A 144179-nucleotide genomic window follows, 5' to 3' on the forward strand; every position below is an offset into this window, starting at 1 on the left:
TCATAGCAAGGTACTCCCTTGTTCTATGTGATTTTGGTTTAGCCACTTGGAATTTTAGTTATGTCGACCACAGGTATGATCAAGTTCACTGCAGGTTGTCCTACCTTCCAAGGGAAGGACTTCCCCTACTGGAAGAACAAGATGCGCATGCACCATGAAGCAATTGACAACGATCTTTGTTATATTGTGGAAAGAGGTGTTCCCACTATGTCTGAAACTATTAATACTAGTGATGTGAAGAGATTCAAGCAACTTGACAGTCAAACAAAGAGTATCATCTATGGCCCTCTGAGCAAAGGTCAATATGACAGAGTGAGTGCTTTGGGCTCTGCAAAGCATATCTACGAAAGGTTGTCCAAGGTCAATGAAGGAGTGTCCACTCAACGTGACTCTCTAGCTGATGTTCTTCGCAATATCTTCAACCGCTTCAAGAGACTTGATAATGAATGTTGCGACGAAACCTTCGATCGCCTCACTGATATCTCCAATGAACTACATGCTCTTGGAGCGAGAGACATCACAAACCATGAGGTGGTGAAGAAACTGTTCAGATCTCTTGGTTCTTCATTCGATACACTCGTTCTGATGATTCAAGAACGAAGAGACTACAAGGCACTAGATCCTGTTGATATTCTTGAGAGACTCAATACTCACGAATTCTAAAAAGCAAAGAAATGAGACTGCAATGGATCAAGATATGGAAGACTTTGTGCGGTCAAGGTAAAGTTTGTTTCCTCATCTAAAGAAGAAGACTCTGATTGCAGCCTTGGTGATCCTAAAGAACTTCGTCAAGAACTTGCTATGCTCGCTAGGAAATTCCAGAAGTTCTCAAGACGAGGCCAATTCAGAAAGTCTTCAAGAAGAGATATGAGGAAATCAGAATCTTCATTTGAGGACTACGAGAAGAGAATCTTCCATAAATGCAAGAAGTCTAGTCACTATATTGCTGATTGTCCTCACTGGGTGAAGAAATCAAAGAAGAAGAAATACAAGGATGACAGTTCTGATGACTCAAAGAAAAATAAGAAGTATTCAAAGTCCTCATCCTCAGAGTCCTCATCACACAAGAAGAACAGTTTCAGAAAGCCTCGGGCTCTTATTGACAAGGAAATGGATTCTAAGAAAGAATCTGAAGAATGTGATGAAGAGGAAGGTTCTGAAGAGGAGTTAGAGTCTGGTGTGGCAAGCTTAGCTCTTGCTACTACATTCATGAGCAATCCATCTTCGAACTCGAAGAAAATGACAACGTCAACAACACTAATGACTGTGATGACAACTTTGTTTTCACCTATTGCTTCATAGCAAAAGGTTCCAAGGTACCCAACCAATCTTCCTCTTCTGACTCTAGTGAATGTGAACCTGATGACTATCAAAACCCAATTACTACAAGCTTGATAAGATTGTCACTAAGCAACAAACTGCTCTCGAAAAGCTTCAGAAACCGCTAGACAAAAGCGATGACCTGTTGAATGAGGAAATTGTTGGGAAACGTAGTAATAATTCAAAAATTTCCTACGAAACACCAAGATCAATCTAGGAGAAACCATCAACGAGAGAGGTAGAGCATCTTCATACCGTTGAAGATCGCAAAGTGGAAGCATTAATACGAACGCGGTTGATGGAGTCGTACTCGCGGCGATCCGATCAAACACCGAACATTCGGTATCACTGCGTTCAACACACCTACAACCCGGGGACGTCTCCTCCTCCTTGATCCAACAAGGAGGGAGGAGAAGTAGAGTCAGAACTCTGACAGCACGACGACGTGGTGGCGATGGAGTTTGTGGCTCTCCGGCATGGCTTCGCCAAGCACCGTGGAGGAGGAGAGGTGGAGAGGTAGGGTTGCACCGAGGGAGAGAGATACGTGTGTGTGCAGCTCTCCCAATTCCTCCACTATTTATAGGAGGGAGGGAGAGGGGGTGCATCCACCCCTAGGGAAACCCTAAGTGGTGCGACATCCCTAGGAGGAGGAGGGGCGGCGCCCTAGGGGGTGGCTTGCCACCCAAGACAGCCACCACGCCCTAGGGTTTGGCCCTTGCGCCTTGGGCCTCCTCCCTTTGGCTCGCACCAGCCCACCAGGGGCTGGTTCCCTTCTCCTTTCATCCCATGTAGCCCTCTGGGACAGGTGGACCTTCCCGGTGGACCCCCGGTACCCTTTCGGTGGTCCCGATACAATACCGATATGTTGGAAATATGCCCTAGAGGCAATAACAAAATGGTTATTATCATATTTCCTTGTTCATGATAATCGTCTATTGTTCATGCTATAATTGTATTAACAGGAAACAGTAATACATGTGTGAATAAATAGATCACAATGTGTCCCTAGCAAGCCTCTAGTTGGCTAGCTCGTTAGTCAATAGATGATCATGGTTTCCTGGTCATGGGCATTAGATGTCATTGATAACGGGATCACATCATTGGGAGAATGATGTGATGGACAAGACCCAATCCTAAGCATAGCACTAGATCGTATTGTTCGTATGCTAAAGCTTTTCTAATGTCAAGTGTCTTTTCCTTCGACCGTGAGATTGTGCAACCCCCGGATACTGTAGGAGTGCTTTGGGTGTATCAAACGTCACAACATAACTGGGTGACTATAAAGGTGCACTACGGGTACCTCTGAAAGTGTCTGTTGGGTTGGTACGGATCGAGATCAGGATTTGTCACTCCGTGTGACGGAGAGGTATCTCTGGGCCCAATCGGTAGAACATCATCATGAGCTCAATATGACTAAGGAGTCAGTCACACGATGACGTGCTACGGAACGAGTAAAGAGACTTACCGGTAACAAGATTGAACAAGGTATAGGTATACCGACGATCGAATCTCGGGCAAGTTCAATACCGACAAACAAAGGGAATTGTATACGGGATTGATTGAATCCTTGACATCGTGGTTCATCCGATGAGATCATCGTGGAGCAAGTGGGAGACACCATGGGTATCCAGACCCCGCTGATGGTTATTGACCGGAGAGGTGTCTCTGTCATGTCTGCCTGTCTCCCGAACCCGTAGGGTCTACACACTTAAGGTTCGATGACGCTAGGGTTATAGGGAATTGTTATACGAGGTTATCGAAAGTTGTTCGGAGTCCCGGATAAGATCCCGGACGTCACGAGGAGCTCCGGAATGGTCCGGAGGTAAAGATTGATATATAGGACGGATGGTTTCGGACACCGGAAGTGTTTCGGGCATCATCGGTAACGTACCCGGACCACCGGGACCACCGGAGGTGGCCCCGGGGGTCCACCGAAAGGGGGCAACGACCCCGGGAGGCTAGATGGGCCAAGTGGGGAAGGTAACCAGCCCCTAGGTGGGCTGGTGCGCCCCCCACCCAGCCCATGCGCAGGGGAGGCCCAAGGCCCACCTAGGGCGCGCCCCCCTTTTCCTGCCCTGGCCGCCACCCCTCTCCCATCTGGTGGCTGCCGCACCACCTATGGGGGAACCCTAGGGGTGGCGCACCCCCTTCCCCTCCTCCTATAAATACCGGGGGTTTTGGGGCTGTTGGAGATAGACTTTTCCCTCTCCCTCGGTGCAGCCCTGCCCTTCTTTCTCCTTCTCTCTACCGGTGCTTGGCGAAGCCCTACCAGGAGACCTCGTCTCTCCATCGACACCACGCCGTCGTGCTGCTGGAGTTCTTCCCCAACCTCTCCCTCCTCCTTGCTGGATCAAGGTGTGGGAGACTTCACCGGGCTGCACGTGTGTTGAACGCGGAGGTGCCGTAGTTCGACACTAGATCGGAATCACCCCGCAATCTGAATCGCCGCGAGTACGACTCCATCAACCGCGTCCTAGTAACGCTTCCGCTTAGTGATCTTCAAAGGTATGAATATGCACTCACCCCTCTCTCGTTTCTGGTCTCCCCATAGGAAGATCCAAATATGCGTAGGATTTTTTTTGAATTTATGCTACGTTACCCAACAGTGGCATCCGAGCCAGGTTTTCTATGCGTAGATTCTATGCACGAGTAGAACACAAAAGGTTGTGGGCGATGATTTTTAAATTTCTTGCCGCTACTAGTCTTATTCTTTTCCGGCAGTATTGTGGGATGAAGCGGCCCGGACCGACCTTACACGTACGCTTACGTGAGACTGGTTCCACCGACACACATGCGCACCGTGCATAAAGGTGGCTAGCGGGTGTCTGTCTCTCCTACTCTAGTCGGATTGGATTTGATGAAAAGGGTCCTTATGAAGGTTAAATAGCTTTGTCATATCATCGTTGTGTCTGTCACGTAGGTAAGAAAGCGTTCTTGCTAGAAACCCAAATCATCCACGTAAAACTTGCAACAACAATTAGAGGACGTCTAACTTGTTTTTGCAGGGTTTGACATGTGATGTGATATGGCCAAAGTTGTGATGTTGCATGTATGATGTATGAGATGATCATGTTATTGTAATAGGTTTCACGACTTGCATGTCGATGAGTATGACAACCGGCAGGAGCCATAGGAGTTGTCTTAATTTATTGTATGAGATGCAACGCCATGTGCTTACTACTTTTACTTCATTGCTAACGGTTAGCTATAGTGGTAGTGATAGTAGTAGTTGGTGTGACGACTTCATGGAGACACGATGATGGAGATCGTGATGATGGAGATCATGGTATCACGCCGGTGACGATGATGATCATGCGATGCTTGAAGATGGAGATCGAAAGAGCAAAGATGATAATGGCCATATCATGTCACTATATGATTGCATTGTGATGTTTATCATGTTTTTCATCCTATTGCTTAGAACGACGGTAGCATAATAAGATGATCCCTCTTAAAATTTCGAGAACGTATTCCCCTAAGTGTGCACCGTTGCGAAGGATCGTTGTCTCGAAGCACCACGTCATGATCGAGTGTGATAGATTCTAACGTTCGCGTACAACGGGTGTAAGCCAGATTTACACACGCGAAACACCTAGGTTGACTCGACGAGCTTAGCATGTACAGACATGACCTCGAATACAAGAGACCGAAAGGTCGAACATGAGTCGTATGGTTGAATACGATCAGCATGAAGTTGCTCACCATGGTGACTAGTCCGTCTCACGTGATGATCGGACACGGGTTAGTCAACATGGATCATGTATCACTTAGATGACTAGAGGGATGTCGATTTAAGTGGGAGTTCATACTTAATTTGATTAAATGAACTTAATTGTCATGAGCTTAGTCTAAAAGTTGTCTTTATAAATATTGTAGATGGCCAACGTCAACCTCAATTTCAAAGCATTCCTAGAGGAAAAACAAGCTGAAAGATGATGGTAGCAACTATGCGGACTGGGCTCGCAACTTGAAGCTCATCCTTGAAGCAGCTAAAAAGGCTTATGTCCTTGATGCACCGCTAGGTGACCCTCCCGCTCCCGCAGCAGCCCAGGACATTCTGAACGTCTGGCAAACGCGGAGTGATGACTACTCTCTGGTTAGGTGTGGCATGTTATACAGTTTAGAAACGAGGCTCCAAAGGCGTTTTGAGCAACACGGTGCATATGAGATGTTCAAAGAGCTGAAGCTAGTTTTTCAAGCTCATGCCTGTGTCGAGAGATATGAAGTCTCTGACAAGTTCTTTAGCTATAAGATGGAGGAGAACAGTTCTGTCAGTGAGCACATACTCAAAATGTCTGGGTTACACGGTCGTCTGACTTCACTTGGAGTCGAACTTCCGGATGATGCTATAACTGACAGAATCCTCCAGTCTCTCCCACCAAGCTACAAAGGCTTTGTGCTTAACTACAACATGCAAGGGATGGAGAAGACCATTCCCGAGTTGTACTCGATGCTCATGTCTGCAGAAGTAGAAATCAAGAAAGAGCATCAAGTGTTAATAGTCAACAAGACCACTAGTTTCAAGAAGGGCAAGGGTAAGAAGAACTTCAAGAAAGACGACAAAGCTGTTGCCGCGCCCGGTAAGCAAGATGCCGGGAAGAAGAAAAAGAATGGACCCAAGCCTGAGACTGAGTGCTTCTATTGCAAGGGAAAAGGTCACTGGAAGCGGAACTGCCCCAAATACTTAGCGGACAAGAAGGCCGACAACGTTAAAGGTATATGTGATATACATGTTATTGATGTGTACCTTACCAGCGCTCGTAGTAGCTCCTGGGTATTTGATACCGGCGCTGTTGCTCACATTTGCAACTCAAAGCAGGAACTGCAAAATAAGCGGAGAGTGGCAAAGGACGAGGTGACGATGCACGTCGGGAATGGCTCCAAGGTCGATGTGATCGCCGTCGGCACGTTACCTCTACATCTACCATCGGGATTAGTTTTAAACCTTAATAATTGTTATTTAGTACCAGCTTTAAGCATGAACATTGTATCAGGGTCTTGCTTAATGCGAGACGGCTACTCATCTAAGTCAGGGAATAATGGTTGTTCTATTTATATGAGTGATATGTTTTATGGTCATGCTCCGCTGGTGAATGGTTTATTCTTGACGAATCTCGATCGTGATGTTACGCATATTCATAGTGCGAGTACCAAAAGATGTAAAGTTGATAATGACAGTCCCACATACTTGTGGCACTGCCGCCTTGGTCATATCGGCGTTAAGCGCATGAAGAAGCTCCATACTGATGGACTATTAGAGTGTCTTGATTTTGAATCATTTGACACATGCGAACCGTGCCTCATGGGCAAGATGATTAAGACTCCATTCTCAGGAATAATGGAGAGAGCAACCGACTTATTGGAAATAATACATACTGATGTGTGTGGTCCAATGAACATTGAAGCTTGCGGTGGATATCGTTATGTTCTCACTCTCACCGATGGTTTGAGTAGGTATGGGTATATCTACTTGATGAAGCACAAATCTGAGACATTTGAAAAGTTCAAGGAATTTTATAGTGAGGTCGAGAATCAACGTGACAGAAAAATTAAGTGTCTACGATCTGATCGTGGAGGAGAATATTTGAGTCACGAGTTTGGCACACACCTAAGGAAGTGTGGAATCGTTTCACAACTGACACCGCCTGGCACACCGCAACGCAACGGAGTGTCTGAACGTCGTAATCGCACTTTATTAGATATGGTACGATCTATGATGTCTCTTACCGACTTACTGCTATCATTTTGGGGATACGCATTAGAAACTGCAACATTCACTTTAAATAGGGTGTTGGCTTTTGACCCCGTAGACCAAATCACGCGGAAGCTATACACGAACGTGGAAAGCTAGACAACCAACCAAGCAAGCAGCTTGATGGATGTAGCAAGACACGCACGTATACACAGCTTGTGATCAATTGATCGATCATCTCGACGGCTCGGAACTTAACTCAGCGACTTAAGCTAGATAGATGAAATACTTTGTATTGCTTTGATCTGATCTAATACAAAAACTACACAGGGGTATACGTATATATATTGCTAAACTAGGCCTACTGCAAACCGACTCGGTTTGCAATACTACTACTAATCCTACTCGGTTTGCAATACTAACCAAATTAGGACACACGCGTACGTTTAGACTACAACTAGGTTAATTACTACATTCACCTCCTTAACCTTGTTGATGTGTCTTCATTGCTTGCACTCCAACTTTCTTCCTCATCTCGATGAACTTCTGTCGACCGAGGGACTTGGTGAAAATATCGGCAAGCTGGTCCTTCGTATTCACGTGCAGAACTTCTATCATCCCTTCCTCAACGCACTCCCGGATGTGGTGGAACCGGGTATCTATGTGCTTGCTCCTTTCGTGATGAACCGGATTTTTGCACAATGAGATTGCAGCTTGGTTGTCGATCTTCAATGACACCTTATGCACCTCCCGCTTTGCAAGAATAGCTAGGAGTCTTCTCAGCCAAACTACTTGACAAGCCGCCGTGCTTGCCGCTATGTATTCTGCCTCGCATGAAGACAATGCCACCACCTTTTGCTTCTGAGAATTCCAGTTAATCGGATTCGGGCCAAGGTAGAAAACCATGCCCGTTGTGCTCTTTCGGTCATCAACATCACCTGCCATGTCGCTATCTGAATATCCACAAAGGATCAATCCTTCCTTTCCCTTTCTATACGTGCAGCCAAGATTAATTGTGCCTTTCACATAGCGTAGAATTTGATTGACCGCGCTCATGTGTTCGGTTGTCGAATTCTCCATGAAACGACTCACGATCCCGACTGAATACGCCAAGTCAGGTCGGGTATGCACCAAATATCTTAGGCTGCCCACAACGTTTCGATACATTGTGGTGTCCACCGGCGGATTTGAGCTACGCTTGCTCAACTTGTGATGTTGGTCCATTGGAACTTGTGTCTCGTAGCAATCTGACATGCCACACTTTTCCAATAACTTGACCGCGTAGGCCGATTGACATAGGGAAATCTCTCCGGAGCTTTGCTTCACTTCGATGCCCAAGTAATAGCTGAGTAATCCCAGATCACTCATGCTAAACTTGTTCTTCATTTGCGCCTTGAAACGTTCAATTTCTTGTATGCTATCTCCGGTGATAATCAGATCGTCGACATAAACTCCAACTAGCAGGTTTGAGGCTTTGGAGTTCTTTGTATAGACTGCATGCTCGAGAGGACATCTCTTGAACCCAAGCGAGACCAGACTTCGGTCTAACTTTGAGTTCCAAGCTCTTGGCGCTTGCTTCAACCCGTAAAGTGCCTTCTTGAGCTTGTAAACTTTCCCTTCTTCGCCTTTCTTCTCGTAGCCGAGGGGTTGTTCCACTTACACTTCTTCTGTGAGATCGCCGTTGAGGAAAGCAGATTTAATATCCATATGATGTGTTGGGGAACGTCGCATGGGAAACAAAAATTTTCCTACGCGCACGAAGACCTATCATGGTGATGTCCATCTACGAGAGGGGATGAGTGATCTACGTACCCTTGTAGATCGTACAGGAGAAGCGTTAGTGAACGCGGTAGATGTAGTGGAACGTCCTCACGTCCCTCGATCCGCCCCGCGAACAATCCCGCGATCAGTCCCACGATCTAGTACCGAACGGACGGCACCTCCGCGTTCAGCACACGTACAGCTCGACGATGATCTCGGCCTTCTTGATCCAGCAAGAGAGACGGAGAGGTAGAAGAGTTCTCCGGCAGCGTGACGGCGCTCCGGAGGTTGGTGATGACCTTGTCTCAGCAGGGCTCCGCCCGAGCTCCGCCCGAGCTCCGCCCGAGCTCCGCAGAAACGCGATCTAGAGGAAAAACCGTGGAGGTATGTGGTCGGGCTGCCGTGGAAAAGTCGTCTCAAATCAGCCCTAAAACCTCCGTATATATAGGTGGGAGGGAGGGGACCTTGCCTTGGGGCTCAAGGAGCCCCAAGGGGGTCGGCCGAGCCAAGGGGGGAGGACTCCCCCCCCCCAAACCGAGTTGGACTTGGTTTGGTGGGTGGGAGTCCTTCCCTTCCTTCCCACCTCCCTTTTTTTTCCTTTCTCTTTGATTTTTATCTCTATGGCGCATAGGGCCCTTTTGGGCTGTCCCACCAGCCCACTAAGGGCTGGTGCGCCACCCTTATGGCCTATGGGCTTCCCCGGGGTGGGTTGCCCCCCCGGTGAACTCCCGGAACCCATTCGTCATTCCCGGTACATTCCCGGTAACTCCGAAAAACCTTCCGGTAATCAAATGAGGTCATCCTATATATAAATCTTCGTTTCCGGACTATTCCGGAAACCCTCATGACGTCCGTGATCTCATCCGGGACTCCGAACAACATTCGGTAACCAACCATATAACTCAAATACGCATAAAACAACGTCGAACCTTAAGTGTGCAGACCCTGCGGGTTCGAGAACTATGTAGACATGACCCGAGAGACTTCTCGGTCAATATCCAATAGCGGGACCTGGATGCCCATATTGGATCCTACATATTCTATGAAGATCTCATCGTTTGAACCTCAGTGCCAAGGATTCATATAATCCCGTATGTCATTCCCTTTGTCCTTCGGTATGTTACTTGCCCAAGATTCGATCGTCAGTATTCGTATACCTATTTCAATCTCGTTTACCGGCAAGTCTCTTTACTCATTCCGTAATACAAGATCCCGCAACTTACACTAAGTTACATTGCTTGCAAGGCTTGTGTGTGATGTTGTATTACCGAGTGGGCCCCGAGATACCTCTCCGTCACACGGAGTGACAAATCCCAGTCTTGATCCATACTAACTCAACTAACACCTTCGGAGATACCTGTAGAGCATCTTTATAGTCACCCAGTTACGTTGCGACGTTTGATACACACAAAGCATTCCTCCGGTGTGAGTGAGTTATATGATCTCATGGTCATAGGAATAAATACTTGACACGCAGAAAACAGTAGCAACAAAATGACACGATCAACATGCTACGTCTATTAGTTTGGGTCTAGTCCATCACGTGATTCTCCTAATGACGTGATCCAGTTATCAAACAACAACACCTTGTTCATAATCAGAAGACACTGACTATCTTTGATCAACTGGCTAGCCAACTAGAGGCTTGCTAGGGACGGTGTTTTGTCTATGTATCCACACATGTAAATGAGTCTTCATTCAATACAATTATAGCATGGATAATAAACGATTATCTTGATACAGGAATTATAATAATAACTATATTTATTATTGCCTCTAGGGCATAATTCCAACATGATGAACCTTCCAATCCTCTTGTGCTGCCAAAGCTAGGAGCACTCTCACCGTCTCGATTCGAGCAACCGGTGCAAACACCTCATCATAGTCAACTCCTTGACGTTGAACGTAGCCCTTTGCAACGAGTCTTGCCTTGTACTTCACAATGGCACCCTGTGTGTCCTTCTTTAACTTGTAAACCCACTTCAAACCTATTGCCTTTTCGTTTGGAAGTCGGGTTACCAAAGTCCACGTGCCATTGCTCTCAATCGCCTTCATCTCCTCATCCATGGCGTGCGTCCAGCTAGGACTATTGCTCGCCTCTATGAAGTTCGCCGGCTCCTCAACTCCGAAAAGACATAGTACGGAGTATTCGAGCGTAACTGGCTTTCTGTAATTCTAGACTTTCTTGAGGGTCTTGTAGCGACGAGGCCCTGAGGAATCCGTTGTGGCTTGCGAAGGAGGTGACACAAATTGTGTCGATGTTGATGCACTTGAGGGAGATGGCTGAGTCCCGGGCATGTCATCGGCATCCGCGTCGTCGGCGTAGTCGTTGTGACCGTGACCATCATCTTGATTGTCGTCGTCACTATGCGCCTCGTTGTCGATGTTGTCGTCGAGATCTCTGCCCATGTCGTGTGCGTTGTTGTCACTATGCGCATTGTCGGCGGTGTCGGCACCATGATGATCACTACCATTGTGGTCACCTTGGTTGGGCGTCTTGCCAACCACCTGGACATCCTCCCGTGCATCATCATCAGTTGGAAATTCAACCGTGAATATGTTACCGTTTGGAGCATCGTCGGCTGCCGCACTCCAATTCCACGCTTTGTTTTCTTCAAACACGACGTCGCGTGAAATCCGTAGAAGCTTGGTTTGTGGATCATAGAAGCGGTATGCTTGGTGCCGGAACTCCTCTCGTATCCGATGAACACCATCTTGGTGCTACGATCGGCAAGCTTTGAGAGATGCGGCTCCACCGTCTTCACATGTGCCACACACCCGAACGTCCGTAGATGAGACACATTCGGCTTACGTCCGTAAATTGCTTCATACGGAGTCTTGCCGACCACCGCCTTCGTTGGAGCCCGCTTGAGAAGATAGACCGCCGTCGAGACAACTTCTCCTCAAAAAGTCCCCAGCAGGTTCTTGCTCTTGAGTAAACTCCTTGCCATGTCAACGACGGTTCGATTGCGCCTTTCAACGACCCCGTTTTGCTGCGGCATGTAAGGTGCCGTGAGGAACCTTTTTATGCTAATCTTCTCGCAGTAATCGTTAAATTCGTTCGACGTAAACTCTCCGCCGCGATCTGTCCGTAGAGCGCGAACCTTCAACTTGTGTTCCATCTCCGTTGCAGCCTTTAGCTTCTTGAACTCTTCAAACACCTCATCTTTAGACCGTAAGAGAACGACCCACATATATCTCGAGTAGTCATCTACCACAAGGAAGAAGTACTTCTTTCCTTCGTGAGTTGCCGGGGCGATAGGGCCACATAGATCTCCATGGAGTAGCTCGAGTGCATCACTTGCACGATAGGTAGACTGAGCAGGGAACGGCCTGCGGTGCTGTTTTCCAACCAAGCACCCGTCACATACTCGATCAACATGGTCGATAACTGGCATCCCAGATACCAACTCCATCTTTGACATCTTCTTCAAGGCGTAGAAGTTAACATGTCCAAATCTAGCATGCCATAACCACGAATCATCATCACTCTTGGCGAGCCAACACTCCGGTTGAGATTGATCAAGGTTGAGGATATAGAGCCTGTTCTGTGTGCGACTAACACGAGTTAGCACGTTCCGAAGGTTGTCGAAGATCGTCATCACTCTGTTCTCGATATCCACCTTGCATCCATTCTCGTCAAGCTTCCCGATAGAGATGATGTTGTTGCGAAGCCGTGGGATGTAGTACACTCCGGTGAGTATGCGATGTTCGCCTGTGAGACCCTCGAAGAGGACAGATCCTTGCCCACAAATCTCCACATTTGAACCATCACCAAACTTGACCGAGCCTTCAACATCATATTCCAGCTCGAGAAATTTCTCCTTGCATCCTGTCATGTGGTTACTGGCACCCGTGTCGAGATACCACGACACGTTGTGATCCCCGGATAACTTAGGTGTCACATTCTTCTCATGAAGTAGCACCTTCCGGCTTGGTTTCACAACCACCATTTCAGCGAGATCACAAACTTCGGCCATCAGAAGACCTGGACCTTCGTCTTCCTGCTTTGCCAAATTTGCCTTGATCTCCCGCTTGTTAGGCTTTGGACAATCCTTCGCAAAGTGACCCATCTTATTGCAGTTATAGCAGTTGACCTCGGACAAGTCCAAGTTCCGTGGTTTCTGCTCTTTAGATTGGCCCGCCTTACCACGACCTTGTGGTTTGCCTTTTCCTTTGCCTTTTCCGGTTTGTCCATCGCCCTTCGTGTTGCTTGAGCCTTAGCCACCGTCACGCCTTCCTTTGCTACTTGGGGCCTCCCAATCTGCGCGCGAGTACATGAGTTGGTCACTACCTCCTCCTTTGCCTTTCCGACAGCCACGAGCATTCTCTTCCCATGTCCGCAATCGTCCGATCGCCTCCGTTATGGTCATGTCGTTGATGTCGTAAAGCTGCTCGAGCGTGCCGATGATGTACGTGAATTTATCAGTGACTGAACTGAAAAACTTCTCCACGATCTCGGTCTCATCGAGCTTTGCACCAAGCGCGCGGATCTCTCCCACCAAAGTAGTAAGACGCATGGTGTAGTCATTCACCGATTCAGTTTCCTCCATCTGCAACTTGTGAAATTGGCACTTCAGCACTTGTGCCCGAGCCTTGGTGACGCGATCTTCTCCGATCCTCATCTCCTTGAGTGCGTTCCACGCCTCTCTTGCCGTCTCGAACTCCGCCAATGTCATCAGCACGGAATCGGGCACAGACTGGGCTATGGCGGCCATGGCACCTTCGTCGCGCTCCTCGTCGACGTCGTCATCCGTGATGGCCTCCCACACTCGAAGGGATCGAAGAATAATCTTCATCTTCACCGCCCACACGCCGTAGTTGGCGTCGGTGAGCATCGGGTACTGGATGGGGATGTTGCGATGCGCGTGGACGTTGGCGCCGCTCGTTCCTCCACCACTGGTTGCTGACTTGACGTCCTTCATCACCTTGTTGCCGTTCTTGTTCGCCTTGGCACTGCCGCTGCCGGACTTGACCGACTCAGCGTAGCTGTCCGTCATCGTAGATCATAGATCGTCGAGGCTCTAGATACTAATTGTTGGCTTTTGATCCCGTAGACCAAATCACACGGAAGCTATACACGAACGTGGAAAGCTAGCCAACCAACCAAGCAAGCAGCTTGATGGATGTAGCAATACACGCACGTATACACAGCTTGCAATCAATTGATCGATCGTCTCGACGGCTCAGAACTTAACTCAGCGACTTATGCTAGATAGATGAAATACTTTGTATTTCTTTGATCTGATCTAATACAAAAACTACACAGGGGTATACGTATATATATTGCTAAACTAGGCCTACTGCAAACCGATTCGGTTTGCAATACTACTACTAATCCTACTCGGTTTGCAATACTAACCAAATTAGGACACACATGTACGTTTAGACTACAACTAGGTTAATTACTACATAGGGCACCGTCTAAATCCGTTGAGACGACACCGTATGAACTATGGTTTGGCAATAAACCTAAGTTGTCGTTTCTTAAAGTTTGGGGCTGCCATGCTTATGTGAAGAAACTTCAACAAGAAAAGCTCGAACCCAAAGCGGAGAAATGCATATTCATAGGATACCCTAAGGAAACTATTGGGTATACCTTCTATCTTAGATCCGAAGGTAAAACCTTTGTTGCCAAGAACGGATCCTTTCTAGAGAAAGAGTTTCTCTCGAAAGAAGTAAGTGGGAGGAAGGTAGAACTTGATGAGGTAATTACACCGCCTCTCGAACAGGATAGTAGCGCATCGCGGGAAGTTGTTCCTGTGGCGCCTACACCAACTGAAGAGGAAGTTAATGATAATGATCATGAAGCTTTGGATCAAGTTACTACTGAACCGCGAAGGTCCACGAGGGCATGCTCCGCACCAGAGTGGTACGACAACCCTGTGATGGAAATCATGTTGTTAGACAACGGTGAACCTTCGAACTATGAAGAAGCGATGGCGGGCCCGGATTCCAACAAATGGCTTGAAGCTATGAAATCCGAGATAGGATCCATGTATGAGAACAAAGTATGGAATTTGGTGGACTTGCCCGATGACCGGCGAGCCATAGAAAATAAATGGATCTTCAAGAAGAAGATTGATGCAAACGGTAATGTAACCGTTTACAAAGCTCGACTTGTCGCAAAGGGTTTTTGACAAATTCAAGGAGTTGACTACGAAGAGAGTTTCTCTCCCGTAGCGAAGCTGAAATCAGTCTGAATCGTGTTAGCAATTGCCTCCTTTTATGATGATGAAATTTGGTAAATGGACGTCAAAACAGCGTTCCTTAACGGGAACCTTAAGGAAGAGTTGTATATGATGCAACCAGAAGGTTTTGTCGACCCTAAGGGTGCTAACAAAGTGTGCAAGCTCCAGCGCTCCATCTATGGGCTGGTGCAAGCATCTCGGAGTTGGAACATTCGCTTTAATGAGGTGATTAAAGCGTTTGGGTTCATACAGGTTTACAGAGAAGCCTGTTTGTACAAGAAAGTGAGTGGGAGCTCTGTAGCTTTGCTCATACTGTATGTGGATCACATATTATTGATGGGGAACAATACAGAAATGTTGGAGAGCATAAAGGCCTATTTGAACAAGAGTTTTTCAATGAAGGACCTTGGAGAAGTTGCATACATATTAGGCATCAAGATCTATAGAGATAGATCGAGACGCCTCATAGGTCTTTCGCAAAGTACATACCTTGACAAGATATTGAAGAAGTTCAATATGGAAAACTCACAGAAAGGGTTCTTGCCAGTCTTGCAAGGTATGAGATTGAGTAAGACTCAGTCGTCGACCACGGAAGCAGATAGAGAGAAGATGAGTACTGTCCCCTACACTTCAGCCGTAGGCTCTCTAATGTATGCCATGCTGTGTACCAGACCTGATATAAACCTTGCCATAAGTTTGGTAGGGAGGTACCAAAGTGATCCCGGTATGGAACACTTGACAGCGGTCAAGAATATCCTTAAGTACCTGAAAAGGACTAAGGAAATGTTTCTCGTTTATGGAGGTGACGAAGATATCATCGTAAAGGGTTACGTCGACGCTAGCTTCGACACAGATCCGGATAACTCTAAGTCACAGACCGGATACGTATATGTTTTGAATGGTGGGGCAGTGAGCTGGTGCAGCAGCAAGCAAGAAGTCGTGGCAACATCTACATGTGAAGCGGAGTACATAGCTGCTTTAGAAGCGGCTCATGAAGGAATTTGGATGAAGGAGCTCATCACCGACCTTGGAGTGGTTCCAAGGGCGTCGGGTCCAATGACACTCTTCTGTGATAACACTGGGGCCATTTCCATAGCCAAGGAGCCAAGGTTTCACCGGAAGACGAAGCACATCAAACGCCGCTACAACTCCATCCAGGACCATATCCAGAGTGGAGTAATAGATATTTGTAAAGTACACACGGATCTGAATATTGCAGACCCGTTGACTAAACCTCTTCCACGAGCAAAACATGATCAACACCATAATGCTACGGGTGTCCGATACATCACAATGTAACTAGATTATTGACTCTAGTGCAAGTGGGAGACTGTTGGAAATATGCCCTAGAGGCAATAATAAAATGGTTATTATCATATTCCTTGTTCATGATAATCGTCTATTGTTCAGTCTATAATTGTATTAACATGAAACAGTAATACATGTGTTAATAAATAGATCACAATGTGTCCCTAGCAAGCCTCTAGTTGGCTAGCTCGTTAGTCAATAGATGATCATGGTTTCCTTGTCATGGGCATTAGATGCCATTGATAACGGGATCACATCATTGGGAGAATGATGTGATGGACAAGACCCAATCCTAAGCATAGCACTAGATCGTATTGTTCGTATGCTAAAGCTTTTCTAATGTTAAGTGTATTTTGCTTCGACCGTGAGATTGTGCAACTCCCGTATACCGTAGGAGTGCTTTGGGTGTATCAAACGTCACAACGTAACTGGGTGACTATAAAGGTGCACTACCGGTACCTCTGAAAGTGTCTGTTGGGTTGGTACGAATCGAGATCGGGATTTGTCACTCCGTGTGATGGAGAGGTATCTCCGGGCCCACTCGGTAGAACATCATCATGAGCTCAATGTGACTAAGGAGTTAGTCACACGATGACGTGCTACGGAACGAGTAAAGAGACTTACCGGTAACGAGATTGAACAAGGTATAGGTATACCGACGATCGAATCTCGGGCAAGTTCTATACCGACAAACAAATGGAATTGTATAAGGGATTGATTGAATCCTTGACATCGTGGTTCATTCGATGAGATCATCGTGGAGCAAGTGGGAGCCACCATGGGTATCCTGACCCCGCTGATGGTTATTTACCGGAGAGGTGTCTCGGTCATGTCTGCCTGTCTCCCAAACCCGTAGGGTCTACACACTTAAGGTTCGATAACGCTAGGGTTATAGGGAATTGTTATACGAGGTTATCGAAAGTTGTTTGGAGTCCCGGATGAGATCCCGGACGTCACGAGGAGCTCCGGAATGGTCCGGAGGTAAAGATTGATATATAGGACGGATGGTTTCGGACACCGGAAGTGTTTCGGGCATCACCGGTAACGTACCGGGACCACCGGAGGTGGCCCCGGGGTTCCACCGAAAGGGGGCAACGACCCTGGGAGGCTAGATGGGCCAAGTGGGGAAGGGAAACAGACCCTAGGTGGGCTGGTGCACCCCCCACCCAGCCCATGCGCACCAGAGAGGGAGGGAGGGGGAACCCTAGGCGAAGTGGAGGCCCAAGGCCCACCTGGGGCGCGCCCCCCCTTTCCCTGCCCTGGCCGCCACCCCTCTCCTATCTGGTGTCTGCCGCACCACCTAGGGGGGAACCCTAGGGGTGGTGCACCCCCCTCCCCTCCTCCTATAAATACCGGGGGTTTTGGGGCTGTTGGAGATAGACTTTTCCCTCTCCCTCGGCGCAGCCCTGCCCTTGTTTCTTCTCCTCTCTGCCAGTGCTTGGCGAAGCCCTGCCGGGAGACCTCGTCTCTCCATCGACACCACGCCGTCGTGCTGCTGGAGTTCTTCCCCAACCTCTCCCTCCTCCTTGCTGGATCAATGTGCGGGAGACGTCACCGGGCTGCACGTGTGTTGAACGCGGAGGTGCCGTAGTTCGGCACTAGATCGGAATCACCCCGCGATCTGAATCGCCACGAGTACGACTCCATCAACCGCGTTCTAGTAACGCTTCCGCTTAGCGATCTTCAAAGGTATGAAGATGCACTCACCCCTCTCTCGTTGCTGGTATATCCATAGGAAGATCTGAATATGCGTAGGAATTTTTTTGAATTTATGCTACGTTACCCAACACGATAAACCCCACAACTTTCCCGGCGACCGAAACTGGACTTCCCATATACAAATCTTTACCTCCGGACTATTACGGAACTCCTAGTGACGTCCGAGATCTCATCGAGACTCCGAACAACCTTCGGTAACCACATATACAATTCCCATAACAACTCTAGCGTCACCGAACCTTAAGTGTGTAGACCCTATGGGTTCGGTAGCCATGCAGACATGACCGAGACTTCTCTCCGGCCAATAACCAACAGCGGGATCTGGATACCCAAGTTGGCTCCCAAATGTTCCACGATGATCTCATTGGATGAACCACGATTCGAGGATTCACTTAATCCCGTATGCAATTCCCTTTGTCTATCGGTATGACACTTGCCCGTGATTCGATCGTCGGTATCCCTATATCTTGTTCAATCTCGTTACCGACAAGTCTCTTTACTCGTTCCGTAACCCATCATGTCGTGGCTGACTCCTTAGTCACATTGAGACCATCATGATGATGGATTACCGAGTGGGCCCAGATATTCCTCTCCATCACACGGAGTGACAAATCCAAGTCTTGATTCGTACCAACCCAACAAATACTTTGGGAGATACCTGTAGTGCACCTTTATAATAATCCAGTTACGTTGTGACGTTGATACACCCAAAGCGCTCCTACGGTATCCGGGGGTTGCGCAATCTCATGGTCTAAGGAAATGATACTTGACATTATAAAAGCTCTAGCACACGAACTACACGATCTTGTGTTATGCTTAGGATTGGGTCTTGTCCATCACATCATTATCCTAATGATGTGATCCCGTTATCAATAACATCCAATGCCCATGGCTAGGAAACCATAACCATCTATTGATCAACGAGCTAGCCAACTAGAGGCTCACAAGAGACATGTTGTGGTCTATGTATTCACACATGTATTACGGTTTCCGCTTAATACAATTATAGCATGAATAACTGAAAATTATCATGAACAAGGAAATATAATAATAACCACTTTATTATTGCCTCTAGGGCATATTTCCAACAGACTCCCACTTGCACTAGAGTCAATAACCTAGTTACATTGTGATGAACCGAAAACCCATAGAGTTCTGGTGTTGATGATGTTTCGCTCGTGGAAGAAGTTTAGTCAACGTATCTGCGACATTCAGATCTGTATGTACTTTGCAAATATCTATATCTCCATCATGGATGTATCCATGGATGGAGTTGAAGCGGTGCTTGATGTGCTTGGTCTTCTTGTGAGACCTGGGCTCCTTGGGAATGACAATAGCTCCAGTGTTGTCACAGAAGAGAGTCATCGAGCCCGACGCACTGGGAATCACTCCTAGGTCGGTGATGAACTCCTTTATCCAGACTCCTTCATGTGCTGCTTCCGAAGAAGCTATGTACTCCGCTTCACATGTAGATGCCACCACGATGCTTTGTTCGCAACTACACCAGGTGACTGCCCCACCATTCAAAATATACATGTATCCGGTTTGTGACTTGGAGTCATCTGGATCTGTGTCGAAGCTAGCATTGACGTAACCCTTTATGACGATCTCTTCGGCACCTCCATAAACGAGAAACATATCTTTAGTCCTTTTCGGGTACTTAAGGATATTCTTAACCGTTGTCTAGTGATCCACTCCTAGATCACATTGGTACCTCCCTACCAAACTTATGGCAAGGTTCACATCAGGTCTGGTACACAACATGGCATACATAATAGAGCCCATGGTAAAGCATAGGGGACGGTACTCATCTTTTCTCTATCTTCTGCCATGGTCGGGCGTTGAGCTGTGCTCAACCTCGCACCTTGCAATACAGGCAAGAACGCCTTCTTAGCCTTATCCATATTGAACTTCTTCAATATCTTGTCAAGGTATGTGCTTTGTGAAAGACCAATGAGACGTCTCGATCTATCTCTATAGATCTTGATGCCTAATATGTAAGCAGCTTCTCTAAGGCCCTTCATTGAAAAACACTTATTCAAATAGGCCTTTATGCTTTCCAAAAGTTCTTTATCATTTCCCATCAACAATATCTCATCCACATATAATATGAGAAATGCTACAGAGCTCCCACTCACTTTCTTGTAAATACATGCTTCTCCATAAGTCTGCAGAAACCCAAATGCTTTGATCACCTCATCAAAGAGAATGTTCCAACTCTGAGATGCTTGCACCAGCCCATAGATGGAGCACTGGAGCTTGCATACCTTGTCAGCATTATTAGGATCGAAAAAACCTTCCGGCTGTATCATATACAATTCTTCCTTAAGAAAGCCGTTAAGGAATGCCATTTTGACGTCCATTTTCCAGATCTCATAATCATAAAATTCGGCAACTGCTAACATGATACGGACGAACTTCAGCATCGCTACAGTGAGAAAGTCTCATTGTAGTCAATTCCTTGAACTTTTCGATAACTCTTAGCGACAAGTTGAGCCTTATAGATGGTCACATTACCATCCGCGCCAGTCTTCTTCTTAAAGATCCATTATTTTCTATTGCTCGTCGATCATCGGGCAAGTCCACCAAAGTCCATACTTTGTTCTCATACATGGATCCTATCTCGGATTTCATGGCTTCAAGCCATTTGTTGGAATCCGGGCCCGCCATAGCTTCTTTATAGTTCGAAGGTTCACTCTTGTCCAACAACATGATTTCCATGATAGGGTTGCCGTACCACTCTGGTGCGGAACGTGTCCTTGTGGACCTTTGAGGTTCAGTAGCAACTTGATCCGAAGATTCATGATCATCATCATTAACTTCCTCTCTAGTCGGTGCACGCACCATAGAAACATTTTCCTGCGTTGTGCTAGTCTCTCGTTCGAGAGGAGGTACAATTACCACATCAAGTTCTACTTTCCTCCCACTTACTTCTTTAGTGAGAAAATCTTTCTCTAGAAAGGATCCGTTCTTGGCAACAAATATTTTGCATCTGGATCTAAATAAAAGGTATACACAACAGTTTCCTTAGGGTATCCTATGAAGACACATTTTTCCGCTTTGGGTTCGAACTTCTTAGGTTGAATTTTCTTCACATAAGCATCGTGGCCCCAAACTTTCAGAAACGACAGCTTAGGTTTCTTTACAAACCATAATTCATATGGTGCCGTCTCAACGGATTTAGACGGTGCCCTATTTAAAGTGAATGCAGCATTTTCCAATGCATATCCCCAAAATGATAGTGGTAAATCACTAAAAGACATCATAGATCGCACCATATCCAATAGAGTGCGATTACGACGTTCGGACACACCATTACACTGAGGTGTGCCAGGCGGCGTGAGCTATGAAACAATTTCACATTTTCGTAAGTGCATGCCAAACTCGTGACTCAAATATTCTCCTCCATGATCAGATTGCAAGAACTTTATTTTCTGGTCACGTTGATTCTCCACCTCACTCTAAAATTCCTTGAACCTTTCAAAGGTTGCAGACTTGTGTTTCATTAAGTAGACATGCCCATATCTGCTTAAGTCATCAGTGAGGGTGAGAACATAATGATAGCCACCACGAGCCTCAACGCTCATTGGACCGCATACATCGGTATGTATTATTTCCAACAAGTTGGTTGCTCGCTCCATTATTCTGGAGAACGGAGTCTTGGTCATCTTGCCCATGAGGCACGGTTCGCATGTGTCAAATGATTCAAAATCAAGAGACTCCAAAAGTCCATCCGTATGGAGTTTCTTCATGCGTTTGACACCGATATGACCAAGGCAGCAGTGCCACAAGTATGTGGGACTATCATTGTAAACCTTACATATTTTGGTACTCACACTATGAATATGTGTAACATCACGTTCAAGATTCATTAAGAATAAACCATTTACCAGCGGGGCATGACCATAAAACATATCACTCATATAAATAGAACGATCGTTATTCTCAGATTTAAATGAGTTGCCATCTCGCTTTAAACGAGATCCAGATACAATGTTCATGCTCAAAGCTGGTACTAAATAACAACTATTGAGGTTTAAAACTAATCCTGAAGGTAGATGTCGAGGTATCGTGCCGACGGTGATCACATCGACCTTGGAACCATTCCCGACGCGCATCGTCACCTCATTCTTTGCCAGTCTCCGCTTATTCCGTAGTTCCTGTTTTGAGTTGCAAATGTGAGCAAAAGCACCGATATCAAATACCGATGAGCTACTACGAGCGCTCGTAAGGTACACATCAATAACATGTATATCATATATACCTTTGGCGTTGCCGGCCTTCTTATCCTCTAAGTACTTGGGGCAGTTCCGCTTCAAGTGACCGGTTCCCTTGCAGTAATAGCACTCAGTCTCAGGCTTGGGTCCATTCTTGTGCTTCTTCCCGGCAACTATTTTACCAGGCGTGAAAACTTATTTGTCATCCTTTTTGAAGTTCTTTTTACCCTTGCCTTTCTTGAAATAGGTGGTCTTATTCACCATCAACACTTGATGTTCCTTCTTGATTTCCACCTCCGCTGATCTCAGCATTGAATATAACTCGGGAATGGTGTTTTCCATCCCTTGCATGTTATAATTCATCATGAAGCTCTTATAGCTAGGTGGAAGCGACTGGAGGATTCTGTCAATAACCGCGTCATCCGAAAGATTAAGTTCCAGCTGAGACAGAGGGATGTGCAACCCAGACATTCTGAGTATGTGCTCACTGACAAAACTATATTCCTCCATCTTAGAGCTGAAGAACTTGTCGGAGACCTCATATCTCTCGACCCGGGCATGAGCTTGGAAAACCAGTTTCAGCTCCTCGAATATCTCATATGCTCCATGATGCTCAAAACGCTTTTGGAGCCCGGTTCTAAATTGTAAAGCATGTCGCACTGAACCATAGAGTAGTCATCACTTCGCGACTGTCAGGCGTTCAGAACGTCCCGGGCTGCTGCCGGAACGGGAGGGTCACCTAGCGGTGCATCAAGGACATATGCCTTCTTGGAAGCAATGAGGATGAGCTTTAAATTACGAGCCCAATCCACATAGTTGCTACCACCGTCTTTCAGCTTGGTTTTCTCTAGGAACGTGTTGAAATTGAGGTTGACATGAGCGTTGGCCATTGGATCTACAATATAGATTGTAAAGACAATTTTAGACTAAGTTCATGATAAATAATTTCATTTAATCAAAATATTTAATGAACTCCCACTTACATATACATCCCTCTAGTCATCCAAGCGACACATGATCCACTTCGACTAGGCCGTGTCCGATCATCACGTGAGACGGACTGGTCATCAATGGTGAACATATCCATGTTGACCGTATCCCCATATGACTCATGTTCGACCTTTTGGTCTCTCGTGTTACGAGGCCATGTATGTACATGCTAGGCTCGTAAAGTCAACCTAAGTGTTTTGCGTGTGTCAATCTGGCTTACACCCATTGTATGTGAACGTTAGAATCTATCACACCCGATCATCACGTGGTGCTTCGAGACAAAGATCCTTCGCAATGGTGCGCACTTAGGGGGAACACTTCTCTTGAAATTTTAGTGAAGGGATCATCTTATTTACTTTGTTCCAAGCAAATAAGATATTGAAACATGATAAACATCACATCAATCATATAGTGACATGATATGGCCATTATCATCTTGCACCTTTGATCTCCAACTTCGGGGCGTGGCATGATCATCATTGTCACCGTCATGACACCATGATCTCCATCATCATGATCTCTATCATTGTGTCTTCATGAAGTCGTCTCGCCAACTATTACTTCTACTACTATAGCTAACGGTTGGCAATAAAGTAAAGTAATCACATGGCGTTGCATCTCATACAATAAACTAAGACAACTCCTATGGCTCCTGTCGACTGTCATACTCATCGACATGCAAGTCGTGAATCCTATTACAAGAACATGTTCAATCTCATACATCACATATATATCATCACATCCTTTTGGCCATATCACATCAGATAGCAGACCCTCAAAAACAATTTAGACGTCCTCTAATTGTTGTTGTAAGTTTTACGTGGCTGCTATGGGTTTCTCGCAAAAACTTTTCTTACCTACGTCACAGCCACAACGTTGATATGCCAATGTTACTTACCCTTCATAAGGACCCTTTTCATCGAATCCAATTCGACTAAAGTGGGAGAGACAGACACCCGCTAGCCACCTTATTGTTGGGGAACGTCGCATGGGAAACAAAAAATTTCCTACGCGCACGAAGACCTATCATGGTGATGTCCATCTACGAGAGGGGATTTCCGATCTACGTACCCTTGTAGATCGCACAGCAGAAGCGTTAGTGAACGCGGTTGATGTAGTGGAACGTCCTCACGTCCCTCGATCCGCCCCATGAACCGTCCCACGAACCGTCCCACGATCTAATGCCGAACGGACGGCACCTCCGCGTTCAGCACACGTACAGCTCGACGATGATCTTGGCCTTCTTGATCCAGCAAGAGAGACGGAGAGGTCGATGAGTTCTCCGACAGCGTGACGGCGCTCCGGAGGTTGGTGGTGATCTAATCTCAGCAGGGCTCCGCCCGAGCTCCGCGGAAACGCGATCTAGAGGTAAAACCGTGGAGGTATGTGGTCGGGCTGCCGTGGCAAAAGTTGTCTCAAATCAGCCCTAATAGCTCCATATATATAGGAGGAGGGGAGGGGAGGCTTGCCTTGAGGCTCAAGGACCCCAAGTGTTGTGCCACCAAGGGAGGAGGAGTCCTCCTCCAATCCTAGTCCAACTAGGATTGGAAGGTGGAGTCCTTCTCTCCTTTCCCACCTCTTTTTTTTCTTTTCTCTTTGATTTCTATCTATGGCGCATAGGGCCTTCTTGGGCTGTCCCACCAGCCCACCAAGGGCTGGTGCGCCACCCCCAAGGCCTATGGGCTTCCCCGGGGTGGGCTGCCCCCCCGATGAATACCCGGAACCCATTCGTCATTCCCGGTACATTCCCGGTAACTCCGAAAACCTTCCGGTAATCAAATGAGGTCATCCTATATATCAATCTTCATTTCCGGACCATTCCGGAAACCCTCGTGACGTCCGTGATCTCATCCGGGACTCCGGACAACATTCGGTAACCAACCATATAACTCAAATACGCATAAAACAACGTCGAACCTTAAGTGTGCAGACCCTGCGGGTTGGAGAACTATGTAGACATGACCCAAGTGACTCCTGGGCCAATATCCAATAGCAGGACCTGGATGCCCATATTGGATCCTACATATTCTACGAAGATCTTATTGTTTGAACCTCAGTGCCAAGGATTCATATAATCCCGTATGTCATTCCCTTTGTTCTTCGGTATGTTACTTGCCCGAGATTCGATCGTCAGTATCCGCATACCTATTTCAATCTCGTTTACCGGCAAGTCTCTTTACTCGTTCCGTAATACAAGATCCCACAACTTACACTAAGTCACATTGCTTGCAAGGCTTGTGTGTGATGTTGTATTACCGAGTGGGCCCCGAGATACCTCTCCGTCACACGGAGTGACAAATCCTAGTCTCGATCCATACTAACTCAACGAACACCTTCGGAGATACCTGTAGAGCATCTTTATAGTCACCCAGTTACGTTGCGACATTTGATACACACAAAGCATTCCTCCGGTGTTAGTGAGTTATATGATCTCATGGTCATAGGAACAAATACTTGACACGCAGAAAACAGTAGCAACAAAATGACACGATCAACATGCTACGTCTATTAGTTTGGTTCTAGTCCATCACATGATTCTCCTAATGATGTGATCCCGTTATCAAGTAACAACACTTGCCTATGACCAGGAAACCTTGACCATCTTTGATCAACGAGCTAGTCAACTAGAGGCTTACTAGGGACAGTGTTTTGTCTATGTATCCACACATGCACTGTGTTTCCAATCAATACAATTATAGCATGGATAATAAATGATTATCATGAACAAAGAAATATAATAATAACTAATTATTATTGCCTCTAGGGAATATTTCCAACAGTCTCCCACTTGCACCAGAGTCAATAATCTAGTTCACATCACCATGTGATTTCAACGAATCCAACACCCATATAGTTTTGGGGTCTGATCACGTCTTGCTCGTGAGAGAGGTTTTAGTCAACGGTTCTGAAACTTTCAGATTCGTGTGTTCTTTACAAATCTTTATGTCATCTTATAGATGCTGCTACTATGTGCTATTCGGAAATACTCCAAATATCTACTCTACTATACGAATCCGTTTTACTACTCATAGTTATTCGGATTAGTGTCAAAGCTTGCATCGACGTAACCCTTTACGACGAACTTTTTAACCACCTCCATAATCGAGAAAATTCCTTAGTCTATTTAGTTACCAAGGATAACTTTGACCGCTGATCAGTGATTCAATCCTGGATCACTATGTGTACCTCTTAACAGACTTGCTGCAAGGCACATATCAGGTGCGGTACTCAGCATGGCATACTTTAGAGTCTACGGCTAAGGCATAGAAGACGACCTTCGTCTATTCTCTTTATTCTTCCATGGTCGGGTTTTGAGTCTTACTCAAATTCACACCTTACAACGCAACTAAGAACTCCTTCTTTACTGATCTATTTTGAACTCCTTCAAAAACTTGTCAAGGCATGCATCTTGTTGAAACTTCCATTAAGCGCTTTTGATCTATCTCAATAGATCTTTGATGCTCAACGTTCAAGTAGCGCAATCCAGGTATTCCTTTGAAAAACTCCTTTCAAACAACCTTGTATGCTTTACAGAAATTCTACATTACTTCTGATCCACAATATGTCAACCACATATTCTTATCATAAATTCTATAGTGCTCCCACTCACTTCTTCGGAAATACAAGTTTCTCATAAACCTTGTACAAACCCAAAATCTTTGATCATCTCATCAAAGTGTATATTCCAACTCCGAGATGCTTGCACCAGTCCATTGAAGGATCGCTGGAGCTTGCATACTTGTTAGTATCTTTAGGATCGACAAAATCGTCATCTGCAAACATTGTATGAGATACAACCATGAGGTTTTATCGATCCTAAAGATATAGCAAGTATGCAAGCTCTAGGGATCCTTAAATGGACTGGTGCAAGCATCTCGGAGTTAGAATATACACTTTGATGAGATGATCAAGGATTTTGGGTTTGTACAAGGTTTATGAGAAACTTGTATTTCCAAAGAAGTGAGTGGGAGCACCATAGAATTTCTGATAAGTATATGTGGTTGACATATTGTGGATCAGAAGTAATGTAGAATTTCTGTAAAGCATACAAGGTTGTTTGAAAGGAGTTTTCAAAGGAATACCTGGATTGAGCTACTTGAACGTTGAGCATCAAAGATCTATGGAGATAGATCGAAAGCGCTTAATGGAAGTTTCAACAAGATGCATGCCTTGACAAGTTTTGAAGGAGTTCAAAATGGATCAGCAAAGAAGGAGTTCTTGGTTGCGTTGTAAGGTGTGAATTTGAGTAAGACTCAAAACCCGACCACGGCAGAATAAAGAGAATAGACGAAGGTCGTCTTCCATGCCTTAGCCGTAGGCTCTAAAGTATGCCATGCTGAGTACCACACCTGATGTGTGCCTTGCAGCAAGTCTGTTGAGAGGTACAGAGAGTGATCCATGATTGAATCACTAGCAGCGGTCAAAATTTATCCTTAGTAAATGATGGACTAAGGAATTTTTCTCGATTATGGAGGTGGATAAAGAGTTCGTCGTAAAGGGTTACGTCGATGTAAGCTTTGACACTAATCCGAATAACTATGAGTAGTGAAACAGATTCATATAGTAGAGTAGATATTTGGAGTATTTCCGAATAGCACATAGTAGCAGCATCTGTAAGATGACATAAATATTTGTAAAGAACACACGGATCTGAAAATTTCAGAAGCTTTGACTAAAACCTCTCTCATGAGCAAGAAGTGATCAGACCCCATAACTATATGGGTGTTGGATTCGTTGGAATCACATGGTGATGTGAACTAGATTATTGACTCTAGTGCAAGTGGGAGACTGTTGGAAATATGCCCTAGAGGCAATAGTAAATTAGTTATTATTATATTTCTTTGTTCATGATAATCGTTTATTATCCATGCTATAATTGTATTGATTGGAAACACAACACTTGTGTGGATACATAGACAAAACACTGTCCCTAGTAAGCCTCTAGTTGACTAGCTCGTTGATCAAAGATGGCCAAGGATTCCTGGCCATAGGCAAGTGTTGTTACTTGATAACGGGATCACATCATTAGGAGAATCATGTGATGGACTAGACCCAAACTAATAGACGTAGCATGTTGATCATGTCATTTTGTTGCTACTGTTTTCTGCGTGTCAAGTATTTGTTCCTATGACCATGAGATCATATAACTCACTGACACCGGAGGAATACTTTGTGTGTATCAAACGTCGCAACGTAACTGGTTGACTATAAAGATGCTCTACAGGTATCTCCGAAGGTGTTAGTTGAGTTAGTATGGATCGAGACTGGGATTTGTCACTCCGTGTGACGGAGAGGTATCTCGGGGCCCACTCGGTAATACAACATCACACACAAGCCTTGCAAGCAATGTGACATAGTGTAAGTTTTGGGATCTTGTATTACGGAACGAGTAAAGAGACTTGTCGGTAAATGAGATTGAAATAGGTATGCGGATACTGACGATCGAATCTCGGGCAAGTAACATACCGAAGGACAAAGGGAATGACATACGTGATTATATGAATCCTTGGCACTGAGGTTCAAACGATAAGATCTTCGTAGAATATGTAGGATCCAATATGGGCATCCAGGTCCCGCTATTGGATATTGACCGAGGAGTCTCTCGGGTCATGTCTACATAGTTCTCGAACCCGCAGGGTCTGCACACTTAAGGTTCGATGTTGTTTTATGCGTATTTGAGTTATATGGTTGGTTACCGAATGTTGTTCGGAGTCCCGGATGAGATCACGGACGTCACGAGGGTTTCCAGAATGGTCCAGAAACGAAGAATGATATATAGGATGACCTCATTTGATTACCGGAAGGTTTTCGGAGTTACTGGGAATGTACCGGGAATGATGAATGGGTTCCGGGAGTTCACCGGGGGGGGGGGGGGGAACCCACCCCGGGGAAGCCCATAGGCCTTGGGGGTGGCACACTAGCCCTTAGTGGGCTGGTGGGACAGCCCAAGAAGGCCCTATGCGCCATAGGAAGAAAATCAAAGAGAAAAAAAAAGAGGAGGTGGGAAGGACTCCACCCACCAAACCAAGTAGGACTCGGTATGGGGGGGGGAGACCTTCCCCCCTTGGCTCGGCCGACCCCCTTGGGGCTCCTTGAGCCCCAAGGCAAGGCTCCCCCTCTCCCACCTATATATACAGAGGTTTTAGGGCTGATTTGAGACGACTTTTCCACGGCAGCCCGACCACATACCTCCACGGTTTTTCCTCTAGGTCGCGTTTCTGCGGAGCTCGGGCGGAGCCCTACTGAGACAAGATCATCACCAACCTCCGGAGCACCGTCATGCTGCCGGAGAACTCTTCTACCTCTCCGTCTCTCTTGTTGGATCAAGAAGGCCGAGATCATCATCGAGCTGTACGTGTGCTGAACGCGGAGGTGCCGTACGTTCGGCACTAGATCGTGGGACTGATCGCGAGATTGTTCGCGGGGCGGATCGAGGGACGTGAGGACGTTCCACTACATCAACCGCGTTCACTAACGCTTCTGCTGTACGGTCTACAAGGGTACGTAGATCACTCATCCCATCTCGTAGATGGACGTCACCATGATAGGTCTTCGTGCGCGTAGGAAATTTTTTGTTTCCCATGCGACGTTCCCCAACAGTGGTATCAGAGCTAGGTTCATGTGTAGATGTCTTGTCGAGTAGAACACAAAAGTTTTTGTGGGCGGCGATGTGCATTTTGCTGCCCTCCTTAGTCTTTTCTTGATTCCGCGGTATTGTTGGATTGAAGCGGCTTGGACCGACATTACTCGTACGCTTACGAGAGACTAGTTTCATCGCTACGAGTAACCCCGTTGCGCAAAGATGACTGGCAAGTGTCAGTTTCTCCAACTTTAGTTGAATCGGAATTGACCGAGGAGTTCCTTGGATGAGGTTGAATAGGAATTCATATATCTCGGTTGTGGTGTTTGCGTAAGTAAGATGTGATCCTACTAGATACCCATGGTCACCACGTAAAACATGCAACAACAAAATTAGAGGACGTCTAACTTGTTTTTGCAGGGTATGCTTGTGATGTGATATGGCCAACGATGTGATGTGATATATTGGATGTATGAGATGATCATGTTGTAATAGTTAATATCGACTTGCACGTCGATGGTACGGCAACCGGCAAGAGCCATAGGGTTGTCTTTAAACTAACGTTTGTGCTTGCAGATGCAATTACTGTATTGCTAGGACGTAGCTTTAGTAGTAATAGCATGAGTAGCACGACAACCCCGATGGCGACACGTTGATGGAGATCATGATGATGGAGATCATGGTGTGACGCCCGTGACAAGAAGATCGTGCCGGTGCTTTGGTGATGGAGATCAAGAAGCGCATGATGATGGCCATATCATGTCACTTATGAATTGCATGTGATGTTAATCCTTTATGCACCTTATCTTGGTTAGAACGACGGTAGCATTATGAGGTGATCTCTCACTAAAATTTCAAGACGAGATTGTGTTCTCCCCGATTGTGCACCGTTGCGACAGTTCTTCGTTTCGAGACACCACGTGATGATCGGGTGTGATAGACTCAACGTTCACATACAACGGGTGCAAAACAGTTGCACACGCAGAACACTCGGGTTAAGCTTGACGAGCCTAGCATGTGCAGACATGGCCTCGGAACACATGAGACCGAAAGGTCGAGCATGAATTGTATAGTTGATATGATTAGCATAGAGATGCTTACCACTGAAACTATTCTCGACTCACGTGATGATCGGACTTGAGATAGTGGATTTGGATCATGTACCACTCAAATGACTAGAGAGATGTACTTTTTGAGTGGGAGTTCTTAAGTAATATGATTAATTGAACTAATTGTCATGAACATAGTCTAATGGTCTTTGCGAATTACGATGTAGCTTGCGCTATAGCTCTACTGTTTTTATATGTTCCTAGAGAAAATTTAGTTGAAAGGTGATAGTAGCAAACTTTGAAGAGGATTGTCCTCGTTGTTGCGCAGAAGGCTTATGTCCTTAATGCACCACTCGGTGTGCTGCACCTCGAGCGTCGTCTGTGGATTTGTGAACATCCGACATACACGTTTCTGATGACTACACGATAGTTCAGTGCAAAATACTTAATGGCTTAGAAGGAAGGCACCGAAGACGTTTTGAAACGTCACGGAACATAAGTGATGTTCTAAAGAGATGAAATTGTGAGTTCATGCTCGTGCCCTTGTTGAGAGGTATGAGACCTCCGACAAGATTCTTTGTCCACAAAGTAAAGGAGGAAAGATCAATCGTTGAGCGTGTGCTCAGATTGTCTGAGTACGACAATCGCTTGAATCAAGTGGGAGTTAATCTTCCAGATGAGATAGTGATAGTTCTCCAAAGTCACTGCCACCAAGCTGTGAGAGCTTCGTGATGAACTATAACATATCAAGGATAGATACAATGATCCTTGAGCGATTCGTGATGTTTGACACTGCGAAAGTAGAAATCAAGAAGGAGCATCAATAGTTGATGGTTTGTAAAACCACTAAGTTTCAAGAAAGGCAAGGGCTAGAAGGGATACTTCGTGAAACGGCAAAACAGTTGCTGCACTAATGAAGAGATCCAAGATTAAACCCAAACCCGAGACTAGGTGCTTCTGTCATGAGGGGAACAGTCACTGAGGCGGAGCAACTCTAGATACTTGGTAGATAAGAAGGCTGGCAAAAGTCGAAAGAAGTATATTTGATATACATGATGTTGATGTGTACTTTACTAGTACTCCTAGTAGCATAAGGGTATTGGATACCGGTTCGGTTGCTAAGTGATTAGTAACACGAAATGATAGCTACGGCGTAAACGGAGACTAGCTAAAGGCGAGGTGACGATACGTGTTGGAAGTGTTTCCAAGGTTGATATGATCAAACGTCGCACGCTCCCTCTACCGTCGGGATTGGTGTTAAACCTAAATAATTGTTATTTGGTGCTTGCGTTAAGCATGAACATGATTGGATCGTGTTTATTGCAATACGATTATTCATTTAAAGAGAATAATGGTTACTCTATTTTCTTGAATAATCACCTTCAATGGTTTATTGAATCTCGATCGTAGTGTTACACATGTTCATGATATTGGTGCCAAAAGATACGAGGTAATGATGATAGTACCACTTACTTGTGGCACTGCCGCTTGAGTCATGTTGGTATAAATTGCATGAAGAGGCTCCATGCTGATGGATCTTTATACTCACTTGATTTTGAATCACTCGTGACATGCAAATCATACCACATGAGCAAGGCCTTGTTTTCATTGAGATGAAATAAGATAGTGACTTGTTGGAAGTGATACATTTTGATGTATGCAGTCCAATGGGTGCTGAGGCACGCAGTGGATATCATTATGTTCTTACTTCAATGACGATTTGAGTAGATACAAGAGTATTTACTTAATGATTCACAAGTCTGAAATATTGAAAAGTTCAATTCTGTTTCGGAGTGAAGTTCGTCATAACAAGAGGATAAACTGTCTATGATATGATCATAGAAATGAATATCTGAGTTACGAGTTTTGGTACGCAGTTAAGACAATGTGGAAATTGTTTCGCAGTTCATGCCACCTAGAACATCATAGTGTGATGATGTGTCTGAACGTCATAGCCACACACTATTTGGTATGGTGCATGCTGTGATGTCTCTTATCGAATTACCACTATCGTTTATGGGTTAAGCATTAGAGACAACCGCATTCACTTTAAATAGGGCACCACGTATTTCCATTGAGATGACACAATATAGACTGAGGTTTAGAGAAATCTAAACTGTCGTTTCTTGAAAGTTTGGGGTTTCGACACTTATGTGAAAAAGTTTCAGTCTGATAAGCTCGAACCCAAAGCGGATAAATGCATCTTCATAGGATATCCAAAACAGTTGGGTACATCTCCTATCTCAGATCCAAAAGCAAAGTGTTTGTTTCTAAAATGGATCCTTTCTCAAGGAAAGGTTTCTCTCGAAAGAATTAAGTGGGAGGGTGGTAGAACTTGATGAGGTTATTGAACCATCACTTCAACCAGTGTGTAGCAGGGCGTAGGAAGTTGTTCCTGTGGCGCCTACACCAATTGAAGTGAAAGATGATGATGGTGATCATCGAGCATCAGATCAAGTTACTACAAGCCTCGTAGGTTGACAAGGTCGCGTACTACTACAGAGTGGTACGGTAACCCTGTCTTGGAGGTCATGTTGTTGAGCAACAGTGAACCTACGAGTTATGGAGAAAGCAATGGTGGGCCCAGATTCCGACAAATGGCTGGAAGCCATGAAATTCGAGAGAGGATCCATGTATGAAAACAAAGTGTAGATTTTGGAAGAACTACTTGATGGTCATAGGACTATTGAGTAAAGATGGATCTTTAAAAGGAAGATAGACGATGATAGTGATAAGTCACTATTAAGAAAAGCTCGACTTGTCGCAAAGATGTTTCCGTTAAGATCAAACAGTTGACTATGATGAGACTTTCTCACTCGTAGCGATGCTAAAAGTATGTTGGAATTATGTTAGTAGTTGCTGCATTATTTATGAAATATTGCATGTAGGATGTCAAAACATTGTTTCCTCAACGGTTTCCTTGAGCAAACATTGTATGAGATACAACCATGAGGTTTTGTCGATCCTAAAGATACTAGCAAGTATGCAAGCTCCAGCGATCCTTAAATGGACTGGTGCAAGCATCTCGGAGTTGGAATATACACTTTGATGAGATGATCAAGGATTTTGGGTTTGTACAAGGTTTATGAGAAACTTGTATTTCCAAAGAAGTGAGTGGGAGCACCATAGAATTTCTGATAAGTATATGTGGTTGACATATTGTGGATCAGAAGTAATGTAGAATTTCTGTAAAGCATACAAGGTTGTTTGAAAGGAGTTTTCAAAGGAATACCTGGATTGAGCTACTTGAATGTTGAGCATCAAAGATCTATGGAGAGAGATCGAAAGCGCTTAATGGAAGTTTCAACAAGATGCATGCCTTGACAAGTTTTGAAGGAGTTCAAAATGGATCAGCAAAGAAGGAGTTCTTGGTTGCGTTGTAAGGTGTGAATTTGAGTAAGACTCAAAACCCGACCACGGAAGAATAAAGAGAATAGACGAAGGTCGTCTTCTATGCATTAGCCGTAGACTCTAAAGTATGCCATGCTGAGTACCGCACCTGATGTGTGCCTTGCAGCAAGTCTGTTGAGAGGTACAGAGAGTGATCCATGATTGAATCACTAGCAGCGGTCAAAATTTATCCCTAGTAAATGATGGACTAAGGAATTTTTCTCGATTATGGAGGTGGTTAAAGAGTTCGTCGTAAAGGGTTACATCGATGTAAGCTTTGACACTAATCCGAATAACTATGAGTAGTGAAACGGATTCGTATAGTAGAGTAGATATTTGGAGTATTTCCGAATAGCACATAGTAGCAGCATCTATAAGATGACATAAAGATTTGTAAAGAACACACGGATCTGAAAATTTCAGAATCTTTGACTAAAACCTCTCTCATGAGCAAGACGTGATCAGACCCCATAACTACATGGGTGTTGGATTCGTTGGAATCACATGGTGATGTGAACTAGATTATTGACTCTAGTGCAAGTGGGAGACTGTTGGAAATATGCCCTAGAGGCAATAATAAATTAGTTATTATTATATTTCTTTGTTCATGATAATCGTTTATTATCCATGCTATAATTGTATTGATTGGAAACACAATACTTGTGCGGATACATAGACAAAACACTATCCCCAGTAAGCCTCTAGTTGACTAGCTCGTTGATCAAAGATGGCCAAGGTTTCCTGGCCATAGGCAAGTGTTGTTACCTGATAACGGGATCACATCATTAGGAGAATCATGTGATGGACTAGACCCAAACTAATAGACGTAGCATGTTGATCGTGTCATTTTGTTGCTACTGTTTTCTGCGTGTCAAGTATTTGTTCCTATGACCATGAGATCATATAACTCACTGACACCGGAGGAATACTTTGTGTGTATCAAACATCGCAATGTAACTGGGTGACTATAAAGATGCTCTACAGGTATCTCCGAAGGTTTTAGTTGAGTTAGTATGGATCGAGACTGGGATTTGTCACTCCTTGTGACGGAGAGGTATCTCAGGGCCCACTCAGTAATACAACATCACAGACAAGCCTTGCAAGCAATGTGACTTAGTGTAAGTTGCGGGATCTTGTATTACGGAACGAGTAAAGAGACTTGCCGGTAAACGAGATTGAAATAGGTATGCGGATATTGACGATCGAATTTCGGGCAAGTAATATACCGAAGGACAAAGGGAATGACATACATGATTATATGAATCCTTGGCACTGAGGTTCAAACGATAAGATCTTCGTAGAATATGTAGGATCAATATGGGCATCTAGTTCCCGCTATTGGATATTGACCGAGGAGTCTCTCGGGTCATGTCTACATAGTTCTCGAACCCGCAGGGTCTGCACACTTAAGGTTCGACGTTGTTTTATGCGTATTTGAGTTATATGGTTGGTTACTGAATGTTGTTCGGAGTCCCGGATGAGATCACGGACGTCACGAGGGTTTCCGGAATGGTCCGGAAACGAAGATTGATATATAGGATGACCTCATTTGATTACCGGAAGGTTTTCGGAGTTACCGGGAATGTACCGGGAATGACGAATGGGTTCCGGGAATTCACCGGGGGGGGGGGGGGGGGCAACCAACCCCGGGGAAGCCCATAGGCCTTGGGGGTGGCACACCAGCCCTTAGTGGTCTGGTGGGACAGCCCAAGAAGGCCCTATGCGCCGTAGGAAGAAAATCAAAGAGAAAAGAAAAAAAAAGGAGGAGGTGGGAAGGACTCCACCCACCAAACCAAGTAGGACTCGGTTTGGGGGGGAGACCTTCCCCCCTTGGCTCGGCCGACCCCGTTGGGGCTCCTTGAGCCCCAAGGCAAGGCTCCCCCTCTCCCACCTATATATACGGAGGTTTTAGGGCTGATTTGGGACGACTTTTCCACCGCAGCCCGACCACATACCTCCACGGTTTTTCCTCTAGATCGCGTTTCTACGGAGCTCGGGCGGAGCCCTGCTGAGACAAGATCATCACCAACCTCCGGAGCGCCGTCACGCTGCCGGAGAACTCTTCTACCTCTCCGTCTCTCTTGCTGTATCTAGAAGGCCGAGATCATCGTCGAGCTGTACGTGTGCTGAACGCGGAGGTGCCGTCCGTTGGGCACTAGATCGCGGGACTGATCGCGGGATTGTTCGCGGGGCGGATCGAGGGACGTGAGGACGTTCCACTACATCAACCGCGTTCACTAACGCTTCTGCTGTACGGTCTACAAGGGTACGTAGATCACTCATCCCCTCTCGTAGATGGACATCACCATGATAGGTCTTCGTGCGCGTAGGAAATTTTTTGTTTCCCATGCGACGTTCCCCAACAATTACTTAAGAACTCCCACTCAAAAAATACATCTCTCTAGTCATTTGAGTGGTACATGATCAAATCCACTATCTCAAGTCCGATCATCACTTGAGTCGAGAATAGTTTCAGTGGTAAGCATCTCTATGCTAATCATATCAACTATACGATTCATGCTCGACCTTTCGGTCTCATGTGTTCCGAGGCCATGTCTGCACATGCTAGGCTCGTCAAGCTTAACCCGAGTGTTCCGCGTGTGCAACTGTTTTGCACCCGTTGTATGTGAATGTTGAGTCTATCAAACCCGATCATCACGTGGTGTCTCGAAACGCAGAACTGTCGCAACGGTGCACAGTCGGGGAGAACACAATTTCGTCTTGAAATTTTGGTGAGAGATCACCTCATAATGCTACCGTCGTTCTAAGCAAGATAAGGTGAATAAAGGATTAACATCACATGCAATTCATAAGTGACATGATATGGCCATCATCATGTGCTTCTTGATCTCCATCACCAAAGCACCGACACGATCTTCTTGTCACCGGCGTCACACCATGATCTCCATCAACGTGTCGCCATCGGGGTTGTCGTGCTATTCATGCTATTACTACTAAAGCTACGTCCTAGCAATATAGTAAACGCATCTGCAAGCACAAACGTTAGTTTAAAGACAACCCTATGGCTCCTGCCGGTTGCCGTACCATCAACGTGCAAGTCGATATTAACTATTACAACATGATCATCTCATACATCCAATATATCACATCACATCGTTGGCCATATCACATCACAAGCATACCCTGCAAAAACAAGTTAAACGTCCTCTAATTGTTGTTGCATGTTTTACGTGGTGACCATGGGTATCTAGTAGATCGCATCTTACTTACGCAAACACCACAACGGAGATGTATGAATTGCTATTTAACCTCATCCAAGGACCTCCTCGATCGAATCCGATTCAACTAAAGTTGGATAAACCGAGACTTGCAAGTCATCTTTGAGCAACGAAGTTACTCGTAGCAATGAAACCAGTCTCTCGTAAGCGTACGAGTAATGTCAGTCCAAGCCGCTTCAATCCAACAATACCGCGGAATCAAGAAAAAACTAAGGAGGGCAGCAAGACGCACATCACCACCCACAAAAACTTTTGTGTTCTACTCGAGATTACATCTACGCATGAACCTAGCTCATGATGCCACTTTTAGGGAATGTCTCATGGGAAACAAAATTTTTCCTACGCGCACGAAGACCTATCATGGTGATGTCCCTCTACGAGAGGGGATTTCCGATCTACGTACCCTTGTAGATCGCACAGCAGAAGCATTAGTGAATGTGGTTGATGTAGTGGAACGTCCTCACGTCCCTCGATCCGCCCCGCGAACCGTCGCATGAACCGTCCCGCGATCCGTCCCACGATCTAATGCCTCCATGTTCAGCGCACGTACAACTCAACGATGATCTCGGCCTTCTTGATCCAGCAAGAGAGATGGAGAGGTAGATGAGTTCTCTGGTAGCGTGACGGCGCTCCGGAGGTTGGTGGTGATCTAATCTCAGCAGGGCTCCGCTCGAGCTCCGCAGAAACGCGATCTAGAGGTAAAACCGTGGAGGTATGTGGTCGGGCTGCCGTGGCTAAAGTTGTCTCAAATCAGCCCTAATAGCTCCATATATATAGGAGGAGGGGAGGGGAGGCTTGCGTTGAGGCTCAAGGAGCCCCAAGGGTTGCGCCACCAAGGGAGGAGGAGTCCTCCTCCAATCCTAGTCCAACTAGGATTGGAAGGTGGAGTCCTTCTCTCCTTTCCCACCTCTTTTTTTTCTCTTTGATTTTCTATCTATGGCGCATAGGGACTTCTTGGGCTGTCCCACCAGCCCACCAAGGGCTGGTGCGCCACCCCCGAGGCCTATGGGCTTCCCCGGGGTGGGTTGCCCCCCCGGATGAACACCCGAAACCCATTCGTCATTCCCGGTACATTCCCGGTAACTCCGAAAACCTTCCGGTAATCAAATGAGGTCATCATATATATCAATCTTTGTTTCCGGACCATTCCGGAAACCCTCGTGACGTCCGTGATAACATCTGGGACTTCGAACAACATTCGGTAACCAACCATATAACTCAAATACGCATAAAACAACGTCGAACCTTAAGTGTGCAGACCCTGCGGGTTCGAGAACTATGTAGACATGACCCGAGTGACTCCTCGGTCAATATCCAATAGCGGGACCTGGATGCCCATATTGGATCCTACATATTCTATGAAGATCTTATTGTTTGAACCTCAGTGCCAAGGATTCATATAATCCCGTATGTCATTCCCTTTGTCCTTCGGTATGTTACTTGCCCCAGATTCGATCGTCAGTATCCGCATACCTATTTCAATCTCGTTTACCGGCAAGTCTCTTTACTCGTTCCGTAATACAAGATCCCGCAACTTACACTAAGTCACATTGCTTGCAAGGCTTGTGTGTGATGTTGTATTACCGAGTGGGCCCCGAGATACCTCTCCGTCACCCGGAGTGACAAATCCCAGTCTCGATCCATACTAACTCAACGAACACCTTCGGAGATACCTGTAGAGAATCTTTATAGTCACCCAATTACGTTGCGGTGTTTGATACACACAAATCATTCCTCCGGTGTCAGTGAGTTCTATGATCTCATGGTCATAGGAACAAATACTTGACACGCAGAAAACAGTAGCAACAAAATGACACGATCAACATGTTGCGTTTACTAGTTTGGGTCTAGTCCATCACATGATTCTCCTAATGATGTGATCCCGTTATCAAGTAACAACACGTGCCTATGACCAGGAAACCTTGACCATCTTTGATCAACGAGCTAGTCAACTAGAGGCTTACTAGGGACAGTGTTTTGTCTATCTATCCACACATGCACTGTGTTTCCAATCAATACAATTATAGCATGGATAATAAACGATTATCATGAACTAAGAAATATAATAATAACTAATTATTATTGCCTCTAGGGCATATTTCCAACACTTATGCAACAAGTGGATGTCAGGTGGTGGAACCAGTCTCACGTAAGTGTACGTGTAAAGTCGGTCCGGCCCACTTCATCCCACAATACCGCCGAAAAAAGATTGGACTAGTAATGGGAAGCAATTGACAAAATCATCGCCCACAACTTTTGTGTTCTACTCGTGCATAGAATCTACGCATAGACCTAGCTCGGATGCCACTGTTGGGGAACATAGTAATAATTCAAAATTTTCCTACGAAACACCAAGATCAATCTAGGAGAAACCAACAATGAGAGAGGTAGAGCATGTTCATACCGTTCAAGGTCGGAAAGCGGAAGCGTTACCACGAACGCGGTTGATGGAGTCGTACTCGTGGCAATCAGATCAAACACCGAACTTTCGGTGTCTCCGCGTTCAACACACCTACAGCCCGGGGAGGTCTCCTCCTTCTTGATCCAGCAAGGAGGGAGGAGAAGTAGAGGGAGAACTCTGGCAGCACGACAGTGTGGTGGCGATGGAGTTTGTGGCTCTCCGGCAGGGCTTTGCCATGCACCGTAGAGGAGGAGAGACGTGTGTGTGCAGCCCTCCACATTTCCTCCACTATTTTTAGGAGGGAGGGAGAGAGGGTGCGTACACCCCTAGGGAAACCCTAGGTGGTGCGGCAGCCCTAGGAGGAGGAGGGGGTGGCTTGTCACCCAAGGCAGCCACCATGACATAGGGTTTGGCCCTTGCCCTTGGGCCTCCTCCCTTTGGCTCGCACCAGCCCACCAGGGGCTGGTTCCCTTATACTTTGAGCCCATGTAGCCCTCTGGGACAGGTGGACCTTCCCGGTACCCTTTCGACGGTCCTCGTACAATACCGATAAACCCCGAAACTTTCCCGGCGACCGAAACTTGACTTCCCATATATAAATCTTTACCTCTGGACCATTCTGGAACTCCTCCTGACATCCGGGATTTCATCCGAGACTCCGAATAACCTTAGGTAACCACATATACAATTCCCATAACAACTCTAGCATCACCGAACCTTAAGTGTGTAGACCCTACGGGTTCGGGAGCCATGCAGACATGAACGAGACTTCTCTCCGGCCAATGACCAACAACGGGATATGGATACTCATGATGACTCTGACATGTTCCACGATGATTTCATGGGATGAACCACGATGTTGAGGATTCACTTAATCCCGTATGCAATTCCCTTTGTCTATCGGTATGACACTTGCCCGAGATTTGATCGTGGGTATCCCTATAACTTCTTCAATCTCGTTACCGGCAAGTCTCTTTACTTGTTTTGAAACCCATCATCCCGTGGCTAACTCCTTAGTCACATTGAACTCATTATGATGATGGATTACTGAGTGGGCCGAGAGATACCTCTCCGTCACACGGAGTGACAAATCCAGTCTCGATTCGTACCAACCCAACAGATACTTTCGGAGATACCTGTAGTGCACCTTTATAATAACCCAGTTACGTTGTGACGTTTGATAGATCCAAAGCACTGCTACGATATCCGGGGGTTGCACAATCTCATGGTCGAAGGAAATGATACTTCACATTATAAAAGCTCTAGCACACGAACTACACGATCTTGTGCTATGCTTAGGATTGGGTCTTTTCCATCACATCATTCTCCTAATGATGTGATCCCGTTATCAATGACATCCAGTGTCCATGGCTAGGAAACCATAACCATCTATTGATCAACGAGCTAGCCAATTGGAGGCTCACTAGGGACATGTTGTGGTCTATGTATTCACACATGTATTATAGTTTCCGTTTAATACAATTATAGTATGAATAACATACAATTATCATGAACAAGGAAATATAATAATAACCACTTTATTTTTGCCTCTAGGGCATATTTCCAACAGAAATGAATCGGTCTGAGATGTTGACTGATGATGTCAAAAGTCTTGAGTCTAGGTTTGATAGTCTTCAGGATCGTCATGTCACCCTCTTGGCCGATCATGAGAAGCTTTCTTATGAATTTCTTCAAGGAAAGCAAGATATTGAGAAACTAGGGGTGTCTCATGATCATTTTCAAAGTGAAAATGATTCTTTGCTTGCTCAACTGATTAGTACCGCTCAGGAAGAATTCATTCACCATGTTTGAAATGCATCGAATGTGAATCTGCTAATTCTTCACCTGAAAGTTCAAATGCTTCTATTGATACGAATTCTTCAAGTGTATTTGTGGTTACAAATTCCTCACTTGAGGAAACCACAAATGTCACTAACGAAAATGTCGGGTTGAAGGAATTGTATGTGACAGGCATTTACAAAAGCCTCAAAGGGCATAAAACCCTTTGCAATGTTCTCAAAAAGTAGATTCCGAACATAAACCCTAGGAAAGAGGGTATTCCATTTGAGAGGAAATTGAATGTTGACGGGTCATATTGTAAACCTGAGGAGTATCCCAAAATCTCATGGGTTGCTGCAAAAGGACCTCCTATTGATGCATCTACACAATGAGGGTTTGCATGTGAAACTTCATATTCCTGTAATGAGTCACTTGACTCCAATTATAAATTGTTCAAAAATCAGAATGGTAAAGTATTTTCTAGATATGTTGGAACTAACTTTAGGAATGGACCACCCTTGAGGAAAATGTGGGTTCCCAAAAGCAGCTTGGAAAGTCTTTGGGTGAATGTTCTCATGACACCACCGGTGAAGAACAGGAACCTCAAATCAAATTCCTCAACTGGACCACAGTCTTCACGAGGATCAAATTCCTCATATGTTCCAAACTCTGCTCATACTCGCACTAATGCTTCTGATATGCAGGGAAAATACAAGGGACATGAATATGTGCACTATTCCTCCAATCACTATATTCATAAGTCCTCGGAGAATTTATCTGCTTATTCATTTGAGTACTCTAACCCCCCTACTGTCAAACAAAGCGCACTAGCTTCAATGCCTTAATTCTCTTATGTTGCTCGTAGGATGATGAACTCTTTGCCAGCCCTTCAGCTGTGGGTGGTGAAGAATATGATAATCACTTCTGCACGTCAGGTCTCCAAATGAATATCATCATTTGAAGAATTTGCTGTAGACCTGAGGAATTGCTTGAAAGGACACAAGCTAATCATGTTGAAATGTTTATGATTTCACACGTCATCATTATGTTTTAATTCTACTTTATGTGATGAAATTCAAGTCTAATGAATTTGATATCATATTCTTCACTATGAAGCATATGAGATGGTAAGAAGTACTAATTCATCTGTAGGATGACAAAACCCAAAACCAGAGAGTGGGTTGTTGACAGTGGGTGTACAAATGACATGACTGGTGACAAGAGTTTATTAATGAATATCCCACTGACTCCATCACCATTGAAGCATATCACCTACGCACAGAAAGGTAAAAGCAAGGTATTGGGCCTCGGTAAGATGGCTATTTCTAAGGACCGACATATGGACAAAGTCATGCTTATCGAATCCCTTGGGTTTAACCTCATGTTAGTCTGGATGTTTTGTGATCTTGATATGATTTTTATCGTTGGCAAATATCGATGCGTAGTCATCATGGAATCTGACAAATCGAAAGTCTTCGAAGGCTTTAGGAGACGAGACTTGTATATTGTTGATTTATCTACAGGTCCACAGCCAGCCACGTGCTTACTTGCAAAAGCACGCCATGGCATCGAGGACTTGGTCATGCAGGCATGAGGAAACTGCACACACTGGCGAAGAAGAAGCATGTCATTGGCATCGAAAGTGTCAAATTCCTCAAGGATCATCTCTGCGGGGCTTGTGAGTTTTGAAAGATGACCAGATCCAAGCACCCCTCGAAGACTATCATGACCACCCCTTGTCCTTTTGAGTTGCTTCACATGGACCTTTTGGACCTACTCATTATGCTACTCTAACCAATGCAACATCTCTATATGGCTTTGTCATTCTTGATGACTATTCTCGTTATACTTGGGTGCATATTATCCTTTACAAAAATGAAGTGCAGGAAGTCTTCAAACGATTTTCCTCAAGGGCCTCGACGAACTTCGGCATCAAGATTAAGCACATAGGAGTGACAATGGGACAGAGTTTAAGAACACTAGGCTTGATGACTATCTTGATGAACTTGGTATTACTCATGAGCTGTCTACCCCTTATACTCCTTAACAGAATGGCGTCATGGACCGCAAGAACAGGACTCTGGTTGAGATGGCACGAACTATGCTTTAAGAATATCAGACTCCTGTCACTTCTGGCCCGAGGCAGTCAATACTACCTGCCACATCATTAATAGGGTATATCTTCACAAATTCCTCAAGAAAACTTTATATGAACTCCTCACTCACAAGAAACCCAATGTAAGTTGAAAGTGCGTTATATCGACTAGAGGGGGTGAATAGGCAATTTTTACAAATTCGTCACTTAGGAAATTCCTAGTGAGGAAAGTCTTCAGTCATGAACTGAGTGCAGCGGAATAAGTACTGAAATAGATGTGCAAAAACAGTTATAGCTTAGTCGTTAGAGTGAAATGAAACGTTCAGGTTGCACATGTCGCTGATCAGGATAAGCAGGTGACGAATAACTTAAGTGAAGAATTAGAGGTGAGGAATTAGAGAAAGTCTTCACTCAGATTCTTCAAACAGTCAAGGTTAAAGTTGTCAACATACAATTGAGGAAATGAAAGGGTTGAGGAATTAGAACCCGTTGCTCGATGAAGACAATGATTTGATGACCTAGTTCCAACTACTGTGTCAGTCGTATATCTTGTTTGGAGCGGCTTGGTATTTAAACCAAAGGACACACAATCCTTATCGTATTCTCCTTGAGCTAAGGACAAACAGTCCTCGCGGCCAACACTCATGGTAAGTCTTTAGGGAAGACTTCCAAACCCTCACAAACTTGGTCACCCGGCGATCCACAATTCGCTGTTGGATGTTGTAGACCATGACGCCTAACTATTTGGAGGATGCACAGTCCTCGAAGGTAACAAGCGTTGGTTCCACACACGAACAATCTCTTAGATGATGCTCAATCACTTTGGGGTTTTGGGTTTTGGTTTGGGTGTTTGGGGTTTTTCCTCACTGATGATATTCTCTCAAAGTCTTCGAGGATTGGGTTGCTCTCAAATGACAAGTGTCAGTTTCTCTCGCTGAGCAGTCAACCAACTAGTGCTTATGGGGTGTGGCTATTTATAGTCGGGGAGTAATCCCGACATGAATTGACATTAATGCCCGAATGATATGGCGTTAGGTGGATAAGGTTGGGGACAGCTGGCGCACAACACAACAACGGTCGGAACCTTTCAACTGTGGAAGTCCTCATGTCACTCATGTTCCTCATAGGTAGGTGGTTCGCACTCGCGAATACCTAACTCCTTAGTTAGACCAAATTCCTCAGAGACCAGAAGATCTTCGTCTCTATTAGTGAAGAATTTGATTAAGTTGTGGAAGATTTCCAAAGGCTTCATCCGAAGGGTATGAATGTGTAGGCTTTGAGATGATCATCAATTGTAAACTTTTCGTTAGTTTTACCTTGACCCCCTTTAACACTACGGTGGTCCTATGACACAGAATATAGAAAATGAAACTATTAAAATGAAGGTCTTCATGCGTTAGAGTCTTCACATTGATTTCTTCACGGACATAGCAATTTCCTCACTTTCAAAGTATTCAGAGGAAATACTAAAGTCTTGAGTCAAAGACATACATTTTTAGGGGTCGATATTATTCGAATAACTAAAACTCCTCATCGACTTATAGAGCATGTGTACACTCACAAACATACCAGTCTCTTAACCTATAAGTCTTCAATACACCAAAATCACTAAGGGGCACTAGATGCACTTACATAAGTTATTTCCAAGACTTTGGTGCAAGATGCTGGATTAGAGATCTTCACCACATTTCAAAGGTTGCACCAAAAGCACATGAGGGCTTTATGCTTGGTTATGGAAAGGACTCGCACACCTACAGAGTCTTCAACAACTATCACAAAAAGGTTGTTGAAACTGTAGATGTGTGGTTCGATGAAAATAATGGCTCACAAAGAGAGCACTTGCCTCATGTGCTAGATGAAATGCCTCCCAAGGAAGCTATTAAGATCAAAGCTACTTAAGATATCATTCCTACTGAAGAAAAACCGTCTACTGAAGAAGTCGTCCCAAACAACGAAGAAATTCGGGCTGGTGCACCTGAGGAAATTGCTCCCAATAAATTCCTCAACCCAATCAAAGTCTTCAACCCGCACATCCAAGGATTGCAAATGAAGTGAAAATTGACAAAATCCTCGATGACATCGATGCGACAGAACCCTCAAAAGTTATGAAGCCTTCATGGAACCTGAGTGGATTCAAGCTATGCAAGAAGAACTTCATCAATTCAAGCTTAACAACGTGTGGGAACTCGTCAAGTGGCCAGATCCTCGCAAGCACAATGTCATTTGTACCAAGTGGATCTACCGAAACAAGAAAGATGAAGATGGTCATGTAGTGAGGAACAAGGCATGACTTGTTGCCCAAGGCTACACATAGCTTGAAAGAATTGACTTTCATGAAACTTTTGCACCTGTTGCTAGACTTGAAGCCATTCATATATTACTTGCTTACACTAACCATCACAATATCACATTGAACCAAATGGATGTAAAAATTGCATTCCTCAATGGTAAGCTTGAGTAAGAAGTATATGTTGCTCAGCCCCCAGGTTTTGAAGATCCAAAGAATCCTGACAAAGTCTTCAGACTCAACAAGGCTCTCTATGGCCTCAAGCAAGTCCCTCGGGCGTGGTGTGACACATTGAAGGAATTCCTAGTGAAGAAAGGCTTCAAACCCGGTTCACTTGACCCTACTCTTTTCACAAAATACTATGACAATGAACTATTTGTGTGCCAAATATATGTGGATGATATCATCTCTGGTTGTACCAGAAAGTGGCTGAAGGCCATCTCATGAGATATCTAACGAAGACTAGCGGAAGCATCAGGTAGACGAGTCCATCCGACTCCAGGGCATGCCGTTGAGCGTAGATCGTAGCCTCACTCCTGGTCGGAAAAGTACTCTGCAACATGATACGTTGCAGCCGTGTAGGTCAGCATATGGAATATGCCGGCAAGTCATCAAAGAGAGGGGTAAAATAATAACCAACTATCTCTACATGCATATTTGGCAGGTGGGGCTATAAGTTTTGCATAAAGCCAATTTTCTCCTACAACAAGAGGGGCTGAAAGCAAAATATTACTACATTGTTTGTTGTTAACGAGATGGTTCTGCCAACCAATTCTCGTACCCGAGTTGTTGTTAATTCCCACATCATTACTAAGTTGTGTCGAGAGTTCAGGGAAATTTCAATGCCTTCGGCTCAAGTTGTCCATGACCGTGGACACGTCTAATCGATTAGGTTGGGCACTCTGCAGAGTTTTGCACATGTTCCCCACAAGATTTGATCGCCTCCGAGTATGTCCGCGCACTTCAGGGTGTTTGAAGACCGGATGATCAAAACATGGTCTTTTAACGAGTCCCTATGAATCCCTGTCGGTGCCCATCCATTCCTACCATTCTTCTGCATCTGCTAGCACCGCCTGTCCAGAGTTGCCGCGTTGTCCAACCAAGCCAGAGCCCATAATGACTTGTGGCTGTGCAGGTAAGCCATGGGTCTTGAAGCCTCCGTTCGTCTCTTCGAGCCTGGGTGAAGCTTTCCGCAAGATGTCATGGCCGTCTCCAGCATCCCGGGGTCGTCCACTGGTTTCTCCAGGGAGCCCGTCAAACCGTCCTTCACCCAGAGTTGCATTTCTTCACGGGGTCTTGAAAATCTTGTCTTAACCGGTCTTGGTTATTTAATCATCCTCGCATCACTCGTGTTATGACCACAACCAAAATCCCGTCTGCTCAAGCATAGCCATATGAAATTGTCGTCCCGGGCCAAGTATCAGGGTTGTTGTGTGCCTACCACATGATACTACAACCTTTACTAAAATTTCCAAGTACCTACGCAGCATGCAATTTGGGCAAAGAAAGGTGAAACTACCATGCATAGAAAAACATAGGAGATAGTATGATCAAAATGACTTGCCTTGATGATAGTTGTCTTGATCGAGCGCTTCTAAGTAACAAGCTTCGCACTCCGGGTGATCTACCGATACAAACAAATACACACCATAAGCACTACAATCATCAACGAGTAAAATAACATCACAAGTATAAAGTAGCTATGGCCTAAGTGAAATAATTCACTACACCTCACTAAGGCAGAAATTGTTTCTGTTAAAACCCCAAGTAAAAATATTTAATTTTTTTAAACTTATATCATAGTAAGATATAATCACTAGGAAGCAGTAGCAGAAAGAATCAAATAAAATCATTTTTTAAACTCCTGGAATAAGCAAAACAAGGTTTAAACTAAATCTGATCTAATTCAAATTTAAATATTTCAAACATAGAGAAATTATATGTTTTTAAAAACTACAGAAAAATTGTGATCTACTGGAAAAAGAATCAACCTCACTGGATCTCTAGATCAAACGTTATGAGCCAAACAAAATTAGAACTCTCTCTGTTTTTGAATTAAAACTGAAAAACAGAATAAGCTAACTAGTGAACGGGAGGGGTACGTGTCAGCTCCTGATTCGCTAAGGGGTGTGTGTTGCGGGGATAACCAGCAAACGGCCGGTATGTAATCAAAAGCGTCGGCTAAGTAATAAGTAAATAAGAACCGTTTTGGTTTTTGATTAAAAACCGAAGGGGTATCTCATCATCTAATCTCGCCTGTACAACTACGATCGGACGGCTACGGTGAGGGGGGGAACTCACAGGGGGGCTGGCTCAAGTCGGGCGAGGTCCGAGGCGGGGTGGAGTCGGGGTCGTCGCTCCGGCGGGTCTCGGCGGCGTCCGAGGGATGGAGGAGACGGCGACGCGTCTCCCGCGTCCAGAGGTGGCGTCGATGAGGTGAGTCGTGGCCGGGGAGAGCAGCAGGGGAGCCCGGGGCTTCGGCGAGGAGCCGAACTCCGGCGAGGTGGTTGCGGTGGCGTGGGGCGAGGGGCTTCGGGTCTGGGGAGGGGAACGGGGTGCGGAGGGGCAGGGGGGTTTATATAGGGGCCGGGGTGGTGCAAAGGAGGAAAGGAATCAGAGATCGGGGCGGCGCCGGCGAGGTATGGTAGGTGCGGGTCGAGGAAGGAAAGAAAGGGAGAGAGGTAGGGGTGACCGGGGAAGGGGAGGGCTCGGCCAGGTGGGCCCCAGCGGCAGCGAGAGAGAGGGAGGGGTGCGGGATTCGTGGCCGATCCGCAGCGGGATCGGATCCCGGGCCTTAGGGGATCTGGCCCGGATCTGGTTATAAAGCGCCTGAGCGCTTTCCAATAAAAAAGATTCCGTTTTTTCTATTTTTTTTAAAAACAGAAAGTAAAAAAAATGAAAAGGGAATAAAATAATTTCCAAATATAGGGGTATTATATACCAAAATTTTCAGAAAAAAAATTCTTACTCGTTTAACATTTTTCCAAGACCAAAATAAAAACTTTTTAAAAATGTTTTTTCAGAAAATCCTCTAAAGGCTTTATTTTCCTTTTGCAATTATTTTCTCCATAAAACTCTGGTTTTTCTTGGCTCAAATATTTTCAAAAGTGCCCCTGATTTTGGAGGGTCATATTCGTCCTCTCTTTCTTGCTTGCAAGAATTATTCCCCGGCATTTCTCGTCTAAAGAAAAAATAGAAATGCAAAAGCAAAAATCGAAAGAATTCAAATGCAAACTTTATTTCAATAAATATGCATAGATGCTTAGCTACAATGTAAAACATTCCAAATTAGGAAATTTGGGATGTTACATGTGGATGATATCATCTCTCATTGTACTAACAAACGTTAGAGTGACGAATTTGGCTACATGATGGGTGAAGAATATCAAATGTCCATGATAGGGGAGCTGAAATTCTTCCTAGGGCTTCAAATTCATCAACAACGCAACGCCATCTTCATTTCTCTAGAGAAATACCTCAAGGATGTCGTGAAGAAATTCGGCATGCATGAGTGCAATGGCGTCAAAATTCCCATGCCTACCAACGGCTACCTCTGCACTCACCAAAATGGTAAAGATTTTGATCAGCACGTATATCTCTCTATGGTTGGATCTTTATTGTACCTATGTGAATTTAGGCCACATACTATGCTTACTGTTTGCATGTGTGCCCATTTCCAAGCAACATCGAAGGAATCACGCCATAAGGCTCTGAAGCATATTCTTCGATATGTAGCTCACACACCAACGCTTGGATTATGGTACCCAAGGGATCAAATCTTCATCTCATTGGATATTCTTGCTCTCATTATGCTAGTGACCATGTGGATCGCAAGTCAACATCAGGCACCTGCCATTTCCTCGGACGATCCTTAGTCTGTTGGTCCTCAAAGAAGCAGAACTACATGTCAGTTTCCACTGCTTAAGGTGAGTACATTATTATTGGTTCATGTTGTCCTCAACTATTGTGCATGAAGAAAACCCTCAAGGACTACGACATCAACATGAACAATGTGCCACTCTACTGCGATAATGAGAGTGCAATCAAGATTGCATACAACCTAGTACAACACTCCAATACCAAGCACATCTAGATTCATCATCATTTTCTTCGTGATCATGTACTCAAGGGTAACATCATAATAGACCACGTGAAGACTGAAGGACAACTAATACGTGAGTGCCACCTATTGCGTAAAGAGGAAGGGCTAGGAGCAATCTGGTCTGAAACCTTCGGGACGGACATAGCGCCGCTCTTAATTACCCCACTGTTACCCCTTAGTCACTTCTTGCTCTCGTTTCCACTTCTCATCGCTCGAAGCCACACCTAGCATCGCCACTAGAAATCATCGTCGCCGGTGAGTAAGAGCTTCAATGCCTCGGCCTTGTCGTCGCCATACTCATGCCGGCCGTGGATCTCCTTCCTCTTTCGCCGTCGTAGTTGTCTTTAGTGGCCGAGTTAGGACGCTGAAGATCTGAACTGACGAGCTTATGTTTCACCCTCCATAGTTCGTCGTGTTCATCATTATCCACTAGTAGAAAAAGCCCATTTGTCCCGGTTCTAGATGCCCATTAGCCCTGGTTCTGGAACCGGTACTAAAGGGTCACACCAATCGGGACCAAATGGCATCCATGCGTCAGCATCTGGCCGGAGCTGAGGTTTTTAATTTTTTTTGAATGGGGGGTTGGGGGGTTTTGGAGGGTTAATTTAGTGGTTTCATATTGTGTTAGCTAGCTAATAGAGATAAGTGTCCTCTCTTTCTCCGTGGTTGGTCGACGCTAGCTACTATACATATAGAAAGAACTTGACGCTAGCTAATAAGAAAATGAAGGAAACCATTTACAATCCCTAACATATATATACAATATAACATCTTTTACAATCCCTAACATCATCTAATTAAGATCCAATCACAAATCCATATGGTATTCTCCGTCTTTACGTATGACATGGTCAAGAAAGAATCCCGCCAATTCCTCTTGAATTGCTCGTATGCGATCATATGGTAGAAGTTCATCCCGCATCTGGCAGATCTAATTTAAAGAAGGGGGTCAATACATGCATATATATATGAATAAAACTCAACACAATTGATGGTAATCCATAAAATAAAATTGTGAATATTATTTACGTACTTCAAATAGTTCCTTAGAGAAGCCCCGCTCAGAGGTCGGGTGGCGAATGAACTCGCATACGTAGTATTCACATAAAACAGTTCCTTCTTCCTGGTACACATACTTTACGAGAATAGAGTTCAATCAAACTGATAAGCAAGCATGGTAATGATATATTGTTTAAAATTTGAATCAATTAGGGATGCGCTGAACTAGCTAATACTACTTATGTTGGGGTGCATAAATCGCAACTCTTTGTTTAGACCGGGAACCTTATTGGCGAACTTCTTCCAAAGCTTGCTAGGCAAAGAAAATGATTACTTGATATCATCCCATGAACGAAAGTTGCATGCCGATATGGTCCCGATATTGACTGGACTTACTTCTTGATCATTGCAGTCATGTCCGCATAATCCTATTCGGCTTTACGTCTCGAGTCTAAGACAATTACTAATGCCCTGCCAACGTCAATGGATAGCAGAATAAAGTGGTATCTGCGCACGCATATATAACTCATCAATTACAGTACTTAACTTCGAGTAAGTGAAACCGAGTATACAGAGAAGACATCAACACTCACTTGAAGTTGTAAGGAAAGATTATTTCCCTTCTATTTTGATGTATAAGGAACGAGTTTAGAAAGTTCTCCTTGGTCTCTTTGATTGAGTTTCGTACCGTCAATTCATTTACGGCATCTCGGCTAATGAACCCAACGTCGATGATCCCTGCTTTTTTTAATTCGACGATCTTCAATCTGCATAATGTATATAGTGAGGATAATTATATATACATGCACTGAACGAGCTGAGCTAGAGACTTACAAACAGTAGGAAGTCATTAGTTGTTTGTCGAGGGCCAATTGATTGTATAACTGAAATAACTCCTCAAATTGAATAGGAATCACGGGAAGTCCATTGAATTCGTGCTCTGGTTTCACTGCCACATACATAGAGTCTTTCTGAGACTCCCTGCAAGTTTTCATGTACCACTCATGCAATTTGTGCATCATCGTTGTTAGATGAGGATGACCAGGTTTGTCGAGAGGCTTCCCGCACACGTCTTTATATTGTTCTTTTGATACCTCATCCCCCAAGTAATCATCGGGATTGGTACCGGGCACCATCCCTGGATGATTAGCAATGAAGATATTGATAGACACCTTGAGCGGGGGGCACGATTGCTTCTCCTGTTGCCGAGATGGGGAATTGTTTTCCCACTTCTCCTTGCATCACTCGCAGTAGTTCCCGACCGTCGCGCTTGTGCATATGTATTTTTAAGAATGCGGTCATAATTGGAACCCGGCGGAGGCAGTGGTGGTCGCTTCAGTTGATGATAGTGCGCTCCACTTTCACCGGATCTAGCTTCTCCTTCTGAGGTGGAGTTTTCTTTGCAAAATGGGCCCTCAATTCGGCACGACATATGTCCTCGTTTTCCTGCTTGGTCCTCTCATATGGTAACTTTTCCAGAGGCTTGAGAGATGGACTGTATTTCCCACCTCTGCTTGTACTGCTAGCCGTCAGAGATAAGGAGGCTTATCTCTTCCGCTTGAGAGAAGGAGGCGGACTGCTCTGAGTGCCGGAGGAGCCGGAGCGGCGGCGTTTGTCTTCCGATGTTGCCAACGAGGCGAAGGAGGAGACAGACTGCTCTCATGCGTCGGTGTAGGCGAAGGAGGAGGCGAAGTGCCCTCATGCGTCGGAGGAGCCGGAGAAGGAGGCAGAGTGCCCTGATCACTCGTCAGAGGAGGAGGAGGAGGAGGGGAGGAGGCGGAGTGCCCTGATCACTCGCCGGAGGAGGAGGAGGAGGAGGGGAGGAGGCGGAGTGCCCTGATCACTCGTCGGAGGAGGAGGAGGAGGCGTCCAGTTTGGAAGCTTGATGAACTCCTTCTCCCATAGACATGTACTCCTCAGAGCACAAACCAGCTGATTCTCCCCTTCACCTGTAGGGTGGTCAAGCTCGAGCTCCTCAAATCACTCCATTACTTGATCCACTATCACAACTGTATAGCCATGTGGAATCGTAAGGTAGTGAAAAGTTCCATTGGGTTGAGTAGGTGCAACAGAGCCGACAGCCGCCTTGAAAGTAAGGTTCTGACATTTCATCATAAGCTCGCAATGTTGAGCCTCCGTGATAGTATCCACGGGGTAGCTAGGAGCTGTGAAGTCATGCTGAACGGGCTCCGTGGAAGCCACGCTGCTTCTTGATACGTCCCAAATGTATCTATAAGTTCTGTTTGTTCCATGATCTTTTGGGTGACATTGTTATATGTTTTGCTACACTTTTATATCTTTTTACACATATTTGGACTAACCTACTAACTCAGTGCACCCAATGCCAGTTTCTGTCTGTCGATGTCTTTTTTACAGGGACTTTTACCCAAATTTCTAGAGCCCCAAAAATCCCGAGAAAAATATATAAAAATCAGCGTGACGGAAGCTTCCAGAGCACCAAAGGTGGGCTAGAGGGGAGCCAGGCGTCGCCCAGGCGGCCTCCCTGCGCGGCTTTGCCCCTGGCCGCGCTCACAGGTTGTCTGGGTGGGTCCCACCTCTTCTGGTGCCCTCCTTTGGCCTATATTTACCTCTCTGATAGGAAACCCTTCGAGGAGATCCAGAATCGCAAATTTCTCCATCGTTCCGCCACCGCAGCGCTTCCGAGATTCGGATCGTCAGAAGACCTCTTTCTGGCACCGTGCCGGATGGAGGATTGACCTCCGGGAGCTTCTCCACCGCCATGAATGCTTCCCGGACATGCCGTGAGTAGTCCTCCTTGGACCACGAGTCCATGACCAGCAGCTATGTGATCTCTTCTCTCCAATCTTGTGCTTCAATGATTAGCCCTTGCGATCTGCCCTACACGATCAAGGCATCTATGTAATTTTCCTCCTATTGCTATGCTCGGTTTGCTGGAATCCGATGGATTACGAGATTATGTTAAAATTGTGATGAGTTATATATTTGATTATCCTTTTATATTATGTTCTTAGATAATTCATGCATGTTCTCCGTTGCCTTTTATTGCTTTGGCCGAGTAGTAGATTGTAACTCCAAGAGAGAGCGTTATGGATGATTGTGGGTTCATGCCCCCTGATATCTAGCTTGAGTGACAGAAACATGAGACTAGGGGATGTGTTATTGCCACCAGGGATAAAAAAACAACGATGCTTGTAACCACGGTTGCGAGGATTGTTTACCTTACGCAAAGTTCGTTAATGCAGTTGTCTGTTGCTTTGAGTTTACACTTTGGGTGGGGCTTGCAACTTAATACCAGCGAGATGTTCTGGATACATATCTCAAGGTAGATGATTAGTAAGTAGATGATGATGGATAAACGGTCTACTTGTCTTGGCGTATTGCCCATTACTTTTGAGCCTCTAACTTTCTTGTAGCATGATTAGCATTACGGTGCGTTTATAATTCTGTCAATTGCCCAGCTGAATTTGTTTACCCCAGCATAGTTGTTTATCGTCTTTTGGGAGAGATACATCACTAGTGAACATCATGTGACTCAGGTCCATATTACCACCATTGTTTAAACCTCCACTATTTACCTCTTTTATTTAATTTTCCGTAGCAATCCCTATCACTATTCCCGCTCTTGTTTTGATCCTTTGCAAACTACAAGTCCGGAGAGATTGACAACCTCTATGTACTCGTTGGGAGCAAAGTTATTTGTTGTGTGTGCAGGTCCACGTCTTCTGCTAGCGCCAGAGCAGCGGACACCTACTTGTTGATCCTGGGAGTCCTCCTGGTTCGATAACCTTACAGTCCCCGTGTAAGGGAAATCTGCCGTTGACTACATCTCCACCTTCCACTTGGGGTAACCAACGACGGGCGAGAAGTATATCCATCAACTCGTCATCAAGCAAATTTCTGGCGTTGTCGCCGAGGACTCCAGTCTTCAAGATAGGGGAGTAGCACACTATCTTTTACCTTTGCTTTTTAGTCTTGTTAGTTTACTTTTCATGATTGGCATGACTAGTTAGGCTTAATGGAAAACAACAAAAATATGAGAGAGCTTTATAAACTTTATTTTAAGTAGGACATGAAGTGTTTGAGGAGAAAATCAAAAAACCTATGGAACTTTATTATTTGCATAACAATTATGATGGTGACAATGTTATTAGTATGCTTTCTTTGAATACCAATATTGCAAATTCATGGAAAGCTCTAAGCTTGGGGATGACGGGTTTGATAAACATGATATTTTTAGTCCACCAACTTTTGAGGAGAAAATTTGCTTTGATGATACTATGCTTCCTAAATATGATGATTACCATGATGATAATGATTGCTTTACTCTCACTACTCCTAATAAGAAAGATTTTGCTTATAAGAAGAGTAATGATACTTTTATGCTTTTGGATCATGGAAATAATGGCTTATGTGATAGTTATATTGTTGAGTTCATCCATGATGCCATTAAAATTTATAATGAGAGGGCGAGACATGGTTCTAAATATCTAAAAAATAAGAAGTTTCCCCTCTTTATGTCGAAGGTTTTGAAGCTGCACTTGTCTTGCCTTCCTATGCTTATTGCTTTGTGCTTAAATGAATTATTCTATTGAAATATTCCTATGCATAGGAAGCATGTTAGACTTAAATGTTTTTGGTATTTGCTTCTTGATGCTCTCTTTTGTTCTACAACTCTTATTCCTACGAGAGCATCATTAAAATCTCAAGCCTATCTTTATGGCTATAAAGAAAGAGCTCTGGGGAGACATCCCTTGTTATCTTTACTTTGAGTTTTACTTTCAGTTTTAGTGATCTTGATGCTTGTTACTACTGTATTCACATCATTGTATCTTTATTTTCAAGCTTTGTGCCAAGTTTTAGCCTCCAATTGCAAGAAAGTTCAAAAGTTGTGACATGCTGTCCAAAAATAGATTTTGTCTGCTTGACGAAAACATTCTCCAAAAATGACCAGATCATATTTTTTATCTGGCTTTGTTTTACAGTATGCTCTATATAATTGTCTTTCTGGCATTGATACGTCTCACACGTATCTATAATTTTTGATGGTTTCACGCTGTTATCTTGTCAACTTTGGATGTTTTATGTACCTTTTATATCTTTTTTGGGACTAACTTATTAATTCAGTGCCAAGTGCCAGTTCCTGTTTTTCTGTGTTTTTGACTCTTTTCAGATCTGATTTTGGAACGGAGTCCAAACGGAATAAAATCCACGAAATAAATTTTTCCAGAACAGAAGAAGATCGGGGGACTTGAGGGCCAAGGCAGGAGAGGCACAGGGGGCCCATAAGCCCTGTAGCCGCCGCTAGGGGGGCCCGCGGCTACCAGGCTTGTGGCCTCCCTGGCGCTCCCCTGCCCTAGCTCTTTGGCCTATAAATTACCTAAAATCACAGAAAAAATCAGGGCATCCACGCAAACACTTTTCCGCCGCCGCAAGCTTCCGTTTCCGCGAGATCTCATCTGGAGACCCTTCCCGGTGCCCTAGCGGAGGGGACTTTGGAGTTGGAGGGCTTCTACATCAACATTATCTCCTCTCCAATGACTTGTGAGTAGTCCACTTCAGACCTACGGGTCCGTAGTTAGTAGCTAGATGGCTTCTTCTCTCTCTTGGATCTTCAATACAAAGTTCTCCATGATATTCATGCAGATCTATCCGATGTAATCCTCTTTGGCGGTGTGATTGTCGAGATCCGATGAATTGTGGATTTGTGATAAGATTATCTATGAATTATATTGGAGTCTTTGCTGATTTCTTATATGCATGATTTGATATCCTTGTAATTCTCTCCGAGTCTTGGGTTTTGTTTGGCCAACTATATCTATGATTCTTGCAATGGGAGAAGTGCTTGGTTTTGGGTTCATACCGTGTGGGTGACCTTTCCCACTGACAGAAGGGGCAGCAAGGCACACATCATGTTGTTGCCATCAAGGGTAACAAGATGGGCTTTCATCATAGATTTGAGATTGTCCATCTGCATCATGTCATCTTGCTTAAGGCGTTACTCTGTTCTTTTGAACTTAATACACTAGATGCATGCTGGATAGCGGTCGACGTGTGGAGTGATAGTAGTAGATGCAGAAAGTATCGGTCTACTTGTTTTGGACGTGATGCCTATAGATATAATCATTGCCATAGATAACGTCACGACTTTGCGCGGTTCTATCAATTGCTCGACAGTAATTCGTTCACCCACCGTCTACTTGCTTTCATGAGAGAAGCCACTAGTGAACACTACTGCCCCCGGGTCTATTCACAACTATCGTCTCCACTTTCAATTTTACTTTGCTTTGTTTACCTCTTTGCTTTCAGTTCTCACTTTGCAAACAATCTATAAGGGATTGACAACCCCTTCATAGCGTTGGGTGCAAGCTCTTTGTGTTTGTGCAGGTACTTGTGACTAGACGCGATCCTCCTATTGGATCGATGCCTTGGTTCTCAAACTGAGGGAAATACTTACCGCTGCTGTGCTACATCACCCTTTCCTCTTCAAGGGAACACCAACGCAAGGCCCCAAGGCCGCGGGGAAATCCTTTGCATATTTGCCAAGGAAGTCCCTATAGGCGTAACCCGTAGCAGAAGGATTCCTGGCGCCGTTGCCAGGAGAGGTCGGTTGACGCAGTAGCAGAAGGATTTCTGGTGCCATTGCCGGGGAGGAGAGATCAAGTCAAGATCTATCCAAGTAAGTGTCACAAACTCATCTCTTGCATTTACCTTTTTTGCCAGTTGACTCTCGTTTTCCTCTCCCCCACTTCACATTTTCCTTTTTCATTTGCCTTTTTTGTTCGCCCTTTCCTTTCGCTTGCTTTCTGTTGCTTGTGTGCTATGTGCCTTCAATATGCTTGCATCTTCGCTTGCTGAAAATCTTGTGATATGGATCCTCATCCACTTGCTAATCTCTTTAAGAGATCCATTTATGTTGATCCAATTGCTAGTGAGTTGAGTGCACTTGACTATCTTTATGGAGTTTTTCTTGAGATGCGTGAATCTGAAAATCGTGATGAAGAAATTTATGAAGTGATTCACGAGGGCTCCTTGAATTTAAAGCATGATTGCAATGGTTTCATTATAAATCCTATTAGTGACAATCATGCTAAAGATATGCAAAACCCTAAGCTTGGGGATGCTAGTTTCGCTATGTCCCCTACTTGTTGCAATAATCATGATTGGGGTGATGATCTTGAAAATTTGTTCAAGCCTCATGATGAATATGATATTTGCAATATTATTGAAAGTGGGTTTGGAGAAGTCATGACTTTAGTTGATGATAATACCACTATTTTTGAAGAGCGTCAACTTTGCATGCATGTGGATCATGAAAAAAAATATCCTATGTGATAGTTACATTGTTGAATTCGAATATGATCCCACATGTAATTATTGTGAGAGAGGAAAATATGGTGGTAGAAACTTTCATATCACTAAATCACCTCTCGTTTTGTTGAGATTTCTATTGTCTCTTTCTTCTTCCTTGCATATGGTAACTATTGGTTGTCTTGACAATATGTTTTCCTATAAAATGCCTATGCATAGGAAGTATGTTATACTTAGATGTGATTTCACATGCTTTATCATGCTCTCGTTGTGCTTCAATTCTTTTCTTTTGTGTGAGCATCATTGAATTATCAAAGCCTAGCTAAGGGCGCTAAACAATAGCGCTTGTTCGGAGGCAACCCAACGAACTATCCTTTTTCTTTCTGTTTTGTGTTTTCCACACTTTCATAATTCTGTTATGATTGTGTTTTTTGTGTTTCTTTTGCGTTTGTGCCAAGTAAAACCGTTATGATTAGTCTTGGGGATGATCGTTTGGTCATGCTGGAAAAGACAGAAACTTTCCGCTCACGAAAATAATTTTCATTTTTTTTCTGTAAGAGATTTTGAGTTGATTCTTTTTGCTGCTGATGCCTACGCAAATACTTTAGACTGTTGTAAATGTTCAGAAGTTTTAAAGTACCAGAAGTATACGAAGTATACAGATTGCTACAGACTGGTCTGCTGTTAACAGATTCTGTTTTTGTTGAGTTGGTTGCTTATTTTGATGAAACTATGGATAGTATCGGGAGGGTATTATCCATGGAAGATTGAAGATACAGTTACCCAACATCAACATAAGTAGAATTTAAGTTTGCTACAGTACCTAAGGAAGTGGTGGTTTGCTTTCTTATACTAATGTTATCACGAGTTTCTGTTTAAGTTTCGTGTTGTGAAGTTTTCAAGTTTTGGGTGAAGTTCTTATGGACAAAAAGATAAAGAGTGGCAAGAGCTCAAGCTTGGGGATGCCCAAGGCACCCCAAGTTGATTCAAGGATGCCGTAAAAGACTAAGCTTGGGGATGCCCGGGAAGGCATCCCCTCTTTCGTCTTCAATCCATCGGTAACGTTACTTGGGGCTATATTTTTATTCACCACATGTTATGTGTTTTGCTTGGAGCGTCTTGTATCGTAGGAGTCTTTTATTTTTGTTGTGTCACAATCTTCCTTGCTTCACACTTAGAGAGAGAGACATGCACTCACTGTGATTTTGTCAGCTTCACTTATATCCTTTGGTTAGACAATTCAGCTCACATGTGCTTCACTTATATCTTTTGAGCTAGTTGATTTTGCTTTGTGTGGTTCACTTATATCTTTTAGAGAACGGAAGCGTGTGGCTTGGTAGTTGATCTATGCTATGATAGTAGTCTCAAAAGGGGTAGTTATCCAAAGGGGTATGAAAACTTCCACCTTCATGTGCATTGAGTAGTTGGAGAAGTTTGATTCATCTCAATTAGTTTTGAGTTGTGGTTGTGGTAATATTGAAGTCATACTAGTAAGGTGTTGTGGATCTAGAAATACTTGTGTTGAAGTTAGTGATTCCCGTAACATGCACGTATGGTGAACCGCTATGTGATGAAGTCTGAGAATGATTAGTCTATTGATTGTCATCCTTTGTGTGGCAGTCGGGATCGCACGATGGTTTATACCTACCAACCCTTCCCCTAGGAGTATGCGTTGAATGCTTTGTTTCAATTACCACTAAAACTTTTGCAACAAGTATATGAGTTCTTCATGACTAATGTCGAGTCCATGGTTTAGATGCACTTTCACCTTCCACCATCACTATCTTCTTTAGTGCCGTGCAACTTTCGCCGGTGCACAAAACCCACCATTAGCCTCCCTCAAAACAGTCACCATACCTACCTACTGTGGCTTTTTCAAAGCCATTCCGAGATATATTGCCATGCAACTACCACCATGACATGTGCCACCACTTCTACATTGCCATTGCATGATCATAAGATAGCTAGCATGATGTTTTCATTGATGTCTATGCCATGCTAGATCATTGTCACGGTACACTACCGAAGGCATTCCATATAGAGTCATCATTGCTCTAAGTTTTGAGTTGTAAGTGTGATGATCATCATTGTTGGAGCATTGTCCCACCGAGGAAATAAAAGAGGCCAAAGATGCCCACAAAAAAAATAGGCCAAAGAGCCCACCAAAAAAATGTGAGAGAAAAAGAGAGAAGGGACAATGCTACTATCTCCTTTCCACACTTGTGCTTATTGAGCACCATGATCTTCATGATTGAGAGTCTCTAGTTTTGTCACCACCATATAGCTAGTGGGAATTTTCATTATATAACTTGGCTTGTATATTCCAATGATAGGCTACCTCAAATTTGCCTTAGGTCTTCGTGAGCAAGCAAGTTGGATGCACACCCACTAGTTTTCTTTAAGAGCTTTCACATACTCTTAGCTCTAGTGCATCATTTGTATGGCAATCCCTACTCATTCACATTGATATCTATTGATGAGCATCTCCATAGCTCATTGATATGCCTAGTTAATGTGACCATCTTCTCCTTGTTTGTCTTGCAACCTCCACCACACTCCATTCCACTTATAGTGCTAAAACCATGGCTCACGCTCATGTATTGCGTGAGAGTTGAAAAAGTTTGAGAAAGTAAAGTTGTGAAAACAATTACTTGGCCAATACCGAGGTTGTGCAGGATTTAAATTCATTGTGCAAGGATGATAGAGCATAGCCAGACTATATGATTTTGTAAGGATACCTTTCTTTTGGCCTTGTTATTTTGAAAGTTCATGATTACCTTGCTAGTTTGCTTGAAGTATTATTGTCTCCACATCAATAGCAAACTATTTTTTTGAATCTAATGGATCTGAACATTCACTTCACATAAGAGGAGTTACAAAGGACATCTATGCTAGGTAGCATGAAAGCATCAAAAATTCATTCTTTATCACTTCCCTACTCGAGGACGAGCAGGAGTTAAGCTTGGGGATGCTTGATACGTCTCAAACGTATCTATAATTTTTGATGGTTTCACGCTGTTATCTTGTCAACTTTGGATGTTTTATGTACCTTTTATATCTTTTTTGGGACTAACTTATTAATTCAGTGCCAAGTGCCAGTTCCTGTTTTTTCTGTGTTTTTGACTCTTTTCAGATCTGATTTTGGAACGGAGTCCAAACAGAATAAAATCCCCGAAATAAATTTTTCCATAACAGAAGAAGATCGGGGTACTTGAGGGCCAAGGAAGGAGAGCCACAGGGGGGCCCACAAGCCCTGTAGCCGCCGCGAGGGGGGCCCGCGGCTACCAGGCTTGTGGCCTCCCTCGCGCTCCCCTGCCCTAGCTCTTTGGCTTATAAATTCCCTAAAATCACAGAAAAAATCAGGGCATCCACGAAAACACTTTTCCGCCGCCGCAAGCTTCCGTTTCCGCGAGATCTCATCTGGAGACCCTTCCCGGTACTCTGCCGAAGGGGAGTTTGGAGTTGGAGGGCTTCTACATCAACATCATCTCCTCTCCAATGACTCGTGAGTAGTCCACTTCAAACCTACGGGTCCGTAGTTAGTAGCCAGATGGCTTCTTCTCTCTCTTGGATCTTCAATACAAAGTTCTCCATGACCTTCATTGAGATCTATCCGATGTAATCCTCTTTGGCGGTGTGTTTGTCGAGATTCGATGAATTATGGATTTGTGATGAGATTATGTATGAATTATATTTGAGTCTTTGTTGATTTCTTATATGCATGATTTGGTATCCTTGTTAGTCTCTCCGAGTCTTTGGTTTTGTTTGGCCAACTAGATCTATGATTCTTGCAATGGGATAAGTGCTTGGTTTTGGGTTCATACCGTGTGGTGACCTTTCCCAGTGACAGAAGGGGCAGCAAGGCACACATCGTGTTGTTGCCATCAAGGGTAACAAGATGGGGTTTCATCATAGATTTGAGATTGTCCATCTACATCATGTCATCTTGCTTAAGGCGTTACTCTGTTCTTTTGAACTTAATACACTAGATGCATGCTGGATAGCGGTCGACGTGTGGAGTAATAGTAGTAGATGCAGAAAGTATCGATCTACTTATTTTGGACGTGATGCCTATATGTTAGGGCATATTTCTCCTAAGTGGTTTTAGTGATTGATGACAATTGTTGTGCGGACTAATCTTGTGTCCTCAGCATTTAAGAATATTCTCCTTTAGGCACAAGATGACTCGACGCCCCTCGGAGGATCTCGAAGACGGATTTTGTTCTACATTTCTCTTCCTAGTTTGAGTCATAGGAAAGTCTTCGTACCAAGAGGGGGTCCGCGTCGGAAAGGTTTGGGTGGAATCTTCACGCACACACCTCATGCACCCACCCATATTTTAGCCTCAATGGAGCACCATTGTATTTTTCCTGCCTATGTGAAAAGGGGTAAGCGGTAGTACCGCTGTCCCAGCGGTAGTACTGCTGGCACAGCAGTAGTACCGCTCCCAGAGCGGTAGTAAAATTTTTACTACCACTCCAAGAGCGGTACTACCGTCCCAGGTGCGGTTGTAAACTTTTACTACCGCTCCAGGAGCGGTACTACCGCCCGAAGAACGGTAGTAGTTTTTTACTACCGCTCCAAGGGCGGTACTACCGCCCTCAGTGCGGTAGTATTATTTTACTACCGCACCGACGGACCTTTTCTCGCATACTTTCCTACGGAGGGGGTGGCGCGGTAGTACCCCCCGGTACTACCGTGGTTGGTAAGGAGCTGAATGGTAGTACCGCTCCTTGGAGCGGTAGTACCGCTCTCGGAAGCAGTAGTACCGCTCGAGGAGTGGTAGTACCGGTCGTGCATTTATGTGGCATGTGGGTAACGGTTGGATCTGCCCCACCCACTATATAAATGCTTCTCCTTCTTCCTTGAGCTCACCTTTGACCTCTCTAAGCTCCATTGTTGCTCCACAAGCTCATTTTAGCCCGATCTCTCTCCCTAGCCAATCAATCTTGTTGATTTTCTAGGGATTGCTTGAGAAGGCCTTGATCCACACTTCCACCAAAGGATATTTGATTCCCCCTACTAATCCCTTGCGGATCTTGTTACTCTTGGGTGGTTGAGCACCCTAGACGGTTGAGGTCACCTCAGAGCCACATTCCATTGTGGTGAAGCTCCGTGGTCTTGTTGGGAGCCTCCAAGCTTTGTGTGGAGATTGCCCCAACCTTGTTTGTAAAGGTTCGGTCGCCGCCTTCAAGAGCACCTATAGTGGAATCACGGTACCTTGCATTGTGCAAGGCCCTAGTGGATTATTGGGGAGCATTGTGCCTCCACACCGCTCCAACGGAGACGTACTTCCTGTCAAAGGAAAGGAACTTCGGTAACACATCCTCGTCTTCATCGGTTCCACTTGTGGTTATCTCTTACCTTTACTTTATATATGTTGGTGTTGTAGAGTATCTCCTACGTGCTTCATTACTCGTTACTAAGTAGCATCATATATGTTGTCCTCCTAGTGCCATGTTAGTGAACCTTTATGATTGCTACTCCATATTTATTTAGAAAAGCTAAAAATTGGTAGTTGCCTATTCATCCCCCCCTCTAGTCAACCATATCGATCCTTTCAATTGGTATCAGAGCCTTGTCTCTTTATTAAGGGTTTCACCACCCGAAGAGTATGGAAGGCGAAGAGGGAATTCCCCATGGGCAACCCGAGGCCATGGACTTGACTTCGGTCACAAGGTACGACTTGAATACGGCTATGGCCGCTCTGAAGACGTCCTTGACGAAGAAAGTCAAAACCATGCTTAAAGAGTTAATTGAGGGATTTAAAAGTCCACCTGAACCGGCGTTAGTGGTTAAACCCACCATCGCCGATTCGGAGGCCAATTCCTCTAAGGAAGCGGCTAAAGGTATGCGACCTTCCTCATCTCACAAAAAGGATGGGACTGGAACCTATGCCTCAGTCCCACCTCCCATGGTCTATGGAGGACCCGTTCCCACACCGCGTCTTAATCCTGTTGGTCCTCCTCCTAAGCTTGTTAAGGGTGATTTTGCTAACTCGGTGTTTTCTATTAAGTCTCATTTGAATCACAGCTCAACAAACTTATGGAGAATTATTGAGCAAGGCTTCTATCCTCATGATCCAAGCAACCTCACTCCAAGAGAAGAAGCGGACAATCAATATAATCACTCCGCATTGTTCATCTTACAGTCCGCAGTACCGCCTGAAGATCTTCCTCACTTGCCCCCCTTCTCTCTGGCCAATGACTGTTGGGAGCACATTATGGTGCTATACAAGGGAAGCTCTAGCATTCAACGGTCAAACTATGAAGTGATACTTGATCAGGCTGATGAGTTTGTAATGAAGGAAGACGAGAACCCTCGTGATCTCTATCGGAGGTGACTGCTATTGCTGTTCTCTCAAGGATCATGGGAGCAAGGATGTGGATGACACATGGGTCAAGCACAAGTTTCTTAAGGCCATCATGCCTTTCAACAAAGCCATGTCATCAGTCATTCGCCAATGACCAGATTTCCACTCGTTGTCTTCCAGTGAGGTGTTGGATGAATTCATTGCAATGTCAATCATGAACGAGACCGCTGACAATGCACTTGCTCGAGTTCGGTCAAAGACAGCTTCACCTAACCTTGCTTTGAAGGCAAAGGCTGCTTCTGAAGAAGAAGAGGAGGATGAAGAAGAGGAGAGCTGCCCTGAAGACACTAAGTATGCTTATCACGAGCACATGGCTCTTGCGTCAAGGCAATTCTAGGACAACAAGAGGAACTCAAGACCCAACTTCACCAAGAAAAACTCAAGTGGGTTCAAACCCAAGAAACGAGTGAGGACATGCTATAACTGTGGTAATGTGAGCCATTTTGTGGCGGAATGTCCTTATGAGAAGAGGGAAGACAACGGAGGCAAGCTCATTCACAAGGACAAAACAAAGTCATTCCGAAGCAAGAACAACTTTGTCAAGAAACCCCATCCAAAGGGTATGGTGGCACTTGAAGAGTACCCCTCCGATGATGATGATGATGATATGGTGGCAACTACGACTGTTGCCATTGCCACTCCTTCTTCCAAGAAGGTGTCCCTCTTCAACGCCCCCAACGATAATCACATCGCCAAGTGCCTCATGGCTAAAGGTATCACTCAGGTAACACCCAACATTAAGACCAACATCACTAGTGCTCCCTCATTGTTGAACTGTGTTGATGATAGTGATGTTGTGGAACTTAATGAGCATGATATTGACAAATTTCTGTGTACTATCAAAGGAGAAACCAAGAGGCACTTTGTTGCCCTTTTGGAACAATTGGGTGAGGCTAATAACCTCATCGAGTCTCATGAGGAGACCATCTCCGAGATGCAAGGTCATAGTCGTGACTATGCCGATGAGATTGCTGAACTTTCTATTGCTCTAGAAACATAGCGCACTCTTTGTTTGGCACCTGAGGAGTCATACAACGATGACTGTGCTAAATTGCAAAAGAAACTAGATCATGCTACTGTTCTTACTCGTATGCTTAAGTCTGAAAAGGATGCTCTTGGGGTTGACCATGACAGACTCAAAATGGAGTTTGACACACTTGACAAGGCTCACAAGGCCTTGAAAGGTAGTCATTTCTCCCTGAAAGAGTCTCATGATCAACTTCAAGCAAAGCTTACCAAGGAAATCTCTACTTGTCCTCCTTTTGTTTTAATTGATAATGCTTGTACAACAAACCCTTGTTCTGAGCATGTACATCTTGTGGAGGAAAATGCCAAGTTATAGGCTAAACTTGAGAAGGGCCTTGTGTCATGCATCCAAGGCAAGAAGAGCTTGAACGACCTTTTGAGCAATCAAAAGGGTGTGGTAGGAAAGGAGGGGCTTGGACATACATCTAAGTCTAAGAGATAAAGAAAGAACAGGAACAACAGACCCCCCACCCTCATGGACATCTTTGTCAAAGAGGGTGAAGGGACTCAGGAGGTGAACAGGAACAAGGTGGAAAATGGGAGCGTCAAGAAGGGCAAAACCATCCCTACCAACACGGCCGGCAAACTAAATCCTTCCTATGTTTTATGTTGTGCTGGTGATGGGCATGTTTATGCCAGATTTATTGGTTCTTACTATGAGTACATTGAATGTGCTATTTGGGTTCCTAAGACCCTTGTCTCTAACGTTAAAGGACCCATTCAAAAATGGGTACCTAAAACCAAGCCTTGATCTATTGCAGGAGTTTGCTTCCGGAGGGGTGTCATGGTTGCTCGATAGTGGAGCAACAAATCATATGACCGGAAGCAAGGACTTAGTGGTGGATGTGCATCCTTCCCCATCTATGCCCACCCATGTCCTATTCGCCGATGCATCATTGTCAAAGGTATTGGGATTTGGTAAGGTGGTTATCTCTCAAGAGTTATCTATTGAGAAGGCCATGCTTGTTGAGTCCCTTCCTTATAATTTACTTTCAGTTCGTCAACTTGCAATCATGGGCTTCTCCACATTCTTTAATCTTGATACTGTGGTCCTTTTGTGGAGCAAGACTCTTAAAGTAGCCTATGTTGGACATGTCGAAAAAGGTCTCTATGTGGTGAACTTTTCAAAGCGACCCACTAAGACTGCGACATGTCTAATGGCTAAAGTTGATGTGGGCTGGCTTTGGCATCGCCGACTAGCCCATGTCAATATGAGATCTTTGCAAAGTCTCCTTAAAGGGGACCATATTCGTGGACTAACAAATGTGAGTTTTGCCAAAGATCGTGCTTGCAGTGCCTGTATTGAAGGAAATATCCATGAGACTGCTCATCGTCCAACGACTCTCATTTACACTAAGAGACCGTTGGAGCTCCTTCATATGGATCTCTTCGGTCCTCCATCATTTGATAGTCTTGGGGGCAGAAAGTACTGCTTGGTGATTGTTGATGACTACTCAAGATACACTTGGGTATATTTCTTCAAGAGGAAGAGTGATACTCAACACACTGTTATCAACTTTGCTAATGAAGCTCAACGTCAACACGAATCAAAGATTTTGATGATCAGAAGTGACAACGGCACCGAGTTCAAGAACTACACCTTGGATGAGTTTTTAGGTGATGAGGGAATAAAACATCAATATTCGGCACCATATACCCCTCAACAAAATGGTGTGGCGGAAAGGAAGAACCGGACACTGATAGACGCTGCAAGAACTATGATGGAGGAATACAAATCTCCATATAACTTTTGGGCCGAAGCCATCAACACAGCATGTCATGCATCAAATCGGCTCTATATCCGCAAAGGCTTGAACAAGACCCCATATGAGATTCTCACCGGAAACAAACCCAATCTCAAGTACTTCCGGGTATTCGGGTGTAAGTGTTTCATTCTCAAGAAAGGTGCATGTTTAGCTAAATTTGATTCTAGAGCACATGAGGGCATCTTTGTTGGTTATGCTACAAACTCTCATGCTTACCGTGTCCTCAACAAGTCCACCGGACTCATTGAGGAGACGTGTAACGTGGAGTTTGATGAAAATAATGGCTCCCAAGTGGAGCAAAGTGGTCTATCTGATGTAGGTGATGAAATTCCTCCCCAAGCCATAAGAAGAATGGGGATTTGTCAAATACTCCCCATTGAGGAACCCCTTGTGGCCGAAGGAGAAGGACAATGCTCTACTCAAGTGGAGCCATCATCCTCACAAGTCCCACACACTTCCGATGAACAAAGAGAAGACCCTCAACAAGTTGAACAAACTCAAGATCAAGACCAAGTGCCTAAAGATGGTGATGTGCCCCATGAAGTACGAGCACTCACCCAAGGCTCCGAACCGGCTCAAGATCAAGATCAAGTGCAACCACATGATTTAGACCAAATAAAAGCACAAGATCAAGATCAAGAGCAACCACAAGAATAAGGACAAACCTGTGAACCTGCTCAAGACGAATATCAAGTTGATCAGGATGCTGTCTCTCAATTCCCTTCTGCGGCGCCTAAACGGGGTACTGGTGCCAAGGGAAGATCAAAACGCAAGGGCACACAAAGCAATCAAGTCGATGTTCCCCAGTTATCCAATGAAGAACTCTTGGAGCGTCGCGCAGCCAAGATTGCGAACAAGCTGAGAGTCAAGTCACATCTTATGAAGAATGTACTTGGTAGTTTGAAAAAGGGAGTATCCACTCGTCAACAAATTTGGAATTATTGTGAGCATCACGCGTTTGTTTCATATTGTGAACCTCAACAGGTACAGGAAGCGCTTGATGATGAGGATTGGCTTATGGCCATGCATGAGAACTCAACAACTTCGAGCGCAATCAAGTCTGGGATTTAGTGCCAAGGCCAACGGAGGAACATAATGTCATCGAGACCAAATGGATCTTGAAAAACAAGCAAGATGCCAATGGGATTGTGATTCGAAACAAGGCAAGATTGGTGGCTCAAGGCTACTCCCAAGTCGAGGGTATCGACTATGGTGAAACCTTTGCCCCTGTTGCTCGTTTATAATCTATTCGCATGAAGCTTGCATTTGCTTCTCATCATAATTTAAAATTACAACAAATGGATGTGAAAAGTGCCTTTCTTAATGGTCCTTTAAATGAGTTGGTATATGTCAAACAACCCCCGGGATTCGAACATCCCAAGCTCCCCAATCATGTGTACAAACTTAATAAGGCACTCTATGGCCTTAAACAAGCCCCACGTGCATGGTATGAGTATCTTACTGAGTTATTACAAGATCGTGGGTTTGCAATTGGGAAGATTGATCCCACTCTTTTTACTAAGAGGGTCAAAGGGGATTTGTTCATATGCGAACTATATGTTGATGACATCATTTTTGTTTCTCCTAACGAATCTTTCAATGAAGAATTTGCTGCACTGATGACCGAGAAATTTGAGATGTCGATGAAGGGTGAGTTGAAGTTCTTCCTCGGGTTCGATATCAAACAAGGCTTATAAGGGACTTTCATTAAACAAGCCAAGTACACTCAAGACATGCTCAAAAGGTTTGAGCTAGAGCATGCCAAGCCGGTCAAGTTTCCCATGCCAACAGATGTAAGCTTGACAGTGATCCCAATGGTAAAGCAGTGGATCAAAAGGTATATCGCTCCATGATTGGATCCCTCCTTTATCTTTGTGCATCTAGACCTGATATCATGTTGAGTGTAGGGATTTGTGCACGGTTTCAATCCGTACCAAAGGAGAGTCATTACATGGCTGTCAAACGAATCTTTCGATATTTGGCTCATACCCCAAACTTTGGTCTATGGTATCCCAAAGGAGAAAACTTTAACCTAGTAGGCTATTCTGACTCAGAATGGGCAGGCGACTGTGTGGAGAGGAAGTCAACCTCTCGAGAATGCCAATTCCTTGGTCGTTCACTCGTAAGTTGTTCTTCCAAGAAGCAGAACTGTGTATCACTATCCTCCACCGAAGCTGAGTATGTAGCAGCTGCAAGTTGTTGTGCCCAGTTACTATGGATGAGGCAAACTTTAAAGGACTACGGTGTCACCTGTGACAAAGTACCTCTCTTATGTGACAATCAAAGCAAGATTTCTCTCAATCCAGTTTAACACAGCAAGACCAAGCACATTGATATTTGTCATCACTTCATTCGTGAACATATCAAGCTAGGTGGTACTGAGATTCACTTCATCAACACTGAAGAGCAACTTGCAGATATTTTCACTAAGCCCCTAGATGAAGCAAGGTTCCGGGAGTTAAGGCATGAGCTAAATATCATTGATTCAAGTAATGTGGATTGAAACTAGACACTTTGCACCTCACTCTACATTACATCTTGCTCTAGATGTAGGCATGGACATAGGGGGAGTGTTGTTCTCTCAATGAACTTTCCCTCCCAACATTATGCATAAATAGATCAAGTCTTTTACTTTGGCCATCACCAAATGGCACTTGTTCTTCAAAGACGAGATATGGTCATGAACCCAAGGATAATTCTTCGCGGTGTCATACCATTTGTCTCAAACATTGGTGGCCTAGGCCACCGCCCTCTCCCCTGGAGTCTCTGTGTTGTTTCTCTCTCTTCGGTGTGCCCTTCTTGTTTTCGTGTTTTGGTTTCTCTTGGCTTGATCAAGTTTTTTCACCAACTATGGAGTAGAGAGCTCTTTTTGGCCATTTTTGTGACTTCATGCACGGTACTACCACCCCCAGCACGGTAGTAAAATTTTACTACCGCTGGGGGAGCGGTACTACCGCTCACCATGCGGTACTACCGCCCCCAGCACGGTACTAATTTTTTACTACCACTGTGGGCGCGGTACTACCGCACGTAGAGCAGTACTACCGCGATGACTGCGGTACTACTGCGCCGCCTCGCCCAGGGGACTATTTAAAGGGCCGGGAGGCCTTTCTTTTGCCCCATCTGCCCCGAGTTCTTCTCTGTCTCTCTCTCCTCTCCTCAAAAACTGCCCTAGGGCATCGCCGGATCTCCCTATCCGGCCATCGTCCTCCGATTCCGACCGGTGGGACTCTTCCCCACGCGCCATGAACTCCGGTACTGCCCCTCATCTACAATCTTATGCTTTGTTCGTTGATGCCTTCTAGGGATAGGGCATATGGACTCATGGCATCGTGATTGGGAGTTCATGGTAGCTTTTTGGGTAATATGATTCTTTGCTTAGGTGTGTGTGTGCCTAGGCCTGCTTAGGATCCAGATCTACGGTTTTCTATGTCTACTTCACAAGTTTTTCCCTGTCAAAATTGATTTGATCTGAGATTCGGCCGTCCTGTGCGGTACTACCGCCCCTCGTGGCGCGGTACTACCGCTCGAGGAGCGGTACTACCGCTTGTAGAGCGTTAGTAAAATTTTACTACCGCTCCCGAAGCGGTACTACCACCCTCTGGGCGGTACTACCGCTCCCAGAGCGGTAGTAAAATTTTACTCCCGCTCCACCTGCGGTACTACCGCTCCCCTTTGTGCACACCCACTGATCTATTGTGTTTTATGAGGTTTTGGGTCGCTCTCGTTCATTGCCTTGACTTGTTTCTCCCTTCTTTCGTGTTCTGTGTGTTGTTTTGCGTATCCCAGGTGGTGGTTCCCGTTGTTCCAACCCGTCTCGCACTGCCAACTCCAAGCGACCTTCCTCTGATCCGTCTGAAGGCTCCAATGCCCCCAAGCGCTCGTTCAAGAAGCCTGCTCCAAAGAAGCCCTCAGTCAACTGTGACACTATGCCGCTTGCCGAGTTCCAACACCGTCGCAAGCTCAACCCATATGCCAGCAATAGGGAGGAGTTCCCTGGCGGTGAACAGTTTTGGACTCGCGATCAATTCTTAATCTATGAAGACGTGCTCAGATCAAAGAAGAACCTCTATGTCCTGGTGCAGTGGATAGATCTTGAACATTTGAGGAAGGACATGACTTATTTTGAGGAGGCCCTTGCTATGGTGGAGCAACTTCAGATTGCAGACCTCATCTCGTTCCACCAGGATTTTGATATTACCATTGTAGCTCACTTCTTTGCTACAGTGCACTTTCACCATGATGACGCCCGCACTATGACTTGGATGACAAATGGCATGCAGCTGACTGCTACGTGGAAAGACTTCATGGATCTTCTTCAGGTCAGGGATGAGGGCCTCACTACTGCTGTTGGCTTGCGCCCCCATGACAAGGCCCAAGCCGCTCCCAAGGAGAAGCTGCTCCCGTACCTCTCTGTGAAGCACACCCCCACTGGCGAGGTATCCTATGTGATGAACCCCTTCTTGGATGTGATGCACCGGATCTTTCGCAACACACTGTTTCCCAGGGTTGGCAACAAGGACCAAGTGCACTCCTACCTGGTAGACATGCTCCTCTTGTGTCAGAAAGCGAGGAATCGTCAGTGTCAGCCCCTTGATGTTTCTCATATCATGTGGACTAAACTCTACTCTGCAGTCATTAACCGTAAGGTCCCAATCTACGGTCCATACATCTTCTATTTTATCAAGGCTACCTGGACCAAGCTATTCCCCGGGGCTGAGTTTCTTGCTCCTGATTGGGTCCGCCATGAGCCCATCAAGCTGCGTCAGAAAGACAAATGGGCCAACACCTCCTCTCATCAGGCTGCCCCCAGGGATTCTGATGACGATCTGCCAGGCGCTGAGGATGAGGCCCCTCCAGTGGCTCCTACACAGGGTGAGGGTTCCCACACAGCTGCAGCACCGTCTTGGGCCACACGGCTCACTAACAGGATGAAGACTCTGTTCTATATGCAGGCCAAGGGCCAGTACAGAACACATGTTTCTTAGAAGGAGAGTCGCCAGCGCGACAAGTTGATCATGAGGAAGCTTGACATACCCTTCTCCAGTGGTTCTGAGACTGAGATCACCCCCGAGGCAGCATGGATGGAGAAGCATCATCTTCCGTGGGCTGCATCTGAGGAGGAGGAGGACACCGAGGATGGCTCCTATGAGGAGTATCGTGATGAGGAGGACATCGACTGATGTTTCTACCACCTGGGTGTTAGGGCTCCTCTCTGCCTTTTTGGTGTTTCGATGCCAAAGGGGGAGAGAGCGTAGGATTTGCTCGTTCGTTCTCTAGTTTTTCTGGTCTGTTGGTTTGAGAAAACTTTGTTGCTTTCGTTCGCTACTTTTGCTTTATGGTTGAGACTGAGTCGTCAGATCCTATCTTATTGTGAGATATATGTTTTATCTTGCTTATCTTCTGTCTCAGTATTATTAGTATTATTATTATTTTTAACCTGTGAGACATAGTATCTTGTGCCAGTATTCCTTTGCTCACATGCTTTGCCATGCCTCAATATTCTTCATCTCTCGTACGTATGTAGTAAGGATGGCTTAGTCTATACAATCTAGAGGGAGTGTTCTCTCTGTGGTTAGTTGTTGGTATGCACATACCCAGAGGAAACTACCCCCCTCGTGATATCTTTGAAGTTTGCATATGCGTATCTCTATTTATTTGTGCAAATCCAACATTGTCATCAATCCACCAAAAAGGGGGAGATTGTTAGGGCATATTTCTCCTAAGTGGTTTTAGTGATTGATGACATATGGGTGGAGCGGTAGTACCGCTCTGGGAAGCGGTAGTACAGCTCGAGGAGCGGTAGTACCGCTCGTGCATTTATGTGGCAAGTGGGTAACGGTTGGATCTGCCCCACCCACTATATAAATGCATCGCCTTCTTCCTTGAGCTCACCTTTGAGCTCTCTAAGCTCCATTGTTGCTCCACAAGCTCATTTTAGCCCGATCTCTCTCCCTAGCCAATCAATCTTGTTGATTTTCTAGGGATTGCTTGAGAAGGCCTTGATCCACACTTCCACCAAAGGATATTTGATTCCCCGTACTAATCCCTTGGGGATCTTGTTACTCTTGGGTGGTTGAGCACCCTAGACGGTTGAGGTCACCTCGGAGCCACATTCCATTGTGGTGAAGCTCCGTGGTCTTGTTGGGAGCCTCCAAGCTTTGTGTGGAGATTGCCCCAACCTTGTTTGTAAAGGTTCGGTCGCCGCCTTCAAGAGCACCTATAGTGGAATCACGGTACCTTGCATTGTGCGAGGGCGTGAGGAGAATACGGTGGCCCTAGTGACTTATTGGGGAGCATTGTGCCTCCACACCGCTCCAATGGAGACGTACTTCCTGTCAAAGGGAAGGAACTTCGGTAACACATCCTCGTCTTCATCGGTTCCACTTGTGGTTATCTCTTACCTTTACTTTATATATGTTGGTGTTGTAGAGTATCTCCTACGTGTTTCGTTACTCGTTACTAAGTAGCATCCTATAGGTTGTCCTCCTAGTGCTGTGTTAGTGAACCTTTATGATTGCTACTCCATATTTATTTAGAAAAGTTAAAAATTGGTAGTTGCCTATTCACCCCCCCCCTAGTGAACCATATCGATAATTTCACTATAGATATAATCATTGCCATAGATAACGTCCCGACTTTGCGCGGTTCTATCAACTGCTCGACAGTAATTCGTTCACCCACCATCTACTTGCTTTCATGAGAGAAGCTACTATTGAACACTACGGCCCCCGGGTCTATTCACAACTATCGTCTCCACTTTCACTTTTACTTTGCTTTGTTTACCTCTTTGCTTTCAGTTCTCACTTTGCAAACAATCTATAAGGGATTGACAACCCCTTCATAGCGTTGGGTGCAAGCTCTTTGTGTTTGTGCAGGTACTTGTGACTTGACGCGATCCTCCTACTGGATCGATACCTTGGTTCTCAAACTAAGGGAAATACTTACCGCTGTTGTGCTACATCATCCTTTCCTCTTCAAGGGAACACCAACACAAGGCTCCAAGGTCTCGGGGAAATCCTTTGCATATTTGCCAAGGAGGTCCCTATAGGCGTAGCCCGTAGCAGAAGGATTCCTGGCGCCGTTGCCAGGGAAGGTCTGTTGACGCAGTAGCAGGCATCTGTTTTGAGTTCTTTTATTTGAGTTGCAGAAGTGCCCCGAAAAAATTATTTACTACCTGATGTTCTGTTTTTCACAAACTCTGCCACGTTTTGCGTTTTCATCGTTTTGCAAATCTTAAGCTTGCCTTTTCTTTGCAAAAAACCTTTGGAAATCATGATAAACAGTAGATCTTCATGAAATATTTATCTCGAGTAGAGAATAAATTATTTTATTATGGGTACTAACCACTCTAATCAGCTTATGATGAGATTCGTATGAAGCGAGTTTTGAAGTATGCGATGGAAGATGATGAAATAAGATCCAGAAGTGTCAAGCGCTTAAGCTTCGGGATGCCCCCATGCCCCCAAGAAATATTCAAGGATATCAAAGCGTCTAAGCTTGCGGATGCCCCCGTGCATCCCCTTCTCTATCAACAATCATCACTTCGTCCATCTCCATGCTATATTTTTATCACTTCATATGTTATGTGCTATGCTTGGAGTGTCCCGCTCTTTACTTTTTAGTTTGTTTTAGTTTTGCTTGCTGTCCATAATAAGTCGGAACCTAGCCTTCTTTGTTTGGGAGAGAAACACGCTCCACTCCAGCCTAGAACACAACATATGTTTTCATGCTTATCTTTTTTGTGTGTGTTCTCTATCTTTTCATAGCTGATGTAATGCTTAGCTCTTAGTTTTCATGCTTTATCTTTTTAGGAGCTTTTATTTCGGTTGCCTTTGGAACTCTCTTGAGTTATCATGCTTATCTTGTTTAGAGAATTGGCTTGTTGCACTGAGTTGTGTGTCTTGCATGAGTAGGTAATTGAGGTTGATATTTAAGTATAGTAATAACTTGCAATAGTTTTGAGCTATTGATTTGAGTAATGTTTTGACTATTGGTGCCAAGAGCTTGAGCCTATTAGTGATAACCCGTGTGTTTTTCAAAAAAACTAAAAAATTAGTTGAGAACTCTAGCTACTAGATTGATCGCTAACCTCTCGAGGGGTTGGAATATATAGAGTACCCTCACGTTACCATGGGTCGAGGATGCGCAAGGATAACCAAACCCCCAAACACTCCTCCTCGGGGTACTTGTCTCTTTGTGAATTTCCTGACTAGATAGAGAGTTACTGATAATAAGTGTATGAGTTCTTCGTACTAATGCGAGTATTCGATTGTTGGCACTTACACCATCCATATTTTGCTAGCTTCTTCAGTACCGTTCATTGCCCTTTCTCATCTTGAGAGTTGGTGCAAACTTCGCGGGTGCATCCAAACCCTTGGCATGATACGCTTTGTCATCATAAGCCTCATTATATCTTTCCTCAAAACTGTTGGAGAATGTTGCATGGGAAACAAAAAATTTCCTACGCGCTCGAAGACCTATCATGGTGATGTCAATCTACGAGAGGGGATGTGTGATCTACGTACCCTTGTAGACCGTACAGCTGAAGCGTTAGTGAACGCGGTTGATGTAGTGGAACGTCCTCACGTCCCTCGATCCGCCCCGCGAACTATCCCGCGATCAGTCCCACGATCTAGTACCGAACGGACGGCACCTCCGCGTTCAGCACACGTACAACTCGACGATGATCTCGGCCTTCTTGATCCAGCAAGAGAGACGGAGAGGTAGAAGAGTTCTCCGGCAGCGTGACGGCGCTCCGGAGGTTGGTGATGATATTGTCTCAGCAGGGCTCCGCCCGAGCTCCGCAGAAACGCGATCTAGAGGTGAAACCGTGGAGATATGTGGTCGGGCTGCCGTGGCAAAGTTGTCTCAAATCAGCCCTAAAACCCCACTATATATAGGAGGAGGAGGAGGGACACCTGCCTTGGGGTCCAAGGACTCCCAAGGGGGTCGGCCGAGCCAAGAGGGAAGGTCTCCCCCTCCCAAACCGAAATCTACTTGGTTTGGAAGGTGGAGTCCTTCTTCCCTTTCCCACCTCCTTCTTTTTTTTTCTTTCCTCTTTGATTTTCTTTCCTATGCGCATAGGCCTCTCTTGGGCTGTCTCACCAGCCCACTAAGGGCTGGTGCGGCACCCCAAACACCCATGGGCTTCCCCGGGGTGGGTGCCCCCCCGGTGAACTCCCGGAACCCATTCGTCATTCTCGGTAACTCCGAAAACCTTCCAGTAATCAAATGAGGTCATCCTATATATCAATCTTCGTTTCCGGACCATTCCGGAAACCCTCGTGACGTCCGTGATCTCATCCGGGACTCCGAACAACATTCGGTAACCAACCATATAACTCAAATACGCATAAAACAACGTCGAACCTTAAGTGTGCAGACCTTGCGGGTTCGAGAACTAAGTAGACATGACCCGAGAGACTCCTCGGTCAATATCCAATAGCGGGACCTAGATGCCCATATTGGATCCTACATATTCTACGAAGATCTTATCGTTTGAACCTCAGTGCCAAGGATTCATATAATCCCGTATGTCATTCCCTTTGTCCTTCGGTATGTTACTTGCCCGAGATTCGATCGTCAGTATCCGCATACCTATTTCAATCTCGTTTACCGGCAAGTCTCTTTACTCGTTCCGTAATACAAGATCCCGCAACTTACATTAAGTTACATTGCTTGCAAGGCTTGTGTGTGATGTTGTATTACCGAGTGGGCCCCGAGATACCTCTCCGTCACACGGAGTGACAAATCCTAGTCTTGATCCATACTAACACAACGAACACCTTCGGAGATACCTGTAGAGCATCTTTATAGTCACCCAGTTACGTTGCGACGTTTGATACACACAAAGCATTCCTCCGGTGTCCGTGAGTTATATGATCTCATGGTCATAGGAACAAATACTTGACACGCAGAAAACAGTAGCAACAAAATGACACGATCAACATGCTACGTCTATTAGTTTGGGTCTAGTCCATCACATGATTCTCCTAATGATGTGATCCCGTTATCAAGTGACAACACTTGCCTATGGCCAAGAAACCTTGACCATCTTTGATCAACGAGCTAGTCAACTAGAGGCTTACTAGGGACAGTGTTTTGTCTATGTATCCACACAAGTATTGTGTTTCCTATCAATACAATTATAGCATGGATAATAGACGATTATCATGAACTAAGAAATATAATAATAAATAATTTATTATTGCCTCTAGGGCATATTTCCAACAGTCTCCCACTTGCACTAGAGTCAATAATCTAGTTCACATCACCATGTGATTCCAACGAATCCAACACCCATATAGTTATGGGGTCTGATCACGTCTTGCTCGTGAGAGAGGTTTTAGTCAACGGTTCTCAAACTTTCAGATCCGTGCGTTCTTTACAAATCTTTATGTCATCTTATAGATGCTGCTACTACGTGCTATTCAGAAATGCTCCAAATATCTACTCTACTATACAAATCCGTTTCACTACTCATAGTTATTCGGATTAGTGTCAAAGCTTGCATTGACGTAACCCTTTACGACAAACTCTTTAACCACCTCCATAATCGAGAAAAATTCCTTAGTCCATTAGTTACTAAGGATAAATTTCGACCGCTGCTAGTGATTCAATCATGGATCACTCTCTGTACCTCTCAACATACTTTGAGTCAAGGCACACATCAGGTGCGGTACACAGCATGGCATACTTCAGATTCTACGGCTAAGGCATAGAAGACGACCTTCGTCTATTCTCTTTATTCTGCCGTGGTCGGTTTTTGAGTCTTACTCAAATTCACACCTGACAACGCAACCAAGAACTCCTTCTTTGCTGATCTATTTTGAACTCTTTCAAAAAACTTGTCAAGGCATGCATCTTGTTGAAACTTCTATTAAGCGCTTTCGATCTATCTCCATAGATCTTTGATGCTCAACGTTCAAACAACCTTGTATGCTTTACAGAAATTCTACATTACTTCTGATCCACAATATGTCAACCACATATACCTATCAGAAATTCTATAGTGCTCCCACTCACTTCTTTGGAAATACAAGTTTCTCATAAACCTTGTACAAACCCAAAATCTTTGATCATCTCATCAAAGTGTATATTCCAACTCCGAGATGCTTGCACCAGTCCATTGAAGGATCACTGGAGCTTGCATACTTGCTAGTATCTTTAGGATCAACAAAACCTTCTGGTTGTATCACATACAATGTTTGCTCAAGGAAACCGTTGAGAAAACAATGTTTTGACATCCTACGTGCAATATTTCATAAATAATGCATCAACAGCTAACATAATTCTAAAAGACCTTTAGCATCGCTACGAGTGAGAAAGTCTCATCATAGTCAACTGTTTGATCTTGTCGAAAACATCTTTGCGACAAGTCGAGCTTTTCTTAATAGTGACTTATCACCATCATCGTCTGTCTTCTTTTAAAGATCCATTTTTTTCCTCAATAGTCCTATGACCATCAAGTAGTTCTACCAAAGTCTACACTTTGTTTTCACACATGGATCCTCTCTCGGATTTCATGGCTTCCAGCCATTTGTCGGAATCTGGGCCCACCATCGCTTTCTCCATAACTCGTAGGTTCACTGTTGCTCAACAACATGACCTCCAAGACAGGGTTACCGTACTACTCTGCAGCAGTACGCGACCTTGTCGACCTACGAGGTTTGTAGTAACTTCATTCGAAGCTCAATGATCATCATCATCAGCTTCCACTTCAATTGGTGTAGGAGCCACATGGACAACTTCCTGCGCCCTGCTACACACTGGTTGAAGTGATGGTTCAATAACCTCATAAAGTTCTACTACCCTCCCACTCAATTCTTTCGAGAGAAACCTTTCCTCGAGAAAGGATCCGTTTCTAGAAACAAACACTTTGCTTTCGGATCTGAGATAGGAGATGTACCCAACTGTTTTGGATATCCTATGAAGATGCATTTATCCGCTTTGGGTTCGAGCTTATCAGACTGAAACTTTTTCACATAAGTGTCGAAACCCCAAACTTTCAAGAAACGACAGTTTAGATTTCTCTAAACCTCAGTCTATACTGTGTCATCTCAACGGAAATACGCGGTGCCCTATTTAAAGTGAGTGCGGTTGTCTCTAATGCATAACCCATAAACGATAGTGGTAATTCGATAAGAGACATCATAGTATGCACCATACCAAATAGTGCGTGGCTATGACGTTCAGACACATCATCACACTATGATGTTCCAGGTGGCATGAACTGCGAAACAATTTCCACATTGTCTTAACTGTATACCAAAACTCGTAACTCAGATATTCATTTCCATGATCATATCGTAGACAGTTTATCCTCTTGTTACGACGAACTTCAGTCTAAAACGGAATTGAACTTTTCAACATTTCAGACTTGTGATTCATTAAGTAAATACTCCTGTATCTACTCAAATCGTCAGTGAAGTAAGAACATAATGATATCCACTGCGTGCCTCAGCACCCATTGGACTGCATACATCAAAATGTATCACTTCCAACAAGTTACTATCTTATTTCATCTCAATGAAAACAAGGCCTTGCTCATTTGGTATGATTTGCATGTCACTAGTGATTCAAAATCAGGTGAGTACAAAGATCCATCAGCATGGAGCCTCTTCACGCAATTTATACTAACATGACTCAAGCGGCAGTGCCACAAGTAAGTGGCACTATCATCATCACCTCGTATCTTTTGGCACCAATATCATGAACATGTGTAACACTACGATCGAGATTCAATAAACCATTGAAGGTGATTATTCAAGAAAAATAGAGTAACCATTATTTTCTTTAAATGAATAATCGTATTGCAATAAACACGATCCAATCATGTTCATGCTTAACGCAAGCACCAAATAACAATTATTTAGCTTTAACACCAATCCCGATGGTAGAGGGAGCGTGCGATGTTTGATCATATCAACCTTGGAAACACTTCCAACACGTATCGTCACCTCGCCTTTAGCTAGTCTCCGTTTATGGCGTAGCTGACATTTCGTGTTACTAATCACTTAGCAACCGAACCGGTATCCAATACCCACATGCTACTAGGAGTTCTAGTAAAGTACACATCAACATCATGTATATCAAATACACTTCTTTCGACTTTTTCTAGCCTTCTTATCTACCAAGTATCTAGAGTTGCTCCGCCTCAGTGACTGTTCCCCTTATTACAGAAGCACTTAGTCTCGGGTTTGGGTTTAATATTGGGTCTCTTCATTAGTGCAGCAACTGTTTTGCTGTTTCACGAAGTATCCCTTCTAGCCGTTGCCATTCTTGAAACTTAGTGATTCTACAAACCATCAACTATTGATGCTCCTTCTTGATTTCTACTTTCGCAGTGTCAAACATCGCGAATCGCTCAAGGATCATTGTATGTATCCTTGATATGTTATAGTTCATCACGAAGCTCTCACAGCTTGGTGGCAGTGACTTTGGAGAACTATCACTTATCTCATCTGGAAGATTAACTCCCACTTGATTCAAGCGATTGTCGTACTCAGACAATCTGAGCACATGCTCAACGATTGAGCCTTTCTCCTTTACTTTGTGGACAAAGAATCTTGTCGGAGGTCTCGTACCTCTTAACAAGGGCACAAGCATGAAATCACAATTTCATCTCTTTAGAACATCACTTATGTTCCGTGACGTTTTACAACGTTTTCGGTGCCTTGCTTCTAAGCCATTAAGTATTTTTGTACTGAACTATCGTGTGGTCATCAGAAACGTGTATGTCGGATGTTCACAGCATCCACAGATGACGCTCGAGGTGCAGCACACCGAGTGGTGCATTAAGGACATAAGCCTTCTATGCAGCAACGAGGACAATCCTCGGTTTTACAGACTCAGTCTGCAAAGTTTGCTACTATCAACTTTCAACTAAATTTTCTCTAGGAACATATAAAAAACAGTAGAGCTATAGCGCAAGCTACATCATAATTCGCAAAGACCATTAGACTATGTTCATGACAATTAGTTCAATTAATCATATTACTTAAGAACTCCCACTCAAAAAGTACATCTCTCTAGTCATTTGAGTGGTATATGATCCAAATCCACTATCTCAAGTCCGATCATCACGTGAGTCGAGAATAGTTTCAGTGGTAAGCATCTCTATGCTAATCATATCAACTATACGATTCATGCTCGACCTTTTGGTCTCATGTGTTCCGAGGCCATGTCTGCACATGCTAGGCTCGTCAAGCTTAACCCGAGTGTTCCGCGTGCGCAACTGTTTTGCACCCGTTGTATGTGAACGTTGAGTCTATCACACCCGATCATCACGTGGTGTCTCGAAACGACGAACTGTAGCAACGGTGCACAGTCGGGGAGAACACAATTTCGTCTTGAAATTTTAGTGAGAGATCACCTCATAATGCTACTGTCGTTCTAAGAAAAATAAGGTGCATAAAAGGATTAACATCACATGCAATTCATAAGTGACATGATATGGCCATCATCACGTGCTTCTTGATCTCCATTACCAAAAAACCGGCACGATCTTCTTGTCACCGGCGTCACACCATGATCTCTATCATCATGATCTCCATCAACATGTCGCCATCGGGGTTGTCGTGCTACTCATGCTATTACTACTAAAGCTACGTCCTAGCAAAATAGTAAACGCATCTGCAAGCACAAACGTTAGTTATAAAGACAACCCTATGGCTCCTGCCGGTTGCCGTACCATCGACATGCAAGTCGATATTATCTATTACAACATGATCATCTCATACATCCAATATATATCATCACATCGTTGGCCATATCACATCACAAGCATACCCTGCAAAAACATGTTAGACGTCCTCTAATTTTGTTGTTGCATGTTTACGTGGTGACCATGGGTATCTAGTAGGATCGCATCTTACTTACGCAAACACCACAACGGAGATATATGAATTGCTATTTAACCTCATCCAAGGACCTCCTCGGTCAAATCCGATTCAACTAAAGTTGGAGAAATCGACACCTACCAGTCATCTTTGAGCAACGGAGTTACTCATAGCGATGAAACCAGTCTCTCGTAAGCGTACGAGTAATGTCGGTCCGAGCCGCTTCGATCCAACAATACCGCGGAATCAAGAAAATACTAAGGAGGGCAGCAAAACGCACATCACCGCCCACAAAAACTTTTGTGTTCTACTCGAGAAGACATCTACGCATGAACCTAGCTCTGATACCACTGTTGGGGAACGTCGCATGGGAAACAAAAAATTTCCTACGCGCACGAAGACCTATCATGGTGATGTCCATCTACGAGAGGGGATGTGTGATCTACGTACCCTTGTAGACCATACAGCAGAAGCGTTAGTGAACGCGGTTGATGTAGTGGAACACCCTCACGTCCCTCGATCCGCCCCGCGAACTATCCCGCGATCAGTCCCACGATCTAGTACCGAACGGACGGCACCTCCGCGTTCAGCACACGTACAGCTCGACGATGATCTCGGCCTTCTTGATCCAGCAAGAGAGACGGAGAGGTAGAAGAGTTCTCCGGCAGCATGACGGCGCTCCGGAGGTTGGTGATGATCTTGTCTCAGCAGGGCTCCGCCCGAGCTCCGCAGAAACGCGATCTAGAGGTGAAACCGTGGAGATATGTGGTCGGGCTGCCGTGGAAAAGTTGTCTCAAATCAGCCCTAAAACCCCACTATATATAGGAGGAGGAGGAGGGAGACCTGCCTTGGGGTCCAAGGACTCCCAAGGGGGTCGGCCGAGCCAAGGGAAGGTCTCCCCCTCCCAAACCGAAATCTACTTGGTTTGGAAGGTGGAGTCCTTCTTTTTTTTTCTTTCCTCTTTGATTTTCTTTCCTGCGCACATAGGCCTCTCTTGGGCTGTCTCACCAGCCCACTAAGGGCTGGTGCGGCACCCCAAACACCCATGGGCTTCCCCGGGGTGGGTGCCCCCCCGGTGAACTCCGGGAACCCATTTTTCATTCCCGGTACATTCCCGGTAACTCCGAAAACCTTCCGGTAATCAAATGAGGTCATCCTATATATCAATCTTCGTTTCCGGACCATTCCGGAAACCCTCGTGACGTCCGTGATCTCATCCGGGACTCCGAACAACATTCGGTAACCAACCATATAACTCAAATACGCATAAAACAACGTCGAACCTTAAGTGTGCAGACCCTACGGGTTCGAGAACTATGTAGACATGACCTGAGAGACTCCTCGGTTAATATCCAATAGCGGGACCTGGATGCCCATATTGGATCCTACATATTCTACGAAGATCTTATCGTTTGAACCTCAGTGCCAAGGATTCATATAATCCCGTATGTCATTCCCTTTGTCCTTCGGTATGTTACTTGCCCGAGATTCGATCGTCAGTATCCGCATACCTATTTCAATCTCGTTTACCGGCAAGTCTCTTCACTCGTTCCGTAATACAAGATCCCGCAACTTACATTAAGTTACATTGCTTGCAAGGCTTGTGTGTGATGTTGTATTACCGAGTGGGCCCCGAGATACCTCTCCGTCACACGGAGTGACATATCCCAGTCTTGATCCATACTAACTCAACGAACACCTTCGGAGATACCTGTAGAGCATCTTTATAGTTACCCAGTTACGTTGCGACGTTTGATACACACAAAGCATTCCTCCGGTGTCAGTGAGTTATATGATCTCATGGTCATAGGAACAAATACTTGACACGCAGAAAACAGTAGCAACAAAATGACACGATTAACATGCTAGGTCTATTAGTTTGGGTCTCGTCCATCACATGATTCTCCTAATGATGTGATCCCGTTATCAAGTGACAACACTTGCCTATGGCCAGGAAACCTTGACCATCTTTGGTCAACGAGCTAGTCAACTAGAGGCTTACTAGGGACAGTGTTTTGTCTATGTATCCACACAAGTATTGTGTTTCCAATCAATACAATTATAGCATGGATAATAAACGATTATCATGAACTAAGAAATATAATAATAACTAGTTTATTATTGCCTCTAGGGCATATTTCCAACAAAAACAGCCACCATACCTACCTATTAAGGCATTTTCACAGCCTTTCCGAGATACATTGCCATGCAACATCCACCATCTCATGACTTGATCTTCATGTCATACATGCTTTTGCTTGATCGAGGAGCCGCATGTTAGTTGGGCCTTGCCCTTATTGGAAATATACCCTAGAGGAAATAATAAATTAGTTATTATTATATTTCTTTGTTCATGATAATCATTTATTATCCATGCTATAATTGTATTGATTGGAAACACAGCGCATGTGTGGATACATAGACAAAACACGGTCCCTAGTAAGCCTCTAGTGACTAGCTCGTTGATCAAAGATGGTCAAGGTTTCCTGACGATAGGCAAGTGTTGTCACTTGATAGCGGGATCACATCATTAGGAGAATCATGTGATGGACTAGACCCAAACTAATAGACGTAGCATGTTGATTGTGTCATTTTGTTGCTACTGTTTTCTGCGTGTCAAGTATTTGTTCCTATGACCATGATATCATATAACTCACTGACACCGGAGGAATTCTTTGTGTGTATCAAATGTCGCAACGTAACTGGGTGACTATAAATATGCTCTACAGGTATCTCCGAAGGTGTTCGTTGAGTTAGTATGGATCAAGACTGGGATTTCTCACTCCGTATGACGGAGAGGTATCTCGGGGCCCACTCGGTAATACAACATCACACACAAGCCTTGCAAGCAATGTGACTTAGTGTAAGTTGCGAGATCTTGTATGACGGAACGAGTAAAGAGACTTGCCGGTAAACGAGATTGAAATAGGTATGCGGATACTGAGCTTCAAAGGGAATGACATACGGGATTATATGAATCCTTGGCACTGAGGTTCAAACGATAAGATCTTCGTAGAATATGTAGGATCCAATATGGGCATCCAGGTCCCGCTATTGGATATTGACCGAGGAGTCTCTCGGGTCATGTCTACATAGTTCTCGAACCCGCAGGGTCTACACACTTAAGGTTCGACGTTGTTTTATGCGTATTTGTGTTATATGGTTGGTTACCGAATGTTCTTGGGAGTCCCGGATGAGATCACGGACGTCACGAGGGTTTCCGGAATGGTCCGGAAACGAAGATTGATATATAGGATGACCTCATTTGGTTACCGGAAGGTTTTCGTGCATTACCGGAAAAGTTTCGGGCTCATCGGTAGTGTACTGGGAGTGCCGGGAGGGGTGTCGGGGACCATCAGGAGGGGTGTCACGCCCCAAGGGGTCTCATGAGCTATGGGAAGAGATAAACCAGCCCCTAGTGGGCTGGAATAAGTTCCCACTAAGGCCCATAAGGTTTGAGAAGGAAAAAACACAAGGTGGAAAGAGTTTCCAAGTGGGAAGGTGGAATCCTACTCCAAGTAGGATTGGAGTAGGACTCCTCCACCTCCAATTTCGGCCAAACCTTTAGGTTTTGAGGCTGCCTCCTCCCCTCCCTCCCTCCTATATATAGTGGGGTTTTAGGGCTGATTTGAGACGACTTTTGCCACGGCAGCCCGACCACATACCTCCACGGTTTTACCTCTAGATCGCGTTTCTACGGAGCTCGGGCGGAGCCCTGCTGAGATTAGATCACCACCAACCTCCGGAGCACCGTCACGCTACCGAAGAACTCATCTACCTCTCCGTCTCTCTTGCTGGATCAAGAAGGCCGAGATGATCGTCGAGCTGTACGTGTGCTGAACGCGGAGGTGCCGTCCGTTCGGCACTAGATCGGAGCGGATCGTGGGACGGATCGCGGGATGGTTCGTGGGACGGTTCGCGGGGCTGATCGAGGGACTTGAGAACGTTCCACTACATCAACCGCGTTTCTTAATGCTTCTGCTGTGCGATCTACAAGGGTACGTAGATCGGAAATCCCCTCTCGTAGATGGACATCACCATGATAGGTCTTCGTGCGCGTAGGAAAATTTTGTTTGCCATGCGACGTTCCCCAACAGTGGCATCATGAGCTAGGTTCATGCATAGATTTAATCTCGAGTAGAACACAAAAGTTTTTTTGGGCGGTGATGTGCGTCTTGCTGCCCTCTTTAGTCTTTTCTTGATTCCGCGGTATTGTTTGATTGAAGCGGCTTGGACCGACATTACTCGTACGATTACGAGAGACTGGTTTCATCGCTACAAGTAACTCCGTTGCTCAAAGATGACTGGCAAGTGTCGGTTTCTCCAACTTTAGTTGAATCGGATTTGACCGAGGAGGTCCTTGGATGAGGTTAAATAGCAATTCATACATCTCCGTTGTGGTGTTTGCGTAAGTAAGATGCGATCCTACTAGATACCCATGGTCACCACGTAAAACATGCAACAACAATTAGAGGACATCTAACTTGTTTTTGCAGGGTATGCTTGTGATGTGATATGGCCAACGATGTGATGTGATATATTGGATGTACGAGATGATCATGTTGTAATAGTTAATATCGACTTGCACGTCGATGGTACGGCAACCGGCAGGAGCCATAGGGTTGTCTTTAAACTAACATTTGTGCTTGCAGATGCGTTTACTATATTGCTAGGACGTAGCTTTAGTAGTAATAGCATGAGTAGCATGACAACCCCGATGGCGACACGTTGATGGAGATCATGATGATGGAGATCATGGTGTGACGCCGGTGACAAGAAGATCGTGCCGGTGCTTTGGTGATGGAGATCAAGAAGCACATGATGATGGCCATATCATGTCACTTATGAATTGCATGTGATGTTAATCCTTTATGCACCTTATCTTGCTTAGAACGACGGTAGCACTATGAGGTGATCTCTCACTAAAATTTCAAGACAAAATTGTGTTCTCCCCGACTTTGCACCGTTGCGACAGTTCTTCGTTTCGAAACACCACGTGATGATCGGGTGTGATAGACTCAACGTTCACATACAACGGGTGCAAAACAGTTGCACACAAGGAACACTCGGGTTAAGCTTGACGAGCCTAGCATGTGCAGACATGGCCTCGGAACACATGAGACCGAAGGGTCGAGCATGAATCGTATAGTTGATATGATTAGCATAGAGATGCTTACCACTGAAACTATTCTCGACTCACGTGATGATCGGACTTGAGATAGTGGATTTGGATCATGTACCACTCAAATGACTAGAGAGATGTACTTTTTGAGTGGGAGTTCTTAAGTAATATGATTAATTGAACTAATTGTCATGAACATAGTCTAATGGTATTTGCGAATTACGATGTAGCTTGCGCTATAGCTCTACTATTTTTATATGTTCCTAGAGAAAATTTAGTTGAAAGTTGATAGTAGCAAACTTTGCAGAGGATTGTCCTCGTTGTTGCGCAGAAGGCTTATGTCCTTAATGCACCACTCGGTGTGCTGCACCTCGAGCATCGTCTGTGGATGTTGTGAACATCCGACATACACGTTTCTGATGACTACACGATAGTTCAGTGCAAAATACTTAATGGCTTAGAAGCAAGGCGCCGAAGACGTTTTGAAACGTCACGGAACATAAGTGATGTTCTAAAGAGATGAAATTGTGATTTCATGCTTGTGCCCTTGTTAAGAGGTACGAGACCTCTGACAAGATTCTTTGTCCACAAAGTAAAGGAGAAAAGCTCAATCGTTGAGCGTGTGCTCAGATTGTCTCAGTACGACAATCGCTTGAATCAAGTGGGAGTTAATCTTCCAGATGAGATAGTGATGGTTCTCCAAAGTCACTGCCACCAAGCTGTGAGAGCTTCGTGATGAACTATAACATATCAAGGATAGATACAATGATCCTTGAGTGATTCGCGATGTTTGACACTACGAAAGTAGAAATCAAGAAGGAGAATCAATAGTTGATGGTTAGTAAAACCACTAAGTTTCAAGAAAGGCAAGGGCTAGAAGGGATACTTCGTGAAACGGCAAAACAATTGCTGCACTAATGAAGAGACCCAAGATTAAACCCAAACCCGAGACTAAGTGCTTCTGTAATGAGGGAAACAGTCACTAAGGCGGAGCAACTCTAGATACTTGGTAGATAAGAAGGCTGGCAAAAGTCGAAAGAAGTATATTTGATATACGTGATGTTGATGTGTACTTTACTAGTACTCCTAGTAGCACGAGGGTATTGGATACCGGTTCGGTTGCTAAGTGATTAGTAACACGAAATGATAGCTACGACATAAACAGAGACTAGCTAAAGGCGAGGTGACGATACGTGTTGGAAGTGTTTCCAAGGTTGATATGATCAAAACGTCGCACGCTCCCTCTACCATCGGGATTGGTGTTAAACCGAAATAATTGTTATTTGGTGCTTGCGTTAAGCATGAACATGATTGGATCATGTTTATTGCAATATGATTATTCATTTAAAAGAATAATGGTTACACTATTTGCTTGAATAATCACCTTCAATGGTTTATTGAATCTCGATCGTAGTGTTACACATGTTCATGATATTGGTGCCAAAAGATACGAGGTAATGATGATAGTACCACTTACTTGTGGCACTTCCGCTTGAGTCATGTTGGTATAAATTGCATGAAGAGGCTCCATGATGATGGATCTTTATACTCACCTGATTTTGAATCACTAGTGACATGCAAATCATACCACATGAGCAAGGCCTTGTTTTCATTGAGATGAAACAAGATAGTAACTTGTTGGAAGTGATACATTTTGATGTATGCAGTCCAATGGGTGCTGAGGCACGCAGTGGATATCATTATGTTCTTACTTCAATGACGATTTGAGTGGATACAAGAGTATTTACTCAATGAATCACAAGTATGAAATATTGAAAAGTTCAATTCTGTTTCGGAGTGAAGTTCGTCGTAACAATAGGATAAACTGTCTACGATATGATCATAGAAATGAATATCTGAGTTACGAGTTTTGGTACGCAGTTAAGACAATGTGGAAATTGTTTCGCGGTTCATGCCACCTGGAACATCATAGTGTGATGATGTGTCTGAACGTCATAGCCACGCACTATTTGGTATGGTGCATGCTATGATGTCTCTTGTCGAATTACCACTATCGTTTATGGGTTATGCATTAGAGACAACCGCATTAACTTTAAATAGGGCACCGCGTATTTCCATTGAGATGACACAGTATAGACTAAGGTTTAGAGAAATCTAAACTGTCGTTTCTTGAAAGTTAGAGGCTTCGACACTTGTGTGAAAAAGTTTCAGTCGAATAAGCTCAAACCCAAAGCGGATAAATGCATCTTCATAAGATATCCAAAACAGTTGGGTACATCTCCTATCTCAGATCCGAAAGCAAAGTGTTTGTTTCTAGAAACGAATCCTTTCTCGAGGAAAGGTTTCTCTAGAAAGAATTGAGTGGGAGGGTGGTATAACTTAATGAGGTTATTGAACCATCACTTCAACCAGTGTGTAGCAGGGCGCAGGAAGTTATTCCTGTGGCGCCTACACCAATTGAAGTGAGAGCTGATGATGGTGATCATCGAGCATCGGATCAAGTTACCACAAACCTCGTAGGTTGACAAGGTCGCGTACTACTGCAGAGTGGTACGGTAACCCTTTCTTGGAGGTCATGTTGTTGAGCAACAGTGAACCTACGAGTTATGGGGAAAGCAATGGTGGGCCCGGATTCCGACAAATGGCTGGAAGCCATGAAATCCGAGAGAGGATCCATGTATGAAAACAAAGTGTAGACATTAGAAGAACTACTTGATGGTCATAGGACTGTTGAGTAAAGATGGATCTTTAAAGGGAAGACAGACGATGATGGTGATAAGTCACTATTAAGAAAAGCTCGACTTGTCGCAAAGATGTTTCCTACAAGATCAAACAGTTGACGACGATGAGGCTTTCTCACTCGTAGCGATGCTAGAAGTCTGTTAGAATTATGTTAGTAGTTGCTGCATTATTTATGAAATATTGCACATAGGATGTCAAAACATTGTTTCCTCGATGGTTTCCAGGATACAACCAGGAGGTTTTGTCGATCCTAAAGATATTAGCAAGTATGCAAGCTCCAGCGATCCTTCAATGGACTGGTGCAAGCATCTCGGAGTTGGAATATACACTTTGATGAGATGATCAAAGATTTTGGGTTTGTACAAGGTTTGTGAGAAACTTGTATTTCCAAAGAAGTGAGTGGGAGCACTATAGAATTTCTGATAAGTATATGTGGTTGACATATTGTGGATCAGAAGTAATGTAGAATTTCTATAAAGCATACAAGGTTGTTTGAAAGGAGTTTTCAAAGGAATACCTGCATTGCGCTACTTGAACATTGAGGATCAAAGATCTATGAAGACAGATCGAAAGCGCTTAATAGAAGTTTCAACAAGATGCATGCCTTGACAAGTTTTTGAAGGAGTTCAAAATAGATCAGCAAAGAAGGAGTTCTTGGTTGCGTTGTGAGGTGTGAATTTGAGTAAGACTCAAAACCCGACCCCGGCAGAATAAAGAGTATAGACGAAGGTCGTCATCTATGCCTTGGACGTAGAATCTGAAGTATGCCATGCTGGGTACCCCACCTGATGTGTGCCTTGACTCAAAGTCTGTTGAGAGGTACAGAGAGTGATCCATGATTGAATCACTAGCAGCGGTCAAAATTTATCCTTAGTAAATGATGGACTAAGGTATTTTTCTCGATTATGGAGGTGGTTAAAGAGTTCATCGTAAAGGGTTACGTTGATGTAAGCTTTGACACTAATCCGAATAACTATGAGTAGTGAAATGGATTCGTATAGTAGAGTAGATATTTGGAGTATTTCCGAATAGCACATAGTAGCAGCATCTATAAGATGACATCAAGATTTGTAAAGAACACACGGATCTGAAAGTTTCAGAACCGTTGACTAAAACCTCTCTCACGAGCAAGACGTGATCAGACCCCATAACTATATGGGTGTTGGATTCGTTGGAATCACATGGTGATGTGAACTAGATTATTGACTCTAGTCCAAGTGGGAGACTGTTGGAAATGTGCCCTAGAGGCAATAATAAATTAGTTATTATTATATTTCTTTGTTCATGATAATCGTTTATTATCCATGCTATAATTGTATTGATTGGAAACACAGTGCATGTGTGGATACATAGACAAAACACTGTCCCTAGTAAGCCTCTAGTTGACTAGCTCGTTGATCAAAGATGGTCAAGGTTTCCTGACCATACGCAAGTGTTGTCACTTGATAATAGGATCACATCATTAGGAGAATCATGTGATGGAATAGACCCAAACTAATAGACGTAGCATGTTGATCGTGTCATTTTGTTGCTACTGTTTTCTGCGTTTCAAGTATTTGTTCCTATGACCATGAGATCATATAACTCACTGACACCGGAGGAATGCTTTGTGCGTATCAAACGTCGCAATGTAACTGGGTGACTATAAAGATGCTCTACAGGTATCTCCGAAGGTGTTCGTTGAGTTAGTATGGATCAAGACTGGGATCTGTCACTCCGTATGACGGAGAGGTATCTCGGGGCCCACTCGGTAATACAACATCACACACAAGCCTTGCAAGCAATGTGAGTTAGTGTAAGTTGCGGGATCTTGTATTATGGAATGAGTAAAGAGACTTGATGGTAAACGAGATTGAAATAGGTATGCGGATACTGACGATCGAGTCTCAGACAAGTAACATACCGAAGGACAAAGGGAATGACATACGGGATTATATGAATCCTTGGCATTGAGGTTCAAACGATAAGATCTTCGTAGAATATGTAGGATCCAATATGGGCATCCAGGTCCCGTTATTGGATATTGACCGAGGAGTCTCTCGGGTCATGTCTACATAGTTCTCGAACCCGCAGGGTCTGCACACTTAAGGATCGACGTTGTTTTATGCGTATTTGAGTTATATGGTTGGTTACCGAATGTTGTTGGGGTCCCGGATGAGATCACGGACGTCACGAGGGTTTCCGGAATGGTCCGGAAATGAAGATTTATATATAGGATGACCTCATTTGGTTACCGGAAGGTTTTTGTGCATTACCGGAAAAGTTTCGGGCTCATCGGTAGTGTACTGGGAGTGCCGGGGACCATCAGGAGGGGTGTCACGCCCCAAGGGGTCTCATCGGCTATGGGAAGAGATAAAACAGCCCCTAGTGGGCTGGAATAAGTTCCCACTAAGGCCCATAAGGTATGAGAAGGAAAAAACACAAGGTGGAAAGAGTTTCTAAGTGGGAAGGTGGAATCCTACTCCAAGTAGGATTGGAGTAGGACTCCTCCACCTCCAATTTCGGCCAAACCTTTAGGTTTTGAGGCTGCCTCCTCCCCTCCCTCCCTCCTATATATAGTGGGGTTTTAGGGCTGATTTGAGACGACTTTTGCCACGGCAGCCCGACCACATACCTCCACGGTTTTACCTCTAGATCGCGTTTCTGCGGAGCTCGGGCGGAGCCCTGCTGAGATTAGATCACCACCAACCTCCGCAGCACCGTCACGCTACCGAAGAACTCATCTACCTCTCCGTCTCTCTTGCTGGATCAAGAAGGCCGAGATCATCGTCGAGTTGTACGTGTGCTGAACGCGGAGGTGCCGTCCGTTCGGCACTAGATCGGAGCGGATCGCGGGACGGTTCGTGGGACGGTTCATGGGGCGGATCAAGGGACGTGAGGACGTTCCACTACATCAACCGCGTTTCTTAACGCTTCCGCTGTGCGATCTACAAGGGTACGTAGATCGGAAATCCCCTCTCGTAGATGGACATCACCATGATAGGTCTTCGTGCGCGTAGGAAAATTTTGTTTCCCAGGCGACGTTCCCCAACAGCCCTTATTATTGCTACATGACGCGCTAGTTTCATTGCATATCCTGCTACACTGGCAGAGGCATACATTTGCATACATCATGATAGTTTTCATTTGTCTTTATGTTGAGTACTTCTTATAAAGTATGAAGATCTTCTTTTTCATTCTTGTAAAACATAGAGTGTTGCCATTAAGTGAGGAAAAGATCCAAAAGAGGACAAATTAAAAGATCCCAAAGAAGACAAATGAAAAGATCCCAAAGAGGATAAATGAGAGATAAATAGAAAGAGCCAAAAAGGCCACAAAAAAAGAGAGGAGACAACACTACTATTCCTTTTGAAAGATCTACACTCGCACTCCATTGATATATTTGTACTCCATAGAGATTATCATTCATGCATAACTATGTGGGGACCCTTACACTATAGAACTTGCCTTGTATATTCCAATGATGAGCCTCCTCACATGAGCTCTAGGTCTTCATGAGCAAGCAAGTTGGATGCACCCCCACCAGTTCCATTGGAGAGCTTACCTAGCTCATATGTGCACCCATTGCATGGCAATCCCTACTCCTCACATCATATCTATCATTTGGCTTTCTCTCGCATATAGTTGTCCTCATTGATGTGAGCCTTTCACACCTTTTTGTCTTCCTTCCCCATCATTATTCTCTTTGCCATCCTAAGTGCCAACATATCTTGCTTGCTCTCATCCATTGCATGAGTTCTCAAAGTCAAAAGGGAGAGGATCATTTTGACTTGTGCTTGACTAGTGGTCTGGGGATGAGTTAAAATAAGATTCCGAAGGAGACCAAGTGTGAAATTTTAGTAAATTATATTTTATACTCTCAACCCATATCCCACTTCTTGCACGCAAATACCATTTGGAGACATTCAAGTCACAGACAGCGAGATCTTACACCTTTATGTTCTTACTTTGCTAGTTTCAATACTAGATATAGACTCTTGCTTGTTATTTTCTTGACATGAATTGCATATTTTACTTGCTTTCCTTTGAAGTTCTTATATGTGTGTAGCATGTCACCACAGAAATTATGCTTGTTATCATTTACCTACTCGCGGACGAGAAGGAATTAAGCTTGGGGATGTTGATACGTCTCAAACGTATCTATAATTTATGTTTGTTCCATGATATTTTGGGTGACATTGTTATATGTTTTGCTACACTTTTATATCTTTTTACACATATTTGGACTAACCTACTAACTCAGTGCACCCAGTGCCAGTTTCTGTCTGCTGATTTCTTTTTTGCACGGACTTTTACCCAAATTTCCAGAACCCCAAAAATCCCAAGAAAAATATATAAAAATCAGCGTGAGGAAGCTTCGAGAGCACCAAAGGTGGGCCAGAGGGGAGCCAGGCGTCGCCCAGACGGCCTCCCTGCGCGGCCTGGCCCCTGGCCACGCCCTTAGGTGGCCTGGGTGGGTCCCACCTCCTCTGGTGCCCTCCTTCGGCCTATATTTACCTCTCCAATAGGAAACCCTTCCAAGAGATCCAGAATCACGAATTTCTCCATTGTTCCGCTGCCACAACGCTTCCGAGATCGGGAGAGTGAGAAGACCTCTTCCCGGGACCCTGCAGGAGGGAGGATTGACCTCCGGGAGCTTCTCCACCGCCATGGACGCATCCCGGACGTGCCGTGAGGAGTCCTCCTTGGACCATTAGTCCATGACCAGTAGCTATGTGATGTATTCTCTCCTATCTTGGGCTTCAATGATTAGCCCTTGTGAGGTGCCCTACATGATCAAGGCATCTATGTAATTTTCCTGCTATTGTTATGCTCGGTTTGTTGGGATCCGATGGTTTGTGAGATTATGTTCAGATTGTGATGAGTTATAGATTTGATTATCCTTCTATATTATGTTCTTAGGTAATTCATGGATGTTCTCCGTTGTCTTTTATTGCTTTGGCCAAGTAGTAGATTGTAACTCCAAGAGGGAGCATTATGCATGATTGTGGGTTCATGCCCCCTGATGTCTAGTTTGAGTGACAGAAACATGAGACTAGGGGATGTGCTGTTGCCACCAGGGAGAAAACAACGGTGCCTGTGACCACAGTTGCAAGGATTGTTTACCTTATGCAAATGTCATTAATGCAGTTGTCCGTTGCTTTGAGTTTACACTTTGGGTGGGGCTCGCAACTTAATACCAGCGAGATATTCTGGATAGATATCTCAAGGTGGATGATTAGTAAGTAGATGTTGATGGATAAACGGTCTACTTGTCTTGGCGTACTGCCCATTACTTTTGAGCCTCTAACTTTCTTGTGGCATGATTAGCATTGTGGTGCGTTTATAATTCTGTCAATTGCCCAGCTGTAATTTGTTTACCCCAGCATAGTTGTTTATCATCATTTGGGAGAGAGACATCACTAGTGAACATCATGTGACTCAGGTCCATATTACCACCATTGTTTACACCTTCACTATTTACCGATTTATTTACTTTTCCGTTGCAATCACTATCACTATTCCCGTTTGTGTTTTGATCCTTTGCAAACTACAAGGCCGGAGAGATTGACAGCCTCTCTGTACTTGTTGGGAGCAAAGTTATTTGTTGTGTGTGCAGGTCCATGTCTTCTGCTAGCGCCAGAGCAGCGGACACCTACTTGTTGATTCTCGGAGTCCTCCTAGTTCGATAACCTTACAGTCCCCGTGTAAGGGAAATCTGATGCTGACTACATCTCCACCTTCCACTTGGGGTAACCAACGAGGGGAGAGGAGTATATCCATCAAATCGTCATCACTTCTCCGCTGAGATGGTGGGGTACCTTCTAGGGTAGCTTCGTGCCGCTGAGATGGTTGGCCGGCAGCTCGCTGGCTCTCATGTTCCTCAAGCTTTTGGAGTCTTGCTTGGATCTTCTGCATGTTGCTCAGCTCCGCTTTCCTCTTTCTCTCCCGGCTTCTATAATCGCCTGCGTCGGAAAACCCAACCTTCCACGGAATGGAGCCTACTGTGCCTCTTGTTCGTCCAGGATGCTCAGCATTCCCTAGGGCCTCAGCCAGCTCGTCCTTCTCTCTATCGGGAATGAACGTCCCTTCCTGTGTTGCGGTGATATACTTCTGAAGCTTGTTGATAGGTATTGCAAGTTGCTCGTCCGTCCAACGACACTTCCCTGTTTCAGGGTCCAAAGTTCCCCCAACCCCGAAGAACCAAGTACTTGAATGGTCTGGCCAGTTCAATGTCTGTGGTTCGTCCTCTTTAGCAATCAGGTCATTCTCAGCTTTGTTCCGGAACGGTCAGGCATTGAGGTAGCCACTTGACCCCGTGTGATGGTGATACTGCTTCTTTGCGGCATTGTTCTTGTTTGTCTCTAACATTTTCTTACTCTTGGATGTCTTGTAGGCCACAAATGCGGGCCAGTGATGTCTTATCTTCTCAAATCGGCTGATGAATTCTAGAGTCTTCCCTTTGTCGACAAACATTGATTTCAAATCATTCTTCCACCTCCTGAATAGATGTGCCATCTTCTTAAAAGCACAAGCCTTGACCAGTGCCTCTATAACTGGCTTATTCGGATTGTCCTCTGGCGATGGGGTGATATTTGCCTTCAGCGCGGTCCAAAGATCATCTTTCTGCCTATCGGTGACATAATCACCTTTAGGGACGTCGTCGCCCTTAGGCTTATTCCATTGCTTGATGTTGATCGGTATGTTGTCCCTAACAATAGATTCGCACTAAGCAGAAAATGCGTCCTTGGTCCGCTTGGATTGAATCGGTAGGCCATCGTCCGCGAGTGATGTGATCGTGAACTTTTCATCCATGCGCAACCTTCTCTTCGGGCCTCGTCTTTTTACTGAAGTTTGGCTCGATCCGGAATGCTATATAAGAAGAAAGAAGAGTTAATATATGTACATACCTTCGGGCTTAATTAATATATATACCTCGCCGGACTTTGCAACAGCTCTGTCCTTCGTTCGGTCACCGGAGCCGTCATCGTGGTCTCCTTCTTCCTCCGGCAATCGGTAACCGGAGCCATCATGATCATGTCCTTCCTCCTTCATTGTTCGATGACCCGAGCCGTCATCCTCTCCTTCCTGAAATATTTCATTGTTGAGATATGACAAGAAATCACCTTCGCCGAGGATTATCTCCCCCAAGAACTGGTCTTGTTCCAAGTCTCTTTGATCCATAGTTTCTGGAAATATTTCAACTCCTTGTATGAATAACTGAATTACACGAACTTCTATGTTTTAAACATGCACAAACTTTTTTATATTTCATTTCCAAATGTTGAATAGTTCATAGATGTATGTTATGATATATAATGCAATAGATCTCAAGAGGCAAAATGTTTTCTTTCAGTTACAACCAATAATCAACTTAATACATCTCGAATTTTATCGAATATAATCTCGAATACATCTCTAGTATAACCTCTTCCACTCGCGGTTCATCACCAAACTGATCACCCAAAGAGTTGTCGTTGTACTGAGGCCCGGGCAGTGGAAACCCACAGAGAAGGAACCATAACAGGATCATAGCTCGGGTGAGATCCTTGAAGAACGTGCCAGGTATTGGAGAACCTGGCGTCAAACGCAACCAAGTAGCGACGGACGTGCTCGTCCTCCTCCTTCACATGGCGAAGTACCTCCTTCTTGGGGGGCGGCTGCCTACGCACCAAAAGTGGCCCATGCGACCGCCACAAAAGAAGCTCCGGGTCGACGACGGGAGCCTGATTCCTCACCAAGATGCGCGCCCCAGAAGGTAGCACTGATACGTCTCCAACGTATCTATAATTTTTGATGGTTTCATGCTATTATCTTGTCAAACTTTGGATGTTTTGTATGCCTTTTATATCTTTTTGGGACTAACTTATTAACTCACTGCCAAGTGCCAGTTCCTGTTTTTTCCGTGTTTTTGACCCTTTTCAGAGGAGGATTTTAAACAAAGTCCAAACGGAACAAAACTTCAAAAAATATTTTTTCTGAAACAGAAGAAGATCGGGAAGCTTGAGAACCAAGGCAAGGGGTCTCCAGGGACCCCACAAGCCCCCTAGCCGCGGCCAGGGGGCCCGCGCCTCCCAGGCTTGTGGGCTCCCTAGACCTCCCCTGCCCTAGGTATTTCGCCTATATATTCCCATAAATTCCAGAAAAAATCTGGATATCATCAAAAGTACTTTTCCGTCGCCGCAAGCTTCTGTCTTCGCAAGATCCCATCTAGGGCACGTTCTGGTGCCCTGCCGGAGGGGGATTCAGATACGGACAGCTTCTTCATCAACACCATGACCTCTCCAATGATGCGTGAGTAGTTCACCATAGACCTACGGGTCCATAGCTAGTAGCTAGATGGCTTCTTCTCTCTCTTGCATCTTGAATACAAAGTTCTCCATGATCTTCATTGAGATCTATCAGATGTAATCTTTTTTTGCGGTGTGTTTGTCGAGATCCGATGAATTGTGGATTTATGATCGGATTATCTGTGGATCTTATTTGAGTTTCTTCTGATCTCTTATATGCATGATTTCGTATCCTTGTAATTCTCTTCGAGTTGTGGGTTTTGTTTTGCCAACTAGATCTATGATTCTTGCAATGGGAGAAGTGCTTGGTTTTGGGTTCATACCGTGCGGTGACCTCACCCAGTGACAGAAGGGGTAGCAAGGCACGCATCGTGTTGTTGCCATCAAGGGTAAAAAGATGGGGATTTCATCATTGGTTTGAGATTATCCCTCTACATCATGTCATCTTGCTTAAGGCGTTACTCTGTTTTTCATCAAATCGATACACTAGATGCATGCTGGATAGCGGTCGATGTGTGGAGTAATAGTAATAGATGCAGAAAGTATCGGTCTACTTGTCTCGAACGTGATGCCTATATGTATGATCATTGCCTTAGATATCGTCATGACTTTGCACGGTTATATCAATTGCTCGACGGTAATTTGTTCACTGCTACACAACAAAAGTCCTTCCCTGGCGCTTAGGAATTCTTCTTGTTACTTCTCTGGTTTGCGTCGGTTTTTCCCTTGAAGAGGAAAGGATGATGCAGCACAGGAGCAGTAAGTATTTCCCTCAGCTTGAGAACCAAGGTATCGATCCAGAAGGAGGGCCTCATCAAGTCCAGAGTACGTGCGCAAATACAAACAAGCTTGCACCTAACTCTTCAAGATTGTTTGCAAAGTGAGATCTGAAGGCGGAAAGTGCAACAAAGTAAAAAAAAGTGTAAGGCTGAAAATATGGTGTGGAGTAGACCCTGGGGGCCATAGTGTTCACTAGAGGCTTCTCTCATAATAGAAAATATCACGGTGGGTGAACAAATTACTGTCGGGCAATTGATAGAACCGCACAAAGTCATGACGATATCTAAGGCAATGATCATGCATATAGGCATCACGTCCGAGACAAGTAGACCGATACTTTCTGCATCTACTACTATTACTCCACACATCGACCGCTATCCAGCATGCATCTAGTGTATTGAGTTCATGACGAACAGAGTAACGCTTTAAGCAAGATGACATGATGTAGAGGGATAATCTCAAACCAATGATGAAAAGCCCATCTTTTTACCCTTGATGGCAACAACACGATGCGTGCCTCGCTACCCCTTCTGTCACTGGATGAGGTCACCGCACGGTATGAACCCAAAACCAAGCACTTCTCCCATTGCAAGAATCATAGATTTAGCTGGCCAGACAAAACCCACAACTCGAAGAGAATTACAAGGATATGCACTCATGCATAAGAGAGATCAGAAGAAACTGAAATAAGATTCATAGATAATCTGATCATAAATCCACAATTCATCGGATCTTGACAAACACACCGCAAAAGAAGATTACATCGGATAGATCTCCATGAAGATCATGGAGAACTTTGTATTGAAGATCCAAGAGAGAGAAGAAGCCATCTAGCTACTAGATATGGACCCGTAGGTCTATGGTGAACTACTCACGCATCATCGGAGAGGTCATGGTGTTGATGAAGAAGCCCTTCGTATCCGAATCCCCCCTCCGGCAGGGCACCAGGACGTGCCCCAAATGGAATCTTGCGGAGACAGAAGCTTGCGGCGGTGAAAAAGCGATTGCGATGATCTCCTGATTTTTTTGGGAATATTTGGGCATATAGGCGCAAGACCTAGCTCAGGGCACCTCCAGGGAGCCCACAAGCCTGGATGGCGTGGCCCCCCTAGCCGCGGGGTGGGGGCTTGTGGGGCCCGTGGAGTTCCTCGGGCTTGGCTCCCAAGTTCTCCGATCTTCTTCCGTTCCAGAAAAAATCTTTTCGGGGATTTTCTTTCGTTTGGACTCCGTTCCAAAATCTCCTCTGAAAGGGGTCAAAGACATGGAAAAAACAGGAACTCGCACTTGGCACTGAGTTAATAAGTTAGTCTGAGAAAACAAATAAAAAGCATGCAAAACATCGAAAGTTTGACAAGATAATAGCATGAAACCATAAAAAATATAGATACGTTGGAGACGTATCAAGCATCCCCAAGCTTAACTCCTGCTCATCCTCGAGTAGGGAAGTGATAAAGAATGAATTTTTGATGTGGAATGCTACCTAGCATAGTTGTCCTTTGCAACTTCTTTCACGTGGCATGAATGTTCAAATCCGTAAGATTCAAAACAATAGTTTGCTATTGACATGAAAACATTAATACTTCAAGCAAACTAGCAAAGTAATCATGAACTTTCAAAATAACAAGGCCAAAGAAAGTTATCCCTACAAAATCATATAGTCTCGCTATGCTCCATGATCCTCACACAACTAATGTAAATCATGCACAATCCCGGAATTGGCCAAGTAATTGTTTTCGCACTCTTACTTTCTCAAACCTTTTATAACTATCACGCAATACATGAGCGCGAGCCATGGATATAGCACTGCAGGTGGAATAGAGTTTGGTGGTGGTTGTGAGACAAAAAGGAGGAGATGGTCACACTGACTCGGCGTATCAATAGGCTATGGAGATGCCCATTAGTAGATATCAATGTGAATGAGTAGGGATTTCCATACAAGAGATGCACTAGAGCTATAAGTATGTGAAAGCTCAAGAGGAGAACTAGTGGGTGTGCATCCAACTTGCTTGCTCACGAAGACCTAGGGCAATTTTGAGGAAGCCCATCATTGGAATATACAAGCCAAGTTATATAACGAAGATTCCCACTAGCATATGGTAGTGACAAAGCAAGAAGCTGTCAATCATGAAGAACATGGTGCTATCATGAAGCACAAGTGTCGAAAAAGATAGTAGCATTGTCCCTTCTCTCCTTTTCTCTCTTTTTTTATTTGGGCTCTTAGGCCTCTTTTTTATTTTATTTTCCTTTCTCTTTTTTTTTGTTTTGGGCTCTTTGGCCTCTTTTTTTATTTCCTCACATGGAACAATGCTCTAATAATGATGATCATCACACTTTTATTTACTCACAGCTCAAAAATCACAATGATGATGACTCCATAGGGAATTCCTCCGGCAGTGTACTGGGATGTGCAACGATCTAGCATGGCGTATGACGTTGAAACATCTCGCTAGCTATCTTAGGATCATGCAATGGCAATATGAGAGTGAAGGCACAAGTCATGAAATGGACGGTGGGAGTTGCATGGCAATATATCTCGGAATGGCTATGAAAATGCCATAGTAGGTAGGTATGGTGGCTGTTTTGAGGAAGGAATTTGGTGGGTTTGTGCACCGGCGAGAATTGCGCGGCACTAGAGAGGCTAGCAATGGTGGAAGGTGAAAGTGCATCTATACCATGGGCTCAAATTAGTCATGAAGAACTCACATACTTATTGCGAAAGTTTTTATTAGTAACCGAAACAAAGTGCTAAACGCATACTCCGAGGGGAAGGGTTGGTAGGTGTAAACCATCGCGCGATCCCGACCTCAACGCAAAGGATGAAAATCAATAGATCAATTATGCTCCGACTTCCTAACATAGCGGTTCACCATACGTGCATGCTACGGGAATCACCAACTTCAACACAAGTATGTCTAGATTCACAACACCCTACTAACATAACTCTCAATATTATCGAATCCACGTCTCAAAACTAATTGAGAGGAATCGAAACTTCTCTTACTACTCAATGTACATGAAGATGGAGGTTTTTTGCATCCTCTTTGGGTACCTAGCACATTTGGGACTACTTTCATAGCATAAGCCAACTACCAAATCATGCACCGTCGTGCTCTAAAGATATAAGTGAAGAACAAGAGCAAAAGTATCTAGCTCAAAAGATATAAGTGACGCACTAGAGCAAAAGTATCTAGCTCAAAAGATATAAGTGAAGCACTATGAGCATTCTAGCAAAATCACGATGAGTGCATGTCTCTCTATCTCAAAAAGGTGTGCAACAAGGATGATTGTGACACAACAAAAAGAAAGGACCTATGATACAAGATGCTCCAAGCAAAACACATATCATGTGGTGAATAAAAATATAGCTCCAAGTAATGTTACCGATGGATTGAAGACAAAAGAGGGGATGCCTTCCTAGGGCATCCCGAAGCTTAGGCTTTTTGGTGTCCTTGAATTTGGATTGGCATTCCTTGGGCATCCCCAAGCTTGAGCTCTTTCCACTCCTTATCTCTTTGTCCATGAGAACATCACCCAAAACTTGAAAACTTCACAACACAAAACTTAAACAAAAACTTGTGATAACATTAGTACAAGAAAACAAACTACCACTTCTTTTGGTACTGTGGCAAACTTGAATTCCATCTATATTGATGATGGGCTACTGTATTCTCACTTTTCCATGGCTAGTACCCCCCGATACTAACCATAGTTTCATCAAAACAAACAACCAACTCAACAAAAACAGAATCTGTCAAAAACAGACCAGTTTGTAGCAATCTGTATACTTTGTATACTTCTGGTACCTCAAAAAATCTGAAAACTTACGACAGCCTGGGGAAAAAGCATATAAATCAGCAGCAAAAAGAATCAACTCAAAAGCTCTTTCTTAATAAAAATCAAAAAATCATCTCGTGAGCGAAAAGTTTCTGTCTTTTTCCAGCAGGATCAAACAACCATTACCGAGACTAGTCATAAAGGCTTTGCTTGGCTCAAACACAAAAATAAACACAAAAAACACAATCACAACAGAATTATGAAAGTGTGGACGCAACAAAACAGAAAGAAAAAGATAAATTCATTGGGTTGCCTCCCAACAAGCGCTATTGTTTAACGCCCTTAGCTAGGCATAGGAGCGATAGAATCACGTATCGTCGTCTTTGGTGCTCAAACCATAAGTGGCCCTCATCATGGATTCATAAGGAAATCTTATTTTCTTTCTAGGAAAGTGTTCCATGCCCATCCTTAAAGGAAATTGAAATCTAATATTCCCTTCCTTCATATCAATGATAGCACCAATAGTCCTTAGGAAAGGTCTACCAAGAATAATAGGGCATGTAGGATTGCAATCAATGTCAAGCAGAATGAAATCCATGGGTACATAGTTCCTATTTGCAATAATAAGAACATCATTGATCCTTCCCATGGGTTTCTTGATAGTAGAATCAGCAAGATGCAAATTGAGAGAACACTCTTCAATCTCATTAAAACCCAGAACATCACATAAAGACTCTGGGATCGCAGAAACACTAGCACCCAAATCACACAAAGCATTGCACTCATAGTTTTTATTTTGATTTTTATGGTAGGTTCCCACTCATCATGAAGCTTTCTAGGGATAGAGGCTTCCAATTCAATATTCTCTTCAAGAGCTTTTATCAGAGCTTCGACGATATGATCGGTAAAGGCTTTGTTTTGGCTATAAGCGTGTGGAGAGTTCAACATGGATTGCATCGAAGAAATGCATTTAATCAAGGAGAAACTATCATAATTGAATTCCTTGAAATCCATGGTAGTAATTTCATTACTACTAAAAGTTTTAAGGTCTTCTACTCCACTTTTAATGCTTTTAGCATCAAGATAGATGGACTATGAATCCTTGGGGCACTTTTCAACCAAAGTGGATTCATATCCAGACCCATAATCATTAGGTTTGACACAAGAAAACAAATTTTCAATGGGAGTCACACCAAGCACTTTAATATCTTCATGATTCTCATCACGAGAACACGCCTTTTTAAGCCATTCATGTCTAGCACGAATTTGGGCGGTTCTTTCTTGGCTCTCAATCATGGAAACACGCATAGCTTTCAAAGTTTCATCCATGTTGATTTTGTGAGGAGCACAACTAACTTTCAAAGCATCAACATCACAAGAAATCCTATCCACGCTCTTAGCCAAATCGTCAATTTTGAGTAGTTTTTCCTCTTTGGACGCATTGAAAATCTTTTGAGAGTTGATGAACTCTTTGATATTACTCTCTAGATCAGAGGGTAATCTATTGTAATTTCCATGAGTATTGTTGTAGGAGTTGCCAAAGTTATTAGAGGAGTTACTAGGAAAAGGCCTAGGAACATAGTTTCCTCTAAAGGCATTGTTGTTGCCAAAATTGTTCCTACCAAGAAAATTAACGTCCAAGCTAGCGTTGCTACTCTCAATCAAAGAAGACAAAGGCATATCATTAGGATCCAAAGGAGCACTTCTACTAGCAACAAAATTCATTAACTCATGCATCTTAGCACTCAACGAGTTAATTTCTTCTATAGCGTGTACCTTCTTACTAACAGGTGACCTTTCAGTGTGCCACTGAGAGTAGTTTGTCATGATGTTGTCTAAGAGATTTGTGGCTTCTCCTAATGTGATTTCCATGAACGTTCCACCTGAGGCGGAGTCCAAGATATTTCTAGAAGCGAAATTCAAGCCAGCGTAAAAGATTGGAATAATCATCCAAAGACTCAAGCCATGAGCGGGACAATTTCTAATCATTCATTTCATTCTCTCCCAAGCTTGTGCTACATGTTCATGATCAAGTTGCTTGAAATTCATGATATCATTACGGAGAGAGGAGATCTTAGCCGGTGGAAAATACTTGGATATATAAGCATCTTTGCACTTATGCCAAGAATCGATACTATTTTTGGGCAAAGAAGAAAACCAAGTTTTTGCGCGATCTCGCAACGAGAAAGGAAAAAGCTTCAATTTAATCACGTCATTATCCACATCTTTTTTCTTTTGCATATCGCAAAGCTCAATGAAGGTATTGAGATGGGATGCGGTATCTTCACTGGGAAGGCCAGAGAATTGCTCTTTCATAACAAGATTCAGCAAAGCGGCATTGATTTCGTATGACTCCGCACTAGTGGTGGGAGAGATCGGAGTACTAATAAAATCATTATTATTAGTATTCGAGAAGTCACCAAGTTTGGTGTTTTCGTTCATGGTGACTTCAGCAAGCAAGCAAGCACACAAGCAAACAAAGAGCATGCGAGAAAAAGGACGAACGAAAGGGTGAATGAAAAGGCGAACGAAAAAGGCAAATTGGTGAAGTGGGGGAGAGGAAAACGAGAGGCAACTGGCAAACAAAGTACATGCAAGAGATGAGTTTGCAACACCTACTTGGATGAGTTATTGACTTGATCTTCCTCCCTGACAACGGCGCCAGAAATTCTTCTGCTACGACAACAAAAGTCCTTCCCTGGCGCTTAGGAATTCTTCTTTTTACTTCTCTGGTTTGCGTCGGTTTTTCCCTTGAAGAGGCAAGGGTGATGCAGCACAGGAGCAGTAAGTATTTCCCTCAGTTTGAGAACCAAGGTATCGATCCAGAAGGAGGACCTCGTCAAGTCCAGAGTACCTGCGCAAGCACAAACAAGCTTGCACCCAACGCTTCAAAGGGGTTGTCAATCCCTTCAAGATTGTTTGCCAAGTGGGATCTGAAGGCAGAAAGTGCAACGAAGTAAAAAGTGTAAGGCTGAAAATATGGTGTGGAGTAGACCCTGGGGGCCATAGTGTTCACTAGAGGCTTCTCTCATAATAGCAAATATCACGGTGGGTGAACAAATTATTGTCGAGCAATTGATAGAACCGCGCAAAGTCATGACCATATCTAAGGCACTGATCATGCATATAGGCATCACGTCCGAGACAAGTACACCGATACTTTCTGCATCTACTACTATTACTCCACACATCGACCGCTATCCAGCATGCATCTAGTATATTGAGTTCATGACGAACGGAGTAACGCTTTAAGCAAGGTGAGATGATGTAGAGGGATAATCTCAAACAAATGATGAAAACCCCATCTTTTTACCCTTGATGGCAACAACACGATGCGTGCCTCGCTACCCCTTCTGTCACTGGATGAGGTCACCGCACGGTATGAACCCAAAACCAAGCACTTCTCCCATTACAAGAATCATAGATCTAGTTGGCCAGACAAAACCCACAACTCGAAGAGAATTACAAGGATATGAAATCATGCATAAGAGAGATCAGAAGAAACTCAAATAAGATTCATAGATAATCTGATCATAAATCCACAATTCATCGGATCTCGACAAACACACCGCAAAAGAAGATTACATCGGATAGATCTCCATGAAGATCATGGAGAACTTTGTATTGGAGATCCAAGAGAGAGAAGAACCATCTAGCTACTAGTTATGGACCCGTAGGTTTATGGTGAACTACTCAGGCATAGTCGGAGAGGTCATGGTGTTGATGAAGAAGCCCTTCGTATCTGAATCCCCCCTCCGGCAGGGCACGAGGACGTGCCCCAGATGGGATCTTGCGGAGACAGAAGCTTGTGGCGGCGGAAAAGCGATTGCGATGATCTCCTGATTTTTTTGGGGAATATTTGGGAATATATAGGCGCAAGACCTAGGTCAGGGGACCTCAAGGGGGCCCACAAGCCTAGATAGCGCGGCCCCCTGGCCGCGGGGTGGGGGCTTGTGGGGCCCCTGGAGCTCCTCTGGCTTGGCTCCCAAGTTCTCTGATCTTCTTCCATTCCAGAAAAAATCTTTTCGGGGATTTTCCTCCGTTTGGACTCCGTTTCAAAATCTCCTATGAAAGGGGTCAAAAACATGGAAAAAATAGGAACTCGCACTTGGCACTGAGTTGATAAGTTAGTCCAAGAAAATAAATAAAAAGCATGCAAAACATCCAAAGTTTGACAAGATAATATCATGAAACCATCAAATATTATAGATACGTTGGAGACGTATCATTCACCCACCATAATATTTGCTATTTTGAGAGAAGCCTCTAGTGAACACTATGGCCCCCGGGTCTACTCCACACCATATTTTCAGCCTTACTCTTTTATTTCGTTGCACTTTCCGCCTTCATATCTCACTTTGCAATCAATCTTGAAGGGATTGACAACCCCTTTATTGCGTTGGGTGCAAGGTCGTTTGTGTTTGCACAGGTACTCTGGACTTGACGAGATTCTCCTACTGGATTCTAAGGGAAATACTTACTGCTCCGGTGCTGCACCACCCTTTCCTCTTCAAGGGAAAACCAACGCAAGCCCAGCCTCCGTCAACGTGTCAATCTCTGGCACTGTTGTCTGTTGCCGCAGCAGAAGAATTTCTGGCGCCGTTGCCGAGGAGGATCAAGTCAAGAACTCATCCAAGTAAGTGTCGCAAACTCACCTCTTGCATTTCCTTTTTTCCTCTTGTTTTCCTCTCCCCCACTTCTGAAAAAACAAAAATTTACAAAAAACATTTGCCCTTTTCTCCGTTTGCCTTTTTCGTTTGCCTTTTTGTTCGCCCTTTTCTCTCGCTTGCTTTCCGTTCGTTTGTGTGGGATAGTCTACCTATCCTCATGGCTAGATCCACCACTTCGAACAAGACTCCCGAGAACGAAGTCCTAAATTTCAAACAAATTGAGGAAGAAAACTTAAAGGACGCTTGGTATAGGATTTGCAATGCTTAGAGTAGATCTACTCATAAGCAATCTACTACCGTCCTGCTTTGCAGTTTTTATGTGGGTGTTTGTCCTTGGAATAGGTATATTCTTGACACCATTGTAGGTGGAAATTTCTTGGGTAGCCATACCTTTGATTCTTACGGAGCTGTGATAAATTTGGTAGGCTCACCCCCACTCATGGTTAATGGAACTACCTTAACTCTAGAACATGTGATGCGTAGGTTGGACGTCATTGAAAATAAAGTTGCTACGATCGAACTTATTGAGAATTTGGATAAAAAGATCCACAACCAAATCACTCAGTATGGATCCAAGGTGGGAATGGTTTTGAAAAAATTAAAGGAGAAGGAACCCACAGTTAACGAAAAACTAGGTCATGATTCCGCTAGGATTGGCAAGCTAGAGGATGTTATAACCAACTTGAGTTCCGCTTTTGCCGCTGTGCAGAATACTCCAAATTTTGCCCACAAGAAGATCACCAAGTCTGTTTTTGTTCCTAAAAATAGTGGCGAATCATCTAGTAAGAAATATGAAGACCTTAAGATGATGAGTGATCACGCTACTTATGGTTTGAGCACCAAAGACGACGATACGTGATTTTATCGCTTTTATGCCTAGCTAAGGGCGTTAAACAATAGCGCTTGTTGGGAGGCAACCCAATGAATTTATCTTTTCCTTTCTGTTTTGTTGCGTCCACGCCATCATAATTCTGTTATTATTGTGTCTATTGTGTTTCTTTTTGTGTTTGAGCCAAGCAAAACCTTTATGACTAGTCTCGGTGATGGTTGTTTGATTCTGCTGGAAAAAGCAGAAACGTTTCACTCATGAGATGATTTTTCATTTTTATTTAGAATGACCTTTGAGTTGGTTATTTTTGCTGCTGGTTGATATGCCTTTTGCCCAGGCAGTCGTAATGTTTCAGAATTTTTGAGGTACCAGAAGTATACGAAGTATACAGATTGCTACAGACTGGTCTGTTTTTGACAGATTCTGTTTTTTTTAGTTGGTTGCTTGTTTTGATGAAACTATGGATAGTATCGGGGGGTACTAGCCATGGAAAAGTGAGAATACAGTATCCAAACACCAATATAAATAGAAATCAAGATTTCTACAGTACCTAAAGAGGTGGTAGTTTGTTTTCTTGTGCTAATGTTATCACGAGTTTTTGTTTAAGTTTTGTGTTGTGAAGTTTTCAAGTTTTGGGTGATGTTCTCATGGACAAAGAGATAAGGAGTGGAAAGATCTCAAGCTTGGGGATTCCCAAGGCATCCCAAGCCAAATTCAAGGACACCAAAAAGCCTAAGCTTGGGGATGCCCCGGGAAGGCATCCCCTCTTTCATCTTCAATCCATCGGTAACATTACTTGGAGCTATATGTTTATTCACCACATGATATGTGTTTTTCTTGAAGCGTCTTGTATCGTAGGAGTCTTTTCTTTTTGTTGTGTCACAATCATCCTTGCTGCACACCTTTTTGAGAGAGACATGCACTCATCGTGATTTTGCTAGAATACTCATCGTGCTTCACTTATATCTTTTGATCTAGATAATTTTGCTCTATGTGCTTCACTTAGATCTTTTAGAGCACGGCGGTGCGTGACTTGGTAGTTGACTTATGCTACGAAAATAGTCCCAAAGGTGATAGGTACCCAAAGAGGATACAAAAACCTCCATCTTCATGTGCATTGAGTAGAAAGAGAAGTCTTGATTCCTCTCAGTTAGTTTTGAGACGTGGATTTGGTAATATTAAGAGTTATGTTAGTAGGGTGTTGTGAATCTAGAAATACTTGTGTTGAAGTTAGTGATTCCCGTAGCATGCACGTATGGTGAACCGCTATGTTAGGAAGTCGGAGCATAATTGATCTATTGATTATCATCCTTTGTGTTGAGGTCGGGATCGTGCGATGGTTAACACCTACCAACCCTTCCCCTAGGAGTATGCGTTTAGCACTTTGTTTCGATTACTAATAAAAAATTTGCAACAAGTATGTGAGTTCTTCATGACTAATGTGAGTCCATGGTATAGATGCACTTTCACCTTCCACCATTGCCAACCTCTCTAAGTGTCGCGCAACTTTCGCCGGTACACAAACCCACCATATGCCTTCCTCAAAACAGCCACCATACCTACCTACTATGGCATTTTCATAGCCATTCCGAGATATGTTGCCATGCAACTCCCATCGTTCTGTCTCATGACTTGTGCCTTCACCCTCATATTGCCATTGCATGATCATAAGATAGCTAGCGAGATGTTTCAACGTCATACGCCAATCTAGATCGTTGCACATCCTGGTATATTCCAATGATGGGCTTCCTCAAAATTGCCCTAGGTCTTCGTGAGCAAGCAAGTTGGATGCACGGCCACTAGTTCTCCTTTTGAGCTTTCACATACTTATTGCTCTAATGCATCCCTTGTATGGCAATACCTACTCATTCACATTGATATCTTTTAGTGGGCATCTCCATAGCCTTTTGATACACCGAGTCAATGTGACCATCTCCTCCATTTTGTCTCACAACCACCACCACACTCTACTCCACCTATAGTGCTATATCCATGGCTCACGCTCATGTATTGCATGATAGTTATAAAAAGTTTGAGAAAGTAAGAGTGTGAAAACAATTACTTGGCCAATACTGGGGTTGTGCATGATTTACATTAGTTGTGTGAAGATGATGGAGCATAGCTAGACTATATGATTTTGTAGGGATAACTTTCTTTGGCCTTGTTATTTTGAAAGTTCATGATTACCTTGCTAGTTTTCTTGAAGTACTATTGTTTTCATGTCAATAGCAAATTATTGTTTTGAATCTTATGGATCTGGACATTTATGTCACATGACAGAAGTTACAAAGTACAACTATGCTAGGTAGCATTCCACATCAAAAATTCAGTCTTTATCACTTCCCTACTCGAGGACGAGCAGGAGTTAAGCTTGGGGATGCTTGATACGTCTCCAACGTATCTATAATTTTTTATGGTTTCATGCTATTATCTTGTCAAACTTTGGAAGTTTTGTATGCCTTTTATATCTTTTTTGGGACTAACTATTAACTCAGTGCCAAGTGCCAGTTCCTATTTTTTGTGTTTTTGACCCTTTTCATAGGAGGATTTTAGACGGAGTCCAAATGGAATGAAACTTCCAAAAAGATTTTTTCGAAACAGAACAAGATCGGGAAGCTTGAGAACCAAGGCAGGGGGTCTCCAGGGACCCCACAAGCCCCCTAGCCGCGGCGAGGGGGGCCCGCGCCTCCCAGGCTTGTGGGCTCCCTGGGCCTCCCCTGCCCTAGGTCTTTCGCCTATATATTCCCATAAATTCCAGAAAAAAATCAAGAGATCATTGAAAGTATTTTTCCGCCACCGCAAGCTTCTGTCTCCGCAAGATCCCATCCGGGGCACGTTCTGGTGCCCTGCTGGAGGGGGGATTCGGATACGGAGGGCTTCTTCATCAACACCATGACCTCTCCAATGATGCGTGAGTAGTTCACCATAAACGTACGGGTCCATAGCTAGTAGCTAGATGGCTTCTTCTCTCTCTTGGATCTTCAAAACAAAGTTCTCCATGATCTTCATTGAGATCTATCCGATGTAATCTTGTTTTGTTGTGTATTTGTTGAGATCCGATGAATTGTAGATTTATGATCAGATTATCTATTAATCTTATTTGAGCTTCTTCTGATCTCTCTTATGCATGATTTTGTATCCTTGTAATTCTCTTCGAGTTGTGGGTTTTGTTTGGCCAACTAGATCTATGATTCTTGCAATGGGAGAGGTGCTTGGTTTTGGGTTCATACCATGCGGTGACCTCACCCAGTGATAGAAGGGGTAGCGAGGCATGCATCGTGTTGCTGCCATCAAGGGTAAAAAGATGGGGTTTTCATCATTGGTTTGAGATTATCCCTCTACATCATGTCATCTTGCTTGAGGCGTTACTCTGTTCGTCATGAACTCAATACACTAGATGCATGCTGGATAGCGGTCGATGTGTGGAGTAATAGTAGTAGATGCAGAAAGTATCGGTCTACTTGTCTCGGACGTGATTCCTATATGTATGATCATTGCCTTAGATATCATCATGACTTTGCGCGGTTCTATCAATTGCTCGACAGTAATTTTTTCACCCACCGTAATATTTGCTATTTTGAGAGAAGCCTCTAGTGAACACTATGGCCCCCGGGTCTACTCCACACCATATTTTCAGCCTTACTCTTTTACTTCGTTGCACTTTCCGCCTTCAAATCTCACTTTGCAATCAATCTTGAAGGGATTGACAACCCCTTTATAGCATTGGGTGCAAGATCGTTTGTGTTTGCGGAGGGACTCTGGACTTGACGAGATTCTCCTACTGGATTGATACCTTGGTTCTCAAACTGAGGGAAATACTTACCGCTCCTGTGTTGCACCACCCTTTCCTCTTCAAGGGAAAAACCAACGCAAGCCCAGCCTCCGTCAACGTGTCAATCTCTGGCACTGTTGTCTGTTGCCGCAGCAAGAACCTCCTAGTGCCAGCCCGGCAGAGCCGAGTCCCGCACATGCTGGCGCCTATCAAGCAGGTGGTCGCCACCAAGTCGAAATGCAGGATGAGCATCGTCGACGTCGAGAACAATTTCTACAACTATTGAAAGCCCTACTATTTAAATAATAAATCTGGAATTAATATATGTTGTTGATGATTTGTTTGCAAATTCCAATTTAATTAGGTAGCAATGGGCAGGAATAGAGAAACAAATTTGCAAAAGCTTGGACTCATCTTTTACCGCAAAAAAAGAAATCTACAAATAAACCTAAAATACATCTAAAACTAATTTTGCAAAAGCTTTGACTCATCTTTGACTCATCCAATTTAATAAGAAATCTAAAACTAAAATACATCTAAAACTAGCAATTTAATTAGGTAGCGGAGGAGCTCACCGGGGCTGAAGGGCTCGGGGCGCCGACGACGACAAGCTTGGGGCGATGACGACGGGCTCGGGGGCGATGACGACGGGCTCGGGGGCGATGACGACGACGGGCTCGGGGGCGATGATGACGGGCTCGGGGGCGATGACGACGGGCTTGGGGCTTCGACGACGACGGGCTTGGGGCGATGGCGACGGTCTCGGAGGCGACAATGACGGGCTCGGGGCGGCGACGACGATGTGCTTGGGGGTGGCGACGACGACGGGCTCGGCGACGGCGGCGACGACGAGGAGGACTGGATAGGGGGCGGCGACGAGGAGGAGGAGGACGGGCTTGGGGCGGCGGCGACGACGAGGAGGACGACGGGCTCGGGACGGCGGCAACAATGACGAGGATGGGCTCGAGGCAAATGGGAGAGTTTGGGGGAAATTTCGACAACTCCCGCCTATATGCGAAAACCTCTGGTTGGGTTTCTAGTCGTTTCAGGCCATGGTGGCCCAGTAGGTGTCATTTCTTTTAAAAAATCTAGTTTTTTTGTTTCGTTTTTTACTTTATTTATTTTATTTTGTGAATAACTTTACTAAAAAATAGTTTTTGAGTGATTATTTTTCATGCTATTTAATATTACTGTGTTTTATCATTATATTCAATTTGGTACGTTTTAGGTTATTTTAAATGATTGTTTTAATCAAAAACAGATCTATTACAAAATGGATTTCATTTTTTTGAACTTATTTGAACTCAAGACTTTTTGTAGGTTCAAAATGCATCATTCAAGGCCAGATCATCAATTTTCAACACTTTGTGAGTTCATTTGGTATTTTTCATGCATTTACTGATTTTTTTAGGTAAATGACCCAGAAATTGAAAAGCACTACAAATGAACTCTGAATAGGTTGAAAGTTGGCATAGTATCATCATTTCACACACATAGCATGTGCTAAAAAGTTGAGAGGGTTGCGGCAAAAACTGGATGCACTTCGTGTACTAGTCGGACAATCTCTTTCGAAGTATAAGGGTTTCTTATGAAAACTCATCTGTTACAAAAGGGATTTCATTTTTTGAACTTATTTGAACTCAAGACTTTTTGTGTGTTCAAAATGCACCATTCAAGGCCACGTCATCAATTTTCAACACTTTCTGAGTTCATTTGGTATTTTCCATGCATTTACTAATTTTCTGAGCTAAATGACCCAGAAATTGAAAAGCACTACGAATGAACTCTGAATAGGTTGAAAGTTCGCATGGTATCATCATTTCACCCACATAACATGTTGTAAAAAGTTGAGAGGGTTGCGGCAAAAACTGGAAGGACTTCGTGTATATATATGTGGTCGAAATGCATGATACCATGAAAAGTAGCAAATGAAGTTAGAAATGGCTAAATCATTCAAATTTGGAAACTATAATGGCACAAACAGAAACTAGACATATATAAATTGGTCCAAGCAGTACATAATAATACTCGTCCAAGCAGTACATAATAATAGCTAGCACAGATATATATACAAGTGTTCGCCGTTGTGAACACTACTCGTCGGAATCGTCTGAATCGGAATGTCCCCAGCCTGGTGTAAGGTGACGCTGGCCATAGTTGATGATTTGAATCTTGCGGTACAACTCGTATGAAATGTATGCATCTTTTACTACATACGCAATGTTGATAGGGACAAGTGGGGTCCTCTCCCAATGTCTGTGCTGAGACCTTGGGAATTCGGTCTTCATATCAGCGTACTCCTCGTCGATCAAGGCGACTTCCATATGAGCTATCGAAGTCCTGTCATGTCGAAGCCTGAATTTCTCTTAGAGATCAATGTGGCAGTCAGCTGGTATCTCAATACCGAAGTTGTGCCTCATCTTCAGCTTGACGCTCCTTATGTCAATGCTAGAAAACTTATGCCGATGCAAAGGAAGTCCATGACTTCTGGACAATGATTGTCACTACAGCAACAACAACAAATTAAAATGGAACAAATGTTACATACTATTGCAACAAGGAAAAATGTTTCACTACAACTAAAGAGAAATTTATCTTTAGGATTCAAATGGAACATATTGCTACCCTATGCAATTTTCATATCCTATGAATTGATCAAGAAACCATAAATTAACTATGACATATATATATATATATATATATTCTCCCACGATTTTGCAAATATACAACAAGGAAAATTGTTTCACTACAACTAAAGAGAAATTGATCTTTATAGGATTCCAATGGAAGATATTGCTATCCTATGCAATTTTCATATTCTATGAATTGATCAAGAAACCTTCAATTAACTATCCAATGGAACATATATATAAACTTCATATTGCTATCCAATGGAACCTACAGAGAACACTACATGCAATTTTCATAACCTTGGATCAAAGAACGCCGCGGAAAATTATTTCCTTACAACTAAAGAGAAATTGATCTTTATAGGATTCCAATGGAACATATTGCTATCCTATGCAATTTCCATATCCTATGAATTGATCAAGAAACCCTCAATTAACTATCCAATGGAACATATATAGAAACTGCATATTGCTATCCAATGGAACCTGGAGAGATCACTATATGCAATTTTCATAACCTTGGATCAAAGAACACCGTGGAAAATTGTTTCACTACAAGTAAAGAGAAATTGATATTTATAGGATTCCAATGGAACATATTGCTATCGTATGCAATTTGCATATCCTATGAATTGAGCAAGAAACCCTCAATTATCTATCCAATGGAACATATATAGAAAACTGCATATTGCTATCCAATGGAACCTAGAGAGATCACTATATGCAATTTTCATAACCTTGGATCAAAGAAAGCCTCAAAACATACCTCGCCCATTGGAAGATCAAGACATGGAGTTTGAAACATAGTTGGATGACGGCAACACCTTGTTGATCGGTCGTGTACTCCAGATCAAGCCCCAAGAATTGCTCATGCTCCACCGCAACATCAAGCCATCCCTTCAACTGTTTAAGAAAATGCGGCACCTCCATGTTGTCGTTTGTGTACACGACATCGAGTTTCGTCTTGCCATGTGCGAGCACCTCTCCGAAGCGAGTTCGCATGGTGGATGAAGAGAAGACAAGAAGAGAGGGGAAGAAGAGAGGAAGAAGAGAGGAGATCGAGAGAGGAGTGAAACAGAGAATGGCGAGAGACTCTGCTTCGGTTGTGCTTTTCATTGCTGGAAACGACGCGGGAGGCAAACCGTTTGGGCCTTTAGTCCCGGGTTGAACCACCAACCGGGACTGAAGGGTGACATGAACGGTTGCCACCACCACTTAGTATCGGTTTGATCCACTAACCGGGACTAAATGGGGATACGAACGGTCCACCTAGTCCTGGTTTGATCCACCAACCGGCACTAAAGGGGATACGAACGGTTCCGGACTATTGGTCCCGGTTCGTCTATCGAACCAGGACCAAAGGGGTGACACAAACCAGGACCAATGGCCCACGATGCGTGATCGGCGCCCTAGCCTTACAAACCGGGACCAATGACACCATAGGTCCTGGTTCGTGGGTGAAGTGATAGTAATGATATTGGAGGCCCTGGACCAAAGCCCTCTTTTCTACTAGTGATCTTCAACTAGGGTAATTAAAATCTAATTTTACTGCCCCTCTAGATCTTTCTGTTTCCATAAAATCTTCAAAAAGTGTTATTCCTCAACAAATTCATCAGATGAACACTTCTATGTCTAGAACACTTGACAAAATTCACTAAGTTACTCAATTCTTCAAGAGATTCCTCAATTGTGTAAATTCTAGGATCTGCACAACTCTGGAACCCAAGACAAGAACACTTTGCGAAATTCCTCAAAAACAGTATTGGTCAATTTCCTCAACTTGTGTCATTTTTTAAAATCTTCTAAGAATGCATATGACCTCGTCAAATTCTTCGCACCTATGCTCTGTTCACAAGTACAAAATGGTTGCTGACGAATCACTAGGTTCTCATAAACTTAACACGTTTGCAACTATTTCTTGAAGAAAATTTGCATACCTCATCAAATTCCTCAGAAGTTCATATTCCTCAAGTGAAGAAAATGGCTGGCGAGAAGAAACAGAAGGGTGGAAAGAAGGTTGATACCAACACTGCTTTTGAAATACCTCACGACATCTATGAGGAATATTGCACCCCTGATGAAGTAATTTATGGAAAAAAACAAAAGAAAAGCGTAAAATGCGCTTGCATAAAATTGAGAGGAGATAGGCCAAAGAATGGAAGGAGTACAGGTATGTGACTCCTAAATACATGAAGAAATTCGCCCTGAATCCTCCATCCAAAAGGCCTCCTCTCGGCAATCAACAAGTTGCTGATCCAACAAGCCTTGCAACCATTAAAGACTATCCCGAAGAATGGGCAAAGCAACATGCCAAACTGCACAAAGTTCCAAAGCAGACCTTGAAGAGATTCAATGAGGAATCTGATGCTGCAGCTGCCTCCTCCTCTGCTGCTGAGGCTTCTGGTAGTGAAACTTCTCCGAAGCGACGTATTTTGAAGAAATCAGTTTTTAAGCCAAAGTCCTCAGTTGCTGCCACATAGTCCTCACCGCCAATGAAGTTGTCTACAAGTCAGAATCCAATGGGGACTTCAATTCCCTTAGGGCCCTCTGCTTTTGGCTCTGCACATACTTCTTCAAGTGCAAACGTGAAGAAAACGATGACCGCTAGGCGAAGAAGAAGGCCCGGCCCCAGCAAAGTCCTTAATGTTCCTTCTGGATTAGAAGAAGAAGAAGAAGAAGATGATGATGATGATGATGATGAAGTACTTGCTGCTATCATCAGAAATAAGCAAGAACGGGTACCACAGGCCATAGGCACCACCATTCCCCTCATGATGGATCCAAAGGTGATACTCAAACACCTATTGACGACTTGAAGCTTCCACTTGGACCAAGTCATATGCTAACTGCCTTCATCAATGAGTAAAACTAGAAAGTTCAGAAGGCTAAACAAGCCAGAAAAGCACAGACTTGGAAAGAGAGCTTTCTGAAGAAAAATATTTTGAATATGATCCGTGATGAGCTCCTCACCACTCAAATTGAGATTAAAAACGTCACTGAAGAATATCGTCGCTTCCATGCGGACTCGAAGGGTGCAAAAGTCAGATTCGTCAATATTGCAAACAAAGTCATCACAAACCACAACAAATGGGTTGCACCTTCTATGCAACGTCAAATTCCTCAGGCTCGATACACTGTTGAACTGCCTGACGACTCTGATGAAGAAATTCCTACAACTGACAAACCTGCCACGACAGCTGAAGAAATGGTTGCGCCTGAAGAAACTGTTAATGCCAGGATGACTGCATCAGCCGTGCCTAAAGAATCTTCTCCCGGACCAAAACCTTCACAAGTGAAGAAAGTGAAGCTTCCTTCTGCATCAGAAGTGAAGAAAATGAAGGTTGTTGAAAAATAAGCAGCAAAGAATAGAAAGGCTTCAACGAGCTCAGAGTCCTCACAAGCAAAACGCTTGACGACTTTGACAAATACCTCAACAACACTTATTGACGCCACCCCTATCAACACGACACCATCTTACGTGATGGTGCCATTTGGTGTCAAACACATGATCCGAGAAGGGGATGAAGAAATGGAAGATACTCAGTCTGTTGCCTCAAGAGAACCACTTGATAAAGAAATTGAAGTAGATCCAAATCCTTCAATTCCTCAAGCCTCATCTCCTCAGCCACAGCAGAACACAAATGTGGGAGATGAAGATGGGGACATTGGCAGCACAACACGAGTGATCCATGAAGAATATTGGGAAGAGGCTCAGTCCAACTCACCATTGACAACTCTAATTCCTCAAATTCCTTAGTCCCTTGGAGCCACTGAAGAAATTCATACAGGGTCTAACGACAAGAACACTCCGATGAAATCCATCGCGGAGACTGAATCAGTTGCATCAGCCGAGGACACTAACAATCAAACATCAACTAAAGAAACTGCTACTCCAGAAATTAATGAATCTGCAAAGCATATTTCTCACACTAAGAAAAGCATGGCTGGAGAACATGTTCCTCAGAGTGAAGACACTTCCTATGAACCTCATGATGATAATCCTCGGTCTGCTGTAGTCGTGCCTGATATTCCTCAGACTAAAGATCTTCGAAGACTTGTGGGGCGCTTTAAGCCAAATCTACAACCCCAAACTCTTCAGCCTTACACTAGAACAAGAAGGCCAAAGTTTTACAATGCGAGGTTCTTCGATGAACATCACTATTTCATCGGTACAAATCCATTTGACTCTCCAAGGATAAGGCGCAACAGATTCTGGACCACTACATAGCTGAACTATTATGGTGTTATACTCTACAACAAGAACAAAGTTTTCTAGCATCGGAAAATTCCTCATGCAGATATGGAGAACATTCCTTGATTTGATCCTATTCTTCACGTTATTTTTTACGCTGGACTATTGCCATTCTACATGGACATCTGTGACTGGAATGAGAAAATGATCCTTCAATTCTATGCTACCTTTCACATCTCACGTGAAGTATCAGATGTCAACACTTGGGTTCTGGACTGGATGACTGAAAACACTCATTACAAAGCTCCTGCCACGGAATTACTTCGTGGAGTCCTAGTTCCAATTCCCTCAGAAGGAGATAGATCCATATATGAAGAAACTAAACTGCCAAATCAGATGATGCAAGTGCTGATGAAGCCTTTGGCTCCTAGAATGCCACCCAGAACCACATTCCTCGTCAAGGAATTGCTCTATGTGCCCAGGACAGTCTATCGCATTTTGACCAAAACCCTCAGTCCAATCAAGGGCCATAACTCTAAAGAAGAAGATGTTGTGGGAATCATGAAGAATTTGCTATTCAATATCATCCATGGGATTCCAATAAATCTTCATGGTTTGTTCATGAGGACTTTGGTCAACAATGCTTTGTCACCTTTTGATCTAAAGCCTTATGCGCCATGGATTATGAAATTCATCATGGATAGATCTTCAATTCCTAACAAGGCAGATTTTCAGAATCACCTCAGCTACTTGCCTCCACTTGAAGTTGTCAATAAATCCTTCGAGCTAATGGAAGGCAAAGGAAAATCTATGATTGATGAAGGATCTAGAACCCTTGATGGCCAATTTTGCAAAGCCGCGTCCTACTCCACTAATGATGACACTTCATCTCAAGACTTAGCTTCAAGAGGTAAAGCCTCTCACAGGTCTGCACCGCATGTGATGACTGACCATAAGATCTTGCTAAGTCTTCATCAAAAGGTTGATATCAACCACAAGTGGGTCAAGCGTCAGTTTGGTGCCATTGCGCATGACCTCAATGCAACGCAAAATGCAGTGAAGAAACATCACTATTATTTCATTAGATCTTCGACCACACATGGGCCATTATGTCTCACCCCAAGACCTCTGAGGAACTCACTGAAATGGATTTCCAGCAAGACTTTGATTGGTCCTGGCCACCCAAGAAGAAGTTCAAGAAAATTCCAGTTCCTCACTTGGTGCCCAGCTCATATTCTTCAACGCACACAACTGATGAAGCTGAAGATTGTGACGACACAGCTACGACGAACGACCCCAACAATGTTGCTCCTCCACCAACAAGTTGATATTCTTCAAGGGTGTTGTCCTCAGTTTCGTACCTTTTCATCACTTGATGACAAAGGGGGGGAAATCTGAGTTAGTCTTCAAGCAGGTCTACTTTATGGACTTTTGAACTATATTATTTCAAGTTGCAAGTCTCGTTCTTCTAAAGTGTTTGGTTGTATGAGTTGTAAATTTATGCCTGGTGGTGGTCCGACACTTTTGAACCATTTTCCTCGCATGCTTATTCCTCACGTTGATTAATGCACGCATGCTGAAATTCGTCAAACTCCACTTTCCACCATGCATTTCAATTTCCTCATGATATATGTCAAATGTTTGCATGTATTACAAGATATAGGGGGATCTCCATCGAATAAATCCTCAATGTGCATTTACAGTCCAAAGCAAATTCATCAAATATGCACATCTACACGAGGAGTTTCTCTATATCTTGCATTCTAATTCCTCAAACTTTGTACTTACACTTCATATTATTATCCTCGTTGAAAAGTTAACCTATTTGTTATCAATCAGCAAAAAGGGGGAGATTGTAAGTGCATCTAGTGCCCCTTAGTGATTTTTGTGTATTGAAGACTTATAGGTTAAGAGACTAATGTGTTTATGAGTGTACACATGCTCTACAAGACGTTGAGGAGTTTGAGTTATTCGAAGAATATCGACTCCTAAAAATGTATGTCTTCGGCTGAAGACTTTGGTATTTCCTCGAAGACTTTGAAAGTGAGGATATTGTTGTGTCCATGAAGAAATTGATGCGAGGACTTTGAAGCATGAAGACTTTTGTTTTTCTAGTTTCATTTTCTGTATTCTGTGTCATAGGACCCGAGTGAGTCTAGGATTAAGGGGCCCTCAGGTAGTCGGCTTGCTTCGTAAGAGGCCGATCTAATGGGACATGTTAATTGGAGGCTGGACTGTGTGGTCATCTCGTATTCAAGGACGAAAGCACCGAAGAGTGGTGTGGCGTCCAAGTAAGGTAGACTAGGTCGTCCCATCTGTCCCCAACTGAGGTCAGTAGTATGTAGCCCTAGGAACCACGGTGTCTATATAAACCAGGGGTTCTCAAGCGTATAGGTGGATTGACTCTTCTATGGTTTAGCTCATACGGTCTCGATGTAGATCAATTTTGTAATCATCATCAACATCAATATAATCAAGTAGGACGTAGGGTTTTACCTCCTCAAGAGGACCCGAACCTGGGTAAATACAATCTCCCCTTTTTCTCCTGCAATCCATCGATCCAAGGTCCATAGTTCGGGACCCCCTACCCGAGATCTGCCAGTTTTGACACCAACATTGGTGCTTTTATTGAGAGTTCCGCTGATTGGATCGCCGTAAGGATCGATGGCACACTTAGATATCAGTGAGGCGATCCTCAACAAGGATGTTTTCGTCCCCGGACAGATCTTCTTATTTGGAATCATTGTTCTGCACGCCAATTCGGCCAGTCACCTTGGGCATGTCGGGAATTTTACCCCCGGTCAAGAAGACAACTTTGGGAGCTTAGAGTTCACCACTGACCCCCTTGGGGAGACCTTGTGTTAACAAGGCGTTTAGATCCTTTCGAGGAACCCACAGGTCCTGATCCTTCGTCTTTGGAAACCACGAATCACGCCGCTGGGACGACCTTCATCCCTAATCCAGCCTTAGAGCCTGATGTGTTCAACACGCCCGAACTTGTCTGAGCCGAATACACCCCGGAGGCAACCTTGAGCGCCGTCGGGGCATCAGTGACACGGGCTAACTCCGAACTCACAAGCGGTACGAACTCCACCAAAACCCCGATACTACATGAACTAATCGACCAGATCCAAGCCATGGGCCTGATGAACAATTAAGCTAAGATCTACAACTAGATTGGGCTCAAACCCGACGACAGGTAAATTCACGTTCCGCCCATCAGCATCCGGTCAATATTGTTGAGTGCCCAGTTAAGGGCCCCTGCACCAACTAATAGAGTTAAGGACGGTATATGTCCCGATCACTGATCATCCGGACTTACCCGATAAACCAGAGTATCTATCTTGCCCTGGCAATATTTCGGAGCCAGTGGCTGATCCGGTATGCGACTGAGATGGGGACGCGACTACCAAGGTTGCAAACTCACCACTCATGGGAACTCAAATCTTGTCGCACCCACCACCCAACTCAAGCATAAAGGGAAAGAGTTCGGTTTATCAGTCACACGTGAAGTCATGCAGCGGCCAGGGGAATTAGTACACCACTTCTGGGCTAGTTTCCTCCTCAATAATAGGTCAGAGGGCCGTGACAAACAGGAGCTTATTAGCGTCTTCGGCATCATGCGGTGATGTGGGCATCCTCAATGCCCTTTCACGTCGTCGGATTCAAACCCTCGCCAAGTTATCAAGCCTGGTGCTTATATATTACGCCATGGAAAGCACTGGGCAAATACAACAAATGTGCAACAATCCCAGCCTTACTGAGCAAACCAAACAAATTCGGACTAGACGCACACCCCACTCTAATGGAAATATGACCTAGAGGCAATAATAAATTGGTTATTATTATATTTCCTTGTTCATGATAATCTTTTATTACCCATGCTATAATTGTATTGATTGGAAACTCAAATACATGTGTGGATTAATAGACAACACACTGTCCCTAGTGAGCCTCTAGTGGACTTGCTCATTGATAAAAGATGGTCAAGGTTTCCTGACCATAGACAAGAGTTGTCATTTGATAACGGGATCACATCATTAGGAGAATGTTGTGATGGACAAGACCCAAACTATGAACGTAGCATGTGATCATCTCAGTTTATTGCTACTGTTTTCTACATGTCAAGTATCTGTTCCTATGACCAAGAGACCATGAACCTCTTGGACACTGGAGGAATGCCTTGTCTGTATCAAATGTCACAGCGTAACTGGGTGACTATAAAGGTTCTCCACAGGTATCTTCGAGGGTGTTTGTTGGGTTGGCGTTAATCAAGACTGGGATTTGTCACCCCGTATGACGGAGAGGTATCTCTAGGGCCTACTCGGTAATACAACATCACAAGAAGCTTGCAAGCAATGTGACTAAGTAGTTAGTCACGAGATCTTGTATTATGGAACGAGTAAAGAGACTTGCTGATAATGAGATCGAACTAGGTATAGAGATACCGATGATCGAATCCCGGGCAAGTCACATACCGATAGACAAAGGCAATAATATACGGGATTGATTGAATCCTTGAAATCGTTGTTCGAACAATAAATATATTCGTAGAATATGTAGGAGCCAATATGGACATCCAAAGTTGCTAGAACCGTGACTCAAGTCTTAGAATCTTATGATCTTACGATCCAAACTAGTGCCTCCGATTCTACGATTTTGCTCATAGAATCTAAGTTTCTACGATCCTGATAGTTAAGATTCTACGATTCACGATCCTAGCAACGGAGCTCCGATCCGATTCAGAATCGCGATTCTGACAACTTTGTGGACATCTAGGTCCCGCTGTTGGTTATTGGCCAGAGGGTGTAGTTCTCGAACCCGTAGGGTCTGCACACTTAAGGTTTGGTGACGATTTGGTATTAATGAGTTATGTGTGGTAGTAAACAAAAGTTGTTCGGAGTCCCGGAATGGTTCGGAGGTAAAGATTTATATATGAGAAGTCATATTTTGGCTACTAGAAAAGTTTCGGGTATTTCCAGTATTGTACCGAGAAGCTTCTAGAAGGTTATGGAAACTATTGGAGGAGTCTGGAATTCCACCAAGGGTTCCAGCACGTCCCAAGGGTTTGCATGGGCTGAGGGGAGATGTCGTGGCCTTATTAGGACAAGCCCACAACTCCCTCAAGGCCCATGCAGTTGGGAAAGGTGGAAAGTCCACCTTTGTATGGAAGGGAAGAAAGGGGACCAGGATTCCACCTCCCCCTCCTTGGTTGCACGCTAGGGCTTGGAGGGGTTGTCGCACGCCCCTCCACCTATATATAGAGAGAGGAGGGGGCGCCCCAAGAGCACACACGAAGCCCTTGGCGCCCCTCTCTCTCTCCCTAGATCGTTTTCTCCTTTGTTTGTAGTTTCGGTAGCGCTAGGCGTAGCCCTGCCAGGATAGCACCACCACAACCGCCACCACGCCATCGTGTTGCCGGAGAACTCATCTACTACTCCGCCCTCACTCGCTAGATCGAGGAGGCAGAGATGTCATCGATCTGTACGTGTGTTGAACACGGAGGTGTCGTCCGTTCGGCACTTGATCAGGAGTTCATGGCACAGATCGTGATTGGATCGCGAAGATGTACCACTAAATCAATCGTGTTCTTTAACGCTTCCGCTTAACAATCTACATGGGTATGTGGATCCGATCTCTCCTCTCGTATATGCTCATCACCATGGATAGATCTTGTATACGCATCGGAATTTTTTTTTCCCATGCAATGTTCCCCAACACACTCACAGGGCCGATTACCTCCGGGCACTCAACAAAGAGAACATTAACAAAGGCCAGGTCAGTCCTCGACGTACTACTGGACATTCCATGCCCCGTACACTCTACCCTGCCTGAATCAAGTTACACCCATAGCCTTCGAGCATGTTGGGTCTTCAGGTAGGTTGCAAAAAGTGGGGAAGGCATCCTCAAGGCAACACCTGCATAGGGCTGGTCAGGAGCACCATCGGATAACGGCACAGAGATCCTAACGATCTACGAAAAACTTATCTCAAAGAATCAGAGAAAGAGAGACTTTCAGGAGCTCCTCAAATCCACCATGTAGTAGCGGCAAACCCATGGTCGAACACACCCATTACTTTCGACCAGGGCGACGAGCCGATGACTAGCACAGGCCGGACACGTGCCGCCCTAGTCCTGAGCCCCATAGTCGACGGCTTGAGAATCAACAAGGTGTTAATGGACAGGGGCAACGGCCTCAACCTCATCTACGAGGACACACTTGAAAAAATGGAGTTCGACCGATCTCGAATCGAGCGAAGCACAATGACCTTCCGAGGTATTGTCCCCGGGAGAGAGGCCCGCTCCACCGGATGAGTAACGCTCGACGTAGTATTCGATACACCCGAGAACTAATGAGCCGAAGAGCTCCTCTTTCAGATCGTCCCATTTCACAGTGGTTACCACACCCTAATGGGACGCGAAGCCTTCACAAGATTCTAGGCCATACCGCACTACAGGTACATGAAGCTCAAAATGTCGGGGCCAAACGGCATGAACACTGTGATTAGTGATCCCAATAGAGCCCTCTGAACTGAAAACAAAACGACATCCCTAGTCGTCGAGGTACTAGCCGAGACCCTCTCTGCAGAGGAACTCATGGCGCTACGTGCCATGGTGGACAAAGACGACGCACATCCTTCAAACCTAGGGACGAGATCGTCAAGTTCTAGGTACACCCAACGGACCCTAATAAGATCGCGTCCATCAGAGCCCAACTAGAGCCCGCAACGGACGAAGCACTATGCGCATTCTTGTACAAAAATTGGGACATATTTACCTGACACCCCTCAGACATGCCAGGAATCCCTCGGGGGCTGGTGGAACACAACCTGAACATAATTGCAGGCTTCAAGCCTATGAAATTAGGCCCTGCGTCGATCTTCTGAACCAAAGCTTCAAGCTATGGGTGAAGAACTTGCCAAGTTACCGGCTGGGTTCTTCAGAAACATTAAACATCCTGACTGGTTGGCAAACCTGGTCATGGTACCAAAGAAGAACAAATCTTGGCGGCTATGTGTCAATTTCAAGGATCTAAGCAAGGCATGCCCTAAGGATCCTTTCCCGTTACCTCGAATAGACCAAATTATCGACGCAATAGCCGGACATGACTCCCTGTGTTTCCTCGACACTTAATCCGGATACCATCAGATCAAAATGAAGGAAACCAATCAGGCCACAATCGCCTTTATAACACCCTACGGGTCATTCTGCTTCAACACAATGACGTTCGGGTTTAAAAAGTGGGCTCCACTTACCAGCACATGATCCAGACATGCTTGGGGAAACATATTGGCAAAACTATGGAGGAATACATGGACGATTTGGTCGTTAAGACTAGACACGTCAGCGAGCTGGTGGACCACCTCAGGGAAAACTTTGCCAACCTATAGGCATACGATATGTGGCTTAATCCAGAAAAGTGTGTCTTCAGAGTCCCAGCTGGCAAACTCCTTGGATTCATGGTGTTGCAAAGGGGAATCGAGGCCAATTCTGCCAAAATTCGAGCATTGTCACAACTCGATGTCCCAACAGAGCCACATCATGTCCAAAAGATGGCAGGCTGCATGGCGACCTTAAGCCGATTTATCTCTCGCCTTGGCGATAAGGCCCTCCTACTAAGAAAACTAAGAACTTCAAATGGAATGACGAGGCCACGACGGCTCTGGAGGAAATCAAGGAGATAATGGCCAGCAAACTCATCCTAGAAGCACCCTAGATAGGGGAGTCGATGTTGCTATATATCTCAGCCACCAATCAAGTGGTTAGCACGGTCCTCGTCGTGGAACAAGAAGCTTAGGGTAAACAACTACGGATACAAAAGATGGTCTATAACGTATCTCAGGTGCTCACCCCATGCAAAACCAGATACCCGGACTACCAAAAGATTGCTTACATAGTGTTTATGGCATCGCGCAAACTCAGACATTATTTCTAGGAATGTGTGTTCACTGTGACTTCGAAAGTACCACTTAGCGACATCATCATCAACAAGGATGCCACCAGCCGAATTGCCAAATGGGCCATCCTACTATTTGAGATCACTTACAAGCCACCACAAGCTATCAAATCTCAAGTACTTGTCGACTTTGTCATTGAATGGACTGAGGCCGATCTCCCCAGACAGTAGCACTTACGCTCATTGAACCATGTACTTTGATGGGTCCAAAACTCTCGCCGATCTGGGGGCTAGAGTGATCCTCACATCCCCTATCGGGGATAATGTTTGGTACGTTCTATAGATCATGTATGTTGACTCGAATAACGCAGTAGAGTACGAGGCGCTACTACCCGATCTTCGGATGGCGGTCTCAATGGGTATCCAACGGCTCGAGGTACGAGGATACTCTAACCTCGCCATCTCACAAATCAATGGCGAATTTGATGCAAAAAATCTAAAGATGGTAGCATATAGAAACGTCGTCCTCAAGATATCGGCATGATTCGATGGGTTAGAGTTCCACCACATCTCAAGAGACAACAACCAAGCCGCGGACGTTCTCGCCCGCTTAGGCGCAAAGACCGACCCCGTCCCCGGCAACACATTCCTAGTATGGCTATTTAAGCCATCCGTAGTATGGCAGGACGAAGTGGGTAGCAAGGAGCCAATGGTTTAGAGCAGGTTATACCAACTACAACTGAGCAGGATGATCAAATCATCGGCAAAACTTCAATTGAAGAAACGCCCTCGTCCCATGAGCTCATAGCAGTAATCGCACCATGGACTGAACCCTTCCTTGCTTATCTCCTGTGCAAGGAACTCCCTGATGACCGCACCGAGGCGCAACGCATCATCCGCCGATCAAAGGCTTAAAAGGTCCATGAGGGCGAGCTATATAAAAAGAGCACCATAGGAGTCCTCGAATGGTGCATATCCGATGATGGGGGAAGGAAGCTTCTGGCCGAAGTACACGCCAGTATGGGCGGTCACCATGCAGCAGCACGGGCCCTGGTCAGCATGGCTTTCTGAGCTGGTTTCTTATGACCTATAGACCGAGAGGATGCCCACGCGCTCTTCCAGTTTTGTGCGGGGTGTCAACTCTTCACTAATTAAAGCCACATGCCCCCAACAACTCTTCAAACAATCCTCATAACTTGGCCCTTTGCGTTCTGGAGTCTGGATATGGTCGGTCCACTTAAAGGGGGACCAAGAAAAAGAAATACCTCCTGGTCATGGTCGACAAGTTTACCAAATGGATTGAGGCAAAGTCCGTTAGCTCTGCCAAAGCCAGGCTAGTAATCGAATTCATATCCGGAGTCGTACACCGTTATGGTGTCCCGCATAGCATAATAACGGATAAGGGATCCAATTTCACCGCCCAGAAGGTAAAAGATTGGTGTGCAAATTTGGGCGTCAAGCTCGACTATGCCTCCCTATACCACCCGCGGACCAATGGACAAGTCGAAAGAGCCAATGGGCTCATTATGAGAGGTATTAAACCTTGGCTGGTCCGCTCTCTTCAAGAATCCGACTGCCAATGGGTGGAGGAGCTCGAATCCGTACTATGAGGCTTGCGTACCACCCGAATCGTTCTAGAGGTTACACACCATTTTTCATGGTGTGCGGGGCTGAAGCGGTCCTCCCCTGTGACATTATCCACGATGCACCACGGGTGCGTATGTACGAGGAAAAAGAGGTTGAGTTGGATCGGCAAGATGACTTAGACGCATTGGAAGGAGAGCGCGACGTAGCTCGGGCCCGATCTGCTTTCTATCAACAACAATCTCAGTGCTATCAGAGCAGGGAAGTTCGGACAAAGGAATACAACATGGGAAAACTCGTCCAACACCTCCCAGAGAAGCAGAAGCATAAAATTCAGCCAAAGTGGGAGGGGCCTTTAATTATTGATGAATTCTTAACAGGAGGAGCTTATCGCATGTGCAACTTCGAGGATAACCGCGTCGAGCCGAACCCGTGGAATGCAGCTTGTCTTTGGCATTTCTACGGCTAGACCAACGTCGTTATCTTATTTCTATCATTGTGTTTTTTCCTTTTGCCAAAAGTTTTTTGTTTACTTTTGTAGGGCTTATTAGACGGTCCCAGGATGTGTTCGACTTAACCGAACTACTTCGAGCATTTATGAGAACATCCATGCTAAATGGAAGGACCAAATAGCACTTGGGAGCTTCATCAAGAAGTCGTTCAATGTATTCGTCATACCTACTTGTTTAGATATATACACATCGGCTCAACATCGAATCCTTCCATTATATGCATCAATTGGACTTAAGATCCTTGCAATTCTAGGTTGCCTAGCTCCTGCGCTTACTCTCTACGTTCCCGATATGTTCAGCTAGGGGGTAAAGGGAGCACCACTGCGATTGTTACGATCGGTTTGCCTGGATACGTACCTTGGACGAGTAAAGCCAAAAGCTAGCATTTCTTAAGATACAACTTGGTCGGCTACGAACATGTCCATATAATCGGCACCTTTCGCCGTATATAGCAGTTTTCCGCACTACACGAAGAAATGGCTACACCAACTACAGATTATGTAGCAGCTTGGAAAAAGGAACACATCGAGGAACTATTTTTCCAAAAGATGTTTCTTACATTGCATCATAATATAACATAACCCCCATGTACTATTTGTATGTTAGCACCACATGGCTGGATTGCCTGGTTATCGGAAATTAATTCCTTTTATCATAGGATACAAAGTATGAAACACTGGCCAGTTGTTAACAGGGGAGGTAGGGGCCGATGGCTGGTTAAAGACAGAATTTACAAAACATGCACGGAAGTGCCTTAATGCACAAATTTAACATTACATATGATCACACGCTTAGCGGTTGGTCGAGCTGCTCTATTATAGCATCTAAAGTGCAGTCCTCTTGCGACAGGCATGCGTCGGGCATCACTTGATCATACACCAGGTGAACATGAATTTCTTTCCCGTCTGGCCTCACCGGACCAACCCTGTCCATCTGCTTGGGATCTATACGGGCAAAGCGGGTCTTCACCATAGCCCATGCCTCCCGAGCTCCTTCTTGCCACGCTGAAGTCTTCCACAGTTCGAAGCGGTATCGAGCTCCTCTAAACAGGTTGGCAAGCTCGGCCATACCCTGCGGGGGGGGTCGCCATAAAGCTCAGACCATACTCCACATAGCCTTTCGAGCCCACTCATGCACAACGGATAGTTCCTTCAGTAGGTCCTCCCCAAAAGAACTGGCTTCCTCTTCAGGACGCCTACTTAAGAGATCTAATCAAAAAGAGGCGCACATTTTCATGATCAACACAATAAAGAAGTGATCATTTATACGTTTCACTTACAGAATATGCCACCCTTCAATTTCTGATTCTCTTCGCGGTCCTGAGCCAATTGATCTTTCAAAATCTCAATTTCCTCAGCTTGTTTATTATTCTCTTCCTTGAAATGGTTATTTTCGTCGCGGCATCGCTTCAATACGTGATGACCAGCTTCAAGCTGAGATTCGGCGTACCTCTGAGAATCCCGAGATGCATCTAAATCCTTTTGCATTTGGCCTATTGATTCGCCTCCTATAACAAAATCTTGGTTGTTAAGGAAATCCTACTAAAATTTAGCATATCACAAGTAATTTCCATTACCATGTGCTTCTCTGGTGATTTTTTTAACATCCTCCAGTTCGGCCCTACAGGCTTGTAGATCGGATTGGCTTAGCTAAAAATCCTTGGACAATTTTCATTTTCTTGCTTTAAAGCCTGCAGGTTGCCAGAATGTCATGTCGACCCTTAATTCAGTCGCCCCGCCCAAATTAAGGCTTGGGGGCTACTAGGTCCGGACTTTTTTCGGTTATAAAGACATTGATGACTCACGTGCAGATTGGCAGATATCTGCCTTGCCATCTCAATAAGATTGGCTCTTGCAGCTCCAAGGTATGCATCAGCCGAGTAGAGAGCGTTAAAGTCTTGCTCGGAAAACACAGGTGGCATAGTGACTCCTTCAAATGCTAATGATTCATCGCACTTCTGAAATCGGAGTTAGTCGCTGACAACCCTTCAGAACCTTCAGGGTGCGGCCCGTGTTCGGGAGTCCTGCATCCGCCAAAGACCTTGGGTTTTGTTGACTACCCAATGCCTCGACACCATCCTCGGATGGGGAGTCTCGGTATCTTGTCAAAGTATGTGCTTTGTGAAAGACCAATGAGGCGTCTCGATCTATCTCTATAGATCTTGATGCCTAATGTGTAAGCAGCTTCTCCAAGGTCCTTCATTGAAAAACACTCATTCAAATAGGCCTTTATGCTTTCCAAAAATTCTATATCAATTCCCATCAACAATATGTCATCCACATATCATATGAGAAATGCTACAGAGCTCCCACTCACTTTCTTGTATATATAGGCTTCTCCATAAGTCTGTACAAACCCAAACGCTTTGATCACCTCATCAAAGCGAATGTTCCAACTCCGAGATGCTTGCACCAGCCCATAGATGGAGCGCTGGAGCTAGCATACCTTGTCAGCATTTTTAGGATCGACAAAACCTTCCGGCTGTATCATATACAACTCTTCCTTAAGAAAGTTGTTAAGGAATGTCGTTTTGACGTCCATTTGCGAGATCTCATAATCATAAAATGCGGCAACTCCTAACATGATTCGTACCGACTTCAGCATCGCTACGGGTGAGAAAGTCTCATCGTAGTCAATTCCTTGAACTTGTCAATAACCCTTAGCAACAAGTCAAGCCTTATAGATGGTCATATTACCATCCGTGTCAGTCTTCCTCTTAAAGATCCATTTATTTTCTATGGCTCGTCGATCATCGGGCAAGTCCACCAAAGTCCATATTTCGTTGTCATACATGGATCCTATCTCGGATTTCTTGGCTTCAAGCCATTTGTTGGAATCTGGGCCCGCCATCGCTTCTTCATAGTTCTAAGGTTCATTGTTGTACAACAACATGATTTCCATGACAGGGTTGTCGTACCACTCTGGTGTGGAACGTGTCCTCGTGGACTTACGAAGTTCAGTAGCAACTTGATCCGAAGTTTCAGGTCATCATCATTAACTTCCTCCCTAGCCGTTGCAGGCACCCCAGAAACATTTTGTTGTGTTGCGCTGCTCTCCGATTCAAGAGGGGGTACAATTACCTCATCAAGTTCTACTTTCCTCCCACTCACTTCTTTTGAGAGAAACTCTTTCTCCAGAAAGGATCCATTCTTGGCAACAAAGACCTTGCCTTCGGATCTGAGATAGAAGGTATACCCAATAGTTTCCTTAGGTATCCTATGAAGACGCACTTCTCGGATTTGGGTTCGAGCTTTTCAGGTTGAAGTATCTTGACATAAGCATCGCATCCCCAAACTTTCAGAAACGATAGCTTAGGTTTCTTGCCAAACCATAATTCATACGGTGTCGTCTCAACGGATTTAGACGGTGCCCTATTTAAAGTGAATGCGGCAGTTTCCAATGCATATCCCCAAAATGATAGCGGTAGATCAATAAGAGACATCATAGATCACACCATATCCAATAAAGTGCGCTTACGACATTCAGACACACCCTTACGCTGAGGTGTGCCAGGCGGCGTGAGTTGTGAAACAATTCCACATTTTCTTAAGTGCGTGCCAAACTCGTGACTCAAATACTCTCCTCCATGATCAGATTGCAAGAACTTTATTTTCTTGTCACGTTGATTATCCACCTCACTCTGAATTCCTTGAACCTTTCAAAGGTTTCAGACTTGTGTATCATTAAGTAGACATACTCATATATGCTTAAGTCATCAGTGAGGGTGAAAACATAACGATAGCCACTGTGAGCCTCAACGCTCATTGGACCGCATACATCAGTATGTCTTATTTCCAACAAGTTGGTTGCTCGCTCCATTGTTCCGAAGAACGGAGTCTTGGTCATCTTTCCCATGAGGCACAGTTTGCATGTGTCAAATGATTCAAAATCAAGAGACTCCAAAAGTCCATCTGTATGCAGTGTCTTCATGCGTTTGACACCGATATGACAAAGGCGGCAGTGCCACAAATATGTGGGACTATCATTATCAACCTTACATCTTTTGGTACTCATACTATGAATATGTGTAACATCACGTTCGAGATTCATTAAGAATAAACCATTGACCAGCGGGGCATGACCATAAAACATATCTCTCATATAAATAGAACAACCATTATTCTCAGATTTAAATGAGTAGCCATCTCGCATCAAACGTGATCCCGATACAATGTTCATGCTCAAAGCTGGTACTAAATAACAATTATTAAGGTTTAAAACTAATCCGGAAGGTAGATGTAGAGGCAGTGTGCCGACGGCGATCACATCGACCTTGGAACCATTCCCGACGCGCATCGTCACCTCGTCCTTCGCGTGCTTCCGCTTATTCAGCAACTCCTATTTTGAGTTACAAATGTGAGCAACTGCGCCGGTATCAAATACCCAGGAGCTATTACGAGCGCTGGTAAGGTACACATCAATAACATGTATATCATATATACCTTTGACGTTGCCGGCCTTCTTATCCGCTAAGTCCTGGGGCAGTTCCGCTTCAAGTGGTTGTTTCCCTTGCAATAATACCACTGACTCTCAGGCTTGGGTCCATTCTTTGGCTTCTTCCCGAAAGCTGGTTTACCAGACGCGGCAACTGCTTTGCCGTCCTTCTTGAAGTTATTTTTACCCTTGCTTTCTTGAAATTGGTGGTCTTATTCACCATCAACACTTGATGTTCTTTCTTGATTTCAACCTCTGCTGATTTCAGCATTGAATACAACTCGGGAATGGTCTTCTCCATCCCTTGCATGTTGTAGTTCTTCACAAAGCTCTTATAGCTAGGTGGAAGCGACTAGAGGATTCTGTCAATAACCGAGTCATCCGGAAGGTTAACTCCCAGCTGAGACGATCGGTTGTGCAACTTAGACATTATGAGTATGTGCTCACTGACAGGCCCATTCTCCTCCATCTTACAACTGAAGAACTTGTCCGAGGCTTCATATCTCTCGACCCGGGCATGAGCTTGGAAAACCAGTTTCAGCTCTTGGAACATCTCATATGCTCCATGTTGCTCAAAATGCTTTTGAAGCCCCGATTTCAACTATAAAGCATGTCGCATTGAACCAGGGAGTAATCATCACTACGTGACTGCCATGCGTTCATAATGTCTTGAGCCGCTAGAAAAACGGGTGCTTCACCTAGCGGTGCATCAAGGACATACATTTTATTGGAATCTATGATTATGAGCCTCAAGTTACGGACCCAGTCTGCATAGTTGCTTCCATCGTCTTTCAGCTTGGTTTTCTCTAGGAACGCGTTGAAGTTCAGTGGGACATGTGCGTTGGCCATTAGATCTAAAATATAGATTGTAAAGACAATTTTAGACTAAGTTTATGATAATTAAGTTCATCTAATCAAATTATTTAATGAACTCACACTCAGATAGACATCCCTCTTGTCATCCAAACGATACATGATCCACATCGACTAGGCCGTGTCCGATCATCACGTCAGACGGACTAGTCATCAATGGTGAACATCTCCATGTTGACCGTAACTCCATACGACTCGTGTTCGACCTTTCAATCTCTCGTGTTCCAAGGCCATGTGTGTACATCCTGCGCTCATCAAGTGAACCTACGTGTTTTGCGTGTGTAAATCTGGCTTCCACCCGTTCTACGTAAATGTTAGAATCTATCACACCCCATCATCATGTGGTGCTTCGAGACAACGATCCTTCGCAATAGTGCACACTTAGGGGGAACACATTTCTTGAAATTTTAGTGAAGGGATCATCTTATTTACTACCGTTGTTCTAAGAAAATAAGATATAGAAACATGATAAACATCACATGCAATCATATAGTGACATGTTATGGCCATTATCATCTTGCGCCTTTGATCTCCATCTTCGGGGCGCGACATGATCATCATTGTCGCCGACATGACACCATGATCTCCATCATTGTGTCTTCATTAAGTCGTCTCGCCAACTATTACTTCTACTACTACGGCTAACGGTTAGCAATAAAGAGAAGTAATCACATGGCGTTTCATCTCATACAATAAATTAAGACAACTCCTATGGCTCCTGCCAGTTGTCGTACTCATCGACATGCAAGTCGTGAATCCTATTACAAGAACATGATAAATATCATACATCACACATATATCATCCCATCCTTTTGGCCATATCACATCACATAGCATACCGTGCAAAAACAAGTTAGACGTCCTCTAATTGTTGTTGCAAGTTTTACGTGTCTGCTATGGGTTTCTCGCAAGAACGTTTCTTACCTACGTTACATCCACAACGGTGATATGTCAAATGTTATTTAACCTTCATAAGGACCCTCTTCATCGAATCCGATCCGACTAAAGTGGTAGAGATAGACACCTGCTTGCCACCTTATGCAACAAGTGCAAGTCGGGCCGTGGAACCAGTCTCACGTAAGAGTACATGTAAAGTCGGTCCGGGCCACATCATCCCAAGATGCCGTCGAATCAAGATAAGACTAGTAACGGTAAGAAAATTGACCAAATCATCGCCCACAACTACTTGTGTTCTACTCGTGCATAGAATCTACGCATAGACCTAGCTCGGATGCCACTGTTGGGGATCGTAGTAATAATTCAAAAAAAAATCCTACGTCACACCAAGATCAAACTAGGAGATGTTGGGGAACGTCGCATGGGAAACAAAAAATTTCCTACATGCACGAAGACCTATCATGGTGATGTCCATCTACGAGAGGAGATTTGGATCTACGTAGCCTTGTAGATCGCACAGCGGGAAGCGTGAAGAAACGCGGTTGATGTGGTGGAAAGTCCTCAAGTCCCTCGATCCGCCCCGCGAACCGTCCCACGAACCGTACCGCGATCCGTCCCACGATTCGCTCCGATCTAGTGCCAAACGGACGGCACCTCCGCGTTCAGCACACGTACAGCTCGACGATGATCTCGGCCTTCTTGATCCAGCAAGCAAGAAGGAGAAGTAGATGAGTTCTCCAGCAGCATGACGGCGCTCCGGTGGTGGTGAAGGATCTACTCCTGCACGGCTCCGCCCGAGCTCCTCAGAAATACGATCTAGAGGAAAAACCATGGTGTTAGTGGTCGGGCTGCCGTGGCAAAAGTTGTCTCAAATCAACCCTAAAACTCCACTATATATATAGGAGGAGGGGAGTGGAGGCTTGCCTTGGGGTCCAAGACCCCAAGGGTGCGCTGGCCAAGGAGGTGGAGGAGTCCACCTCCAATCCGAGTCCAACTAGGATTGCAAGGTGGATTCCTTCCCTTCCTTCCCACCTTTTTTTTCTTTTTCTCTTTGATTTTCAATCTCCTGCGCATAGGGCCCTTTTGGGCTGTCCCACCAGCCCACTAAGGGCTGGTGCGCCACCCCTAAGGCCTATGGGCTTCCCCGGGTGGGCTGGCCCCTCCCGGTGAACATCCAGAACCCATTCGTCACTCCCGGTACATTCCCGGTAATGTCCTAAAACCTTCCGGTAATCAAATGAGGTCATCCTATATATCAATCTTTGTCTCCGGACCATGCCAGAAACCCTCGTGACGTCCATGATCTCATCCGGGACTCCGAACAACATTCGGTAACCACACATATAACTCAACTATACTAAAACATCGTCAAACCTTAAGTGTGCAGACCGTGCGGGTTCAAGAACTATGCAGACAGGCCCCCAGGTACTCCTCGGTCAATATCCAATAGCGGGACCTGGATGCCCATATAGGATCCTACATATTCTCCCAATAACTTATCGATTGAACCTCAGTGTCAAGGATTCAGGCAATCCCGCATGTCATTCCCTTTGTCCTTCGGTATGTTACTTGCCCGAGATTCGAACGTCGGTATCCGCATACCTATTTTAATCTCATTCCGGCAAGTTTTTTTTCTCATTCCGTAATACAAGATCCCGTGACTTACACTTAGTCACATTGCTTGCAAGGCTTGTGTGTGATGTTGTACTGCCGAGTGGGCCCCGAGATACCTCTCCGTCACACGGAGTGACAAATCCCAGTCTTGATCCATACTAACCCAACGGACACCTTCAGAGATACCTGTAGAGCACCTTTATAGTCACCCAGTTACGTTGTGGAATTTCATACACACAAGGCATCCCTCCGGTGCCAGTGGGTTATATGATCTCATGGTCATAGGAACAAATACTTGACACGCAGAAAACAATAGCAACAAAATGACACGATCAATATGCTACGTTCATAGTTTGGGTCTAGTCCATCACATGATTCCCCTAATGATGTGATCCAGTTATCAAGCAACAACACTTTGCACATAGTCAGGAAACCTTGACTATCCTTGATCAACTGGCTAGCCAACTAGAGGCTTGCTAGGGACACTGTTGTGTCTATTTATCCACACATGTATTTATGTTTTCATTCAATACAATTATAGCATGGATAATAAACGATTATCTTTAAACAGGAAATATAATAATAACTATTTATCATTGCCTCTAGGGCATATTTCCAACAGGAGAAACCAGCAACAAGAGAGGTATAGCATCTTTATACTGTTGAAGATCGCAAAGCGGAAGCGTTACTATGAACGTGGTTGATGGAGTCGTACTCACGGCGATCCGATCAAACACAAAACATTCGGTGTCTCCGTGTTCGATACACCTACAGCCCGGGGAAGTCTCCTCCTTATTGATCTAGCAAGGAGGGAGGAGAAGTTTAGGGAGAACTCCGGCAGCACGACGGCATGGTGGCGATGGAGTTTGTGGCTCTCCGGCAGGGCTTCGCCAAGCACCGCGGAGGAGGAGAGGTGGAGCGGTAGGGCTGCGCCGAGGGAGAGAGAGACGTGTGTGTGCAGCCCTCCCAATTCCTCCACTATTTATAGGAGGGAGGGAGAGGGGGTGCAGCCACCCCTAGGGAAACCCTAGGTGGTGTGGCAGCCCTAAAAGGAGGAGGGGGTGGCGCCCTAGGGAGTGGCTTGCCACCCAGGGCAGCCCCCACGCCTAGGGTTTGTCCCCCCATGCATCTTGGGCCTCCTCCCTTGCTCGCTCCAGCCCACCAAGGGTTGTTTACCTTCCCCATTCATCCCATGTAGCCCTCCGGGACAGGTGGACCCTCCCGGTGGACCCGGTACCCTTTTAGTGGTCCCAGTATAATACCGATAAATCACGAAACCTTTCCGGTGGCCGAAAACGGACTTCCCATATATAAATTTTTACCTATGGACCATTCTGGAACTCCTTGTGGCATACGGGATCTCATCCGGAACTCCAAACAACCTACGGTAACCACATATACAATTCCCATAACAACTCTAGGGTCAACGAACCTTAAGTGTATAGACCCTACGAGTTCGGGAACCATGCAGACATGACTGAGGCTTCTCTCCAGCCAATAACCAACAGCAGGATCTGGATACCAGTGTTGGCTCCCACATGTCCCACGATGATCTCATCGGATGAGCCACAATGTCGAGGATTCACTCAATCTCGTATGAAATTCCCTTTGTCTATCGTATGACACTTGCCCGAGATTCGATCGTCGGTATCCCTATTCCTTGTTAAATCTCGTTACCGGCAAGTCTCTTTACTCGTTCCGTAACACATCCTCCCGTGGCTAACTCCTTAGTCACACGGAGCGACAAATCCCAGCCTCGGTTCGTACCAACCCAACAGACACTTTCGGAGATACCTGTAGTGCACCTTTATAATCACCCAGTTACGTTGTGACGTTTGATACACCCAAAGCACTCCTACGGTATACGGGAGTTGCACAATCTCATGGTCTAAGGAAATGATACTTGACATTATAAAAGCTCTAGCAGATGAACTATACGATCATGTGTTATGCTTCGGATTAGGTCTTGTCCATCGCATCATTCTCCTAATGATGTGATCCCGTTATCGATGACATCAAATGTCCATGATCAGGAAACCATGACCATCTATTGATCAACGATCTAATCAACTAGAGGCTCGCTAGGGACATGTTGTAGTCTACGTATTCACACATGTATTACGGTTTCCGGTTAATACAATTATAGCATGAATAATAGACAATTATCATGAACAAGTAAATATAATAATAACCACTTTATTATTGCCTCTAGGGCATATTTTCAACATGTTGCACAGAATTATGAGCATCTTAATAGTACTCTCACTGTCACAAAACAATGGAACATGTTTCACATGTATTACATAGTATTTAAGAGTTTGAGTCATCCATAGCAAGTGCGCAAAACATAATGTGGCGGAAATATATTCCGCTTTGGCGGTGGATAGAGATATCGAGTTTTGTTTCTTGGATGACGAAGATACAAGAGATCTCCCAAGAAATTTACAAGTACCCGAGGTGGATTTTCTATCAACCTTATCTCCATCATAGTCCAAGTCGAAATGTCCCATAAGGTTAAAATAAGATCCCTTGGGATAAGAAATGCCAAAGTTTGGTGTATGTATCAAGTATAACACCATTCTTTTCATGGCCTTAAGATGAGAGTATTTGGGTGCCGCTTGATATCGCGCACACATAAATACACTAAGCATGACATCGAGATAAGAGTCTAATAGATATAGCAATTAACCGATCATTGATCGATAAATTTTTTAATCAACCGATTTGTCCTCCTTAGTGAGGTCAACATGTCCAATTGTACGCATGTGGGTTTTCATACATTTGCATTCTTGCATGTTGAACTTCTTGAAAAAATCCTTGGTGTACTTGGTTTGAGAAATAAATGTACCTTCTCTCGTTTGCTTAATTTGCAAACCAAGGAAAAATTTCAGCTCACACATCATAGACATCTCATATTTCTCAAACATCAACCTTCCAAATTTCTCACTAAAATGTGGGTTAGAAGATCCAAATATTATATCACACACATAAATTTGGCACACAAATAATTCTCCATTAACTCATTTAGTGAATCAGGTTGCATCAATTTTACCAATCTTAAAACCCTTTTCAATGAGAAACTTCATTAGGCATTTGTACCAAGCACGAAGAGCTTCTTTAATACCATAAAGATCTTTGAAAATTTTATAGACATGATTAGGTTTTTTAGGGTTCACAAAGCCATGAGGTTGTTTAACATAAACTTCTTCCTCAATTTCACCATTTAGAAAAAGCACTTTTGATATCCATTTGGTAAAGAGTAATGTCATGGTGATTAGCATAAGAAATAAGTATGCGAAGGGTCTCAAGTCTAGTAACTGGGGCATAGGTCTCACCATAGTCCATACCTTCGACATATGTGCATCCTTGACCTATGAGACGAGCCTTGTTGCATACCACTTGACCATCTTAATCTTGCTTGTTCTGAAACACCCACTTTGTTCCAATGATGTTGTGCTCATCCTTGGGCTTCTCCACGAGTTTCCAAACTTCATTCCTATGAAGTTGTGTAGCTCTTCGTGCATGGCATTCACCCAATCTGGGTCTTCAATTGATTTATCTACCTTCATAAACTCAATACTAGAGATAAATGACTAATGCTCACAAAAGTTAGCTGAACGAGTTTTAGAGCGAGTGATTCTCCCATTTCTTATGCTGTCGAGAATTTTTCCACGGGATGATTCTTGTTCACTCTTGCACGAACTTATGGTAGGTTTTGCTTGTTGGACGAAAGATCTTCCTCATCATCATATTCTTATGTTGTTTTTGAAGGTGTTGTTTCCTTGAGGAGGTGGTGAAGGAGGTTAAGGTGGATCATCTAGATGTACTTCTTCCTCCTCTTCATCATACCGTGTACCGCTTGTGGGTGCCTCCATGTCATTTTGTGGTTCGCCTTGACACGAGGTACGAGCTTCCACTTGTGTTGATGAAGTATTTCCTTCACCTCCATGGGATGAATCTTTCCAATGGACAAGTCTTGAATGGCTTCTAAAGGTTCATTATATCCTTCATTGTTTGGCCATTGTTTGACTTCCGAACCATTAGTTTCATCAAACTTCACATGTACTATCTCTTCAAATTTTCTAGTGGAGTTGTTGTAGACATGATAAGTGTGAGAGTTTGATCCATAACCAAGTTTAAAACCTTGATCCAAATACCCAATAGTATCCAACTTGGGGTTTGTTACCGGCTAGTAGCTCGTATGCAGTTTTTCCGAGAAACTTGTGTAGGTATAGACGGTTTGTTGCATAGCAAGTTGTTTCCGTGGATTTCGCCCAAAGTTGCCTAAGCATCTTGTATTCATCGAGCATCGTTCCAGACATCTCTATGAGAATCCGGTTCTTCCTTGCAAAAATTCCATACTGTTAAGGCATGTACGTAGCTGAGAACTCATGTGAGATACCTTATTTTTTAAGAAAAGTATCCACATTAGTGCTCTTGAACTCCGATCTGTGTTGCTTTGAACTTTCTTGATGTTCACTTCAAATTTATTTTGGGCTTTGCGAACAAAGTTCTTAAGGATCTTATGCACCTCCGACTTTTCATCAAGAAAGAATACCCATGTAAATCTAGAAAAATCATCAATTCTAACTAGACCCAAGGAATTTCCACAGAGGCTCTTGTAAGCATTGGGACCTGATACGTCTCAAACGTATCTATAATTTTTGATGGTTTCATGCTGTTATCTTGTCAACTTTGGATGTTTTATATCCCTTTTATATCTTTTTTGGGACTAACTTATTAATTTAGTGCCAAGTGCCAGTTCTTGTTTTTTCTGTGTTTTTGACTCTTTTCAGATCTGATTTTGGAACGGAGTCCAAACGGAATAAAATCCCCGAAATAAATTTTTTCAGAATAGAAGAAGATCGGGGGACTTGAGGGCCAATGCAGGGGGGCCACAGGAGCCCACAAGCCCTGTTGCCGCGGCCAGGGGGGCCTACGGCAACCAGGATTGTGGCCTCCATGGTGCTCCCCTGCCCTAGCTCTTTGGCCTATAAATTCCCTAAAATTGCAAAAAAAAAAATCAAGGCATCCACGAAAACACTTTTCCGCCGCCGCAAGTTTCCGTTTCCGCGAGATCTCATCTGGAGACCCTTCCCGGTGCCCCGACGGAGGGGACTTTGGAGTTGGAGGGCTTCTACATCAACATCATCGCCTCTCCAATGACTCGTGAGTAGTCCACTTCAGACCTACGGATCTATAGTTAGTAGTTAGATGTCTTCTTCTCTCTCTTGGATCTTCAATACAAAGTTCTCCATGATCTTCATGGAGATCTATCCGATGTAATCCTCTTTGGCGGTGTGTTTGTCGAGATCCGATGAATTGTGGATTTGTGATCAGATTATCTATGAATTGTATTTGAGTCTTTGCTAATTTCTTATATGCATGATTTGATATCCTTGTAAGTCTCTCCGAGTCTTGGGTTTTGTTTGGCCAACTAGATCTATGATTCTTGCAATGGTAGAAGTGCTTGGTTTTGGGTTCATACCGTGCGGTGACCTTTCCAAGTGACAGAAGGGGCAGCAAGGCACGCATCATGTTGTTGCCATCAAGGGTAACAAGATGGGCTTTCATCATAAATTTGAGATTGTCCATCTACATCATGTCATCTTGCTTAAGGCGTTACTCTGTTCTTTTGAACTTAATACACTAGATGCATGCTAGATAGCGGTCGACGTGTGGAGTAATAGTAGTAGATGCAGAAAGTATCGGTCTACTTGTTTTGGACGTGATGCCTATAGATATAATCATTGCCATCGATAACGTCACGACTTTGCACGGTTCTATCAATTGCTCGACAGTAATTCGTTCACCCACCGTCTACTTGCTTTCATGAGAGAAGCCACTAGTGAACACTACGGCCCCCGGGTATATTCACAACTATCATCTCCACTTTCACTTTTACTTTGCTTTGTTTACTTTTTGCCTTCAGTTCTCACTTTGCAAACAATCTATAAGGGATTGAAAACCCCTTCATAGCGTTGGGTGCAAGCTCTTTGTGTTTGTGCAGGTACTTGTGCCTTGACGCGATCCTCCCACTGGATGGATACCTTGGTTCTCAAGCTGAGTTAAATACTTACCGCCGCTGTGCTACATCACCCTTTCCTCTTCAAGGGAACACCAACGCAAGGCTCCAAGGCCACGGGGAAATCCTTTGCATATTTGCCAAGGAAGTCCCTATAGGCGTAGCCCGTAGCAGCAGGATTCCTGGGACCGTTGGCAGGGAAGGTCTGTTGTCGCAGTAGCAGAAGGATTTCTGGCGCCGTTGCCGGGGAGGAGGATCGCTTGCCTAGGAAGATCAAGACAAGAATAATCTCCCGTCAACACGCATATTTCTGGCACCGTTGCCGGGGAGAGATCAAGTCAAGATCTATCAAGGTAAGTGTCACAAACTCATCTCTTGCATTTACCTTTTTTGCCAGTTGCCTCTCGTTTTCCTCTCCCCCACTTCACATTTGCCGTTTTCATTTGCCTTTCTCTTTGCCGTTTTCCTTTGCCTTTTTCATTCGCCCTTTTCTCTCGCTTGCTTTCTGTTAGCTTGTGTGCCATGTGCCTTCAATATGCTTGCATCTTCGCTTGCTGAAAATCTAGTGATATGGATCCTCATCCACTTGCTAACCTCTTTAAGAGTTCCAATTATGTTGATCCAATTGCTAGTGAGTTGAGTGCACTTGACTTTCTCTATGGAGTTTTGCTTGTGATGCGTGAATATGAAAATCATGATGAAGAAATTTATGAAGTGATTCACGAGGGCTCCTTGAATGAAAAGCATGATTGTAATGGTTTCACTATAAATTCTATTAGTGACAATCATGCTAAAAATATGCAAAACCCTAAGCTTGGGGATGCTAGTTTTGCTATGTCCACTAATTGTTGCAATAATCATGATTGGGGTGAAGATTTTCTTATGATCTTGAAAATTTGTTTAAACCTCGTGACGAATATGATATTTGCAATAATATTGAAAGTGGGTTTGGAGAAGTCATGACTTTAGTTGATGATAATCTCACTATTTTTGAAGAGCGTCAACTTTGCATGCATGTGGATCATGAAAAGAATATCCTATGTGATAGTTACATTGTTGAATTCGAATATGATCCCACATGTAATTGCTATGAGAGAGGAAAATATTTTGGTAGAAACTTTCATGTTACCAAATTACCTCTCGTTATGTAGAGATTGCTATTGTCTCTTTCTTCTTTCTTGCAT

The sequence above is a fragment of the Hordeum vulgare genome, chromosome 4H (genome assembly GCF_904849725.1).
Source record: "Hordeum vulgare subsp. vulgare chromosome 4H, MorexV3_pseudomolecules_assembly, whole genome shotgun sequence".
Classification (NCBI taxonomy): domain Eukaryota; kingdom Viridiplantae; phylum Streptophyta; class Magnoliopsida; order Poales; family Poaceae; genus Hordeum; species Hordeum vulgare.